The sequence below is a fragment of the Pinus tabuliformis genome, chromosome 7 (genome assembly GCF_031772625.1).
Source record: "Pinus tabuliformis cultivar Carrire ecotype Pingquan chromosome 7, CPIR1, whole genome shotgun sequence".
Lineage (NCBI taxonomy): Eukaryota > Viridiplantae > Streptophyta > Pinopsida > Pinales > Pinaceae > Pinus > Pinus tabuliformis.
Genome location: NC_142293.1, coordinates 67,467,798 through 67,611,976, shown reverse-complemented (window position 1 = coordinate 67,611,976; position 144,179 = coordinate 67,467,798). Strand labels below are relative to the sequence as shown.

At 38.8% G+C, this 144,179-nt stretch overlaps 1 pseudogene; it reads right to left on the bottom strand.

Annotated features, from left to right (window-relative positions):
- Positions 1 to 54,633: 54,633 nt before the first annotated feature.
- Positions 54,634 to 108,091, bottom strand: LOC149245241 (geraniol 8-hydroxylase-like; annotated as a pseudogene).
- Between the last annotated feature and the right edge of the window lie 36,088 nt (positions 108,092 to 144,179).

The following is a 144,179-nucleotide window of genomic DNA, read 5'->3' as shown; positions in this document are numbered from 1 at the left end:
ACAATGTAATCACCACAATGAAATAATAAGCATTTACTACCAACTAGATGTTCATAGTCCCATAAAAGGTTTTTATATCCCTCGTTACTTCCCCCATTGGGGTGCTTTTCATTTATTTTATTTCTCCCTTTTCTTTTATTTAGATATGAGGATGGGTAACATCTAATTGGAAATAGTGGGGGAAGCAACACACTGAATAACCATATTAATAGGGGTGTCTCCTTATATTGGGTGTAAATTCTTGACCTAATTGAATTTTTAGAATTGTTGCCAAGGGAGATGTTTTTATGCTATTGTTAAGATATTCGAAGTGAATTTGATAAATGTAATCCTTTCTCAGTGGTAATTGATGTTAATGGAGGTGTTACACTAAAATTTGTCACCATGACTATTTGCAGTTAGTATGGCTCCATCAACTGTCATACTGTCCTCCTTGGCAAGTCTTATACCTCTGCTCCTCATGTCAAACTCCAAGAAAGAGAGAAAGTCCTTAAAAAGTCAATTAACTCTGGTTACACAGTTTCTCTTAACCTTACTTGCGTGTACGCACCTCAAGTTCACAATACCTGCGTACTTGTACGCTCTGTCTGTAAAGGGATGGGTGCGTACTCCTGTAAAGGTCAAAAGGCGCGAGTTTTACTTGAAAAAAGTTACTTGTGGTCGAATCTAGAAAATTCTAGAAGATGGTTTGACGTGTATTGAGCGCCTCCAGATGGTTCATGCATCCCTATGAAAGAGGAACTTATCCCATCAAGAGGGGAGCTATCCCATTGAAAGAGGGGCTTATCCCATTGATGGTGGACCTGATTAACTTCCTCCAAAGCATTATAAATACAGGCATTGGGCCAGAGGGAGGGGAGGTTGAAAGCTGAACATTCCTAAGGGTAGATGCTACTGAAATTAGGACTCCCTTATAGAGCTTGAGAGGAGAGATTCCCATCCTTTCTTAGCTTCATTTGGAAGTGGGTGAGCTGATCAAAGTAAAGGAGAACTCTTGCTGGACCCTGGAAGGGACCTGCACAACACCAAGGCACTGGTTGTAATGGTTTCTTTTGTTTCCAATTAATACAATTAAGTTCATTTTTCTCAACAAGTTGTTATATATAATTTGTTTCATATACTCCTTGGTCTTTATGATGAATATGTTTTATTATATGAGTTATTCAGGTGTTATGTAATTGTTTGCTTGTTAGTGAATGCAGGCTTCAAGGAGAAGGATGAGCTCATCTGGATCAGAGAGGCTGGACTGCTACAAACAGCGTTGGACTAAAGGTATGCTTTAAACACCTGGTTGCCTGTATTTTAAATGCATATTTAGGGAAAGATAGTGCTTAATTGTCTTGTTTGTCACTAGAAAGCCTTAGCTTCTAGGGAGGTCGGTTTTGTCCGCAAAATTGACTCTTTCTGCATGACAAAATGGCGACTCCATTGGGGAATCCATGGATTTGATTGATTTCTCTTTTGATTGATACTTTGATTTGAGAAAAGTCGATTTATTTCTGGTTTTTGACTGATTGCCTGTGAATTTAGGTGGAATAGCTTAGGGTTAAGTTAGTTTTTATTTTTCTTGGTTTTGCTAGCAGTATGCACCCTCTGCGTTAAGAACAGTGCGTACCTGTACGCACTGTAGATTTGTACACAGAGCGTGGCCGCACCTGTGCAAATAGGCTGCCTACGTACCCTGTCAAAAGTTGAGAAAATTCCATTTTTTCCTTTTTCCCTCTTAGATTTTGTTTATAATTTGTTTTTCGCTGCCCAGATCCACTGGTTACCTGTCAAAAGTTTTCATCTAAGCTTGTTTCATTAGTATCAAGGGTTTTAGTGAAGTTCATAGAAGTTCTAGCCCTAGGTTTGATTTTTGCATTGGTCCTGTAGTGACTTTGGCTTTAGAAGTTGTAAAACCTTGGATATCCCTGATCTTTTCAGTCTTCTTAGGAGTCGGACCTTTCGTAAAATCCACCTTTGTGAGAAACCTACCTTTGTGTTGTCTCTTTGCGGAATTTCGAGCAAGCTTGTTTGTTAAAGCTGTGAATTTCATTCTTAAGAAAAAGAACAAAAGATTTTTATTTTTGTTTTTGACTGGTTTATGATTCTGCATGAACTAGTCCTTGGTTGAATTGTAACTGAGTAAAACATCCTGGAATTATATTTTGTAGGCTTTTACCTCATTAGGTTTGCTTTTAGGTGAATTTCTCTTAGATTTTCTTTTAGGTAAAATTGATTTGATTGTCATAGATTTTTTTAAAATTGATTTTTGTTAAGTAGTTTTACATGCTTTGTTAATATAGGAAAAAATACAAAAATCTCTTTTGAAGAAAAGTTTGTTTTAGTAGCATTTGAAGTCTTTGAAAAGAGAAAGGAATTTTCGTGAAATAATTAGTGGTCATGTGTTGTATGCTTTGGAAAAGATAAAGAGATTGTTTCTTTGATTTTCATTGCCAAGAAAGTTGTCTTTATAAATTTTGCATTCTCCAACTCTCTTAGCTAGGGAATTCATTGAAAAGGAAAAATAGTTTAAATCATCCTAGGTGCATCTTTTTAGTGGATTTGAGTCGAGTCTACACACCATCAGTTTCATCTCCACTACCTTTTGTCATAAAGAAAAGCCATAAAAATTAACGCTTAAAGTAAAATTTACTTAGCAACTTTTTATTTACTAGGGCTCTGAAACACCAATATAGATCAGGCTAGTGTCTTGGAGTAGGAGAGTAATTAACTCTCCAAGACAGCAAAACCAAACAAGTAGCTCATCTTGTGGTAGGATAAATCCAATAGTTACATTTATGCTCTAGGAAAGCTCCTCTTAAAGGAGAAGCACGAGATCGTGTCCGAACCAGTGAGGGGATCAATCCTCCTTCATTGGGAACGACGCTAGATACGCACGTACTATAAACGGTAAACCTCGGATTGACCATTGTCGAGGAGCCTGGGGTCACTTGTCGGTAAACCTTGGATTATTGTCAAGGAGCCGGCAAGGGGATTGAGCTTGATACTCTGCCCTTGCGTGCTATCGGATCATAGACTGTTCCCCCAGGTATATTTGTTGTTGTTGGTGACCTTAGTGACCATTATCTTTAGGGTTCTACCCAAGGTGACGGTGGAGGGAAGATCCCACTGTACCTGGAGCAGATGTCGGCTAGACTCACTTGGATTTTCTGGGGGGTTCATTTCACTCGAGATGGTTAAAGTGGAGGAACTTGTGCCGGTCTATTCATTAAGCAGGTTGCCGGGGTAACTGTTCTACCTGCCACTTCTATACTGAATTCGGCGATGTTGGATTACCAACTAGTGTTTTCAGTCCGGAAAGCTACTGTTTGTGTATGGTTTGACGCCCTAGATTCTTTAGGCGTGTGATTCGAATTTGTTTGGTTCTTTAGAGACTTTAGGTGGTTTTCTTTGAGATTTTACTTTGTTTGCGTGTGCAGTAGTTAAAAGTTTTTAACTGTGGCTGAATTACAGAGACAGTCCCGTAGACTTCGGGGTTAGTCTCCTGAGATTGTAACCGTGGCCGATTTGTTGAGGAAGTCCCGTAGACTTCGGGGCCAACCTCCTGAAGACATCCCGGGTCATTACGAAGGTTTGAAAGTCTTTGTAACTCCTAGTGGCAGTAAATTACGTTCACCTGAAGAAGGAGAGTCTTCGTTGGTAGTTCATCCTGATTACCAAAGTCTAGAAACAGGTTATAATCCCGAAGCTATTGCAGTTTCCGAGCTTGTTGGTAGTTTTTCATCTACTAGTGATATAGGCGAAGAACCTGAAATATCTGAACCTGTTACTCCAACTTCTAGTGCTCCTGATTCACCTAGGGTAGAAAGAGTCATCATCGAAAATCTTCCTTCTGGTTTGATAGCTATTGAAGAACTTGCTCCAGAAGAAGAAATAGGCATCCCTATCCCTGAAAATCAACCTACTATTGATCTAAGGGAGCGTGAATCCATTTTTTACAGTCCACCTAGAAGTACTACTTGGTATCTTTCTTTAACTAATTATTTGGACAACTTAGGGTTAAGTTTTTCTCCACCTCGTGCTCCTTATCCACCTGGAGGTATTTATACTCCTGTAAATATGTCAGGTCAGTTGTCCATGTTTACTCAATCGCCTGAATCTTTTTTGTACGGCGGTCCTTCTGTTCCCTCTGGGTATCAGTCACTTTCTGGTACTTTTGCGGGAGCATCTCCTCAACCCATTGAACATGGGTTATTAACTGGAAACAATGGTAATAAACCGTTGGGCGTAGGAGACATTTATATGATGTCAGGTTCAATTCCTAGTTCTCAACCTCAAGGTGGCCAGTTACCGCCTGGGGGGCAACCTCAAGGTACACAAATTGCATCTGGGGGGCAACCTCAAGGACAGTATGTACCCGTGGTGCAATACATTCCTCAAGGTCAACCCCAACCTCAATATGTACGCCAAGGTCAACCTCAGTATCAATTTATACCTCAAGGTCAACCCCAGTATCAGTACCTACCTCAAGGGTATCTACCCCAAGGTCAGTACTCGAGTCAAGGTTTCCAACCACCCCAAGGTCAATCTTATGTTCAAGGTACGGGAAATGTACCTTTCAGTTATCAATCCTACCCTCAATCCGGTTATGGATCTCAATATCCTCAACCTGTTATGGGTCAATACCCCGGAATGAACATAGTGTGGGATCCATCACAAGTTCAACAGGTATTGTAGCCAAGTGTACAGTTGTCATCTCAAACTGGACAACCCTTAGTTTTTGGTTCACCCCAGCAACCAGTCCAGTCTAATGTTCAAACTTCTGTACCTTCGGTAGTTTCTCAGTCTGGGCCTATTGCACCTAGTACTCCATCTCAAACGACTGCTGCAACTACCGCAACATCTGTTCAATCTACCCCACTTACTTCTGGAGTATCGACAGCTCCGGTTTCTACTGTCTCTGTAACTACTCCTCAGACATCTTTACCATCGTCTGGATCCACGATTCAAACTACGGTTCAGATGCCTGTAGGACAACCTGGTTTGAGTACGGTTGTCACAAGTCAACCACAATTCACTTATCAACCGTACCAGGGACAGTACCAATACGGGCCTGCTGTCCAGCAGCCAGTTTACCAGTATCAACCATATCCTGGGTACACTTATCAACAATCACAACAACCCCAATACGGTCCGGTTAATCCTAGTTTTCCGGGAGGATACAATATCCCGAACGCGATTCCTATTCCAAGTTATCCTGGATATCCTCCTCCTGGGACTGGTCTCGTGACCCAGAGTTTTAGGGATCCTAATCGGCAATTACCGTTTATCGCAACTTTAGATTTACCAGACTTGTCGCGCCTAACGAACGATCCAATAAATTATCTTCTGTTTTGGCCACCAATGCCAAATAAGTTTCCCAGTGACATACCCAAGTTCGAAGGTAAGTTTGGAGAGGACCCGTCGAATCATGTGATGACTTACCACCTCTGGTGTGCCTCTAATTCCATCTCGGATGATTCGATCCGCTTACGTCTTTTCCAGCGTACTCTCATTGGTCTCGCGGCCAAGTGGTACATTGAGTTACCACGGGCCTCTTTTTATAATTTTAGCCAGTTAGCTACCTCGTTCTTAACTCATTTTCAGTTGTCGGTCAGATGTGATAATGGCACGGAGTTACTAACTTCATTAAAACAGTCGACGTCCACTTATATTTCTGATCATATTCATGAATGGAGACGTCGAAGGCGGTTAGTGAAAGTTTTTATCCCGGACCAAATCTTAGCTGAATGGTTTGTTAAATCATTATTACTGAAGATTACTAAAGACGTAGCTAAGGCCGGAGTAGTCACTGAGGAGCAAGTGATTTCTCAAGCGCAGTACCTTGACTTAGTTTACACTCAGTCAGGTACGTTACACGAAAAGATCCCAGATCTTCCTAAGTCAAATCTAATCGATGCTGCTCCTTTGGGGTCTCATGCCGCTGATGGCATGATTGGTACAGTGAATACTAAAAGAAAGAAGAAGTCCTCAAAGAATTCTTCGCCTATTATAACCTTACCAGACTCCCCGACAGGAGATTCTTCTGCTGAAGTTTTCGCTGATATTCACGCTGTAGAGTCATCTACGACTAAATCAAAATCTGGTGGGAAAAAGAAAGGTAAGAAGAAGAATAAAGCAGACAAAACTCCAAAGGAGAAAACTGAAAAGTCGGAAACCAATGACGAAAAATTCAAACCTCGATATCCTTGTCTTATTTGTGAAGAGGATCATTTTACAAGAGATTGCCCTCATCGGGCCGAAGTTGTGAAAATCGTCAAGGGTTCCCCAACTCCTGCTGTTTTGAAAGATCCATTTCCAAAGCAGGAGAGTAAGATGATAGGTTCTTCCTCGAGTGCCAGTGAAGAACCCATATTGATGATGTCTCATGTAAGGATTGTGACTCGATCGCAAGATTATGGTAGTAAAAGTCCTGTTGATGGCAAAGAAGCAGAATCTTCTCATTCTAATCCATCAACCTCAGCTCCCGGTTCCGATCCACTACAGATCGAGAAACCTAACCCGGACTTAGTAATCAAACCACCCGCCAAGGGTGTACTTCGAAGGTCTACTTTCAATCCACATGCGAGAGTGGCCCAGAATTACAACATTGTTGAGGACTTAGCTGTTTCACCCTCAGCAATGTCGGCTTTGGAAGTGCTGCAATCATGCCCAGCACAACGCAAATTACTTTTGTCGGCTATAGGAGCTGTTGATGTTTAGGACCCGAACCTAATAATCTTTGATCTAGAAAATAGTACACCGCGTTCACCTCATCAAATGGCTTTCCAAATCCCAGTGATAGTAAAAAACAGGCCTATTCATCAGACTGTAATTGATGAGGGAGCTTCCACGTGTATTATGTCGATACAGTGTTGGAGATCGCTTGGTTCTCCTTCACTAAATCAATCCTCGACAATTCTTAAGGCCTTTGATGGCCGTGGGTTTCATCCGTTTGGCATTCTACAGGATTTGCCTATAGGGGTCGAAGGAAAAACCGTTAGTCTAAATGTGGAGGTGGTTGATGCCCCTTTAGACTACAACCTTCTTTTGGGTCGCAGTTGGTCTTACGCTATGACAGCGGTCGTTTCATCGGTCTTCCGAGTAATAAAGTTTCCACATAATGGCAAGATCGTAACAATAGACCAGCTGGCTTACTTTTCATCCGACCCAGCCTCTTCAGAGAGTATCCAGCATGTCGGTAAAATGACTATCCCTTATAAGGATGTTGGAGTAGGATTAGTTAAAGATGCTGGTTTACTGGGAACTTTTCCTTTTCCTCCAATCAACGCCTTGTCTTCGTTCACATCCATTCATATGATTACATCAGATACCATTGTTTATGACGATCCTTGGATCGTTCCTTCTAAATCTGAGATAGACTCATTTGGTGATGCTATGCCTTTGAGTCCATATGAAATTTCCTATGAAGTCGTGTAGTCTTTTACCGACCCGCGTTCAACCAAAATCAACCAAATGAATGTGGTCCGTGAGGAATCACTTTTCACGTCAACCTCGGAGTTAATAGCATTTCCCGAAGTTGTGTCATCTGAAGAGCAACTTCGTGAAGTCCTGTGTGTAGATGATTTACCATGGGAAGATCTCCATCACAGATCTTCGTTTTTACCTGAGGATGATCGTTTTGAAAACGATTTATCATCAATCTTTACGGCTGAATATGTCAAAGAAGCTCAGAATCCAATGAAACATCCTGATTTAGAGCTGAATTTGGGAAACATTTCTCGCACTATTCCCATTGACATTTCAGTCAAGTCCGAAATTGTTGAGCACATTCATATAGGTGCCTCGTGTTCAGATGACGAAATTCAGACATACAAGGCCCTATTTCAAGAATTCCGCGACGTGTTTGCCTGGTCCTATGAGGAAATGCCAGGAATTGATCCCGCGATTGTTTTCCATGAGATCAAGACTTACCCGGACGCTAAACCCGTCCGGCAACGTTTGCGTCAGATTCACCCACGAAAAGCGGCTGCAATTAAAGCAGAAGTCAAGAAGTTGTTGAAAGCAGGTTTCATTTATCCGATCCCGTTAACGGATTGGGTATCAAATATTGTTCCGGTTAACAAAAAACAGGGAACAATAAGAATATGCATCGACTATAGGGACATTAATAGAGCTTGTCCAAAGGACAACTACCCAACACCCTATATCGATCAAATAATTGACGATTGTGCCGGCAGTGAAATATTTTCCTTTATGGACGGTTTTTCCGGTTACAATCAAATCAATATACTACCTGCCGATCAACCAAAAAAGGCTTTCATTTGTCCATGGGGGACATTTTCTTATTGCAAATTACCTTTTGGGCTTAAGAATGACGGAGCCACTTTTCAAAGGGCGATGTCTTATGCGTTTCATGACATCAAACACATTGTGCAACCGTATCTCGATGATTTTCCTGCTCATTCATTACATCGAGCTGATCACCTTGTCCATTTACGAGCAATCTTCATGAGGTGTAGGAATTATCGTATTCGGTTGAACCCACACAAATGTGTCTTCTATATAGAAGTCGGACGATTGCTGGGATTTGTAGTTTCGAAAGCTGGCATTCGCGTCGATCCCTCGAATGTCTAAGCTATCATCAAATTGCCTCCTCCTTCGAGTCTTCGCCAACTCCAAAGTTTGCAGGGGAAAGCAAACTTTTTACGACGATTCATTCCTAACTACGCTGAGATTACAAAGGGTTTTACCCGGTTGTTGAAACAGAACGCTCAATTCTCTTGGGATGAGATAGCTCAGAAATATTTTGATGCACTCAAGCACGCGTTGACCCATGCACCGTTGCTGCATCCTCCCAACTACAACCAGGATTACATTTTGTACCTCGCCGTCGCCCATTCCACCATCGGGATGGTCTTAGTTCAGGAAGACGAATTCGGAACGGAACATGTGATATATTACCTTAGTCGGACATTAAATCCAACTGAACTCAAATATTCACATGTGGAGAAATTGGCATTGGCAGCCGTTCAAGCTGTCCAACGTTTTCGTCATTACATTTTACTCCGTAAAACTACAGTTATTTCGGATTGCAACCCTATGATCTACATTTTGACTAAACAATTGCTAGGGGGCAAGTACTCTAAATGGATCGTTATCCTGCAAGAGTTCGACTTGGAGTTTGAGAAATCTAAGTCTAAGAAATCTTTATTTTTTGCAGAGTTAATGGGTGGTTTCCCGTGTGCTGACACGGAAACTGTGGCAGAGGAACCCATTGCGGACGAATCTTTGTTTCTCATCAGCACTTTAGATCCGTGGTATGGAGATATCATCGTCTATCTCCAAACCCAATCCTTTCGGCCCGAAGTTTCAAATTCGGAACGTCGAAAAATTCGATTTCAGTCCCAACAGTATAAAATTATTGGAGATACTCTTTATCGCCATGGGGCGGACTTGGTTTTTCGATGGTTTTTAACTCACGAGGAAGCTGAAAGGGTTCTGAATGACTGTCACTCTGGACCGTGTGGCGGTCATATGTCTGGGTATGCCACAGCCCAAAAGATATTGCGCGCTGGCTACTTCTGGCCGCCCTTGTTTCAAGATTGTATTACTGCGGTTCGGAAATGCCACAACTGTCAAGTGTTTGATCGCAAGATGCGCGCTCCACCTGCTCCTCTCCACCCTATAATTGCCGTTGGTCCTTTTGCCAAATGGGGTATCGATTTTATTACATGTAACCCTCACTCGGTCGGGGGGCATGCGTATATCATCCTTGCGGTAGATTATTTTACTAAGTGGGCCGAGGCGATGCCTACATTCGAGGCAGACGGCAAGACAGCTGCAATTTTCGTATTCAATCACATTATTGCTAGGTTTGGTGTCCCACAAGCGATAATCACTGACCATGGGCACCATTTTTGAAACGTTATTATGACAGAACTTACAGGCCATCTTGGTTTACGTCACGATAGCTCAACTCCTTATTATCCACAAGCGAATGATCTAGTTGAGTCCATCAACAAAGTTTTAGTTATCATGATCCGACGAATCATTGGTATTCATCGGTCGAATTGGCACAACATGTTATTTTCCGCGCTTTGGGCGTACCGAACCTCAGTGAAAACATCAACAGGGTTCACTCCTTTCCAACTAGTTTATGGTTTGGAAGCTGTGCTGCCCATTGAATGCGAAATCCGTCACTTCAAATGGCCATCGAATTACTTCCAGCTACTTCCGAAGAGGAGAATCGTTTATTATACTTAGCTCAATTAGATGAGACTCGACGTGATGCTGCATTGGCAATCGAGACTCACGCAAAACATATGAAAGCTCAGTATGATCGAAATGTGACCCCTCGAAATTTTTCGGAAGGAGACCTAGTGTTATTATATGATCAAGATAACGATAAATTAGGTGCTGGAAAATTCCTTCCTATGTGGCATGGGCCCTATATTGTCAAGCGAAAGCTAGCAAAAGGGGCATAAGAGCTGGTAGAATTTGACGGGGACTCTTTGGGTAAACCCAAAAATGGACTTTACCTAAAGAGGTATTATGCTTAAATGATGGGTATGGAGAATTTTAGTTAGGTTAGGTTTTTCTTTCTAGCTGGTGTGTTTGTTAGTTTAGATAGTGTGCTTAGCTTAGAAAGTGTGTTTTTCGTCGTTATTCTGCTTATCTTGGTTTTACCCTTGATGTTTGCAGATGTCGATGCCTCTCCAAACATACATTGGATTTTCTGATGGTGCTTGTCGTAGTACACGGAATATCTCTTCCGCAGCTTGGGTTATCTATTCACCCTTTGACGAGTTAGTTTCTATGCATGGGGTGAGCCTCGGTCAAACAACAAACAACATTGCCGAATACAGTGCAGTGATTGAGTTATTGTCTGAATCTATTTCATTTGGGATTTGGAGTTTGATAGTGAGGTTAGAAATCCAGTGTTATTAAGGTTATTTTTTAGAGTGCGTCTCTTGGAACGTGAATTTGATTACATTGAATATCAGCATATTCCAAGGTCTTTAAATACATTAGCAGATGCAATTGCTTCTCGAATTTTAAATAGACATTTGCAATAATCATACATGTAAATTTAAAAACATTTCATCACACATGTTTAACAAGATAAGCCAGTAATAATGATATATATAGATAGGAGTGTTTCGAAAAATACATCGTCTTCGATCATAGGTTGAAAAACACCTTATGATCGGCAAAAATAATAAGTACAAAAAACCAAAATGTCACATGTGTCTACAAAAACGACCATCCAATCACTGGTGATGCTCTCTATACGACACCACTGCACGAGCCACCCTACACAAGAACCTCCTAAAAGGTCCTGGGACTGCGACTACATAGCGCTGAAGCCTGATAGGAATATCATCTATAGCAGTCTCTAGTATATCTGCCGTTAGACGCTCTAGGTCTTGTTCCAACTGAGCTAGGGTCTTTGTGGCCTCGTCCCGTGGGGCCGGTGCCGCTGCAACTGGTAGTCTCCTCTCAAAAGGCCGGAGATTGGCTGGACGACGTGGGCCTACATCTGCATTTTGAAAATTATTACTGTTAGTTTTGAGACGATAAAAAAAACAAAAAAATAGATAATTTAAAAACTTGTGAAAAATGAATTACCTGTGTCATCCCATTATTCTCCCGGTGGAAGAACCATGTCCGGATCTCCACGAAAATCAACTCCGGCATAAGGAAAATCCTGTATAGAAAAGACCTGGTCCTCCAACCAGTGAAAGTACTCTGGAGTAAATCGGACAACCTCCGTGCCCTCATCAGGATGACGGGCCATAACCGCAACCCATCGCATCAATTTAGGCTCTCGGGGAGGCCCAACCTCAACAGTGAGCTATTGTGGGATCAGCATCGGAACCCTCTCTAAGGCAAAACTCACAACTAAAGGCCCATAACCAAAAGTCTTTAGTTGTCCGTTTTTGGTTCTAGTCAGTTGGCCCTTTAAATTGGCCAACACAGCATCACACCAGTTGAAAATGGTGCCTCGATAGCAATCAATCGCCATCCGCATCTGGGATCCAGTGGCAATGTGTAAAGCGGCAGCCCCGCAAAGTCTAGTAACTGTAAAAGCAATCACCATAAGTTCAGGTCGGGATATAGTTTTGATCTCTATCCCCTTCTCCTGAGACTGAGCGTTACACCACTCTAGTTGGAGACTAGCGATGGACTGGCCACCCGGCCTAGTCCCGAACAGAGTCAAGTGTTCGCCTCTCTTGGGCAAACCAGTGAGGAAATAAATATCTGAGGGCGCTATCTCGAGCTGGTGCCCTCCAATGTAAAAGCACTGGTCCTGGACGTTCCATCTCTCTACCAGCCACTCTAGAAAGCGCACCTGGACCCTCATGCCAAGTATGGCCCAGTACTTGTAAAGGCCGCATGCCTTCAAAGCATCAATGGACGGTTGATGATTAATGGCGGCCAAATCAACATCTTCGTTCTCTCTCTCGCGCCAATCAAGCATGGTGGGCAATCTACACACCAAAAAACATCCATTAGAATCCATAAAATAAAAAATTATTGGTCCAATTTGGAGAATTTGGGGTTTGTAAACCCTTTGCACGGAGTACGCACCCCGCCTTTAGGCACAGAGCATGGGTACGCGGGTTCCTTTAAGGCAAGGTGCGTACGCCTGCCATTTTCCCAACTGAGAAAATGTCGGGGTACGCGGGTCACCAGTGGAGCACCTGCGTACCCCGAAAGGCAGATCTTGAAACCCCAAAGCCTCCAAAAAAATGAAACTAGGGCCTAAAAACAAATTCTAAACGGATGAAAATGAAGAGGAGGATGTTGTAGAATACCTGAAAGAGACGGCGTTCGATTTCGACGGTCGGATTCTCCGCAATGTCCACGGGAAGTTTCTTGCCAAAAGCCCTTTTTTTCTCCTCAACAGTAAAATGGTAAAAATGAATTGGTAAAATCCCTTTTTATAGGTTTTTTGGGTAAATAAATGGTAAATTTGTTTATTTTTCACCATGAAAAGGTATTTTTCAAAGTATTTTTATCTATCTTTAAACAGGTATGAGTAATGTGTTGGTTTTTGTGCAGAATAAAAGGATTTTCAGGGAAAATTGTCATTTTTTTACAAACAAAAACATCAGAGTCATCTTTAAGCCCTTTTCTGACTCCTAAAACATGAAAAGATTGTTGAGCGTTTCTTTTACACTCGTTAAAACGGTCCTCTTATAGCCCTTTTCTGACCGTAAAAACATGAAAAGATTGTCGAATTTTTGTCGTTTCAAATTCGATATTGGAAATAAAACGACGTGTCCTTGATCGCTTTTTACTTTTCAAGTCAAAGACACTAATCATGAAAGTACTCCTTGGTCGTAAAGATCAAGCGGTTCTCTCAAGTATTATTTTATACTTTTTCGGGCTTGGGAGACACAAATTTACGAAAAAGGTCAACCCTGGAGTCTTCTTAAGTTTTTCAGACTCTCTAGAATTGAAAAACGCCGAGTTTCTCCTATACTGGACTCGTTAAAATTTCACAGTAAAGGACCTGTTCGATTACAAACAGGAACGGACCACTCCTTCTTAGGGTTCGAATCTAAACTAAGTTGGACTCATCCGAAGGATGAGCTTATAATCAAGCATATGTTATCCTCCTCAAGCTTGTATAAAATAAAGAGGTACTTGCCAGAAATGGTGGGGGAAAAGAGAGGAAAATGAGCCTATTTGTCATCCTTTGTCTCAGAAGAAACCTTATCACCACTCTTGAACACGACACTTTTCATTCACCTGGGTTGGGAAATCCTTTGCCTAACAGTTGATCAAACCACATTGAAAAGCTTCAGCCGATTCCGGGTATTAACTTTGGGTCAATTGTCACCAAGCCATCTGTCGTGTCGTTATGTGTTCAAGAAGTCACTGCAAATAAACCATTCATCTGCAAAATACCTGTCATCCATCTCGACCATCCCTGAGTCAGTCCTTACAGGTACATTTCTTCAACTTGATTTATGATTTCGTGTTGTGGGCTTGCCTGCAACGGGTCACTTTCTATCGACATCAGCACATTATCTAGAAAGATGACCTAGAAATCGTCAGTACCTTGAAATCTGCATGCATCAATGGCAGGTTTCTCGCCTTTGACGATGGTTTACATCATTGACTTTCGATCGAAGGATTCTGTGACATGTTCGACATCAACGCATTCATTCACATCTCATGGATTGTACTGGGTACTTTGAGAACCATTGACATCACTGGTGGTCTCTCTCACACTTGTTAACAATTTACATCATCGACTGGTAATCAAGTGGTTTCTACCATGTTCGACATCAACTCATTTATTCGCATGGATAGAATCGTACTATTTCGGGAAGTAGAAATGAAGACCCTGGATCTAGTTTCCACCATCCAGGCTGCGAGGAGTTTTTTATTCATTATATAGTAGACTAATCATAAACAGATGGCTGCGTCCATACTGTGTCTACATGAGTCTATGATTATGATGTACTGCGAAATCATTCTTATATCAGAGTAGTAGTTAGTTTGTTAGTTAAAGTTTTCAATTTGAGTATGGGAATGCATACCTCATTGATGATATGATCTTACATATGTATTTTGTGTTGAATATTTGCAGGTTCCGACTGGGCTCTCCACAAGATAATCCTTGAAATGATAAAGTACTTCACCCTTCCTAGATGATATGAAACCCTAATCTACTACAGGCTTCGCACTTTAGGGGGCAATCTGTTACACTAAAATTTGTCACCATGACTATTTGCAGTTAGTATGGCTCCATCAACTGTCATAATGTCCTCCTTGGCAAGTCTTATACCTCTGCTCCTCATGTCAAACTCCAAGAAAGAGAGAAATTCCTTAAAAAGTCAATTAACTCTGGTTACGCAGTTTCTCTTAACCTTACTTGCGTGTACGCACCTCAAGTTCACAATACCTACGTACTTGTACACTCTGTCTGTAAATGGGTGGATGCGTACTCCTGTAAAGGTCAAAAGGCGCGAGTTTTACTTCAAAAAAGTTATTTGTGGTCGAATCTAGAACATTCTAGAAGATGGTTTGACGTGTATTGAGCGCCTCCAGATGGTTCATGCATCCCTATGAAAGAGGAACTTATCCCATCAAGAGGGTAGCTATCCCATTGAAAGAGGGGCTTATCCCATTGATGGTGGACCTGATTAACTTCCTCCAAAGCATTATAAATACAGGCATTGGGCCAGAGGGAGGGGAGGTTGAAAGCTGAACATTCCTAAGGGTAGATGCTGCTGAAATTAGGACTCCCTTATAGAGCTTGAGAGGAGAGATTCCCATCCTTTCTTAGCTTCATTTGGAAGTGGGTGAGCTGATCAAAGTAAAGGAGAACTCTTGCTGGACCCTGGGAGGGACCTGCACAACACCAAGGCACTGGTTGTAATGGTTTCTTTTGTTTCCAATTAATACAATTAAGTTCATTTTTCTCAAGTTACAAGTTGTTATATATAATTTGTTTCATATACTCCTTGGTCTTTATGATGAATATGTTTTATTATATGAGTTATTCAGGTGCTATGTAATCGTTTGCTTGTTAGTGAATGCAGGCTTCAAGGAGAAGGAGGAGCTCATCTGGACCAGAGAGGCTGGACTGCTACAAACAGCGTTGGACTAAAGGCATGCTTTAAACACCTGGTTGCTTGTATTTTAAATGCATATTTAGGGAAAGATAGTGCTTAATTGTCTTGTTTGTCACTAGAAAGCCTTAGCTTCTAGGGAGGTTGGTTTTGTCCGCAAAATTGACTCTTTCCGCATGATAGGAGGTCCAAACTTAGTTTGCTCATTTTGGTTGTGTTCCCCATTGTGGTATTAGCGTCCATGCGCTCCTCATGAGTCACCTGCAACAAAATAAGACAAACACAAAATACCATGTAACTATATTTAAAACGCCATCAAAGTTATTATTCTGGTTCATAAGATGACAATGACAGTGACCTTCCTTTAAAGGTTTGGAAAGAAATTAAAATAGATTATTATTATGGCCTTAGATACTCTAATCAAAGTAAATCGAGTGGTCGTAGGTAGCTCATTGTATTCTCCCTACATGTGGGGTATGATTTCACTAATGATGCATTATTAGGATTGTGATTGACACTAGAGTTATCTCCTGGAAACTTGCTTGTTTTTTCCAATTATTTCATTCTTGAGAGAAAATCCTCTAGCATCTAGGTTTGGGATTTATTGATAGCAAATGAAGTTATCCTACCTTCATTTCTCAGGAACACATTTATGAGGGAGTAATAAGGTTCTTGAGGTGTAACTGAGTTGCTTTAGAACAAATGAAACTTGCTTCTGGGATTCCTTGTGAACTTTTTATGAACATATTTTATGGAGAGGGTGATCAGTTTAGCGAGGGTCATTAGAGGAGATTCATTGTAATCTGACTCCAGTTCCTCTTTTTAGTGAAAACATATCCTCCTATGAATTTTTCATGCTCAAAATTAAAATAAGGATAATCAGAAAAATGTGCTTGATGTGATATGGTAAATTTGTCCATCTATGTTTAGGTGCAATAACCATGGCATGTAATGGTTGAAAACATGTTGAATTTATACTTAGGAAAGAAAAATGATATTCTACCAAAAACATTAATGTGTTTTTTTCCTCATAAACAACTTTGTTTGGCACATAAAAATTTGGTTTTACTAGCATTTTTTAAAAAGTTTGAAAATTGACAATAAAAAAAAAATCATCGTTCCAGTATCATCACTCTTTCGTTTTGAAACTATATTTTGCACGAAAATTTCATATAAATTTTGTAGTCACTGCCATTTTTAAAACATGTTTAAAATTGACCCCTAAAAAATAAAATCATCGTTCCAGTATACACACTTTTCGTTTTTAGCACTGTTTTTGATGTTTTTTTGGGATTTTTTGGCCAGAGTTCCCGTTTTGAGTTTATAGTTCCTGTTTCAAAGTTTACATTGTTGAAATTCGTGCATACGTATACGCGCCTTTTGATCGTTTATCCCGCGTGTATATGCTCCTTGGTTAAGAGGAACCTACGTATATCTCTTTTTCCTTCATTCTAGAGCCTGAACTATGATATTTCATTTGAGTGAGTTGCCATCAAGGACAACACCTGTGTCATAGCGCCAAACCTGTGTCATAATGCCAACAATCTCCCCCTTTGGACTTGATGGCAACCCCAAGTCACTGAAATTCATTCTCCCCCTTTGTCATCAAGGGCAAAGGGTTATGCTCCCCCTGAGTACATGCTGAAATCTCTGCTCTGTTGTGCTGTCCATGCTCCCCCTGACTGTAGGCAAGGTCTGCAAAAAGATGTTCTACAAGAAGAAACATGACTTTATACATCATAAATGACCTTCCTATCACCAAAGACTCTATGCATACATCCATCTCCCAACCAAGTGGGGATACACCAATAGTTTACACATGATAAAACAAGAATATTACATCATCCATCCCAGGCATAGTGGGGAAACCAACATAGGCTGTTACATGACCTTGATAAAATAAATAAATAAATTACATAGAGACAAAATATCTAAGACAAGATTATGATAGTCATCAGCAACTAGCAGCATTTGTCAATCATCATTCAGAGCTGCAACCATGATCTCCCTTTGCACCTGTTCCACCTGAAATAGAAACAGCTGTGAAATTGAACCAAGATCTTCTAAGATAATTCCAACAATGGATTATTAGAAGTATATGCTCCCCCTGAACCTGTGCCAGATGGTCTCTGTCAGACCCATATCAGACCCTTTTCATCCTGCGTCTATCCCCACTGTTTTTCTTCAAACCAACATATACGCAACTGTATCCACAGAAACCTGCGTATGTACGTGGATATGCTTCATGAAACTCGCGTACAACCACTGTTCTCTGAAACAGATAATTTCAACAGTGAGATGATGCATCAACTACTCCCAACTTCTGTTTGAGGTATTCAAATGTCTCCCTGGGCAGTGGTTTGGTGAGTATATCAGCAACTTGTTCTTTGGAGGGGACATACTCCAATTTGACCTTTTGTTCAAGCACTTGTTCCAGGAGAAATTGATATTTGATAGGTATGTGCTCGGTCTTCGAATGCATGACTGGATTCTTTGAAATACTGATTGCACTTGTATTATCACAAAAGATGGAGATAGGTGGAGTACAAGTGATTTGAATTTCTTGCAATGTTTATATCATCCAAAGAAGTTGTATGCAGCAAGATGCAACAACCACATATTCTGCTTCAGCTGTAGATAATGCAATTGAACTTTGTTTCTTGCTAAACCAAGATACTAATCTGGAACCCATAAAGAATGCACCACCACTAGTGCTTTTTCATTCATCCACGCTTCCTTCCCAATCTGCATCTGTATATGCATGAAGTGCGAGATAGGTATCTCTAGGATACCATAAGCCATAGTTTTGAGTTCCTTGAAGATACTTGAAAATTCTCTTAACTGCCTGAAGATGAGTTTCCTTTGGATTTCCCTGAAATCTTCCAACTATTCCCACTGCATGCATGATGTCTAGTCTGGTACCTGTTAGATAGAGCAGACTACCAATCATGGATCTATAGGTTGGTTGATGTACTGCTATTGATTCATCATTTGCACTAAGGTTGCATCCTGCTACCATAGGGGTACATACTGGTTTTGAATCCTCCATCCCATATTTCTTCAATATCTGCTTGAGGTACTTGGTTTGTGATAGAAAAATACCATCTTTGTTTTGTTGGATTTGTAAACCAAGAAAATATGTGAGCTCACCAAGTAGGGACATTTTAAATTCTTGTTGCATCATCAAGGAAAAGTTTTGACTCATGTCTTCTTCATTGCTACCAAAGATGATATCATCAACATACACAACAAGTATTAGCAACTTATCATTGTCAATTTTTATATGTAGATTGCTATCTATTGATCCTTTTGTAAAACCTTGTTGATGGAGATACTTATCCAAACGATAATACCAAGCCTTTGGAGCCTGTTTAAGGCCATAGAGAGCCTTTTTGAGTCTGCATATAAGTTTTGGATCATTTCCAAGGATAAACCCATCTGGTTGCTCAATATACACTTCTTCTTCCAAGTCTCCATTTAGAAAGGCATATTTCACGTCCATTTGGTATACTTTGAACTTCTGAAAGCTAGAAAGAGCAAGAAACATTCTTATTGCTTCAAGTCTAGCAACTGGTGCAAAATTTTCTTCAAAGTCTATACCTTCTTGTTGAGCATACCCTTTACAAACAAGTCTGGCCTTGTTTCTAATAACATCTCCATTTTCATTCAGCTTGTTTTTGAATATCCATTTTGTCCCTATGATATTCTTGTCATTTGGTCTAGGAACCAACTCCCAAGTGTTATTCTTTTCAATCTGCTCAAGTTCTTCATTCATGGCCTTAACCTAGCATTCATCTTTGCATGCTTCACTTACATTTTGTGGTTCAGTGGAGGAGAGTAATGCCAGATAGCTTGAAGCTTCTGAAATAGTTCTTCTTGTTTCTACACCTGCGTCTTTCTGTCCCAAAGTTTGAGTCTCTAGATGATTCTTCTGGACATACGTGGATGGAGTCTTTTCTTATACCCTTATCTGTTCTTCTGGTTCCTCATAGGTTTCTTCTTCATCATTAGTCTGATTTGATGTTGAATGATAGTCCTCATCATCTTCGAAATCTTCAGATTTTACCTGCCTTGGAATGTTTCCTTCTTCATCAACCACTAATACTTTCAACAATTTTTCTAAGTCTTTTGTTGTAACACTTATATCCTTTGCTTTGGGGAGAGTAACCAAAGAGAATGCCTTCATCTACTCTAAGTTCAAACTTGCCAAGGTTTTCATCAGTCCTTTTGATGTAACATTTGCTTCCAAAAATTTTGAAGTATTTTACCATAGGAGTCTTACCATACCAGAGTTCATGAGGAGTTTGAGTTTTGTTCACCCGAACATTTGTCTTGTTGAGAATAGTAACGGCAACAAATGCAGCTTCACCCCAGAAGGTTGCAGGAGTTCCAGACTCATCAAGCATAGCACGAGCCGTTTGTTGAACCGTTCTGTTCATCCTTTCTACTACTCCATTTTGCTGAGGAGTCCTTGGAGTAGAGAATTCCCTTCTTATTCCATGTTCTTCACAAAAATAGAAAAATTCATCTGAGGTAAATTCCCCTCCTCAGTCAGACCTAAGGCATTTGATTTTGTGATCTGATTCATTTTCAACCAAGGCTTTGAATGCTTTGAACTTTTTGAAAGCTTCATCTTTATGCTTCAGAAGTCCTATCCAACACATCCTAGAAAAGTCGTCAATGAACAATATGAAGTATTCTTCTCCTCGAGGTGACCTTTTCCTGGATGGACCACATACATCTGTATGGACAAGTTCAAGTGGCTTACTTGTTGATCCTTCTTTCTTAGGGAAATTAGTTCTAGTTTGCTTACCAAACTGACATGATTTGCATATTGTATTGTTTGAAATTCTGATGTCAGGGAGATCACGAACTGCCTGATATTTGCATGCATTCCTTATCTGAGAGAAGCTTAGATGCCCCAATCTTTTGTGCCATAGCCAGTGTTCATCACTCTTGCTTAGATAGCATTGTTGTTGTCCCCCCTTGAGTATGTATAAATTATTTGGAGTTCTTATGCCTTTGATCATTGTTTCTCCTGTATCAAGCTCGCGAACAATACATCCATTTGATCGAAATATTACCTCATTTCCTTGATCACACATTTGACTGACACTCAATAGATTATGTTTTAAGCCATCAACATACATAACTTTCCAACTTTGACTTTTTCTTTCAAAATAACCGAACCTTTACCTTTTATGAATGCAAGGGTGTCATTTCCAAATGAGACCTTCCTTTCCTTTCCGAAGACACTATATGACTGAAGTTTTTCTTTATCACCTGTCATATGTTTCGAGCATCCACTGTCGATGTACCACTGATTTTCCTGTCCTTCCGAATATAAGGCTAAACCACATCTTTCTGGTTGCGGTTCTTTCTTTTTCCATGTTTTGGGACTCAATGAAGATTGCTCTCTCTAAGTTGTTTGCCGAAACCTACTCCTGCATTCAGAATCTTCATGACCGAAGTTGTTACAGATAGAACATTCTATTTCATTTTCAAAAGCAGAAAGTTATTGTAGGTTCTTTTCATGATTCCAGTCACACTCCTTTGATTTCGTGCTTCTCTGGTCATGATGGTCGTGTAGGCAACACATTGAGCTGCTTTGTGTCCAAAATTATGACAAGAGAAACATTGGCCATTGAATAAATTCCTGCGATTATCAAACCTTCCGTCCAGGTGATTGTAGTTTCCATAGACATTCATTCTTGAGGCAAATTGAGAATGATTTACCTGCGGTTGGTTGTAGCTTCTGTTCATCCTTGAAGTATATTGTCCCTGATGTACTTGGTGATCTCTGTTCATCCTTGAGGTACATTGACCCTAATTATGCCTTTGCTGTCGAATGTCAACCTGTTCACTTCTCCTTGCTGCATCAAGATAACTTTTGGAGGTGGATGGCTTCTATGCTTGAGATGATTCTTCAGTATATCCAAGACCTGTCTTGATTAGTGGAGAATGCCGCAGTTTGATAATCTCATCTAAAGTTTCAGATCCTTTAGAAAATCTAAGATTAAGAGCTTTTGTTTTCTCAATATCTTTTCTAAGTCCCACAATTTCATATTCTAACTTTTCATTATGTTTTTCCCTTTCAGCAAGTTGGAATGTCAGAGTATCTATGATTATACTCTTTTCTTCTAAACATATTTTAAGTTTAGAATTTTTTTCATAGATATCATTTTCATCTATAGCATCCAAGAAATCATCATCTTCAAAAGCCATCAAAAGTCTATAATCATTACATTGTTCATCTTCATCACTAATTGAAAATCCATCACTGTCTTCATGTGTATAATAGCTCTTCTTACTTACATTTTGTTTTCCGTTCCATCTAACTGGTTAATTACCTTTATCAAGCTTATCTTTATGAGGACACTTCGTTGCATAGTGATCGATCTTCCACAAGCAAATCATTTGAAAGGTAGCTTACCTCTAAATTTTCCAGAACCTTGTTGAAGGTTCTTGACAAAGTTTGATTCTTCCTCTCCTTCTGACATATGTCCTGTCTCATTGTAATCTCCTTTTCCTGAAGCTTTGAATGCGGCTTCTCTCCTGTCTGATGGTCCCCCTTTTCTCATTTCAAAAGCAGTTATGATTCTGTGCAGCTGTGACATGGTAATACTCTTTAGATCCTGTTTTTCTTCTATGGGAGAGAATTTTGATTCAAACTTAGAAGAAAAGGATCTTAGAACCTTTTCAACCAAAGTAACTTCTTTTATCTCTACACCCAAGTTTTTCATACGATTAACAATCTCATCTATACGTAAGAAATAATTAGCCACACTTTCATCATTGTACATTCTGAGATTTTCATATTGAATTCTGAGAGTTTGTAGTTTTGCACGTTTTACCTGATCATCTCCTTCATAACTCAGAACAATCTTGTCCCATATTTCTTTTGTGGTTTTGAGCTGCATAACCTTGACAAATTCTGATTGAGATAAACTCCCTAATAGAGTATTAACAGCCTTTGCATTTGTTTCATACTGCTTCTTACCAGCCGTATCTGTAGGAGTTGTTGATGGAAATGTGTATCTTGCTTCCATGATATCCAAAACTTCTGTACCAAGAGATTGAAGATAGGTTGTGATTCTTACCTTCCAATAGATGAAGTTGCTCCCATCAAAGATTGGTGGCCTTATCGATGCCTCTTTTTTGTAGTTTCTCATGATGATAGATCTTCCTTCAAGTGATCAAGCTTCTTCTGAAGGACCTGCTCTAATTCCAATTGTTGGAAATAATACTGAGAGGGGGGGTGAATCAGTATTATCAGGCCAATTATTTTTCATTTCATAATCATATTTGTATACACTACTTCAGTTAGTAAAAACCACGTATGTATGCAACTGCAGTTAAGGAAACTAGCGTATAACCAACAGACTTGTAATTTAAATTATTCTTCAGATGTTGATCATTAATCTGTGCATCGAACCATATAAACAGTAACCAGGAATAGTAAAACAGAACAGGAAGTCACATATAAGAACACAAGATATAAGGTGGAAACCCAATGTGGGTGAAAACCACCTGCTACAATTCGTCCCTATCTTCTTTTAATTATAAACTTCTTTTTACAATGTTTTTATACTAGTGCAGTCTTATACCAGTACGCAGGCTGCTACCTGCAGAAGGCTACCACCTTCTCGCATTCTCCAGATTCTCCTGGAAGGGAGCTACAACCCCCTTAGCTCTTGTACTAGCTGAGGTACTAGTACGTATGTGTTGACCTACAGAAGGCTACAACCTTCTCTTTTCTGCCAAGGACCACGTTTCATAAATTTTCAAACTGGATCCATGAATAACATCAATCAAAAATCAAGTATATCTGCATCAACCAATCTCCTTTGCACCAAACAAAACTGAATCAAATAGTCACTTCTCTGAATGCTCTACCCAGAAAACAGTAACAGTAACCAGACACCAATTCTGACCCCAGAACACTGCAGCAATAAACAGAAGTAGCTAAAACATATTTCAAGAGACGTACGCTACTTCAATGTGTACAAACTACGTGCATACACTGTTGAAGTAAGGCCAACCTGCGTATAAGCTATTTTGAATTACCTAACTATCGTGTATACGTGCCTTTGCTTCACTAAACCTACATACAGATCTATAAAAGATAATTTATCCTTTTTCACTTATTTAGATATTAGTTATACCCAAATTATTAGGTTTATAGATCAAGTCATGCGCCAAATATAACAAATCAAAATCACACAAAGATACTATTATTCAAGCCTTAAGATCTTGACCCATCAATAGAACTTATCCTTCTCCTTGCGCTTAGGTTCTTCCTTGATTCAGATCCAGCTATGCACCATAACCTAATGACCAATATTCTAGATATTGCACTTCATAAGATATTCAATACTTGAGTGAATGCCTTTGCCTAATGATCTCCTTCCCCTTTTATAGTCTTAGGCCTTACTCAATACCATGGTCCAAAACCATAAAGAATCGATACCTTGGACCAAATACCGGGGTTCAACACTTCAGATGAGATACCATGGTCCAAAACCATAGGTCCAAATACCATGGACCAAAAATTAATTTTCCCACAGGTACGCGCTTTTCTTTGCATGAAAGTGCGTGCATACGTATACGCGCCTTTTGATCGTATATCCCGCATGTATACGCTCCTTGGTTAAGAAGAACCTGCGTATATCTCTTTTTCCTTCATTTTGAGAGCCTGAACTGTGATCTGTCATTTGAGTGAGTTGCCATCAAGGAAAACACCTGTGTCATAATGCCAACACTTCGACCTTGATTCATCTTCATGGATTTGACCTTGATGCAACTTCACAGCTTCGACCTTGATGCAGCTTCATAGCTTCAATGCAGCTTCACAACTTCGATGCAGCTCAACAACTTTGATGTAACTTAAAAAATTCGTTGCACATGAGAGAGAGTGTTGGGTCCCTATAATACTAGTGATTACCCCATTACTATTGTAGTTATACCCCTTATTTATATTGTTGTGCCCCTATTACCCCCATATTGTTATCTCTGTGCCCCATAGAATCCCTCTATTGTTATTTTTGTGGCTTTAAATTATTATTGTTAGGTCGGCTGGATTATATTGTGACTCCCTAGACTCCTATATATAGAAAGGAGGTTTTGTCATTTGTATCATCCAAGAATTGTTCATTTATGTAATGTAAAGGAGGTTGCCCCCTCGAAGAGGCTGAATTCTAAGGCGTTGATCTATCTTTTCTATCTTTTCTTTTGCTGGTTTCATAACATTTGGTATCAGAGCTTTGGATTCTAGGGTTTCGCTGCTCCAAACAGGTCATCGTGTCATTTTCGCTATAACTTTTTTTCTGTGACGTTTCAGAAGTCTCAAAAAAAACCTATTTGAGAAGAAATCACGCTGAACCTTGGGTCTTAATTTCAGAGCTTTTTGCGCGATATTTGCGGAGATATGATCTGAGGAAGTTGGCCTTTTTGCAGACTCCTGAATTACATTCAAAACCGGTGACCTGGGGAAAATCGTCATAACTTTCTCTTTGGGGATCGGATTGAAATTTTGTAAGAAGTTACAAAAAGAGGACGGACTGTAGTTTCTTGTATGTGTGTTTCAGATTCAATGGTTGAAACAGTGACGTGTGGCACGTTGTACAAGTTCGCTCTACTGAACCAGTCTAAAAACAGGTCACTGTGGGAGATTTCACATAACTCTTCCTTGGAGAATCCAATTTGGCTCAGACTTGTGGCATATGAAAGAGGACGCAGAAGGCTACTACAGGTAGAAATTTCAGAATTGGATGATCCGAAATTACAGAGATACATCAGATTCAATATCAGGCTTCTATAAAGTGAAAAAAGGTGTGTAGTTTTTTTTTAATTTTTGTGTAAGCTTGGTTTAACGGAATTCAAAGGGCATAGTAAATCATTATTATCGGTAACTGATGCCCCGAGGAAAGAAAATGCAAACACCTAGTAAGGAACCTGAAAGCTCTAGCATGACCCATGAGGAAGAGGAAGAAATGCTACATGATATATCAAAATTACAAGAACAAGTGCAACAAATGTCACGCTCACAAAAGCTAACAGAAGCTAAGATAAGTGGCGTGGAATCTAAGATAAATGGCGTGGAATCTAAGATAAATAGTGTGGAATCTAAGATAAAGGGCATGGAAGCTAAGATGGATGATTCGAAGACAGATTTGAAGAGAGACATGGTAGATTTGAAGATAGATATGAAGACATACATGGAATAATTGAAGAAGTTGCTACAAGAAAGGGTCACTAATGGTGAAAAGGTAGTAAAGGAAACTCATGATGAGAACAAAAGAAATGTTAATCATGATTCCATAGATGCTAATGTTGGATCGAAGAATCACCATATTCCAAAAATCGATATGAGGAAGTTTGATGGCAAGGATCCCGCCACATGGATATTACAGATGGAGCAATTCTTTGATCTCAATAATGTGCAAAATGCACAAAAGGTACGTATGGCAACTGTATATTTGGAACCAAATCAGTTTGTATGGTATCAATGGCTTTTCTCTCGTAAACAATTTATCACTTGGGCAATTTTTACGGAAGAATTGATAGCACATTATGAAGATACAAAAAGCAACACTTTTTTTAGCCAATTGATAAGTCTCAAACAAAAGGGTTCAGTAATGGAGCACATTGAGGAGTTCCAAAAATTGAACATAAGGGTAAAAGATATTCCAGAGGAGCATAGGATTGATGTGTTCATAGGGTCTTTAAAGGATAATATCCAACATGATGTTCGCCTTTGGGAACCTGATTCATTAGAGAAGGCATTCAGGTTAGCAAGAAAAATGGAAAGCAAAATTATGGCAACCAGGAAGCATACCACTCACAACTATAAAGACGGAAGTGTTGTTGCCCCTAGTCTTCCACAACCTATAAGGTTGACACCACAACAATTGGAAGAAAAAAGAGCAAAAGGGCTTTGTTACAGTTGTGATAGCAAATACACTAAAGGTCATAAGTGTGCTGAGAAGAAATTATTCTACATAGATTGTGAAGAGGAAGAAGAAAAGGAGCAAGAAAGGTCAAAAGAAGAAGATATACTCAAGAACAAAGCCTAGATGAAGAACAAATAAATCCGACCATATCTTGTAATGCATTGGCGGGAATTACCACTCCTCAAACCATCAAGATAGAAGGACAAATCAAGAAGAAAAAGGTAATAGTGTTGATTGATTCAGGAAGCACCCACAATTTTATTCATTGTAGGGTAGCAAAAGAATTGAATTGCTTCCTATATCCAGCACCAGAGTGTCAAGTGATGATTGCAAATGGAGGAACAATAAATTTCTCTGGAAAGTGCCATAATATCAAGCTATCCATGGGAGAATATGTATTGACTAGCCCAATGCTTTCCATTCCAATGGGAGGTGCGGATGTTGTACTAGGAGTCCAATGGCTACAATCCTTGGGTACAATAGCTTTTAATTTTCAAGAACTTTTCATCAAATTTTCTACGGAAGGAAAGGAAGTTGAATTAAGGGGTATTGCAGGGAAACCAGGAAAGATAATCAGCTCTCATGGTATGACAAAGCTTCTAAAAAAGGAGCAAAGAGGTGTAATTGCACAATTATGCTCGCTAGATGTTTCCACATTGGAATCATCTATTTCTCCAGATCTCCAAAAAGTCTTGGACAATCATTCCAAGGTATTTGAGACTCCCAAGGGTCTCCCACCTATGCGTGATCATGATCATGCTATTCATCTGATTCCAGGAAGTGTTCTCCAAACATCAGGCCGTACAGATATCCCTATGTCCAAAAAAGTGAAATTGAACGTATGGTTGCAGAAATGCTAGAGGCTGGTATAATTCAACCGAGTCAAAGTTCTTTCTCAGCTCCAGTAGTATTGGTGCACAAGAAGGATGGATCATGGCGCATGTGTCCGGATTATAGGGAGCTCAACAAGCTCACTATTAAAGATAAGTTCCCCATTCCTGTTATTGATGAATTACTGGATGAATTGCATGGATCAATTTACTTCACCAAGTTGGATCTTCGTTCGGGATATCATCAAATCAGAATGAAGATTGAAGACATTCCGAAAACGGCATTTAGAACTCATGAGGGTCATTATGAATTTTTGGTCATGCCTTTTGGCCTTACCAATGCACCTTCAACATTTCAAGGTTTGATGAATTCAATTTTCAAACCATTCCTTAGAAAATTTGTGTTAGTATTTTTTGATGATATACTAATCTACAGCAAGTCTTGGAAGGATCATGTTGAACATGTTGACAGGGTGCTACAACTATTGGAGGAGAAACAATTATATGCAAAAAGATCCAAATGTTTCTTTGGAGTCCAGGAGGTGGAATATTTGGGTCATATTGTATCTCATGAAGGAGTTAAGGTAGACCCTAGCAAAATTAAAGCCATTAAGGAATGGAAAATCCCCACATCCATAAAGCATCTGCGAGGATTTCTTGGGTTGACAGGGTATTATCGCAAGTTTGTTAAGAATTATGGGAGAATAGCAGCACCTCTAACAACATTATTGAAGAAAGATTCATTTTCATGGACTCCGGAAGCAACAAAGGCCTTTGAACATCTTAAAGAGGCAATGTGCCAAGCACCGGTCTTAGCTACACCGGACTTCACAAAAACCTTTATTGTGGAATGTGATGCTTCAGGAAATGGAATTGGTGCTGTTCTAATGCAAGATGAAAGACCCATTGCTTTTGAAAGTCGTCCAATCAAGGGAAAGTTTTTAAGCAAAGCTATTTATGAGAAGGAAATGTTGGCAATACTCCATGCACTTAAGAAATGGCGACCCTACCTAATGGGAAGACACTTCAAGGTAAAAACGGATCATGATAGCCTTAAATACTTTTTAGAACAAAGATTATCCTCTGAAGAGCAACAAAAGTGGGTCACAAAGATGTTGGGTTATGACTTTGAAATCATCTACAAAAAAGGGAAGCAAAATGTGGTGGCAGATGCACTCTCAAGAAAGGATGAGGATGTGGAAGCATTGTTGTGTGCCATTTCTATTATCCAACCAGATTGGATAAATGAAGCAAGGGAGGAATGGAAGAATGACGAAGAAGTGTGGGCACTTATTCGAAAGCTACAACAAGATTCCAGTACTTCTGATACATTTAGCTGGCAAAATGATTCGTTATGGTACAAAGATCGCTTATACCTCTGTAAGAATTCCCAGCTAAAACAAAAGATTCTTATGGAATTGCACACTTCTCCCTTAGGAGGGCACTCAGGATTTTTAAAAACTTACCACAGGGTTAAGAAGGAATTTTTTTGGGATGGCCTTAAATCAGATATTCAAAAGTTTGTGGCGGAATGTTTGGTTTGCCAGCAAAATAAAGTTGAAACAATTAAGACACCGGGTCTATTACAACCTTTATCCATTCCAAGCCAACGTTGGGAGGAGGTTTCAATGGATTTTATCACAGGTTTACCCAAGTCTGAGGGAAAGAGTGTCATCATGGTGGTAGTTGACAGACTTACCAAGTATGCACACTTTTGTGCATTATCACATCCATTTAAAGCCAGTACAGTTTCTACTGCATTTATGGAAACAGTTCAAAAGCTACATGGAAACCCAAAGATTATTGTAAGTGACAGAGATCCCATTTTCACTGGAAATTTTTGGACAAAATTATTTTCTTGTCTTGGTACTCAGTTAGCTCATAGCTCATCTTATCATCCTCAATCTGATGGGCAAACTGAGATAGTAAACAAATGTTTGGAAGGATATCTTCGTTGCTTTGTATCTGATAAACAGACACAATGGGTCAAATGGTTGCCTCTGGCTGAATGGTGGTATAACACTTCCTTCCATACAGCAACAAAAATGACCCCATTTATGGCACTTTATGGGTATCAACCACCATCCATCACATCATATTTAAGAGAAAATTCTAAGGTTCAGGCAGTGGAACATCACATCGAACATCAACAACAAGTCCTCCAACTCTTAAAGGATAACCTCGTGTTGGCACAAAATAGAATGAAACAACAGGCAGATCAACATCGCAGTGAAAGAAGTTTTGATGTAGGTGATTGGGTATTCCTACGGCTACAACCATATAAGAAAATGTCCCTAAAGCAAGCTAAGAAGGATAATAAATTATCACCAAAGTATTATGGTCCGTACAAGGTGTTGCAAAAGATTGGTACTATGGCATACAAATTGGAGCTTCCTGCAGCTTCTCGATTGCACCCAGTTTTCCATGTTTCATGTTTAAAGAAGGTTATAGGTGACAAGCTCCCAATTCAAACAATATTGCCAGAACTTGACGAGGAAGGAAAAATTATATTGGAACCGGAAGCAGTCACAGAAACAAGAACTCGACAGCTACGAAATCGATCAATTTCAGAGTATCTTATCAAGTGGAAGAACTTATCCGCTGAAGATTCCACATGGGAGGATGAGAATTTTATGCAGAAGTATCCAGAACTACTCAAGCGTTGAGGACAACACTTTTTTTGAAGGAGAGGGGCATGTTGGGTCCCTATAATACTAGTGATTACCCCATTACTATTGTAGTTATACCCCTTATTTATATTGTTGTGCCCCTATTACCCCCATATTGTTATTTTTGTGCCCCATAGAATCCCTCTATTGTTATTTTTGTGGCTTTATATTATTATTGTTAGGTCGGCTAGATTATATTGTGACTCCCTAGACTCCTATATATAGAAAGGAGGTTTTGTCATTTGTATCATCCAAGAATTGTTCATTTATGTAATGTAAAGGAGGTTTCCCCCTCGAAGAGGCTGAATTCTAAGGCGTTGATCTATCTTTTCTATCTTTTCTTTTGCTGGTTTCATAACAGAGAGAGAGAGAGAGAGACCCAAAAACATCAATTTGAGCTTCCTTCTTGAAATTTGCACTTTTTCTACGTCTATCTACTACAATTCAAACTTGTGAGAGTTGTACTTCCAAATGAGTTGAGTTGCTCCAATATATAGTGAGTTTCTGATTTTGAATTCCCTTGTTGAGGCCGACGTGGTGTGTTGGAAAAAGTAACTATGTTCAGTCTTCAATAATTTTCTTGAGTCATTATGTAATGTACTTGTAAAACTAATAAAGAAAAGAACATTTATTATTGAAACAATGACTTATTAAAGCATGGGTTTCATGCTTGGGTCAGCATTATATTAGTCAAATTCCCCATTATGGACTCCTGGGATTAATATTGAGTTTATAGAGTCATTGTATGTTTGAAGAGACCCTTCTTGGGCTTTCGAATCATGTAAAAAGGTTTTGTATTAAGTCAAATATGAATTATGTGTCCTCCACATCATGTCGGCCTAAGGAAGATAAAATTGGCCTATATGTTGAAGGAGGTCGAAGTCATTTGGAACACTCACTCTCAAGCAAGTTTGATATCTCAAGAAGAGCTAGAGAAGTGTGAAGTATGTTGCTGGGAGGAGAAAATAAGTGTGAGTTTTTGGGAGTCTCTAGAGAAGAAGAAAATCAAACTTTTGGTGCCTCTCTCTCTCTGTTTCGTGGTCTGGGTTGGGATATCAAATTATCCTAAGATTTCGATGTTTTTGTAAGTTGCATGTTGTCGTAAGCTGCTACCTAATCGAATTTTCTGGAAGGGGTTGAAGATCTTGGAGGCTGACATGGTGTGGAGGTAACGTCTAGTCTTGGTCTAGGGTAAAGAGTCTCAAAGAACACTATTGAATGGAAGAATTATCTTGCCTGAATTTTCCCCTCGAGGGGGGTTTTTCCCTGGCATGTGCCTATATATTGTGTCTCTTGTTTTGTGATCTTCATATACATATAATTACTTGATGAAAGACAAGGTAATAAAGAAGTAAAAGATGACAACACACTCACAAGTAATTATCAAGAAAGGAGAATCAAACCCTAATATAATATCCTTGATTTTCCAACATGGTATCAGAGCTAAGGTCAAGAGAAGTGAAAGATCACTTTGTTGGCATGGATTCTCCCTCTATGGTGAACTACATAAGATTAGGTTTCAACTTTGTTGGAAGATGGATCAAGAAGATCATCTACTACCTATTCAATAAACTCAAGATTCAAGGATTCTTGGCTTCCCTTACAAGTTATCTTACTAATGGAAATGCATGGATCATTGATAATGGAGCATCGAGACACATAATAGGTGAAAGTAAGCAACTACACACACTATCAAAGGATTCATCCTCTCGTGCAATGGAATTGGGTGACAACAAAAGCTATGTTGCTAGAGGCCTCAAATCTACATCATTGAAGCTGGAAAATGGATTGAAGCTGCATCTCAACAACATTCTCTATGTTCCAAGTTTGAAATAGAACTTATTTTATATTTCTTATTTAGACGATAAAGGGGAAATAATTTCTTTTATTGATGGAAAATTATTGGTTTGGGGAAATAACTTAGTATTGGAAAAGATAGGGTTATTGGAGTTCGTGAAGGAATTCTTTACTGGGTTATCATTCCATCTCCCTAAGCTCTAGTTCATATGGAAATAAGTCCCATTGAACTATGGCATAAATGGTATCTCCATATTCATTATAGGGTCATCCCTACTATTAGTCAATTGGTTCATGGTATTCTTGATATCAAGTTAGACCGTGAAGGTGTGGGAAAGGGATGTTCTTTGGGGAAGCATACTAGAAAACCAGTTCATCATAGTGAATCTAGATCTAAAGAAATTTTAGATCGCATCCATTCCAATGTATGCGTGACCATGTATGGAAAAACACTTGGAGGTCATCCCTAATTGTAACATTCATTGATGACCATTCTGGGAAGACATGGCTCTACCTACTTAAAACCAAGGATAAAGTGTTTGATAATTTCAAGGAGTTTAGGGCTGAGGTGGAAACCCTAACCGAAAAGAAGATGAACTTTAAGGTCTGAAAATGGTGGGGAATGCACCTCTAAAGAGTTACTTGCATCTTGTAAATATGCAGGTATTAAAAGGAGCTCATTGTTCCCTACTATCCCGAACAAAATGGATTGGCTGAAAGAAAGAATAGGTCAATTGAAGAACCCATTCGAACTATGATCCTTAATCAAGATCTACTAAAGTTCTTATTTGGTGAAGCAATGATGACTTTCGTGTACGTTCAAAATAGAAGTCCACATAAGAGTCTTGATAATACTACACCTGAAGTAGTATTCATAGGAAAGAAGTCGAGTGTGGATCATTTCCATATATTTGGAAGTCCAACATATGTCCATATTCCAAAAGACAAATGAAAGAAGTTGGACTTGACAAGCATCAAGGGAATATTTGTTGGTTATAGTCTTTCCTGAAAGGAATATAGAATTTACATAAAGCAGGAAAGATACATTGAAGTAAGTTGGGATGTCATATTTGATGAGAATCAAGCTTACAAGAAATCAAAGGATATTCCTATTTATTATGAAGACGAAGAAGTTCCTGTATTTAAAGAATATGAAGTTCATGAGAACTCTACTACAAATTAATGATGAAGAAGAAGGACCAAGTAAGCCTATTCAATCAGTGATTATCCCAATCACAAGGAATAGGAAAAATTGGTTGAAAGATACATTAGAAGATGTTGAAGGGCATGAATCTTCTAAAGGGTCCTCTAGGGAAAGTAAGAAACCCAAAATTTATTTTGGTTATGCTGCATATATGAAAAAGTTGATTGAAGCAGAACCATATACATTCTAGGAAGGTGAGCATAAAGAGGTTTGGAAGAAATTTTTGCAGGAATAATATCAATCCATCATGAAGAATGGGGTTTTGGAAATCGTTCCTATACCTAGTGACAAATCAATTGTCACATTGAAGTGGATCTATAAGATCAAACATGTTGTTGATGGAAGTATAGACAAGTACAAAGCAAGGTTCGTTGCAAGTGGTTTCTCTCAAAAGGAAGGCATTGACTATGAAGAAACATTTGCACCTACTGCAAGGTGCACTACCATTAGATTTTTGGTTTCACTGGATTATACAATGTGGTGGAATATCCATCCAATGGATGTTAAGGCTGCATTTACAAATGGGACCATTGATGAGGAAGTGTGCATTGAACAACCTGAGGGATTTGAAGTGAATAGAAGGGAATCTCATGTTTGCAGACTAAAGAAGGCCCTATATGGCTTGAAACAAGCTCAAGGGCATGGTATGCAAGAATGGATGCATATCTTCTCAGGATTGGGTTCATGAAGAGAATTGTTGATATGAATCTATATATCAAGGTCGTGAATAATGAGCCCATCATTTTTCTATTATATGTGGATGATCTATTCATCACTGGTGTAGAACAAAGAATTCAAGAATGCAAGAAGATGTTGGCAGCTGAATTTGACATGAAGGATCTAGGACTAATGCATTACTACCTAGGTCTAGAAGTATGGAAAAGACCTGGGGAGATATATTTAGGGCAAGGAAATTACATCGTCAAGTTATTGCAGAAATTTGGGATGATGGACTCCAATCTGATGGTTACTACTATGATCAACTACCTCAAGAAGTTGAGGAGCTCCAACTTTAGTCTCATGGATCCTACCTCATATTGTCAGATGGTGGGTTCCTTGATGTATCTGGTAAATACTAGGCCAAATATATTTTTTGCAGAGAACTTTCTTAGTTAGTTTTAGTTGGAGCCTCGTCATGATCACTGGATAGCTACCAAACATATATTGAGGTAACTTTGTGGTACTATACATCACTGCCTAAAGTATGATAGTAAGGAAGTCAAGCTAATCGGATTCACAGACTCTAGTTGGGGTGGCAGTGAGACTGATGGAAGGAGCACTACCAGAGATGCTTTAGTCAGGGAGCTTCTATGATCTCATGGATGAGCAAGAAGAAAGATCTCATTGCATTGAGTAGTGTCGATGCTAAATATGTGGTTGCATGTGAAGTACGAAAATAGGTTGTTTGGTTAATGAAGCTTCTAACATATTTATTCGAGAAGTCTCTAGGTCCTACTGTGACTAATTTTGATAATATAAGTTGTATCAAGATGTTTGGAGATCTCTTGTTTCATTCGAGGATGAAACATATCAATAACAAGTTCCACTTTATTAGGAACTTGGTGTAGGATGGGATCCTGAAGTTAGAGCATGTTCTGACAGATGAATAGGTAGCAGACATTCTTACAAACGCTCTTCCTAATAATAAGTTTGAATATCTAAGGAACCTGGTGGGTTTGGTAGATATTGGTGATTGTATTGAAGATAAGGAATTGGAAGAGATTTTTTGAGGATTTGCGAGTGAAGCATTGCCTAGGGAGACATAAGGCCGACACTTTGTGTTGATGTCTGGAATCCTAGAATTGAAAAAGTGGTTCTTTTTATTGAGCTCTTTTTTGGATATACACCTGTATGTTTGGGTTGGTGGTTAGAAAATAAGCTTGATGGTACCTAGAGGGACTGAAAGCATGAGCCCACCTTAGTCCCACTTGGATATATTTCCTTGGTCATGAATCTAGTCCATGGCATTGCGGTGCCTAAATTGTTGAGTGATTAGTTGGATAGATTTCCTTGGTCAAGAATTTAGTCCATGGAATTGCGGTGCCTAAATATTCTTCATTTCTTCATATAGTTTGATATATTCAATTGTATTTGTACATTATGAATACCTCCCTAGTTAAGAGGGAGTATTGGAAAAAGTAACTATGTTCGATCTTCAATAATGTACTTGAGTCATTATGTAATGTACTTGTAAAAAGAATAAAGAAAAGAATTTTTATCATTGTAACAATGACTTATTAAAGCATGTGTTTGATGCTTGGGTCATCATTATATTAGTCAAAATCCCCATTGTGGACTCCTAGGATTACTATTGAGTTTATAGAGTCATTATATATTCGAAGAGACCCTTCTTGGGATTTCAAATCATGTAAAAAGGTTTTGTATCAAGTCAATATGAATTATGTGTCCTCCACATCATCTCAGCCTAATGAATACCAAGTCAGCCTTAGGATCCCCATTCGACCCACTAGAATCTATATATTGAATGAGGTCGAAGTCATTTGGAACAGTCATTGTTGGTGTCCAAGTATGAAACATGCAATTCACCCAATCCACATTTAATTGTCAACTCGGGGTTCTACCAGCTGTTTCAAGGCTATTGTGCATTGTATGTACAGGCCACAATTTCCCTACCCAGCATTGAAAATTAATTATAATTTCATTAATGTGTAACAACAAGCAATATTGTAACAACAAATAAGACTAACAACAAGTAATAACTGTAACAACAATAAGAGTAACATCAATTAGGACTCACAACAACACACTGATAAACATTCGCAGCAATAATAAACTCACATAAATAAACCTAACACACATCTAATCCAGCAACACCTGGTCAAGAGAGTGGGCCCAACTCCCTGATCAGGGCTGTGGCGAGAACAATGAATCATGATAAGCTCATAAGATCAAACTGTCATTAATTAAAGAAATATTACATGTTGTTACAGACTCAAAGTTAGAGTATTTCTCTTGTAACCTTAATGACTCTTAACAACGATGGATTTCACAGCCCGCAACTCTAATTTATACAATTTTTCAATAATATAGCTCCTAGAATTACGACAGTGTTTGCTTTTAATTACATGGTGGTTTTCAGAACGAAACAAAATGTAAAATATAGAAGTGTGTCAATCGAAAGATTGATTCACTGTTGCAGCCAATATCCAAGGATAACGCTGCCAGCTTTGATGGTATAATCGAGTGAATCATGGTCCTGGTCATTCTCCCTTCAAATCTATAGAAATAGCTAAATTAGCAAGCCACTTAGGTAATAATCCTCTACGACTATGCTTCATTAACCAATAATCCATAAAAACATGACAAGAGTTATACCTATGTGTTTTATGATATCGATCAACCACTATTGGAATGAAATGGATAAAAATAAAAAGGTAAAAGGGTCAGTAAAAGTATGCAAATCTAGCTACCAACATCTCCCCCAAGCTGGCCTTACTGCATGTTCTCATGCAATTCGTCACCTGCACAAGTCTAGGTTTGCGCTGTGATGATCAACGTGAAGCTGTGCAAGATCGTATTTTGCAGACATCTATGTTCCCGGAGGATTATATCCATCTGTCTGGATGAATTCATTACACCAATCCTCGCCTACCTCATAAGCTAGAGTGTATTGATCAACTAGCGGCCAGATGATGCGAAATTGAAACCTCATACCCATCCATCAGGCCCCACGAAGCCGCATGCATGCAATGTACTGAGGTACCCTATTTAGAGCCTAAGAAAAATTGGCGACCTCAAAAGGCTCATGTGTCCTGACAGATGATGACGAGAGCATCCACCATTTTTGGTAGCTATCCCAGGCCTCCTCTTGACAAGTAAAGATTTGTTTTGTGTATATATCAACGCACTATTTTTGAGTTTCCAAAATCTGTTCTTTCCATCCCTTCATCCCTAAGAGGGTTTCATGTCTGTTATAAACATTCACATACTAACAATTCTCCATCTGAATGACAAGTGGCCTATTTACTTGATTTTCTTCGAACGTGTCGAAGGAATTTTTCCATTTAACCTGATTGACTATGTAGGAGGTAAAGGCTCTCAATTGAATGTCTCATACATATCACAATGGGTTAAATGATTGATCATTGCCCATAAAGTAGTCATGAATGTACAACTCGCACGTCAAATGTTGATCTAGAATACTGTGCCATCTCATGATGCGCAGAAACTGCATTGCATCTTCCATCCCATGACTGAGATCTTGGCAGACACTTTCTAAACAAAAGAATAGATATTGTTCATGAAGGAACAGGGTGTAGCTATGAGAAAGGGGGCAAGCCATTGCCTTTTGTGCCAAAGTAAACATGTCTTCCTTTTCGACCTTTAAAAGCTTCACTTGTTCTTCCAGTCCCTTAATTCACTTCTGTTGTCTCTCCTACTTCCACATTTCCTTCTCTATCTGTTCTATGTAGTCATATATTGTTTTCACAGCTTGCTCGTGAGTTTTCCTTATTCCTTCTCGATGTGCTTCCAAAAGAATGGTCCCTCATTGAAAGCAAGTTGTTGTATTTTTCCACTTTTGAATTTCTACAGACATGACAAATTCTCGCGCCTCGATCATATTAAAAAATAACTCTATCTATGCATCCACTGAAGTCGTTGGCCTATCTTCGGTCTGTGCTTCCACTGAAACAGTTTCAGGCCAGGGCTTCACAGTGTTTTTCCTGTTCTTCGTCACTTGTATCTATTTTCTCAACTTAATGATTTCCAATTTCAACTGCATGCTTTCTCTGAATTGTGCCTGATATCTTTCCTTAAGAGGGGGTCTCCTTTTCACACATTGCTCGATGAACTCTTGTTTCACAACAAATTCTTCCACAGGTCTCACATCTAGTCAAGGGATTGGCAGGTTGATGTTGACAAAATTCGCAAATGGTTTTTTTCTTACTCTGATTTCTTTCGTTTGTTCCTCGACTCAGGGAACAAATCCACCATCTCCTTCCTCAAGTCTCAGGACCTCTACATCTTCCCTTTGCGTCTCTGGATTCACTACAGGGTGTTGTGGGGTAGTGGCTTTGACACCTTCTTCTTGTAGTTTCTCTGCTACCTGACCATCCTCTTCCATCTGTATAAGAATGGTTCCTAGCCTTTGTGGGTTAGTTTTCTCAGCAACATCCTCCTCCATTTTCTCGGCAATGGTTTCTAACCCTTGCGGGTTAGTCTGATCAACAATGTCCTCTTCCATCTGCTCAGCAATGTTTTCTAACCCTTGTGGGTAAGTCTTATCAGCAACATCCTCCTCCATCTACTCAAGAATGGTTTCTAACACTTGCAGGTTAGTCCGATCAGCAACGCTCTCTTCCATCTGCTCAGGCATGGTCTTTGTAGAAGCAGTACCAGCCATAACTTCTTCATTTTGTCCTTCGATCGACATTGGTTCTTGTGTGGCAGTACTGACCACCAATCCTTCAATTTGCTCAATTATTTCACCAATCGACACTGGTTTTTGAATAACAATATTGATAATTGTGCCCTTAGCTGTTCCAACAAATTTTAGGATTAGGGGAGAAGCTTCTTCTTTCTCCGTGTGTCTAGAGGAACAAGATTTCCTTAGCCCTTTTGGAAAATATGCAAGAAAAGGAAAGCGAGTAATAATCTCGTTAATTTTCATTCTCTCAATGCCTGCTGATGCAGTCCCTCTTTTCTCTTGTTCTGTGTTCACTGGTTGTTCTATTCTCCCTTTTTCTCTTTTTGCCTGTACTTATTCCAACTTGTCCTTCTACCTAGCAACCGACACTGTCTCTTGTGGAGTGGTGCCAACTGCAACCCCTGTTTCCTCCAAAGGTCCCACATTCAATTTTTAATGTGGTGTTGGTTCTTGTGTGGTAGTAGCACCTACATTTCTATCCAAAGGTTCTTCAACTGCTTGAACTGGTGGTGCTAGTTATTATGTGTCAGCACCACCTACATTTTCGACTAGAGGTTCTTCAATTACTTGAACATGTGGTGATTCTCCTCTTAAATTGGCAAATGACACTGGTTCTTGTGGAGAAGCTTCGACTACACTCTCTTATATCTCCATTGTGTCTATTTCTATTGGGTCAACAGGTGACGCTGGAACAAAGTTGTTTGTGGCCTCTTCTTCCATTGCTATGTCTTCTTCCTCCTCCCTTGTAAGCATCATACCTGCAAGTTCTTCCTCCTCTAGCTAGGTGAATTGTGGCCAAGCCATGGATGTTTGGGACAAAGTATGTGCCACCAATAATCTAACCAACCCATGATTTGTGAGAACCACTAATGGTTGTCGAGAGTGGCGGGTAGATTGCGCCATTAAGTGAATGCTTCTCCATAGAAAGTATGGCATGTATAAAGAATGAACCTGCACATGCCAAAACCAAAGGCATGCAAGGAGTTTGAAATGATATTTAAAAAGTGTAGAGAAACAACCTTCACAAGTAACATACCTCATAACAAAATATGCCATCTCATCCCATGGGTATGGCATAGATTTAAAATCATGCCCTCTTCGTTTCTAGACCATTGTCTCCCCAGCCTGCAAAAATAATTATGGAAACTCTGGCAGAGGAGACTTCCAAGAGAACCATTTCTGACCTCCTCTGGCAATCGAAATAGCTTCCTCTGTGACAGAAATATCTAGCCCATGGAATCTAGAATGATTTCCTTCCAGGTCTAACACAAATTCAAATTTGATGGCTTCATCAAATCCTTGTAGCCTCTCAAAATACACATGGCACCTTGCATCCAAGAAGACTTGCCAAAAATCTGCATTGCATCGAACCTACTCTGTGCTCTCTAGTTCATGTCTCACAGACTGTCCACCCATTCTGCAATGGCTCTATAACGACACTTCAAAGTAACAACAGACCGTCAAGGAGGAATTTTTACAGGTAGATTTTCAGTGAGAGTTGTGATAGCAATGGAGTGCCGTGAAAGTGAAAACAAGGAGGATAACGGCAAAATGTGGAAAAATCATGGTGGATAATGGTAATGATAAATGGTAATTATGGTAATTACTTCATAGCATTGGAAAGGACCATTCATTAGTATAATAGTACTAACTTCAAGTCCCGATGCATATGCGTATCATGCGAAGTATGGTGGAGGCGCTTAGCACAAGGTTTAATAATAATAATAACAAGTCATTATGGCATCTTTTTCATTTATTATAGTACCTCCCCCCAACTGAGGGATGACCTTCCACGGTCATATCAAGTCATGTCACATGAATTATTAATCAAACCCACAAAGTCGATCGGGGATGTACCTGGTGACTTACCTTGACGAAGTAACAACAGCGGAGGAGTAAAAACATCAGAGGGAGTAACAACACCCGAGGAGTAATAGCATCAAGGGAGTAACAACACTCGACGAGTAACAACACCTCTTGAACACTTAGTTAAAATCTCGACGGAGTAACAACACTGGAGGAGTAACAACACTGGGGTACTTAGATGAAAATCACGATGGAGTAACAACACTGGGGTACTTAGACGAAATCGCGATGGAGTAACAATACTGGTGGAGTAACAGCACCAGAGGAGTAACATCGCTGGAGCAGTAACAACACTAGTGTACTTAGACAAAATCGCGATGGAGTAACAACATCGGAGGAGTAACAACACTATTGAAGTACTTATTCAAAATCAACACGATCAAAGTAACAACATCGGAGGAGTAACAACACCAATGAATTACTTTGACAAAATTGCCATCATCACAGTAACAACACTAGTGAAGTACGTAGAAAACATTACCATCATCAGAGTAACAACACCGGAGGAGTAATAGCGCCAGTAAGGTACCTGCAAGAAAAATATTGATAGAGTAGTAACAACATTTTATTATATATATATATATATATATATAGATATATATATATATATATATATATATATATATATATATATATATATATATATATATATATATATATATATATATATATATATATATATATATATATATATATATATATATATATATATATATATATATATATATATATATATATATATATATATATATATATATATATATATATATATATATATATATATATAGATAGATATATATATAGATTAGGGGTGCGGAGGAGGGATTCCTTGCACTAATAACTTCAAAATGACAGTTATGAGAGAGATACTTAATAAAGGAGTCTCTTTAAGCTGGACGGTGATATAATCTGAGGTGATGTCCATTCATGATCAAGGGACTATGTGCCTCATCAATTGTTGTAAGTCTAATGGGCCAAATATCGATCACTATCTCAACTTCATATGGTCCCATCCACATGGAGAAGAATTTAACCTTAAATTCCTTGAATCGAGAATCATTGAGTAATGTCCAATCCCCTCTTTGAAACACCTTTTTATTAATAAATTTATCGTGTCATTTAGTTCGTTGTTGCTAGATTGGAGCAGTATTCTAGATAGTTACCAAACGAATTTCATCCAGCTCATAATTCAACTGTTCCAGTTAGTGTTTCTGGGATTCTGAAAGATCTAAGCCTACTTCAAGGGTTGTCTTCAGAATCTTAATTTCAAATTCCACTAGAAAAAAGGGGATTTCCCATAGACAATATCATATGGTGAAAACCCTAGTGTGTTCTGCCATGTTGTTCTATACGCCCACAGTGCCTCAGGAAGATTTTCAGACCAATTCTAGCGATGGTTCACTACAATATTTGTATGAATATACTCTAGTACCTTTTTTTTGCTTTTGACTTGACCATTCACTTGAGGGTGATATGGAGATGTTACCCTATGCTTGATTCCATAGTTTTTCATAGGTCCTCCTATCAGATGTGATGTAAATTGTGCCCCTCCATATGAAACTATCTCTTTAGGAGCTTTGTACCATGCAATAATTTCTTCAAATGAAAAGTTTGAGACAACCTATTATGTTGCTTTCATAACATCCTTGGCCTCTACCCACATTGCCACCTAATTTGTGAAAATCATAATGTGAACTTGCTCCTGTGAAGGCGGATTAAAAGGCCCAATGAAATCAGCCCATTTTTCAAAGGGATGAAGAGCTAGTTGGGGCTGTAATGGAATTTCATCTTCCCGATTAGGTTGACCCATTTGTTGGCAACTATCACACCCTCTAACATATTTCCTTGCATCACGAAAAATAGAAGGCCAACAGTATCTCATTTGTAACAACTTATGACCAGTCCACTTACCTGCAAAATGTCCCCAACATGGACCATCATGAACAGCTTTCAGGACATCATAGATGTCATCTCCACCTATGCAGCGCCGGATTTGCTTATCAGATCCTATGTAAAAGGGATATCCCTATATCCATGAATAACGAGCACTATTATGGATAATCCTTCATTGTTCTCTGAAAGGCAAGTGTTGAGGCACCTTTCTTGTAGCAAGATAGTTAGAAATACATGCATACAAAGGAGTGTGAGTAGAAATTGAAAAAATATGTTCATCTGGAAAATTATCCTCTACAGTTGTACCTTCAACACTAGTATCCATCCTAGATAGGAAATCTGTAACTACATTTTCTTTCCTTGGTTTATCTACAATGGTAATATCAAATTCTTGAATTAATTGTAACCACCTTGTAACGTGACTAGGGGTTATGGGTTTGTTCATCAGATACCTGATAGTTGTATGATCAGTGTGCATGAAAGTAGCATATCCTATGATATAATGCTGAAATTTATTTATAGCATAAATGACAACCAAGTACTCATTTTCAATTACCGTATAGTTTAATTCAGAGGGGGTTAAATACTTGTTGACATAGTAAATTGCATACGGTTTCTTGTCCTCCTGTTGCACCAAAACCACCCCTACTATTGTTTGAGAATCATTAGTAGATATGTGAAACAGGAGTTTCCAGTCAGGGCCGCGTAATATCAAATCCTTGTAGACTAGTTCTTTGATTTCTATAAAATTTGCTTCACATTCACCTGTCCACACAAATTTTGCATCCTTAGGTCGCAATTGAAAAAGTGAGAACGCTATTTTACAAAAAAATTCTATGGAACTCTTATAATAGCTATCATAACCAATAAATTTTCATACCTATGTCGGTGTCTTAGGCATAGGAAATTTTAAGATTACCTCTACCTTCTCATGATCAACCCGAATTCCTGCAGCTGAAAGCGAGTGCCCCAACATTGTTCCTTCTTTAATCATCATATGAAATTTGACTGTACTAAGAGAAAAATGTGCTTTCTTGCATATTTCAAGTACTTTCTCTAAGTTTTCCAAAGCTTCTATAAAGGAATCCCCATATGGGGTCAAGTCGTCCATATAAATCTCAACACTATCATTAACCAGATAAAAAAAAATTCCTAATATTTCCCTTTGAAAGGTAGCAAATGCATTACAAAGGCCAAATGGAAGGAATAGGTAGGCAAAGGTTCCCCAAAGGGCATGTGAAGGTAGTTTTGTCTTGATCCTCAGGAGCTATTTGTATCTGATTGTATCTGCTAAATCCATCCAGAAAGGAGAAAAACTCCTTCCCGGCTAATGTATCAAGGACTTGGTCAATAAAGGGTAAGGGAAAATGGTCTTTTTGAGTTTCTTTGTTTAGTTCCATGTAATCAACGCAAATCTGCCACTTTCCATTTTTCTTAGGAACAATTACCAGTGGGGAAACCAATTGACTGTCTGATATCAGATAAATAAAACCCACATCTAATGGCTTCTACAATTCATGTTTGACAATGTTTTTTAAGGAAAGATTCATTCTTCTATGTGGCTTCCTAATAGGTCGACATTCCTATTTAATGTATATATGATGAGTACATAAATCAACAGGGATGCATTTGATATCGGTATACTCCCAAGAAAAAGCTTATTTATGCTCCCGAAGGACTTTCAACAACTATTCGGATTGGGAATGTGAAATGTCAGGATTAATATTCAATGTTTTCCCTAGTTCAATTTCTACAGGAGCATTATTACGAGGTACAATTCTAGGAATGTTTTATACTTTTGTTTCTAGTTCAATATCTTCCTGAACATTGTAGCTCATGACAGTTTCTAATAGCTAACGATTTGAATCAGAAACGGAGTCAGGATTGCTGAGAAAGGTGCTAATGGCATTGTATTCCATTTCATGTTTAAAATAGAGAGGCTGGCTAATGGTAAGGATGGGTCTAACTTCTTCACTCTCAGATTCAGGCCCTTTGGTAGGTAGAGACTTTTGTATCAAGCTAAATCTGGATTCATTTAATGAACTTGGTTCTGCATGGGGGTAAAGGATAAGGTTATATGTAACTTCCCCATTGGATATTACCATGTTTCTAGATTGAAACCCAATGTAAGCATTTGCGGTTGTGAGGCAAGATCTTCCTAAAATCAAAGGATGACCACCGACTGGGGATTTGGTATGTAAAACCAAAAGTTCAACGAGGTACTACCATGAGTCTACTAAAATAGTGATATCTTCCATCTTCCCTACCGGTCTAATAGTAGACAGATCTGCCAATTCTAGGACGGTGGGAGTTGGTTTAAGGTTCTGTAGACCCAAGGTGATCATAGTTGCAGAGGTTATAACATTAATCAATTCCCCCAAATCTACCAGTACATTTGGGATATCCACCCCCTTAATATGCACTGTCAGAATAGGATTCCTAGGATCCCCATATTTGACAGGTATGGATTTACCCATCATTTTATCTGATAATTTACCCATAACATGAATAGTAAGTGGGTCATTTGGTTTCCTGCCAGGTTTCTTAGAACAATATTCTTTAATTGTCTTAGCATAAATTGGTACATCCTTCATAACCTGAAGTAACAGAATTTTAACGAATAAATTCTGCAATTCCCCTAAAAAGTCAAATTCAAGATGAGGACTTTGTTTGCTCAAAGAAAATCTTTCCGGATAAGGTGGACCAGTCTGACATCCTCTAGTAACAATAGTTTGTGAAGGGGTTTTTTTCTTTATAGGCATCTGTGTTGGCTCATCCCCTATCTTTCTTTGTTCTAGTCCTGAGACTTCATCATCGATATGCTCAACAATTATAGGTGAAGTTTGAGTATTGACCACCCAACCAGATCGAAGATTTAATTCATTGCATTCCATAGTGCCAATACTATATGCCGGGAGGTTAAGTGTCTCAACCTGTTGAGCCCCTCTGTTATTTGGATTTGGATTGGGTCGGAGAAGAAGTTGAGGATGAAGAGGAATATTACTAGTGGGTGCATTAGCAGGCGATTATAGCTGTTGTTGTGGCATAGTTTGGGAGAATTGTCCTGAAGGAGGAGGAGGTCCACGCCAGTTCTAGGACCATGAAGAATTTGGACCAGATTGAGTATACCAGGGTTTCCAGGTGATCAGGTGCTCATGTCCTAAGTGTCGTAAAATGCTCAAAATTTAAAATGCTTAGAACTAGTTCAAAGTTAAATGACAGGAAAGTGCTCGTCTTCCCGATTCTGGCACTACAAACGGTTCGAAAAATGGTCGCAGTATGAGGAAGTTATGGCAAAAAGAAGGATTTGTCCATAACATTAGAAATTTTAATTTTTCAAAAAAGATTAAAAAAGGAATATTCCGCCTGGCACGAAATCCGAGGCAACCACCAAACATTAAATGTAACTGCAGTTAAGTTGGCGGAATTTTGGCAGGAGTGCCAAATTTGGCGGACCCGCATAATTGGTGGAGCTAACTGGAGTTAACTAAAGTTAGCTGGAGTTTTTCTAGGGGCAAACTGGAGAAACTTTAAATGGCCATAACTTTGGCTAGGAAAGTCGGTTTTGGGCGAATGTTTTTTTGATTTTGGGTATTTTAAACCTTTAGAAGCCATTGGTGCAGGTCTTACAGCCATCTGAGGTCATTTGCAGAGGTTTTGGAGCCGTGAAAGTTCTAGGAGCCACCTGGGCCCAGTTTTGTGAAGACTGTATAGGGTTGCAGGTATCCATTGGAGGTGATCGAATAGTCAATCCTGAAGGATTCAAGTGTTATGAATCCATTTTTACCATCTATTTCTCCTGTAGATGCTTCTATTCAGCTGTAGTTTCAATTTGAGCATTTAATAAAAACAAGGACAAGCCCGGTTGGGAGCTTTGGACCCAGAAGACGTAGCCCTGGAGGGGGTGAACTGCTTTATCAACTTCTTTTGCATTTGTGGTTGATTTATTTTGCAGAAAAAATTCATTTTAATGTGTTAAATAGTAAAAGGAAATAACTCTGCTATGCTTAAATGGGTCATGAACAGCTGAAAATTTCATGTGTTTTCTTTTTGCAAGACGTGGAAATCTTTTAAACATGTTTAATTCTGAATTGAATACCTTGCAAATAAATTTCAAGTAGTTTCAAATTCAGATCAAGTTGGTATCAGAGCTCAGGGTTTTGTGCAAAGATCTTCTAACTGTCTTCCAAAGTATTGATGCTTACCAGGTTGAAACTTAAAAGAGGGGAAGGACAGTTGACTAGAGAACGAGAGAATCCTCAGTCAAGGAAGGCCAGAGAGCCATCACCTCCACCTTCAATTTCACCCTCAAGAGTCTCAGCAGAAGCTTCAAGGATGTCTAAACATGAAGGAGAAATTCCTATAGAGACAGATCCAAGAGAAGAAGAAAGAGTCTTCAGAAAGGCTTTCTTGGACCTCACTGAAATGGTGAGGATATTGTACCAAGAAAGAAATGAGAAATTGGCTGGAGAAGGGTCCAAACATCCACATGAAGGAGAGGGCTCTTCAGGAGGTAAGAAGGATGATGATCATTCCAAGAAAGGACATGGAGGAAATGGTGATCCACCACCCCCATCTTCACCTTCTTCCTCTTCATCCTCGTCTTCTTCTGTTCATAAGCATAGATCCTCTGGAAAAAGTCCTTTTTTGAAGCTTGATGTAAAATTTGAATTACCTATGTTTAATGGTGAAGTGAATGCAGAAAAGCTTGACAACTGGATTAGGTAGTTGGAAGTTTACTTGAGGATCCAAAATATGCATGATGATGCCACAAAGATTCAGTTGTCTTCTTTGAGAATGGATGGAGCAGCATTGGTCTGGTGGGAGGCCAAGACTAAAGAGGAGATCAAGAAATTTGGTAAGGTTACCTTAACATGGCCTTCATTTCTATTAGCCATTAAAAAACAGTTTTATCCTCTTGCTCACATGCAGAAGGCCATTATGAATTGGCAAAATTTCAGACAACTTAAGGGTCAGAGTGTCCAAGACTACACCCAAGAATTCAAGAGAAGAACTCTCTTGTTAGGGGTAGATTTACAGACCCAAGAAACCTTGCTGAAATACATCGGTGGCTTGCATAGCTACCTTAGACACACCATCTTGATGTTTAACCCTACTATCCTGGACGAGGTTTGTGTCCAAGCTACCCATTTAGAGGCAAGGGGAAAAAACACATTTGAAGAGGGTAGAAACAAGCCCCCCAAGGGGAAAAACAAAGAGAAAACCTCCAAGGGAAAGAGCAAAAAGAATGCATCTGTCAAACAGGAGAGTGAGAAAGTGATCTGTAAACACTGTTCTAAACCAGGCCATGAGGAGAAAAACTGTTGGAAATTATATCCTGAGAAAAGACCTCAATTTAACAAATCCAAAGGGAAACAGAAAACTGCTGCTACTACATCTACACCACAAGATTTAGGGGAAGATTCAGGTGATGAAACCAAAATTACAGCCATGGGTTTAAAAAACTTGAAGGGAAAAGAAATTGAAACTCAAGCCAGCACTAGTACCTCAAACTACCATGTACAAGCTCCTAATGAGGAAGAAAGAATTGAACTGTTTCATGTGAGGGTGATTTCAAAACATACTAAAATTGACACACTTTTTGATAGTGGGTCACAAGCAAACCTTATATCAGAGGACTTGGTCAAGCAGCTTAAACTTGAGACGTTTCCACATCCGAAGCCATATCCACTTGGATGGATTTGCAAAGATGCAAATTTCCAAGTTTCAAGAAAGTGCACATTGCGCTTTGCAATTACTGCACATTTTATTGACACAGTTGAACTTGATGTGGTACCTTTTGATATAGCAGGAATTGTTTTGGGAAGTCCTTACTTGTTTGACAGGAAAGCTATCTTTCATCGCCATGAAAACAAATATCATATGTTCAAAGATGGCAAGGAGTTCATTGTTAGAGCTCATCGCAAGAAGACAAATATAGTGATGGTGAATGCAGGACAGGTAAAAAGGCTGGTCAATTCAAGTAAGAATTTTGTTCTTCTTATGATTAAGCCCAAGGTTGATGTGAATCATGAGTCATTTGACAATTGTGATCCAAAACTTAAATCAGATCTGTATGATGTAGTTGATGCATATCATGAGATGTTTCAGGAGCCAATAGGTTTGCCTCCTAAGAGGGAGATTCAGCATGAAATCCATTTGCGTCCAGATTGTCCTCTTCCAAACATAGGCATGTACCGCATGTCTATTATGGAGAATGATGAAATAAAGAAGCAAATCAAGGACTTGTTGGACAAGGGTTTCATAAGGCCAAGTACTTCGCCATGTGGGTCACCGATTATATTGATTCCAAAGAAAGATGGCACTTGGCGTATGTGTGTTGATTTCAGGGCCTTGAACAAGATAACGGTAAAGAATCGTTACCCACTCCCAAGGATAGATGATTTGCTAGACCAGCTGAAATATGCTCGATATTTCACTAAGCTAGACTTGCGCAGTGGATATCATCAAGTAAGAATTGAAGAAAGTGACATTTGGAAGACAGCATTTAAAACCAAACAAGGACTCTTTGAGTGGCTTGTGATGCCGTTTGGTTTGTGCAATGCACCTGCAACTTTCATGCGGGTAATGGATGATGTCTTGTGTCCTTTTCTTGATGATTTCGTTATTGTCTACTTAGATGACATCTTAATTTTCAGCAAGTCTAGAGAAGATCATGTCATGCATGTTAGAAAAGTACTTGATGTTTTGAAGAAGAATCAGTTATTTCTTAAAATGTCAAAGTGTGAATTTGGAAAGACTTCTTTGGTTTATTTGGGACACATAGTAGGAAGAGGTGCTTTGAGAATTGATCCTGCTAAGATTGAGGCTATTGTGAAGTGGCCTACTCCCAAATCCATAATAGAGGTAAGAAGTTTTTTGGGTGCAGCTCAATATTGAAGGAAGTTTATCTCTAACTTCTCCTCTATAGCAGCTCCTATGCATGCAGTGACAAGTGTGAAGCATGCTTTCCAATGGGGAGGCAAGCAGCAAAAAGCTTTCGAATCTTTAAAAGAGAATATTAGTTCAGCTCCAGTCCTTGCATTACCGGATTTGAGATAGCCATTTGAGATACAAACTAATGCTAGTGATTATGCTATGGGTGCAGTTCTTCTACAGCATGGTAAGCCTATTGCTTTTCATTCTGAAACTTTTAATGGTGCTGTTGTAAATTATCCTACATATGATAAGGAGTTGTATGCCTTGGTACAAAGCGTCAAAAAGTGGAAACACTACTTGATGGGAAAAGAAACGGTTATACATACCGACCATCAGCCCTTACAGTACTTGCAATCACAAAGCAAGTTACAACAGTCACGACACTTCAGATGGATGGGCTTCTTCCAACAGTTCCATTTGGTAATAAGGTATAAGAAAGGTACTTTGAATAAGGTTGCTGATATGCTTTCAAAGCCTATTATTGGTGCTATTACTTTACGTAAGAATGATTCCATTGTACATGATAGTTACATAGAACAATATGCATCTGATGATGACTTTAAAGATGTGTATGCTAACTTGAGTAAAGGAAATCATGTAGAGGAAAATGACTATCACATGCATAACAATTTGCTGTTTCATTTGGGCAAGTTGTGTATACCACAAGGGGAGAGGATAAATGTCATAAGATAAGCTCATTCTTCTCTTATTGCTGGCCATTTTGGTGTGAGCAAAACAATTGCACATCTACAGAGGTATTGCTATTGGCCTCGCATGGTAGATTCTGTTTCAAGGTTCATAAGAGGTTGTTCATTATGTGCTACAAGCAAGCCTAGCAACAGGAATTTTGGTTTGTATACTCCTTTGCCGATACCTTCTAGACCATGGGAGAGCATCTCTATGGATTTTGTAGGAGGTTTGCCAAAATCTCGAAAGCAGCGTGATTATTTATATGTAGTAGTTGATCGTTTCAGCAAAATGTGTATACTTATGCCTTGTAAGAAAACTATAACTGCTGAACAAACTGCTGAATTATTTTTTCATCATGTATGGATTCACTTTGGTTTGCCTACTTCCATTATTAGTGACAGGGATTCCAGATTTGTGGGGAATTTTTGGTCCAACCTATGGGAGATGATGGACACAAAGTTGAAGAAAAGTACTGCTTTCCATCCGCAAACAGATGGACAAACCAAAGTTGTGAACAGAACCATTGTGCACCTCTTGAGAGGTTATTGCAGCAAGCATCCCAAGCTTTGGGATGAACATTTGCACTACGTACAACATGCTTACAATCGTGCCAAGCACTCTTCCACAAACACCTCACCGTTTGAAGCTTGTTTTGGATATTTGCCAAAATCACCTCTTGATTTCATTCTTGAGAAAGATGTTGCCATTGAGGGACATAGTGACATTGACAAAGCTCGTTCATTCATTGAAAGGATTCAACAAATACATCAGCAAATTCAAGAACAGCTTGAGAAGAGTCAAGGCAAGTACAAGGAAAGACACGACAAGCATAGAGTCGATCACAAGTTTCAAGAAGGAGATGAGGTATGGCTGTACACTAGTAAGGAAAGGATGCAAGGAGAAGGTAAAAAGCTGAAGCCTATTCGTTATGGTCCATTCAAAATCCTCAAGAAGGTTGGAAATAATGCTTTTCAATTAGATTTGCCTTCCTACATGCAAATGTATTCTGTTGTCAATGTGGAGAACTTACGTTTGTATGAACCTCCTTTGATTTCTGATCATGAAAGTGTTGTTCAGCTGCCATCTATAGAAGATTTCTCGCCAGAATTCTTAGATGAGCTGAAAGAAGATACAATCCTTGACAGAAGGACACACACTTCAAGAAGGGGCAGTGTAGATTATGTTCGGGTTGGTTTCAAAGGCAGCAAACCGAACAAGGCAAAGTGGATGGAGGTGGACAGAGTGAGGGAGTTGTACCCTCACCTCTTTAACAGGTAGTTGAAGGCTTTTGGGGTCCAAAAGCTTCCCAATGGGGAGGCGTGATCAGGTGCTCATGTCCTAAGTGTCGTAAAATGCTCAAAATTTAAAGTGCTTAGAACTGGTTCAAAGTTGAATGACTGGAAATTTCTCGTCTTCCCGATTCCGGCGCTGTAAATGGTTTGAAAAACGGTCGCCGTATGAGGAAGTTATGGCAAAAAGAAGAATTTGTCCATAACATTAGAAATTTTAATTTTCAAAAAAAATTAAAAAAGGAATATTCCGCTGGGCACGAAATCCGAGGAAACCACCAAACATTAAATGTAACTGCAGTTAAGTTGGCGGAATTTTGGCTGGAGCGCCAAATTTGGCGGACCCGCCATAATTGGCGGAGCTAACTGGAGTTAACTAAAGTTAGCTGGAGTTTTTCTAGGGGCAAACTGGAGAAACTTTAAATGGCCATAACTTTGGCTAGGAAAGTCGGTTTTGGATGAATTTGTTTTTTATTTTGGGTATTTTCGACCTTCGGAAGCCATTGGTGCAGGTCTTATAGCCATCTGAGGTCATTTTCAGAGGTTTTGGAGCCATGAAAGTTCTAGGAGCCACCAGGGCCCAGTTTTATGAAGACTGTATAGGGTTGCAGGTATCCATTGGAGGTGATCCAATAGTCAATCCTGAAGGATTCAAGTGTTCTGAATCCATTTTTACCATCTACTTCTCCTGTAGATGCTTCTATTCAGCTGTATTTTCAATTTGAGCATTTAATAAAAACAAGGACAAGCCCGGTTGGGAGCTTTGGACCCAGCAGACGTAGCCCTGGAGGGGGTGAACTACTTTATCAACTTCTTTTGCATTTTTGGTTGATTTATTTTGCAGAACAAATTTGTTTTAATTTGTTAAATAGTAAAAGGAAATAACTCTGCTATGCTTAAATGGGTCATGAACAGCTGAAAGTTTCATGTGTTTTCTTTCTGCAAGACATGGAAATCTTTTAAACATGTTTAATTCTGAATTGAATACCTTGCAAACAAATTTCAAGTAGTTTCAAATTTAGATCACCAAGGAATCAGATATTGGTAAGACTACAACCAAGAAGGTGAAAAAGGTATACACTACTGACCAAAATTCATATTATTAAAATGTTGACTTCAGGCATACCTTGATTCATGTTCGGCGGTCGTGGTCGCCATGGTTTCCTTGATCCCATAAAATAAAGTTGATCTACTTCTTCATTTGTTCCCTGAAAGACTTCCTTCAATCTAGGAAGACATGGGAAATTTCTAGTGGAATGACTCTGTTCACATATCGCACAAGTCTCCACAAAATTTAATGGACATTCCTTCAACGGATGCTTCTTCCTGCATTGAGGGAAGATAATAGACATAGCCTTCTTTGCTTCCATATGCTTCTACATTTCCTGCAACATGTCTAGCTGCGATGATAATGTGCTCAAGATATCGGTTCTCAGGTTGTCCAGCAGACTCCCAATTTCAGCCTTTGTAACTCCATCCTAGATGTTTTAAGAGTTTGGATTACCTGCCTCTGTCTCGCAACCCCTCGTGAACACTTGATGCATAATTCACATATGGTATCAAATTATTCCTTTGATATATATCCTTTCCCTACTATGTTCAATAGCTCCAGAGATTCTTCCCTCAGTGCTTTGAGAGAATTTATCTTCAAGATATTCTTATCCAGGTCTCTATGGCCTGATCTCTGCAAACTATATTGAAAATGTTCCACAAAATCTTCCATATTCTCATCCTCTTTCTGCATAATCTTAAAAATTTCTTCCTTTACATCCTGGGATTTGCAGCAGTCATGATATTTCTCGAGGAAAATCGTCTTCATATCATCCCATGTAGCAATATATTTTCCTCCTAAACCCATAAACCATCTCAAAGTTGTGCCCTACAAATCATCGGGGAATATCTTCAATTTCTGAGCATCAGAAATGCAATCATACGCCCGACAAACAACGTCGAATTCAAAAAGGAATGTGTCTAGATCTTCGAAAGTAAGACCATGGAAATTAGGTAGATTTGTCAAAGGAATAAGCTTCATAGGGGCATCACCTCTGATATCTCCAATTGGGAAAATCGAAGAAGTTACAGGAGCCATGAATATATGCCAATACCTAATTGGAATTTCAATAGGTTCTAGCTCTGGTTGTCCTATAACAGGTGATGGAAGTTGTTTAACAACACTCCCCTGATCAAACAGTGCCAAGAATTCCCTCAAATCTTCTTCCTCTAGACTTGCAATATGCAGTTCCTCATATCCTCTTCTTGCTACTTCTTCTTCCCCGAATTGCACTTCTGCTATTGGAGGAGGTTCTGGTTGTGAAACTAATTGTCCTCTAGACCTCATATGATATCTTACCCTAGAAGAAACTAGTGACGATGTTCCAAACTCAGCCCTTGAGATGATCTCTTGGATGTAAGTTTTTCTGCCCAAATCAACCCCTTTTCTTTTCAAGGGTCTCCCTCTGCCCCTTTTATTGGTGTCTTTGTTCATACAATCAGAAAATAAAAGGGAAACATTCAAACAAATTAAAATCTCAAGACCTGAAGTAGGATAAGAACTTCCCTCCCCAGGACGAGAGAGTGGCCGCTAAAGAAAACAATATAAAGAATATAAACAAATCACAAAAATCAAGCTCAGGACCTTAAACAAGGCAAAAAATAAAACTTCCCTTCCCAGGATGAGATAGGAATACTTATGAAAGAAGAACAAAGAAATATAATGCTCCAGACCTAGTGTAAGGAGATAAAAACTTCCTTCCCCAAGACGAGAGAATAATCCTACAAAAAGACAAGAAAACCAAGAAACCAAACAACCAAATGATTTAATACTCAGGACCTGGAGCAAGGTGTAAGCTTCCTTCCCCAGGACGAGAAATCAGTCCTATGGTCAATATTAGTTGTACTTTCACGCATTTGATAGCCTCCCTAGAAACGATTCCAAAATGTTGGTGTCCAAGTATGAATTATGCAATTCACCCAATCCACATTTAATTATAAACCCAGGATTCTACCCGTTGTTTCAAGACTATCGTGCACTGTATGTGCAAGCCACAGTTTCCCTACCCAACAATGAACATCAATTATAAATTCATCAATGTGTAACATAAATAAATATTGTAACAACAAATAAGAGTAATAACAAGTAATAATTGTAACAACAATAAGAGTAACAACAATTAGGACTCACAACAACACACTAATAAACATTCACATCAATAATAAACTCACAAAAATAAACCTAACACACATCTAATCCAGTAGCACCTAGTTAGAAGAGTGGGCCCAACTTCGTGATCAGGGTTGTGGCAAGATCAATGAATCACGATATGCTCAGAAGATCAAACTATCATTAATTAAAGAAATATTACAAGTATGTTGTTACAAACTCAAATTTAGAGTATTTCTCCTGTAACCTTAACGAATCTTAATAGTTATGGCTTTCACAACCTACAAATCTAATTTATTACAATTTGTCAATAATACAACTCCTAGAATTAGGGCATTGCCTGCCTTTAATTACATGATGGTTTTCAGAATGAAACATAATATAAAAGATAGCAGTGTTTCATTTGAAAGATTGATTCATCGTTGCAGCCAATATCCAAGGATAACACCGCCAACTTTGACAGTATCATCCAGTAAATCACGGTCCTCATCATTCTCCCTTAAAATCTATAGAAATAACTGAATTAGCAAGCCACTTAGGTAATAATCCCCTACAACTATGCTTCATTGACCAATAGTCCATAAAGAGATGACAAGAGGTACACCTGTGCATTTTAAGATATCGATTAACCACTATTGGCGTGAAATGGATAAAAATAATAGGGTAAAAGGGTGAGTAAAAGTATGTGAATCTAGCCACCAACACTCACTCTCAAGCAAGTTCGATATCTCAAGAAGAGGTAGAGAAGTGTGAAGTCTGTTGACGGGAGGAAAAAATAAGTGCGAGTTTTGGGGAGTCTCTAGAGAAGAAGAAAATCAAACTTTTGGTGCCTCTCTCTCTCTGTTTCCTGGTCTAGGTTGGGAGATCGAAGTCTCCTAAAATTTCATTGTTGTCGTAAGTTGCATTTTGCCGGAAGTTGCTGCCTAGTTGAAGTTGCTGGAAGGGGTCGAAGATCTTGGAGGCTGACATGGTGTGGAGGTAAAGTTTGGTCTTTATTTAAGGTAAAGAGTCTCAAAGAATATTATTGAACAGAAGAATTATATTGACTGGGTTTTCCCCTTGAGGGGATTTTTTCCCTGGCATGTTCTATATCTTGTGTCTCTTGTTTTGTGATCTTCATATATGTATAATTTCTTGATGAAAGATAAAATAATAAAGAAGTAAAAGAAGCTATCACACTCACAAGTAATTATAAATAAAATAAATTTCTTTCTTCACAAATAAAGCCCAAGAAGGGTCTTCTACATTATGACATGGATAAGGACTCTTTACATATACCATAGAAGTCTTCAATGGAGACTTTGACCTAAAAACAATTGACCCAAGCATAAAACCCATGCTTTAATAAGTCAATTTATTTAATAATAAAATTTATTTTTCTTTCTTTTGGAAAATACATTACATCATGACACAAATACAATTATGAAGACTAACACTAGTTACATTCTTAAATAGGTATAAATTATTTCTCAACTTCCTTCAAAGAAAATTCTCATGTAGCCCAAGGGTTAGCTCAATTGGTTCAGTCCCCGTTGTTAAAGCACCTTTACTATTGAGCAGTCACAGGTTCAATTTTCTCAACAATCTCGGGGTTATGCTATGTGGTTGAGTTGACAGGAACCTGGTGTCACACGGAATCTGTCAAGGGTGCGGACACGACTGACCTTCCTAGAAGTCTAAGACATTCTAATGACAAACAAGACAAAATGGAATGATCTTTCTCTAAATACACCTTTTACAACATGAAAACTACAAGTGTTTAGGCTTACCTTATTCCAAAACGCTGTTGTTGAAGTCCGTTCTTGACGATCCGGATGAGCTCCTCCTTCAAGTCAATTCCTGCAACCACAAACAATCAAACAATTACCAAGCACTTGCATTTCATATAATAAAACATATATTCAACATGCAGACCAAGGAACACATGAAATAACTCATTAACACAAGCTATTGAGAAAAATAAACCAGTTTGTATTAATAACGAAACAAAGAAACTCTTACAACCTGGCCTTGGTGTTGTGCAAGTTCCTCCCAGGGTCCATCAAGGGTTTTCCTCTACTTTGACAAAGCTCACCCTCTCCCAAGTAGAATCAAGTGAAGACAATCTCTCCTCACAAAGGCTCTAATGGAAGACCTAAATCCTGCAGCATTTACCCAAAGAAAATGTATAGCTCCAACCTCCTCTCCTTCTGGCTCAATGCCTTCATTTATAGTGCTGTAAAGAGGTTATTCAGGTCCACTATCAATGGGATCATCCCCCTCTATGGGTGGGATAGCTCCCTTATTGATGGGATAAGTTCCCCCTTAATAGAGATACATGAACCAACTGGAGGCGCATCCATTTCATCAAACCGACCTCTAGAATGTTCTAGAAGTAACCACAAGTAACTTTTTCAAGATAAAACTCGCGCATTTTGCCTTTTACAGAGGGACGCACCTGTCCCTTAACATACAGAGCGTCCATGGACGCATATTTTGTGAACATGGTCAGCGTCCCCGCAGGTAAGGCTAGAGAGAACCTGCGACCCCAGAGATAAACATGATTTTTACAAGACTTTCTCTCTTCTTTGAGTTTGAGATGGATAACAGAGGCATGAGACTTGCCTAAGAGGGTAGCATGACTTGTTGATTGGAGCCATACTAACTGTAAGTAGTCAAGGTGACATTTTTTAGTGTAACAGATTGCCCCCTAAAGTGCGAAGCCTGGAATAGAATAGGGTTTTGTAATTCTAGGAAGGGTGAAGCGCTTTATCATTTCAAGGATTGCCTTGTGGATGGCCTGGTTGGAACCTGCAATTTTCAACACAAAATACATGGATAAGATTATATCATCACTGAGGTAGGCATTCCCATACTCAGATTCAAAACTTTAACTAATGGACTAACTATTCTGATACAGGAATGATCTTGCAGTACATCATTTTTATAGACTTTTGTAGACACAGTATGGACGCAGCCATCTGTTTATGATTAGTCTACATAGATAATGAATACAAAACTCCTCGCAGCCTGGATGGTAGAAACTAGATCCAGGGTCTTCACTTCTACTTCCCGAATTGGTACGATTCTAGCCATGTGATTAAATGATTCGATGTCGAACATGGTAGAAACCACTTGATTACCAGTCAATGATGTAAACTGTTAACAAGCGTGAGAGAAACCACCAGTAATGTCAATGGTTCTCAAAGTACCAAGCACAACCCGTGAAATGTGAATAGATGTTTTGATGTCGAACACTTCACGGAATCCTCTGATCGAAAGTCAATGATGTAAACTGACGTCAAAGGCGAGAAACCTGCCATTGATGCATGCAGACTTCAAGGTACTGTCGATTCCTAAGTCATCTTTCTAGATAATGTGTCGATGTCGATAGAAAGCGACCCGTTGCAGGCAAGCCTGCAACACGAAATCATTGTTCAAGTTGAAGAAATGTTGCTGTAAGGACTGACTCAGGGATGGTCAATGGATGACAAGTATTTTGCAGATGAAAGTTTTGCTTGCAGACCTCTTGAACACATAACGACACAACAGATGGTTTGGTGACGAATAACTCAAAGTTGATCCCTGAACCCGGTTAAAGATTTTCAAAGTGATTTAGTCAACTGTGAGGTAAAAGATTTCCCAACCCAGGTGAATGAAAAGTGTCGTGTTCAAGAGCGGTAATAAAGTTTCTTCTGAGGCAAAAGGTGACAAATAGGTTCATTCTTCTCTTTTTTCCCCCACCATTTCTGGCAAGTACCTCTTTATTTTTAACAAGCTTGAGGAGGATAACATATGCTTGATTATAAGCTCATCCTTCGGACGAGTCCAACCTAGTTTAAATGCGAACCCTAGGAAGGAGTGGTTCGTTCCTGTTTGTAATTGAACAGGTCCTTTACTGTAAAAGTTTAACGAGCCCAGTATAGGAGAAACTCGGCGTTTTTCAATTTTAGAGAGTCTGAAAAACTTAAGGAAACTCCACGTTGAACTTTTTCGTATATTTGTGTCCCTCAAGCCCGAAAAAGTATAAAATAATACCTGGGGGAACCGCTTGATCTTGCGACCAAGGAGTACTTTCATAATAGTATCGTTGACCTGAAAAGTAAAAAGCGATCAAAGACACGTCGTTTTATTTCCTTATCGAGTTTGAAACGACAAAAACCCGGCAATCTTTTCCTGATTTTACGGTCAGAAAAGAGCTAAAAGGGGACCGTCTTTTAATTCCGTTTTAACGAGTGAAAAAGAAACACTCGGCGATCTTTTCATGTTTTAGGAGTCAGAAAAGGGCTTAAAAGATGACTCTGAAATTTTGTTTGTGAAAAATTACAATTTCCCTTGAAATCCCTTCGTCCTGCACAAAAGCGACACATTACTCATACCTGTTTAAAATAGGCAAAAATACATTTGAAAACATCTTTTCATGGTAAAAAATGAACTAATTCATCCAAAAAACCTATAAAAAGACCTTTTACCATGTCATTTTTACCGTTTCACTGTTGAGGTTGAAAAAGGAGCTTTTGACAAGAAACTTCCCGTGGTTGCTGCGGAAAATCTGACCGTCGGAATCGAACGCCGCTTCACCGAGGTATTTTACACATCCCACTCTTCATTTTTATCCGTTTAGTTTTTTGTTTTTGGTCTCTGTTTCATTTTTTGGGGGGTTTTGGGTTCAAAATGCGCCCCTCGGCGGACGCAGGTGCCCTTCGGGTGAGCCGCGTCCCCCGACTTTTTCTCACACGGGAAAAAGGTCTGGGGACGCAGTCCGCCTTCAGGCGAGCTGCGTCCGGACGCCCTGTGCTAAAAAGCCGGGGTGCGTCTTCCGCAAAGGGCGCATTTCAAAACCCTAACTCTCTCAAAAAACCACCAAATTTTCTCAAATTAATTTCTAATTGACTCTTTTGATGTGCAGGGGCCAAAACATGTTAGACTGGAGAGAGAGAGAGCACGTAGAAGACGATGAAGCTGCGATTAACCACCAACCCTCTCTGGATGCCTTAAGAACATGTGGATTGTACAAATATTGGACCATACCGGGCATGAGGGGCCAGGTAAGATTTTTGGAATGGCTAGTTGAGCGATGGAACGTTCAAGATCAATGCTTTTACATTGGAGGGCACCAGCTCGAGATAGAGCCCTCGGATGTATACTTTCTCACTGGCTTGCCAAACAGAGGTGAGCAACTCAACCTTGCGGGGACCAGGCCGGGTGGCCAATCCCTTGATGATCTCCGCGAGGAGTGGTGCAGACCAGGGACTCGCCATAAAAAGGGCGTGGAGATAAAGCACATCGCTCTGGCGGAACTTAGAGTTATTGCATTTACGGTCACTAGGATTTGTGGCGCGGCCGCCTTGCACATTGCTTCCGGATCCCAAATGCGGATGGCAGTTGACTGTTACCAAGGCACCATCTTCAACTGGTGCGAAGCTGTGTCGGCTCATATGAAGAGCCAACTAACCAAGGCAAAGAACGGACGACTAAAGACTTTTGGATATGGGCCTCTAGTCGTGAGCTTTGCCTTGGAGAGAGTTCCTATGCTGATCCCTCAGCAACTCACTGTTGATGACTTGGGTCCTCGGGAGCCAAAGCTTGTTCGATGGGTTGCGGTGATGGCCCGGCATCCTGACGAGGGTGCTGCAGTGGTTCGATTCTCTGACAGTTACTTCGACTGGCTAGAGGGCCAGCTTTTTGTGATACAAGACTTTCCATATGCCGGAATGGATTTCAGAGGTGATCCGGACATGGTTCTTCCACAGGGAGAACAATGGGATGACAGAGGTACTTTCATTTTCACAAGTTTTCTAATTATGTATTTTTTATTTTTCATATATATCGTCTCAAAGTAACAGTAAAATTTTAAAAATGCAGATGTTGGACCACAGCGTCCAGCCAATCTCCGGCCTTACGACAGACGACATCCAGCTGCACCGGCACCGGCCTTACAGGATGCGACAGCAGAAGTACTAGCCGATTTGGAGCATGATCTAGAGCGTCTCACGGCAGATATACCTGAGACTACTATGGATGACATTCCAATGAGGCTTCAGCGCTTCGTGGTTGCAGTCCCTGGACCGTTTAGGAGATTTCTGCGCAAGATAGCCCGCGCAGTGGTGTCGTACAGAGAGCACCACCAGTGATTGACTAGTCACTTTTGTAGTCACATGTGACATTTTTGACTTTTTGCACTATCATTTTGCCGATCATAAGGTGTGTTAAACCTATGATCGAAGACGATGTATATATTTTTGGACACACTTCTATCTATATCTATATATCACTATTATCGGCTTATCTTGTTTAACATGTATGATGAAATGTCTTTAAATTTACTTGCATGATTATTATAAATGTCTGTCCAACACTTGAGAAGCAATTGCATCTGCTAATGTATTCAAAGACCTTGGAATATGTTGATATTCAATGTAATCAAATTCACGTTCCAAGAGACGCACTCTCAAAAACAACCTTAATAACACAGGATTTCTAATGGCATAAACTCTATTAAGCTGTAATACAACAAGTTCAGAATCTAACCTCACTATCAAACGTCGAATTCCAAATGAAATAGATTCGGATAATAATTCAACCACTGCACTGTATTCTGCAATGTTATTCGTTGTTTGACCGAGGCTTACCCCATGCATAGAAACTAACTCGTCAGAGGGCGAATAGATAACCCAAGCTGCGGAAGAGATATTCCGTGTACTACGACAAGCACCATCAGCAAATCCAATGTATGTTTGGAGAGGCGTCGACATCTACAATATCAAGAGTAAAACCAAGATGAGCCAAAATAATGACGAAAAACCACACTTGCTAAGCTAAGCACACTGACTAAACTAACACACTTGCTAGCTAGAAAGGAAATCTAACCTATCTAAAAATTTCTCCATCCACCATTTTAAGCATAATACCTCTTTAGGTAAAGTCCATTTCTGGGTTTGCCCAAAGAGTCCCCATCAAAATCAACTAACTCATAAGCCCCTTTTGCTAGCTTTCGCTTTACAATGTAGGGCCCATGCCACATGGGAACGAATTTTCCAGCACCTAGCTTATCGTTAGCTTGATCATATAATAGTACTAGGTCTCCTTCCGAAAAACTTCGAGGGGTTACATTTTTATCGTACTGAGCTTTCATTCGTTTCGCGTGAGTCTCGATAGCTAAAGTAGCGTCACGTCGAGTCTCATCTAATTTAGCTAAGTATAACAACCGTTTCTCCTCTTCGGAAGTAGCTGGAAGTAATTCGACAGCCATTTGAAGTGATGGGATTTCGCACTCAATAGGTAACACAGCTTCTAAGCCATAAACTAGCTGAAAAGGGGTGAAACCTGTTGAATTTTTCACTGAAGTTCGATATGCCCATAGTGCCGAAAATAACATGTTATGCCAATTCGTTCGATGGATACCAATGATCCGTCGAATCATGACGACTAGAACTTTGTTGATTGACTCAACCAAACCGTTGGCTTGCGGATAATAAGGTGTAGAGCTATCGTGGCGCAAACCAAGCTGGCTTGTAAGTTCAGTCATCATGACATTTCGAAAATGGCTTCCATGGTCCGTAATGATTGCTTGTGGGACACCAAACCTAGTTATGATATGATTGAATACGAAAAGTGCAGCTGTCTTGCCGCTTGCGTCGAATGTAGGCATCGCCTCGGCCCACTTAGTAAAATAATCAACCGCAAGGATGATATACGCATGCCCCCCGGCCGAGTGAGGGTTACAAGTAATAAAGTCAATGCCCCATTTGGCGAATGGACCAGCGGCAATTATAGGGTGGAGAGGAGCAGGTGGAGCGCGCATCTTGCGATCAAACACTTGACAGTTGTGGCATTTTCTGACGGCAAGGATACAATCTTTAAACATAGACGGCCAGAAATAGCCAGCGCGCAACACCTTCTGAGCTGTGGCATACCCAGACATATGACCGCCACATGCTCCAGAGTGACAATCATTCAAAACTCTCTCAGCCTCATCGTGAGTTAAACAACGTCGAAAAACTAAGTCTGCCCCCAGGCGATAAAGTGTATCTCCAATAATTCTGTATTGCTGGGATTGAAACCGAATTTTTCGACGGTTTTCCTTGGAAGTTTCAGGCCGAAAGGTTTGGGTTTGGAGATAGATGATTATATCCCCATACCACGGATCTACAGTGCTAATAAGAAACAAAGATTCGTCCGCAATGGACTCCTCTGCCACAGTCTCTGTGTCAGCACTCGGGAAATCACACATCAATTCCGCGAAGACTAAAGATTTCTTAGACTTGGACTTCTCAAACTCCAAGTCGAACTCTTGCAGGATGACGATCCATTTAGAGTACTTGCCCCCTAGCAGTTGTTTTGTCAAGATATAAATCATAGGGTTGCAATCCGAAATAACAGTAGTTTTGCGGAGAAGAATGTAGTGACGAAAACGCTGGACAGCTTGAACGGCTGCCAGGGCCAATTTCTCCACATGCGAATATTTTAACTCAGTTGGATTTAAGGTTCTGCTAAGGTAATATATCACATGCTCTGCCTTGAATTCATCTTCTTGAACTAACACCATTCCAATGGTGGAATGCGAAGCTGCGAGGTATAAGAAGTAGTCCTGGTTGTAGTTGGGAGGATGCAATAACGGTGCATGGGTCAACGCGTGTTTCAGTGCATCAAAAGATTGTTGAGCAATCTCGTCCCAAAAGAATTGTACGTTCTGTTTCAACAACCGTGTAAAACCTTTAGTGACCTCGGCGTAGTTAGGGATGAATCGGCGTAAAAAGTTTGCTTTCCCTTGCAAACTTTGGAGTTGGCGCAAACTCGAAGGAGGAGGCAATTGGATGATAGCCTCGACTTTCGAGGGATCGACGCGAATGCCGGTTTTGGAAACAACAAATCCCAGCAATCGACCTGTTTCTATACAGAAAACACACTTGTGGGGATTCAACCGAATTCGATAATGCCTACACCTCATAAAGATTGCTCGTAGGTGGACAAGGTGATCAGCTCGGTGTAAAGAATGAGCAGGCAAATCATCGAGATAGGGTTGCACAATGTGCTTGATGTCATGAAATGCATAAGACATGGCCCGTTGAAAAGTAGCACCGGCATTCTTAAGGCCAAAAGGTAATTTGCAATAAGCAAATGTCCCCCATGGACAAATGAATGCCGTTTTTGGTTGATCGGCAGGTAGAATATTGATTTGATTATAACCTGAGAAACCATCCATGAAGGAAAACATCTCACTTCCGGCACAATCATCAATAATTTGATCGATATAAGGCGTAGGATAGTTGTCTTTTGGACAAGCTCGATTGATATCCCTATAATCGATACAGATTCTTATTGTTCCTTGTTTTTTATTGACGGGAACAATATTCGATACCCAATCCGTTAACGGGATCGGATAAATGAAACCTGCTTTCAACAGCTTTTCGACTTCGGCTTTGATTGCAGCTGCTTTTCGAGGGTGAATCTGACGCAACCGTTGCCGAATGGGTTTAGCATCCGGGTAGGTTTTGATTTCATGAACAACAATGGCAGGATCGATTCCTGGCATTTCTTCGTAGGACCAGGCAAACACGTCGCGGAATTCTTGGAATAGGGCCTTGTAAGTTTCAATTTCTTCGTCAGTACATGCGGCACCTATATGAATGTTCTCCTTGATTCCGGGCTTCACTGAAATATCAATGGGAATAGTACGAGAAATATTCCCTAAATTCAGCTCTGAATCAGAATGTTTCGTTGGATCCTGAGCGTCTTTGACATATTCAGCGGTAAAGATAGATGAAAAATCATTTTCAAAGCATCATCCTTAGGTAAAAACGAAGATCTGTGATGGAGATCGTCCCATGGTAGATCATCTACACTTAGGATTTCGCGAAGTTGTTCGTCAGATGACACTTCTTCGGGAAACGTTATCCGTTCTAAGGGTGAGGTGAAAAGTGACTCTTCACTGACCACATTCATTTGGTCGGTTGAATGAAAGTCGGTAAAAGACATAAGAGCTTCATAAGCAATCTCATACGGACTCAACGGCATAACATCACCGAGTGAGTCTAGCTCAGAGTCAGAGGGAACATACCAAGGATCATCATAAATAATGTTTTCTGACGTGATCATATGAATTGTTGCGAACGAAGGGTCTGCATTGAGTGGAGGGAGAGGAAAAGTTCCCAGTAAACCGGAATCCTTAACTAAACCTACACCAATGTCCCTATAAGGGATTGTCGTTTTACCAACATGCTGGATAGTTTCTAAAGAGGTTGGGTCGGATGAAAAGTATGTCAGCTGATCAATAGTCACGATCTTACCGTTATGTGGAAACTTAATGACTCTGAAGACCGATGAAACGACCGCTGTCATAGCATATGACCAACTTCGACCCAAAAGAAGGTTGTAGTCTAGAGGGGCATCAACCACTTCCACATCCAGACTAACGGTTTTACCTTCGACCCCTATAGGCAATTCTTGTAGAATACCAAACGGACGGAACCCACGGCCATCAAAGGCCTTAAGGATGGTGGGGGATTGGTTCAACGAAGGAGAACCAAGCGATCTCCAACATTGAATCGACATAATACACGTAGAAGCTCCCTCATCAATCACAGTCCGATGAATAGGCCTGTTTTTGACTATCACTGGAATTTGGAAAGCCATTTGATGGGGGAGACGCGGTGTACTACTTTCTAGATCAAAGATCATTAGGTTCGGGTCCTGAACATCGACAGCTCCAATAGCCGACAAAAGCAATTTTCGTTGCGCTGGACATGATTGCAGCACTTCGAGTGCCGACATTGCTGAAGGTGAAACAGCTAAGTCTTCAACAATGTTGTAATTCTGGGCTGCTCTCGCATGTGGATTGAAAGCAGACCTTCGAAGTACACCCTTGGCGGGCGGCTTAATCACTAAGTCTGGGTTAGGTTTTTCGATCTGTAGTGGATCGGAACCAGGAGCTGAGGTTGATGGGTTAGAGTTAGAAGATTCTGCTTCTTTACCATCAACAGGAGCCTTACTACCATAATCTTGCGATCGAGTCGCAATCCTGACATGAGACATCATCAAAATGGGTTCTTCACTGGCATTCGAAGAAGAACCTATCATCTTATTTTCCTGCTCGGGGAATGGATTCTTTAACACAGCAGGAGTCGGAGAACCTTTAACTATTTTCACTACCTCGGCCCGATGAGGGCAGTCTCTCGTAAAATGATCTTCTTCACAAATGAGACAAGGATAACGAGGTTTGCGCTTTTCGTCATTGGTTTCCGACTTTTCCGTTTTCTCCTTTGGAGCCTTGTCTGCTTTAGCCTTCTTCTTTCCTTTCTTCTTTCCACCGTTTTTGGATTTGGCCGTAGATGACTCTACAGCGTGAATGTCGGCGGTAAGTTCAGGAGGAGAAGACTCTCCTGTCGGAGAATCAGGCAAAGTGATAATTGGAGTATTGGAGGTCTTGGAAGACTTCTTCTTACTCTTCGTAGTCACGATACCGATCATACCATCAGCGGCATGAGATCCCGAAGGAGCAGCAGCGATTTGGTTTGACTTTGGAAGATCCGGAATTTTCTCGTGTAACGTACCCGACTGAGTGTAAACTAAGTCAAGGTATTGTGCCTGAGCAATGACTTGCTCCTCAGTAACTACGCCGGCCTTAGCTACATCTTCAGTAATTCTTGGTAATAATGATTTTACAAACCATTCAGCTAAAATTTGGTCCGGGATAAAAACTTTCACTAATCTCCTTCGACGTCTCCACTCATGGATGTGATCAGAAATGTACGTGGATGTCGATTGTTTTAGCGAAGTTAATAATTCTGTACCATTATCGTATCTGACTGGTAACTGAAAATGAGTTAAGAATGAAGTAGCTAACTGGCTAAAGTTGTAAAAAGAAGCCCGTGGCAACTCAATGTACCACTTGGCTGCGAGACCAATGAGTGTACGCTGGAAAAGACGTAAGCGGATAGAATCATCTGAGATGGAATTTGATGCACACCAGAGGTGGTAAGTCATCACGTGATTAGACGGATCCTCTCCAGACTTACCTTCGAACTTGGGTATATCGCTGGGCAACTTATTTGGCATTGGCGGCCAGAACGGAAGATATTGAATTGGATCGTTCGTTAGGCGCGTCAAGTCGGGTAAATCTAAAGTCGCAATAAATGGTAACTGCCGGTTAGGATCTCTAAACTCTGAGTCACAATACCAGCCCCAGGAGGAGGATATCCAGGATAACTAGGAACAGGATTCGCATTGGGGATATTATATCCTCCTGGAAAACCAGGATTAACCGGACCGTACTGGGGTTGTTGAGGTGGTTGATAATTGTACCCAGGATACGGTTGATACTGGTAAACCGGTTGTTGGGCAGCTTGCCCAGGTTGATACTGTCCCTGGTACGGAGGTTGAACAAATTGAGGTTGAGTAGTAACAACCGTACTTGTACCAGGTTGACCTGCAGGCATCTGGACTGTGGTTTGAACCGTGGGTCCAGACAACGGTACAGATGTCTGAGGAACGGTTACAGGGACAGTAGAAACCGGAGCTGCCGATACTCCAGATGTAAGCATGGTAGATGAAGCGGTAGTTGCTGCAGCCGTGTGAGGTGGAGTACTCGGTGCAATTGGCGGCTGAGTAACTACAGAAGTTACAGGGGTCTGAACACTTGACTGGACAGGTTGCGGTTGCTGGGGTGGACCAGGAACTGCAGGTTGTCCTGCTTGAGGTACCGACTGTATACTTGGTTGCGACATCTGTTGACCCTGTGACGGATCCCATGTTAACATTCCAGGGTATTGACTCGTAACAGGTTGAGGATACTGAGATCCATAGCCGTATTGAGGATAGGGTTGATAACTGTAAGGTGTAGTCCCATATGATTGCCCTTGAGGTGGTTGATAACCTTGACCAGGGTATTGACCCGTAGGTTGATAACCTTGAGGTAAATACGAATACTGGGGTTGACCTTGACCTTGAGGTTGGTATCCTTGAGGTTGATACCCTTGGGGTTGATACCCTTGGGGTTGCCATCCTTGAGGTTGCCATCCTTGAGGTTGATACTGATACTGAGGTTGACTTTGGGGTACGTATTGAGGCTGGGGTTGATACCCTTGAGGTTGCCCCCCAGTCACAAATGAAGTACCTTGAGGTTGCCCCCCAGGCATTAACGAAGGTTGCCCCCCAGGCGGTAATTGGCCACCTTGAGGTTGGTTAATGGGAGTTGAACCTGACATCATATAAACTTCACCTATACTCAATGGTACATTACCACTGTTTCCAACTAATAACCCATGATCAACAGGTTGAGGAGATGCTCCCGCAAAGGTACCAGAAAGTGACTGATACCCAGTAGGAACAGAAGGACCGCCATGTAAAAATGATTCAGGACTTTGTGAAAACACAGACGACTGACCAGACATATTTACAGGAGAATGAATTCCTCTAGGTGGAACCGGAGTACGAGGTGTAGAAAAACCTACTGAGTTGTCTAAAAAATTGGTTAATGCAAGGTACCAAGACTCACTTCTAGGAGGACTGTAAAAGATGGATTCACGCTCCCTTAGATCAAGGGTAATTAGATCTTCAGAATCAGAAACGCCTATTTCTTCCTCTGGAACAAGTTCTTCTATAGCAATTAATCCAACAGGAAGATTTTCGGTGATAATTCTTTCTATTCTTGGTGAATCAGGAACACTAGGAGTTGGAGTAACAGGTTCTGAAATTTCAGGTTCTTCGCCTGTTTCACTGGCAGATGAAAAACTACCAGCAAGCTCGGAAACTGTAACAGCTTCGGGATTGTAACCTGTTTCTAATCTTTGGTAATCTGGATGGACTACCAAAGAAGATTCTCCTTCTTCAGGTGAACCTACTTACTGCCACTAGGAGTTACAAGGACCTTTAAACCCTCTAAATAACTGGGGTCGTCTCGAGGAGGTGAACCCCTAAGTTCACGGGATCTTCTCAACAATTCGGCCACAGATACAACTTCAGGAGACTGGCCCGCAATCGACGGGACCTTCTCGGTAATTCCGCCACAATTAAAGATTTTAACTACAACACACGAAAACAAAGTAAAAAATTTCAAATCAAACCACCTAAAGTCTTCTAAAGAACCAATCAAATTTGAAGCACACGCCTAAATAATCTAGAGCGTCAAACCACACACAAACAGTAGTCTTCCGGACCAAAAGCGCTAGTTGGTGATTAGGCCCAACCTCGCAGGATTCAGTACAGAAATAGTGGGTGGAACAGTTACCCCGGCAACCTGCTTAATGAATAGACTGGACCAAGTTCCTCCACTTTAACCGTCTCGAAGTGAAGCGAACCCCCCAGAAAATCCAAGTGAGTATAACCGACGTCTGCTCCAGGTACAGTGGGACCTTCCCTCCACCGTCACCTTGGGTAGAATCCTAGATATTATGGCCACTAAGGTTACCAATCACAACAATTACACCTGGGGGAACAGTCTAAACTCCGACAGCACGCAAGGGCAGAGTAGCAAGCTCCAATCCCCTTACCGGCTCCTTGACAACAATCCAAGGTTTACCGATAAGTGACCCCTGGCTCCTCGACAATGGTTAATCCGAGGTTTACCGTTTGTAATACGTACTGCCTGGCGTCGTTCCCAACGAGGGAGGAATGATCCCCTCACTGGTTCGGACACGAGCTCGTGTTTCTCCTTTAAGAGGAGCTTTCCCAGAATGTAACTGAAACAATTGGATTTGTTCTACTCAAGATAGACTATCTGTTTGGTTTTGTAGTCTTGGAGAGTTAAGTACTCACCTACTCCAAGACCCTAGCCTAAGCTATGTTGGTGCTTCAGAGCCCTAGAAAAATAAAGATTACTAGATTGATTTTAATTTAAGCGTTACTTTTAAGGTTGTTTCTTAAGTCAAAAGGTGATGGAAGTGAAACTAGTGGTGTGTTGACTCGACTCGAAACCACTACAAAATGCACCTAAAATGATTTATCCACTACTTTACTTTTTCGATGAATTGCTTAACTAAAAAGTTGAGAGAATGCAATCTTATAAAAGCAACTTCTTAATTGAAGACAATCAAAGAAACAATTCGTTTTTCTTTTCCAAGCATAAAAACATAACTTCTCTTTACATGCACGAAAAAACTCTTTTCTTCTTTTGAAAACAAAAAGCTACTTGAAACAAGACTTTTAAGAAGATGTTTTTGTATTTTTCTTTTAATAAAGCAAATAAATCTAATATAACCAAAAATCAATCTTAACAACTCTTAAAATCTATGAAAATGCACTCATAAGCAAACTAAAGGCAAATTTACTCTAAGCAATCTTAACGAGGCCAAAACTAACAATGATTATTTCTAAGGTGTTTTACTTGATCACAATCAAATCAAGGACTAGCTTATTGCAGAACCAAAAACTAGTCAAAACAAAATTCTAATCTTTTTGTCCTTTTTGAAAATGGAAATCAATACTTTAAAAACAAGCAATTCGAAATTTGACCCAAAACAACTCAAATGACAAGTTGCTCAAACAAGGAGACTTTACGGCAGGCTCAACTTCTAAGAAGGTTGACTAACCAGAGATATCTAAGGCTGGACAACTTTCTAAGCTCAAAGTCACTACAAAGCCTTTCCAAAAATCAAACCCTAGGTCTAAACTTCGTTGAAAACCACTAAAACACTCAAAGCTCACAAAACCAGTTCAGGTAAGAATTCTTGACAGGGTACTAAAGGATCTGGGCAGAAAACACTAAGAAAAAACAAAATCTAAAAGTAATTTAAGGCAAAAATGGAATTTTCTTAACTTTTACAGGAAGACGCAGGCCAGCAGTTGTCACAGGTGCGGCCCCGCACTGTGCAGTCGACAACAGCGCGTCCAAGGACGCACTGTGCAGCACACAGAGACTGCGTCTTTCTGGAAAAAGAAGAAAAACTAAAGCCAACTAAAGCTACAGCTAAGCCACCCAAATACTAATTCTCACAGTCAAAAACCAGAAAATAAAAATGATTTTCTCAAAGCAAAGTTCATATAAAGGAAAAGACTCTCTCATTAATGGATTCCCCAGCGGAGTCGCCAATTTGTCACACGGAATCTGTCAAGGGTGCGGACACGACTGACCTTCCTAGAAGTCTAAGACATTCTAATGACAAACAAGACAAAATGGAGTGATCTTTCTCTAAATACACCTTTTACAACATGAAAACTACAAGTGTTTAGGCTTACCTTATTCCAAAACGCTGTTGTTGAAGTCCGTTCTTGACGATCCGGATGAGCTCCTCCTTCAAGTCAATTCCTGCAACCACAAACAATCAAACAATTACCAAGCACTTGCATTTCATATAATAAAACATATATTCAACATGCAGACCAAGGAACACATGAAATAACTCATTAACACAAGCTATTGAGAAAAATAAACCAGTTTGTATTAATAACGAAACAAAGAAACTCTTACAACCTGGCCTTGGTGTTGTGCAAGTTCCTCCCAGGGTCCATCAAGGGTTTTCCTCTACTTTGACAAAGCTCACCCTCTCCCAAGTAGAATCAAGTGAAGACAATCTCTCCTCACAAAGGCTCTAATGGAAGACCTAAATCCTGCAGCATTTACCCAAAGAAAATGTATAGCTCCAACCTCCTCTCCTTCTGGCTCAATGCCTTCATTTATAGTGCTGTAAAGAGGTTATTCAGGTCCACTATCAATGGGATCATCCCCCTCTATGGGTGGGATAGCTCCCTTATTGATGGGATAAGTTCCCCCTTAATAGAGATACATGAACCAACTGGAGGCGCATCCATTTCATCAAACCGACCTCTAGAATGTTCTAGAAGTAACCACAAGTAACTTTTTCAAGATAAAACTCGCGCATTTTGCCTTTTACAGAGGGACGCACCTGTCCCTTAACATACAGAGCGTCCATGGACGCATATTTTGTGAACATGGTCAGCGTCCCCGCAGGTAAGGCTAGAGAGAACCTGCGACCCCAGAGATAAACATGATTTTTACAAGACTTTCTCTCTTCTTTGAGTTTGAGATGGATAACAGAGGCATGAGACTTGCCTAAGAGGGTAGCATGACTTGTTGATTGGAGCCATACTAACTGTAAGTAGTCAAGGTGACATTTTTTAGTGTAACACCTGGTACAAATATTCTATGGACATAGAAGTCACCGATCTCCGAGGTTTGTGAACCACAAAGAAAAAAAAGAAGACTCTCATGCCATTATAGCTGAGGTAATAAAATTATCAAAATATTTTCCAAGATTTTTAAGTCCTAAAGACAATAAATATTTGATGGAGGAAGTGGGAAAATAAGAGTTTCGTAGTTGTCTCCAAAGTTTCTATAGGATAAAAGTTGAGGGCCATATAGCCTCCCAATGGAATTCGTTTTAGGTTTCTTTGATTTTCTAAGATATTATTTAATAATGGTGGTAGAAGTAACTAGAACAAATGAGAAGGTTTTAGGAGCCTATATAACCAAATTTATTGCTCTTATCCCAAAGGATGGAAATAGAACATCCTTTTGGTAATTCAAGCCAATATCCCTATGCAATTCTATAAATAAAACCTTCTCCAAGGTGATTGCAAGAAGACTGAAAATAATCTTGTCATGAAAAATATCAAGAGAACAATCTAGACATTTAGAGGGAAGAAAAATTCATGAGTTTATATGGATCACTCAAGAAGGTCCACAAACAATTAAAATTAGGACTCAAAGGTTAATGGCCATCAAAGTGGACCTCTCCAATGCTTATGATCGAGTAAGCTAGTTATATCTCAAGATTGTCCTTATTCATGGGGCTTTTTGTAATCAATTTGTAAGATGGATGATGAACGACATCACTTTTCCATGTTTTTTTGTTTTAATAAATGGGGAAACATCATAAATTTCCTTAGTCCTAGAAGAGCCTTAGACAAGGATGCCCCCTTCCCCCCCTCCTTTTTCTTCTATTTTTCTGAAGGATTGATTAAGATCTAAGGAGGTTGTAGACAATGGTCGTTTCAAAGGAGTTTGAATAAGAACTTCATATAATATCACTCATTTACTTTCTGTGGATGAAATCTTGATTTTCTAATAAGGATATAAAAATATAATTGAAAATTTTAGAGACATATGGCACTATTTTGCAAAGCAATGAACATGACATAAATATTTTAAAATTATCAATTTCAATGTGGGGATTTTCATAAAAGGAGAAAAACTTTGTTTCATAAATGATTCCTTACCAATGTGTAGACATAGAACAAGGATGGAATGCCTAGGTTTTTACCTAAAACCAAATATGTACAAAAATGAAGACTCACAATGTATGAGGGATAATTGGTTAATTTATGGTGCAATAGATGAATATCCCATGGAAGGAGGCAATAGATGACTATCCCATGGAGGGAGGCAATAGATGACTATCCCATGGAGGGAGGCTATTTTTTATCAAATTGGTACTAGAAGCAACTAAATTATACATGATGTCCATTGCATGAATATAAAAAAGAATGCATTAAATTATTAGAAGGTTATGTTATAGGTTCCTTTGATGGGGAAATACAAAAAAATGGGGTATTTCCCTTACATAAAGAAAGAAGCTAACATTTCCAAAGGCAAAGGTTGATTAGGGCTTGAAGAATCATTTTTTTCTTCTCAAAATCCATAGAATAAAAAAACTCTAGATATTGACTTAAGGATCTACGACATGTGTAAAGGTCATATATATATATATATATATATATATATATATATATATATATATATATTAGGGCTTGAAGAATCATTTTTTTCTTCTCAAAATCCATAGAATAAAAAAACTCTAGATATTGACTTAAGGATCTACGACATGTGTAAAGGTCATATATATATATATATATATATATAATATATATATATATTATATATATATATATATATATATATATATATATATATTTCTCCTGAGAGTGTAGAGGAACGGATTGGAAATTCGAATAATTAATTACATAATACCTTAAATTTGTGAAAACAATACTTTCTCTTTGTATTTGGTGGGAAATTAGTTGACACGATAAGTGGGCAAAGATGGTAGAGTGAAAATTAGTTTACACCCTTGGCTTGGTAGAAATGGTAGGCATAGGTTATCACACCAGCTGGCATATAAGTTATGAAATAAAAAAAATATTATATGTTATGATAGGTTCTGAACCACGACAAGACAAGAACATAGAACCAACCTTGGTTGTCTTGGAGGGACTTAGTAATTAGGAAAGAAAATGAAAGGGAATGGTAGATATACACACATTTTCTTTAAAAAATAGCAATGTTAGAACTAGAGAGGAGGAAGGCCAATTAGATTAGTATATAATCCAATTAAGATATTATGTACCAAAATTACGATATAATGCTCCAGCTAAGGAGGATATAAAAGGTATATATGCTTAGTTGTAAGAATGCGTATGGAAACTTAAGATCCCTCAAAATGAAAATCCTTCATGTAATTTATCTTGAACAAAATGGCTTCTACCTGAGATATTTTGCAAAAAAATACTTTTATTGGGCATGGATGGTGTAGTTTATGCCACTAGGAAGAAGAGACAAATGCTCATCTCTTGATTATCTGTGCTTTTATGTTATAAGTTTACTAAACAAGTGAAAAGTTTAACATGGAACCAAAAATTTTGGGTAGGCGTAAGAATTGAAGTGGATTTTTAGATTTGGTATGAAAACAAGGCCTTAAAGCATGTTATAGATTTACCCTTAAAACTACATGGGGAGTTTGGATTTCTCGGAATTTAAAATCTCAAGATAAACTTCATTTTCATAGATCCAAAGAAATGGAAATTAAAAAGTCCATTTATTGGGTTTTCTTAGATGCAGCGTCACAAGAAACTCCATCTAAGGGTGGAGCAAGTGTAATATTATTTATAACCCCTACACACAACATTCCATTTAAAGCAAGAATTTTCCAAGAAACCAATATTTTTTCTTAACTAATGGAACTAAATTTGTTCCTAATACTAGATCATGAGGTTGGAGTCTCAAAGATTTAAATCTTTGGAAATTATTTGCTAGTTATTCAATGTATGCAAAAGGAAAATGCTCTTATAAGCTTCACATTACAACCTCTTTATAATGATATTTAGTTTATTATATTAGCGTTCTCACACAATTCCATTTCTCATATCTATGGGGATAGAAACATGATTATAGATGGGCTTTTGTGATATGGGACAAAATTTTAATGTGGAACTTGGTTGGCCTCCTAATAGCTGAAGGGAACTGTCTCCAAATATACTCATGATATGTGGCTCTAAAGATGTTTTCTATTTTTATTTTATACATTTTCCATGTATAAATATCGGATAATTCCATTTCGAACAAACATTAGGAATACGACTTTGTAAAAAAAAAAAAATTGAGTTGTTGAATGAAAGCTATTTTCAATCAGTTAAAAGAAGTTATGAAAATTTTAAAAGATATAGTTATTCAATAAGTTGATAAACTTCAATAATATTTTCCATATCAAACTAAGGCTATAACAATATTTTTTTAGAAATGTTGCAAGCATTGCAACATTGTAATTCTACATTAATAAAGTTATATACCTTTTCCATCCAAAAAACTTAGATTATCTCTAAGGATACTTTATAATGAACTACATTACTATGAAAATGATAATTACCCTCCCACTTACCAACTTTGGTAGTAAATAATTAGTAATGCACTAGGTTAGTAAGTAATATTTTAATGTTATAATTATGCTACATTACTATAATACAAATGTAATGTATGACTTTGAAACGGCATGCACAACCTTAAAAATGGAAATCGTGACTTCCTTGGGTTGACCTTTCTATATGTTTGGCCTTTAGACATTATTTTTCTAATTGTATTTTTCCTTGTTGTATCCGTTTGTATTTTTTTGCATAGATATATACAAAGGATGCAAATTCTATAAACCAACTTAGATCCATCTAACACTAGATCTATCATGCATCGAGAGGGATAAAACCCCTCAAGGTGCAAACCTTCTTTTTGGAGTGTAGAACTTGAAGAAAGGTTTGCACCTTGAGGGGTTTGATCCCTCTCGGCACAAGATAGATTCAGTGTTAGATGGATCTAAGCTGATTTCAGTTGAGGGCAGCAACCTCACATTTTTAGATTATCATTATTACGTATATGTTTGAGATTAACTTCAAAATTGACATTACGTTCTCTTTGCTTGGCATGACCATATCATCCTCTTCTTTAACTTAGCTTGTGTTTCTTGCATTGAATGGTTTGTAAAACTTTGTTTGGATGCTTTGAGTGGTTTATGTGTTTATGTGTTTGGATTTGGATGATAATATTTTTGAATGTTACATATTTTTATATGTGTATGTAATTGTCTATTAGTAATTAGTTGGTGATGAAGAAGGGGGACAATCTTGTCAATAGATTGCAGTGGGATTGATACTGCACATCTATTTCATTTAATTTTAGGTATCACAACTTCTGACAACTAATTAATTCTCAATAGTGTCACTCCAGGTATTACTAAATATATCTTAAAGAGTAGTTTTAATCATTTATTGCATCAAGGTTACTGTTGAAATAAAATTAAAAAAATTGATAATGTTTGAAATAATTTATTTCCTTCAAGAATATTTTGATAATTTTTTATCTATAGTCTATTCAACAAAGTCAAGAAATAATGTATTTTTTATTTTTTTTAACGAGTGGCTAGAATTATAAAATCTTTATATTATTTGTTTCTCCAAAACAATTATCACATCTCCTTCAAGAATATTTTGTTTTTTTAATGTTTATAAATATATTTTTTCCTCTTATAAACGTTATGAATACATTATTATATGCAATTATCTATTAGTAATTAGTTGGTGATGTAGAATGGAGACGATCTTATCAACGATTAATTTGTAGTTTGCAGGAGGATTGATTCTGCACATATATTTCATTTTAATTCAAGGTATCACACCTTTTGAAAAATAATTAATTCTTAATAGTTTCCTTTTAGGTATTACTATATATATTGAAAATAATTTTTCTTAATAATCTACAATGTCAATATTAACAACATCTAATGCATCTAACGTAAGCAATCAAATAAGATTACAAAAAACATCTACACTGAAATCAATGCATCAAATGCAAGCAATCAAATCATATTAGAAATCAACATCTACACTAAAATCAATGCATACAGTGAAAGCAATCAAATAGGATTAGAAATCCAAATCTACACTGAAATAAATGCATCTAGTGCGAGCAATAAAAAATGATTAGAAATGAACATCTACATTGAAATCAATGAATCTAGAGCAAGCAATCAAATAGGATTAGAATTCAACATCTACACTGAAATCAATGCATCTAGTGCAAGCAATTGAATAGAATTCTAAGAAAACATCATCTACATTGAAATCAATGCATGTAGTGCAAGAATTATTCTTCCTTGTCTCTCACTTCCATCTAATCTTGAAAAATATTTTTAATAATTTACAGTCTCAAGATTAAAAACACCCAATCCATTTAATGTGAGCAATCAAATAGGGTTAGAAAAAAACATCTACACTGAAATTAAATCTTATAATGCAAGCAATCAAATAAGATTAGAAACAAAAATATACATTGAAATCAATGCATCTAGTGCAAGAAATCAAATATAAGTAGAAATCAACATCTACATTGAAATCAATGCATTTAGTCAAAGCAATCAAATAGGATTAGAAATCATCATCTACACTAAAATCAATGCATCTAGAGCAAGAAATCAAATAGGATTAGAAATAATCATCCACGCTAAAATCAATGCATCTAGTGAAAATAATAAAATATAATTAAAAATGAACATCTACACTGAAATCAATGCACCTAGTGCAAGCAATGAAATAGGATTATAAGTCATCATCTACACTGAAATTAATGCATCTTGTGCAAGAAATATTCTTCCCTCTCTCCCCCCTCCGTCTATATCTATATCTTCCTTTATCTCTCCTCCTTTGTATCTTTATCTCACCTCCCCCCAAAACACACACACACTCTTTGTCCATATTTATCTATCTTTCTCTCCCTCCCTTTCTCTATCTCTCTCTTCTTCCCTCTCTTCACCTCCCATCTATATCTCTATCTCCCTTTGCCTCTCCTTTGTCTCTTTATATCACTCCCAAATCATATATACTCTTTCTCCATATCTATCTATCTCTCCCTCCCTCTTACTCTCCCTATCCCTCTCTCCCCCTTCTATTTATCTTCCCTCCTCTCCTCTCTCCCTCTCTCTCTACCTTATCACTCCCTCTCTCTCTCTCTCTCCACTTTTCTCTCTTTATGTATTTCTTCTTACCTACCTCTCTCTCTACCTCCCTCTCTCCTCTCTGTCATGTCCTCTCTCTCTTCCTTTCTCTTTGTCCCTTTCTCTCCCACCTCACTCTATATCCCCTGATTCAGGAGATTAACCTGCGATCTGGGAAGGTTCTCCCAGATAGCCAACCTCCACCTAGGGAGGTTGAGGAAGATAAAGAGGAAAGTGAACCTAAAGCAATTCCACCCTTTCCTGAGAGACTATCCGGGACAACACAGCTTGCCCCAGAAGAAACTGAACTTCTGGGAGAATTGAAACAGTTATGTGTAAAGATACGACTTCTCCAAGCCATAAAATATGTGCCTATATACAATAGGTTGATCAAAGAGAAGTGCTTTAAGCATCCAGGAAGGCGCAAGAGAGATGCCCCAACCATCAATGTCATAGGACAATTGTCCGACCTGATGTTGGGGCAGGTAATCTGTTCGAAATATCTGGACCCTGGAAGCCCAGTAGTTTATGTCCACATCAATGGCACCACGATACCACATACCTTGATTGATTTGGGAGCTTCCATTAATGTGATGACAAAGGACACAATGCTCAAACTTAACCTCCAAGGCTCCTTGAGGAAGACCACAACAGTAATACAGCTAGCAAACTGCTCCACCATGACCCCTGAAGGGATCGTGGAAGATGTGATGGTCCCCATTGATTCTTGGGAGTACCCTGCTGATTTTTTAGTTCTCCAGCCAAAGGCAAAGCTCACTGGGTATCCTCTCATCCTGGGAAGGCCCTGGTTGGCTATTGTCGATACTTACATCAGCTATCGCGCTGGGAACATGACCATAAAGAATGGGCATATGTCTAAGCAATTAATCCTATACCCACCTGCCCAACCCTTGCTTGAACATGATATACCTCTCTGGTTGGAGGAGGAGGATGAGGATGAGGTCTATTATGCACCACTTTGTGCATTAGAAACTGCCATGGGGGAAAACTACAAGATGAGGATGATATGATTGAAAATTTGATTCAGAATCCACCCCTCAGTGTCTTACCATTAGAGGACATAGTGAGAGAAAACCAAAACAACCCCTCAACTGATCTTTGTGTGGCCAACCCGACCTCTCTTCATGTTAAGAATATAGAGTTCGGCCCTGAAAGAACCTTGAAAATCAATCCATCCCTATCCACTTCCCATGAGAAAGAGTTGTGCAGCTTATTGAGAAAGCATTTAGATGCCTTCGCCTGGAGTTATAAGGAGATGAAGGAAGTGCACCCTTCAGTATGTACTCATCACATATACATTAAGGAAGATTGCAAACCAGTCAGGCAGCCTCAAAGGAGGATGAATCCAACACTTAAAGACATTGTTAAGGAAGCATTGCAAAAATTTCTTGATGCAGGATTCATCTACCCCATCTCTGACAGTGAATGGGTCTCTCCTTTGGTGCTAGTGCAAAAGAAAAAAGGAAAGTGGAGAATCTGTGTCAACTATCGAGAATTGAACAAAGCCACTAAAAAGGACCATTTTCCTTTGCCTTTCATAGATCAAGTGTTAGATGGTCTGGCGGGGAAGAAGCTTTTCTCCTTCCTAGATGGGTTTAGCGGGTACAATCAGATTCAAATCAGCCTGGAAGACCAAGATAAGACCATTTTCACTTGTCCTTGGGGTACCTTTACATACCGAGTCCTTCCTTTTGGTTTGTGCAATGCTCCAGCCACTTTCCAGTGAGCGGTATTGAGTATATTTTCTGAACTAGTTCATGATGCAGTGGAAATATATATGGATGATTTTACTCCTTATGGTTCTGACTTTCAGGAAGCTTTATCTAACCTAGGAAAAGTTCTAGACAAGTGTATTGAGATTAACCTATCCCTCAGCTTGGAAAAATGCGAATTTTTGATGACTGAAGGGGTCGTGTTAGGTCATGCAATATCTCAACAAGGACTGCAAGTGGACCCCAACAAGATTGCCATCATCCAAAGGGTCCCACCTCCTCAAAAGGTGAGAGATGTCAAATGTTTCCTAGGCTTAGCTGGATATTACCGAAGATTGATTAGAGATTTTAGTAAGCTAGCCTCTCCTTTGTTTGGCCTTTTAGGCAAAGATGTTGAGTTCATATGGTCCAAAAACTTTCAAGAAGCCCAAGATACCCTAAAGAGCAAGTTAGTAACTGCCCCAATTCTCATAGGCCCAAATTGGGCCCTACCCTTTCACATTCACACAGATGCCTCGAACAAAGCAATAGGAGTAGCCTTAGGAAAAATTGATGAAAAGTTACCTTATGCCATATACTTTATAAGAAAAAATTTGTCAAAAGTAGAGTTAAATTACACAGTGACCGAGAAGGAACTCCTAGCTGTCGTGCATTCTTTAAACAAATTCAGACATTATATCACAGGCTATCAAACCTTCATGCACATTGATCATGCTGCAATTAGATATTTAATGAACAATCCAGATGTAAATGCTCCCATTATTAGATGGCTGCTTCTATTATAGTAGTTTGATCTGACCATTATTAATAAGCCTGGTAAAGAAAATGTTGTTGCTGACTTTTTGTCTAGAGTAAATTTGCCTACAGGTGAAGAAGGAGTGGTGGATGACCAAATGCCAGATAAACATCTATTTGCTATTTCAATACTCTCTCCATGGTTTTCTGATATAGCAAACTACTTGGTTTCAGTACAGTTTCCACCACATTTATCCTCAAAAGAGAAGAACAATATAGTAAGGAAAAGCACCCCTTTCACCTGGATTGGGGGTAATCTCTTCAAACTTGGCCCAGATCAGATCTTGAGAAGATGTGTCAGGGAGGAGGAAGTCTTTGACATTCTCCTGACCTGTCATGATGGGCCTTGTGGAGGTCATTTTGCAGCAAAGAGAACTGCCTTCAAAATATTGCAAGCAGGCTACTATTGGCCCACTCTTCATCAAGATGTGAGGAGATACACTAGCCAATGTGATCGGTGTCAAAGGATGGGGAAACCTACTCCAAAGGATGAGATGCCCATGCAACCTCAAGTGACCTTTGAGCCATTTGAGAAGTGGGGCATGGACTTTTTCGGTCTTATCAACCCTCCTTCAAAATAAAAGCAATACATCATTGTGTGCACCGATTACCTGACAAAGTGGGCAGAAACAAAAGCAATCAAAGCAGCAACAGAGGAAAAAGTAGCTGAGTTTTTGAGAGAAAACATATTCTACAAGTTCGGGTATCCAAGAGAATTGGTCACAGATCAAGGCAGTCAGTTCACTTCCAATTTGATTGAAGATCTGCTCACACATCATAAAATCAAGCACAAGACTTCCACCCCTTACCATCCACAAGCCAATGGGCAGGTGGAAGTCACTAACAGAGCTTTGGAAGGAATTCTGACCAAGGTAGTGAGCAGCAGCAGAAAAGATTGGGCGGACAGATTAGTTGAGGCCACCTAGGCCTACAACACAATATGTAAGACCACCACAAGGTTCACACTCTATGAACTAGTCTATGGGAAGAAGGCTTTGCTGTCAATAGAATTTGAATTCAATACACTAAGGATGGCAGCTCAGTTGGACCTAGACCTCAGCCATGCACAGAATGAAAGATTACTCCAGCTCAATGGTTTGGATGAACAAATATTACAGGCCCTTCTCCACACAGAGGTAGTTCAGCTTGAAAGGAAGATATGGCATGACAAAAATATCGAGAAGAAATTCCAATAAGGAGATTAGGCATTGCTCTATGATTCAAGGTATAAAGACTTCAAAAGCAAGCTGAGGACAAGATGGTTGGGACCCTACACTATGGAAAAATGCAATGACAATGGTTCAGTTCTGATTAGAACCATTGATGAGGAAGCCATCCCCATGCTTGTCAATGGACATCGATTGAAACTTTACAAGAAGCCCCTCTCCAAGCGAGAGTTCATTGAAGATTTGAATAAGACAGTGATGGTAGTGGAGCATTTCTTAGCCTCCACTTCACCCACTTAGTGAAGGAAAAGAAAAAAGAAAAATAAGGACTCAAGTGAAAACCTCCATGAGGCGCTTCAAGTCCCATCATTGGGTTGAAAACCTCTTCTGAGGTGGCCCAGTGATGTCAAAAAAAATATAAAAAAAAAATAAAAAAAAAAGAGAAGAAGAATAAGATCCTTGAGTGAAAACCTCCCTTGGAGGTGCCCAGGGCAAGCAATTAGGGTGAAAACCTCCTTGAGGCGCCCTAGTTGTTTTCAAAAAAAAAAAAAAGAGAGAGAGAAAAAAAAGAAAAAGAAAACTGAATTTTAATGTGCATTGCAGGTTTGCAGGAGGACCACATAGAGCAAGAGGAGATGCCACAGAGCCCTGGCATTCACACCAGCACCTATTTCATCTCCTCCACACTCTTCTTCATCATTTATGACCTTTCTTCCACCCCACTATGTTTTTTCCGCAAAATGTGTGTTCTACAGGAGGCTCTGTGTTTTCTACAAGAGACTCCTATAGGAATTACAAAGAGCCAAAAATGGTTTCAAAAAGAATTTTAAGGGGCTGGGAAGCTTCATAAAGGACATGTAAACCATCCTATAGCTATCAACCCTCCTTGCCATCCATTCCACACCTGCATCACATCATCATCATCATTTTCTTCCCTTCCTATCAGAGAAAAACACAGAAAACCAATTTTTAGTAAAAGAAAAAAAACAAAAAAAAGAGAGGAAGCAGCACCTCAAATCTCACCTGCAGCTTACCTAGTATCTCTCCATCTCCATCTAAATCTTTGGCATCATCCTCACAGCTCCCAGCACAGAAATAAGCTGAAATTTTAAAGGGAGCAACAGCTATAGGAGCTCCTGTAGGAATTCCTGTAACAGCTGATCCCATTAAAATCAAGCTACAACAGTAAAAGAAGTGCAGCCACGAGGATTGAAGGAGACATCTAAAGCTTAGATCCAGCAAGAGGAAAGCTACACAAGGCAAACAGCCACACATCAGGCAGCAGATAGCATGTAGCAAATGAAATACAAGCATTGTTTCAGGGAAAGCTAGTGTCGATTCGAACTGTAAGTCCCACTCAGATGGGTAGCTATCTTAGAAACAAACAATGAAAGCTTTTCAAGAGTTCCTTTAAGTGTCATAGATGGAAGAGAAGAAGAGAGGACCAACCTAGATCTTTCGCTTTGATCCTAGCTTGATTTCTCCTTTCCTTGATAGAATTTGCCACTCCTCTCCTACTTGTCCCACTTCAAAGAGTACATGTAGAGTCAAAGTAACAGCAAACTATCAAAGCATCTCTATCTAAAACATCATAAACAATGCGGAATCAGAAACACATTGACCATACAATTGCATTCATAAACAATAATATTCACAAATACAAAATCATATGGAGGAAAACTCAAAGAAATTTATTAATAGTAATGTAAGAGAGGATTACAACCCAGCTGTCTGATCCATCATCATCCTCCCAGTTGTAGAAGCCCTCTTCACCTCATGAACAAGCAAATCACCCAACAATGCAATGTCTCTTCTCAGCAAACCAACAACACTTCCGTACAAAATACAAAATTCCAGCCTCCAAATCTCTCAAATGAGGGATCCATTTACAAATGTCTTGCAAGGGTGTGAGTCAGCTCTGGGTTTCTGATTAGTGTCATTCCACCAGGGAAAATTTTAAGAACCCCCCCTATATTTATAAATATAATAAATGGGCGAATCTCCATGGTATATAGGAAAAATGGAAGGCGATTTTATCAATAATATAATATGTATATATAATTTTTTGGCGAATCTCTCACCATGCATGGCGAATATTTTACTCAATTATAAAATCTTGTAAGATCTTGGTGAGTCTTTCACTAAATAATAAAACTTTGTAAAGTCCTAGTGAATCTTAGCATAGGCTACATGCTGGTTTAATTCCCCCATTTAAATAGGCTACATTCCAGGTGAATACCATGTGCCACTTTGGTGAATACCATGGGTCAATACCATGTGCCATTTTTGTTTTTATTAATTCTAATATTAGGGTTAATAATGGTTTTTTGCATGGTATTAATAACAATCTAGTCCATGGTATTTGTCCCATAGTATTTTGGCCATAGGTTTCACCTAAATATAACCCATTTTTTGAGTGTTCGTAAATATAAGGTGACTTATAGAGTAAATATAAAAAAATGTTTTATTTGTTTACCATACCTCTCGTTTATTTATATTTTTATTAATTTACCATACCTCTTTTACAAATATGTTATTTGGCCCATAGGATTCACTTAAGTAAAACCTCTTTCTTGAGCCTTCATAAATAGAACGAGGGTTATGGACTAAATATAAAAAGAGGTTTTATTTATTTACGATACGTCTAGTTTATTTATATTTTTATTTATTTACCATACCGTTTGAGTAAGTATAAAAAGACGTTTTATTTATTTACCATACCTCCACTTTAATTATATTTTTATTTGTTTACACCCTTACATGTATATAAGGTTACTTATGGAGTAAATATAAAAAATGTTTTATTTATTTACCATACCTCTCATTTATTTATATTTTTATTAATTTACCATACCTCTTTTATAAATATGGTATTTGGCCCATAGGATTCACTTAAATAAAACCTATTCTTGAAAATGGGCGAATGGAAGGTTGTAAGTCCTAATTTCAAGGGCTAAATTTACCTTTTTTACCCTCTCCCTTAAAATAAGGTGGGCTATTTGAGGTGATTTGTAAAAATGTACTATGATACAAAATATTCGCCCACTAAAAATTTAAAACCCCTTAATTTCGCCAAAGGGCGAACATTCGCCCCTAAAATTATCCTTGCATTCCACTAATAGTTCTTGGTTCCACTTGGAGATTTCATGATCTCATTCCACTAATAGTTCTTGGTTCCACTTGGAGATTTCATGATCTCTTACTCATCCCTGGGCGAATTCAGATAGGCAAGTGTCACAAGAAAAGTTTCTGGAAGATGCCATGATCATCCACCTTGCAAACTGTCTCTGCCATTTGTCTATTCTCACTCATCGCACCCCATAGAATGCCATTTGAGTATGCATCACACCTGGCCAGTTAGGCAATCAGTATGCATCGCACCTTGTCCATGGAGCAGTCCGTATGGTCCAGTTTTGGCCAATTCTGAGTAGTTTTTCAGGTGGAACTTCTGGGAAATGATGTAATCAGTTGACCATGATCATTTAGGGTATGAAACAACACTTTTAGGGACTTAAGGAGCCCATATTTTATGAACATATGAGTTTGGGGTTGCAGTGCCCAAATATGTCTATAACAGCTGCCCCCTAAAGCATGAGGTCGTAAATCTTCTGATGTCGGGTGAAATGCTCTATTCATGAGGATCCGAGGTATTCGAACTTGAAGGTGACCTGTATAAGATACAATACAATACATCATCATCATATTATTTTCATGATCTAGCTGAGGTGGGCATTCCCATGCTCATCTTTATAAATTCATTTTCATGCACATAGGATGGACAATTGTCTACTATTGTAGATTTGTGATTCTTCGCATGAAGCGTCATCTTCCCTGGCTTAGATGACTATTTGTGCAACTTTTGTGTACAATTGATGTCTTTATTTTCCTAAATATATCGCAGCCCTGATGGATGAAACTAGATCCGGGATCTTCAAAACTCGTCCAATCTTCGCCCAATGTACAAGTCGATCCATGTGAAAAGATGTTCTAAAGTCGAACATGGAAAGACATCGCCTAATTACTAGCCAATGATGTATTCTATTAACAGACGCGAGAGAAGTCACCGATAATGATGATTACCCTCAAGGTACTACAGTACAATTCATGTGGTGTGAATATATGAGCCAACGTCAAACACCACGCAAAGTCTTTTGATCGAAGGTCATTGATGTAAACCTGTCGTCAGAAGTGCGAAACTTGCCATTGAGGCATGCAAGCTTCAAAGTACTGAAAGGGTTGTTTCTAAGTCAACTTCTTGGATAATGAGCTGATGTCGACAAGAAGTGACCTGTCGTAGGAGGGCCTTGATGTATACCACATCTATAACACGAAATGGAGAAAATGATTTTTGTGGAGGTGAAAACGATCTGATGATATGAGGTTCAGGAATGGCGGTCATGAAAAATGAAGCGTGGATGTAATGTAGTGGATGAGGCGTTTGCTGGATGGTGAATTCTCTGAATGACTTCTCTTGAACACATTGGCAACACTGATATGGACTAATAGTGTTAACCCCATGGATGGCGCCGCAGACCAATGGTGACAGAGAACGAAAACCGAACCCAACTCAATCACGGTGATGGAGTGAAAGTGTCATGTTCAAGAGTGACTTGCTACCAATATAGTTCTTCAAGTTTTCTTCCCATTTTTCCCCAGTCATTGCTGACCAGTACCTCTTTATTTTTGACAAGATTGAGGAGGATAACATATGCTTGGTCTATAATTTTCCCTTCAGGAAAACCTGTTGCTTTGTGTTTAGCGAGCCTAGCATCAGTGAGACTCGTTCTTGTCTGGGTGGACAAGTTTGTCGCTATTGTTTTAACGAGTTTAACGACAAAGATAACTTGGTCCTTTTCTTGTTTAGAGAGTCTGAAAATGGACGAAAAGGAGACTCCAACAGTCCTTTTTCGTGGCATAATCCCTTAAGTCCAAAAAAGTGTAAAATAATACGAAAGGGATGACTTTTCGATAGTTTTAACGAGCCAACAAAGACAAGCGCTCGATCTTTTTGTTTAATAATCCCTCAAGTCCAAAAATATTAAAATATATGAGAGGGATAGCATTCCCCTTACTTTAACAAGCTGGGAAGGCCAATAGCTCGACAATCTTTTTATATTTAACGAGTCTAAAAAGAGTTTAAAAGAGGCTCGTTTTTTAGGAATGAGTGATATTTCTGGGTAGCAGCTGGTTCCAGGTAAGTTTGGAACTTCTCAAAACATGGCAGTGTGAAGAGGGTGGCAATCAGAATCACTCGTCGCAGATGTTCCTCAAAAGGATAAACAATCAAGTGGAAGCATATGGTCGGCTGAATGAAATGGAGGTGATGGAAGGAACACAACCAAAGTTCAAAAGGGCAGATAGCAAAGCGATCATAAAAGGTTATTTACGAAAGGCGGGTTTATTTTTTAATGAGCTTGAACCTTGTGCCAACATGTGCTTAGTGTAGGTTGATTTTTTAACAAGCTTGAACCTTGCGAGAACATTGCTCTTACCAGTCTTTTGATAATGTCTCTTGGTAGAATTATTTTTTAATGAGCTTGATCACTACTGTAACACATGCTCATGACCTTTTTATGTAAGCTAGAAATGACCGAGCTATGAGGTTAAAGGGTTAAGAACCTACAAACTACGAAAATAAAAGGTCGCTTTGTACTTGCATGCAAAGGTTTACATGCCCCCAAGTCTTTCAGTAAAAGGAGAGTTTCTAGGTTACCAAATGGAATTTCTTGCGGTTAGGCAGGATTGTTTCTGTCGACCGACAAAACTCTTCCTTTGCTTTGCCCATCGAAATGGACGAAGGTGATTGTTGTAAGCCCCAATCACATAATGTACAAAGATTAATGTTGTAAGCTTCACAATCGTACAAAGGAAATAATCACATCAGACTAATCACATAACCTATATGGGAATGTTATTCGGTCCAAGTGTTATGACCTTTCAAGAAAATATCTCTTTTCCTCTGGGTTCGCCTACCAAAGCAGACTAGGGTGTATGCCCCCTAATCTTCATCACACTCACTGAACTACTCGTGGTAATCGGTGGATGGGATGAAGATGGAAGAGACATTGTTGATGCGAAGAGACCATTTAGGGATGATGGTTGATTTAAAGTTGTGTTTGAACCAGGAAATGAAAGCTGGTCGACAAGTTGCACCAATCTGCGTTCATGTGGAAAACACATCACTCGAAAGAATGTGGAAACAATGGCTTCCATGCTATATATATATAATCACGTCCAAGGAGTAGATTGTAATCTAGTGGACCTTGGACTACCATCACGTTCAAATAAATGGTTTTCTTTCTCAAAGTTATCGGTAACCTTGGAAGGATCCCTAATGGTCGACTGGTTCCTTTGTTGAAGCCCAACATTTTTTTTTTCTTTTTTTTTTTCAGGCAAAAGCAATGGTGAACCAAGTGCTTTCCAAGCAGTTGAGGAAAGGATACTCACTGAAGCCCCTCCATCTATAATTGTGCAAGACACGATCATTTTGTAAACTTGTACTATGATTCGAAATGGTACATTAGATGGAAGGCGAGGTTTCACTAGTTGATTCCAATCAAAGAAAACGACTAGACTGCTCGGACGAGGTACCGGATAAATGTCCAGCTAAGTTTCATGAACTGGGGGGCTCTCTTCCTGTTGTGAAGGAATGGGCAGATTTCCTCCAAGTTCATTAGACTCTATATCGACAAAAAGAATTTGAACAGTGTCGTTCTCGTCCTCTTTGGAAACTATATCATCTGAAGGTGGATCTTATAAAAGCAAGACTGGGTCGACTGCCATCTTGACCAGTTGAATTTGATCTGTTATGGACTCAGAAGGTTCACTTTCAATGATAGGCGATTCGATCGACACTTGAGTTATGTCAATCGGGTTTTCAACTAGCAAAGGATTTGGCAAGAGTTTCTTGTATCTGGGTGTAAGTTGATGCGGTGAAGCAGGACAGTTATCCAAAATGCTTTTGGCTTCATCTAGAAAAGGGAAATGGTGAAGAGTATGATCACCCTCACATAACCTACATGGAACTCTAGCTTTTCCTTTCTGTCGATTGACTTCGTTTTCACTAGTTGATGGTGCACTGTCAACCTGACTGTCAGGGGTTGATGACACCGAATGGTGCAACTGGGGATACCATTCTCTTAAGATCTATGGAATGCAAGGGCAATCTCAATGGTAATGGTTCTCCTTGCAAATTGTGCATGGAGATTTTGGTTTGGAAACTTTAGCGCACGGATTTTCGCGAGATGATGCATTGGTGTTCCCTTGTTTAGTTGGCTTCTTCTTCTTCTCCTTCCCTTTCTTTTTCTTCTCGGTTACTTGGTTTTTAGTGTCACTAGTTTCACCAAGCGAAGAGGAAGAAGGGGAAGGAGAAACAAATGGAGTAGAAGGCAAAGGGATAACTTCAGTATCATCTGGTTGCTGATTAGATTGTTGAGGAATTGTGGTGTTTTGAACGATAGAGGTTGAGAAAAGCCCTACTGGCAGGCCGACTGTGATTCCTGGAAGGGAAAATGTAGCCATATATGGAGAACCAATATCTCCCCAAGAGGATAAAGGACTAGTATTCCCTCCAATGAGGATTCCTTGATTGGTAGACTCCATTATCTCAACCTCAGATCAACGTAGGAACAATGATGTTATTCCGTTTAAAATAAATTTTAAGATGTTTTGATGCAACTTGCTTTTTCAATTTTTAAGATTCGAGGAAAAGCTAAAGGTGACTCTAGTCACCTTCGATTTTTAATGAGCCTGAAGTGACAAGTGCTCAGATGGACCTTTTCTTTTAAGGAGTCGAAAAGGAATGAAAGTGATTGCTCTGGAAGTCTAGACAAAGGGTTTACCAAATCGATCGTAAAACTACAAAATACACCTTGGTGATAAATGATAGAGAAATTACCAAGGACTTATGTATGGCAGTCAATACTTTCTGTTTTTGGGTCTTTTACTAGTGAGACCTGGTAAAGTTTTCAGACGACGTATTATTTTTAAACGAGGTCCCCGGTTTAGTGCATTACGATTGATAGGGCGGCAGACATAGATTCCTAAGGATAAAGGATATCAACCTATTGTGATCTCCCAATATATACTCAACGATATGGGGAGCACAAGTCCGTACTGGCACTTGTCGTATCAAAGAGGACGAATCACCCAACCTTTGATGAAAACAATATTTACCAGGTTTTACAACACCGGAACATGTCTCTAGCCTAGACTTCTAGATGTGTTGCGTTAGATTCCAAAGCGTTTTTATGTTCATTGAGGTTTATTTTAGAGTTGATATTGCTTAGAAGTTTGTCTTTCAAGGTTCACCACGTGATGTAGATGTGAAATTCCTAAATATGCAATCTAAAATGATAAACAATTGTTTATGTTCTTTTAACAATGAAAAATCCTAGCTACAAAGGAAAGAAGATAACGATTTTTCTTTCAGCAGAGAGCATAGAGCACACACTAAATGCACTTTCCTAAATCAAATTTAGCAAGCAGTAAAAATGCAGATGCACATGCATGTATTTGTTTTCAGCTTTCTTAATGTGTGAATGACAAAAAAGAAAGCTAAGTACAAATCAAAACTATTTTCTTTCAAAGCAACAGTACTAACAATTTTTCTTTTCAAAACGAAAGGAAGACTAAGACGACACTTTTCAATTTCAAATTTAAAACTATTTTTGACACTTGAAATACTAATAATTTCAAAATCAATTACAATGACAAAAGTACAATAAACTATCTAGAAGAGGAAGACTTTACGACACTCTTCTTTTGATTCAGAATGAAAATTACGACACTTGCATCAAAAACGGCAGTTCGATTAGGCTACTTTCGACAAAGGAAGATTGTAAATGATTGACACATACACACAAACATTTACAATTCCTAACTGATGGAGGCTGAAATAATGTGAAGGAAGATGGTTACAGCAAGAAGGTACTGATCATGCACAGCAAAACTACTGAATAAAGCTGAAAACAAAGAGAAAAAACCAAATTTCAGAGAAGAAAACACAGTTCACTCAATCATCGCACCTGCAACACAGGGAAATAGGGATGCATCTCACCTGCAACACACGGGAGGTGCGATGCATCCAGGTTGCACAGTTACAGATAGTGCGATGGGCCAGGGAGCGAAACTGAGCTTGGTTTTTGCTCAAAACTTGCAGCTACGTTCAGTGATTTAGGATGAGTAATGATGGATAGTAAACACAAAGCATAAGGGTAGGATCTGATGAGATTTTGAGCAAGGTTAATTTTAGGGGCGAATAATCGCCCAAAGGCGAAATTTAAGGCTTTTTATATTTTAATAGGGCAAATTTTTAATTAAAATAATAAAAACTTTTTTATATAATTAGCCCATATTTTATTTAAAAATTAATTTATTTTTTTATTTTAGCCCAGGGCGGATAAACTAACCGAATCGTATTTGATCAAAATCGCCCCATTTTGATATTTGCTCCCGGTTTGGGAGAGCAAAATCGCCATTTTTGATTTACAGTTTGGGTTTTCTGGTTTGGGAGTGGTTTGTGAGGGTCGATTTGGTCCCGGGAGTGGTTTGTGAGGGTCGATTTGGTCATGGGATGTTAGATTTGTTTTGAAATGGAGGGCGGAGCTTAATTTGTTTTCAAATGGAGGGCGGCTCCCTGTTTTCACGGATTCAGCCCGCTGTTTTGGTGTATATGGCTCCCTGGGTCCCTGTATAAAAATGGTTTTGAAATAGGTTTTTTCATCCTAGTTCACAAATCTAAATGTTCTAGTTAGCAGCAGCAGTTTCGGTGCGATATTCTTGCATTTTCAGATTTCAATCCGCTTATTCTTCTCTTGTTTTGGTATCCATTGTTTCTTGGATTTGAACGGCTCATGCCACTGCAGCAGCAACAACAACAGTCGGTACTTGACAGAATTGTTGGCTGAGCGCGAGAAATTAGGCCCCTTTATGCAGGTCCTGCCCATCTGTAGCCGGCTTTTGAATCAGGGTAAGTTGGCTTCATATGTCTTGTTTTTCTTCAAGTTTGAAGTACAGGAGAAAATAGTTGCTGAGTATGATACAGATTATCAGTTGTTCTGGAAGGCCAAATTAGGTGGATTCATGCCTCCTGCAGTTGGAACAGGGGTGATAATCACTTTGCCAGTGAACGTTGAATGCTTCCGTTGGTTTGGAAGCAAATATAACCATGGCTCCAAATTGTTCTCACAAACCCAGAAATGCAGACTGCTAGAAAATATTAGATTTGTGTTGTCTAAAATGTGGCGCAGTAGTTATTTTTATTGGCAAAAGATAGGGTTGTAGGGCCCTTAAAGTATATGGGAAACATACAACATCTGGACTTATGGAAACATGGAGCCTGGATCTTCCAATAGGTGGATCTGGGAAAAAATAGAAGAATTCTTGATTTCCCTTCCCAAGCAAAAAGTGCGAATGGCTGTTAATAGCCCCTTGTTGTTCCAAACATCATTTTATTTGCTTTACTGAATGGTCTGATTTATATTCCAACCTTTTTTTTTCACTACATGCTCCTTTTTCCAACCAAGATCATGTTACTCCACAGCGTTTAGTCGATGCAAATCATATATATATGGCATTTATTTCATGTATATTGGCAGTTGAACTTTTGCCAATATTTCTACGACAGCTATTATTGCTGATCAGATCTTGATTGTTTGTTGGTCACATTTTTGATTTTGGGATTGTCTAGTATAACTAACATTAGAAGGTTCTTTTCAAGAGTAAATGTTCAACTCATTATCTGATGTAGAGGTCTTTTATAAAGGAGATGACTCTTGAATGAGTTGAATTTTCCTTTTCCTTGTAACTTTGTTTGTGGCTTTCCTTGAAGAATGTCTGGACTTGTTTATGTTGATTAAGTAGCATCTTTCATCAAAAGGTCGTGTTGTGCACAGGCTTCAAAATTTTGCTTGCATGTAATGTTGTTTTGATTCATTCAGTTTGGATGTGTGATTGTATGTTTGAATCTTTGTCAACTTTATGGTCTTTAAGACTTATGCATTGCTACATTTTTAATGCTGTAAAGTAAGAAACTGAGGCAGGAGCTGCTGAGGAATGTGGCAGTATCTTGTAGTTTCTCAAGCTGATATTCTCATGTTCGTGTAAAAGGTATATTAACTCTGCTGATATTCAAGCATGGGGTAAGTAGCCGTGATCTGCTTACTCTTTTTATGATTGTCTGTGTCCTCCCTTTTGTTGTGTTGTTGAGCTGGAAAGTTATCAGTACTTACCCTAAATATTACAGCATTTGGATGTTTGCAGTCTGCCAGTATCCCAAGATGAATATTGTGATGGAGAAGGCAACTTCCTACTTCTGATTCCCATGTATTGTTCGTGTTGGAAAGATCTAGGCAATGATTGTTGTATTGTTCATATTTTTCATTCAGCTTGATCTCGGTACAATTGTCTCAAATGTCTTTTATGGTGAGAGGGAGCGTTATAGTCATGTTGCCAAGTATGGGCTGGTTCATAGGGTTGAGTGGGGGAATTGGGTGTTTTCTTGCCTGAGTCATGGGTCAGTTAGCACTATTTATATCAAATGTGGCCTGAATGCTGTTTGAAACTGGAGATACTGATGACCTCAATGATGTGAAAAATTGGAGATACAGTATGGCCTCAATGGTGTTTGTAATCAAAATCTGGATTGAACAAAGTGTCTGTATAGACTGTAGTTCAAGTTTTGTATAGACTTTTTGAAAAGTTTTCGAGGCAAGAAATCTGTTGTATTAATATTCTCTGATTTGTAACAGAGAAACTGCTATGAGGTGCTTTGGACTACCTGTGAATGAATTTTTGTCTCAGATGTCGATAGTCTGTACTGTGGTAGACAATAAGATGATTTCTTTTCTCAGGGATTGCAATTGCTTTCCGGAAGATGGGGTATACCTGTTCATGGTACTTCTTTCGACATCAAGTTGATAAACCTTCCCTTAGACTTGAGTTTTGTTTGGTTCTTGTTCATTGGGTGATGATAAAAAATGTAATATTCATTTGTATTTGTTGATTTTATACTCATGGAACTTGTTTCTTATTGTACTCAGTTCTTTTGATGCAAGAAAGAACAACAGACTAGTTTGAGCTTGAGGTACTTGAAGCGGCAGCAGCTCTCTTCTCACTGTTATTAACTGTTATATGACATATTAACTGTTATACGCTTTTGATTTTTCTGCCTTTGAGAACCTTGTGAGTTGTATGTCATTGAAGGGTGACTTGGTTTGAATAGTTAGCTTTGGAGAGCAGTTAGAGGAAGAAATAACTCAAACCCAAACTCAACAATGGAATTTTTATCAATGTGTCCATTCCAATAGATTATTATTCTAAATCTGGATGATGTGGCAACAATAATTATATATTTTTTGGAATGTACCTCAGTGAATGATCACCTTTTGTAATATTTTAAGTGCCGCTACATAGAGATGTTATTTCTATGCTTAATTAATTGCATTGATGTGCCATAGAGCAATGCAATGCATCTGGATACTTGAAGTCTTGGAATTGCAGAGCAGCATTTGCTTGATTCCTTGGTAGCTGTTTGAAGATCCTAACCAAACTGATGTTTCTTTCAGAATTGTGGTTCTTTGTCATAGTAGTATAGTACGTTGTTCCTGAGATTACCTTTGGTTCTGTTCTGAGATCTGTAGAGAATTGTTGAGTAAGGGGGGAGGATAGCTTCATCTTAAAGCATCCCTCTACCCAACGTTAAGCTTGATGGGAAGAATTATCCTATCTTCAAGTGAAGGGTGCTAAACATATAATTGAAGAATTGATTGTTAAGACTTGTGGAGGGTAAGAAGACAAATTGCATTGTTGCTAAAGAATTAGTAAAGCTTTTGGCGCACAATGAAGATGTGCAGTACATTATAAGTTTTACTATTGCAGATCATATTGGTCCTCAAATTAGAAGTTTGATTAGTTCTTGTAAGATTTGGACTAGGATTCTCTAACAGAACAAGGATTCTCTATTCTAGGAAATGAATGTATGCATTTTAAATGATTGGTTGTGTATATCACTGTTTATACGATACGTATTCAGGATGTGCAAGATCAATTTGGAGCAGTTGATGATAGAATTGATCCTAAAGTTCGTAGTGCCACTGTTCCAATGGTTGAAAAAAATGTTTCAGCCATTTGTGACCAGTGTGAATGCCACTGATAAAGTGGCTAACTTTCTTGGTGGAATGTTACTGCAGAAAGAACATTGCTGGAACAGATTCACTTAAAAGAGTGTATACCGAGCACTTACACTGAAATCACTAAGAAGAAAGGGAAGAAGTCTGCATAGAAAAGTTTAAAGGAAAGTTCACAAAAAACCCTTGAAAAATGATGTTGTATCAAGCAGGGCCATTATTGCAGAGATTGTGTCAAGGCCCATTACCACAGTAAATATATATTATTTAGAACTATGTTGTAATTTTTGTCAGGGTTCATGTTTAGGTTGAACTATCACTGGCTACCCTATTCTGGAAGAGCTTTTGCTCTCCTGAAGACATCTTGATCTAACTCTTCATTCTTTGTTTTCACCTCCATAAAAAATCTCTAGTGGATTCATAAATTTTCCTTTTATTGTGACAGACTATTTTATGTGGTATTGTTGGCATACCTCCTTCAAATGGTGTTATTCCTGAATCTCCAATGCACATCAAAGGCTTAGCTACCCTCAAACATCAGGTACCAATATATTGGAATTATCAATTGCAGCTTCTCAGGGAAAAGACACAATTCAAACATTTTATAGACGAGTAACTTACAAGTACTTTTGTTACAGTTGGTGCTTAGCAAGTTAGTGACAACAATCTGGAAAAGTATGCAGAAAAATTCAACCTTAGGGCAATTATACAGAAACATGCAAGAAGCCTATGAGAAAATACAGACCCCAATGGTTTATCAGCCTCCACCTGCCTTGGTAATGGTCTTATTTTTGAGTTTGGGTGTTTCATTTTATCTAATTTTCCTCTCCCTTTATTTATTTGTCTTGTCATGTCCCAACCATTTATGCAGGCACTTAAGGAATTGAAAGAGACCACAATTCAGTTGGCCGCAAGTACTGGGAATATGGATGCCCAGTTGATGAATCAATTTTTAATGTTGACAAGGACGTGGATGACCTGCTTCCTGTTGAGGTGAAAGAACAACAATTGAGTAATTTGTTGCAATCTTGATGGTGGTTGGCTGCCTTGCAGTAATGCCCATCATTAGAAAGATCCCAACTTCTGTGCTTTGGGGTTACTTTGCCTTCATAAACTTGTGTTATTGGTCTGTTTTCCCATCGGGAAAATCAATAATGCAAGGTCAAATCAGTTGTGAATGATTGATGGCATAATGAAAAGGCGAACCTTTACTCAAAAAAATAATAATAGATCATTTTTTATAAATGTAGCTTTAGAATGATCTTGCTTTGAAGTAGAGACTAAAATCAAGGAAATGATAGGAAGCCTACAATGCTGGATTAGTGCTTAGTTCAAATAAGCATGACAATGAGAGGCCTTTTGAACATGATTGTGAGGTTATTGTTGATTCAAATATTTTTTCAGCAGAAAAATAAAGCATGGAGTGAACATTTAGTGCACAAATATCCCCTGTTTTAATGGATGACTAAAACCAGGAGGCCTTACAACCATATATGTAAAGTCAAGTCAATGGTTCTACATGGTTCAGTCATTTAATATACTCAAAACTTTAGCCCAAAAATTAATACAATATAAGTCTGCTCTAGAATACAACAGAAGCAAAATAGATCACATATATGCCCTTCCCACACTCATTTCTTCTGCTAATTTTGGACACTGACTACCATTTCAGTTCTGGGCATTTTTGTGGTATTGATGTTTGGCCCAACGGATACCAGCCGAAGTCCCTTCCTTCACCATTTTCGCCCCAGCAGACGCTGCACATTTCATCTTCTTGTTAGTTTTTATAATCTGCTAATCTGGTCAAGACCACAGACTTGTTTTTCTGTGCTGTGTCCTGGTCGTTGTATGAATAATCCCACTGCTTAGGCCCATGTAAGCCCAAATGGATTTCTACGCTCATTGGAAGCCATTAATGCAATCAAATACTGTTCACACAGCGCTTCAATATTTCTAAAATAGTTAAATTGATGTTCACTGGAAGTGTAACAGAGGAACTGAAACTATGAACAGGTTGGACAATCATTGTTGATTCAAATATAACAAAATATATAATTAATGTTTCTAGAGTAGAAGATACATTTGAGTGGAATTGTCCTTAGCTCAATTGTAATCGCAGCGCTATGTCTTTATTTAAATTCAGTGACTGCAAAAAAATATAATGGGTGTGGATGGTTTCTAAGGTTGAAAAGGAGATGTCAATATGGTGTAATAGATGTTATCATCAAGGGGGATAAGTTAGTGCTGGTGAAATCCCTACTTGAAGCCATCCCTGTGAGCAAATGCAGACCCCAATGGTTTATCATCCTCCACCTGCCTTGGTAATGGTCTTATTTTTGAGTTTGGGTGTTTCATTTTATCTAATTTTCCTCTCCCTTTATTTATTTGTCTTTTCATGTCCCAACCATTTATGCAGGCACTTAAGGAATTGAAAGAGAGTACTTTGAGACATTTGAGAAGGAAAGGGCCAGTGAACTAGGTTTCTTTGGTTTTTAGTGCATTTGTTTGCATTCTATATTTGTAGAGATTACATCTCAGATTAAACTTTGAGTTGGGCTCATGCTCTGGCCATCAAAGCATTTGAATGCTGGGGGTTTTACACCCATTTAAAGTTTTGCAGCGATCTTTTGATTAGATCTTCAATGTAAGACTTCACGGAAGTCAAAAACTGGCAGGCAGAAAAATTCATGCATGTTGTACTGACAATGAGATGTCTAGGGTAGTTTAAAATAACTTCTTGTTTCTTTTGAATAAATCTTCTTGTAATACTAGAGAGGCCACTCAGTTTTGGTGATATTTTCAGTGCTTTGTTTAGTTATGTGAATTCGTTAGATGCAAAACAAGTATTGGTTAATTTCATGAAAACCAATCTGTAGAATTGGAAATGTAAGCATATGTGCATGCATGTAGTAGAGAAAGGGGTATTGTTCTAATTGAAGTGAGAGTGAAAGAGACCTTTTGAAAATGTTATTGTTTCAAGCAGTTGGAACGGTATCAGTAGGAATCAGTATGCAGAAATTAAACAGAATAAATGGGAAATTGACAGCACTTTCAGTGTGCCTTGCTTGGCATATCTTGTTGGATGGTGCCCTTATACATAAAATTGAACAAGAACTAAATCGTATTATATCGTGGTACTGATTTGTTATAGCGCTTCAATATTTCTAAAATAGTTAAATTGATGTTCACTAGAAGTGTAACAGAGGAACTGAAACTATGAACAGGTTGGACAATCATTGTTGATTCAAATATAACAAAAGATATAATTAATGTTTCTAGAGTAGAAGATACATTTGAGTGGAATTGTCCTTAGCTCAATTGTAATCGCAGCGCTATGTCTTTATTTAAATTCAGTGACTGTAAAAAAATATAATGGGTGTGGATGGTTTCTAAGGTTGAAAAGGAGATGTCAATATGGTGTAATAGATGGTTATCATCAAGGGGAATAAGTTAGTGCTGGTGAAATCCCTACTTGAAGCCATCCCTGTGAGCAAATGCAAACCCCAATGGTTTATCATCCTCCACCTGCCTTGGTAATGGTCTTATTTTTGAGTTTGGGTGTTTCATTTTATCTAATTTTCCTCTCCCTTTATTTATTTGTCTTGTCATGTCCCAACCATTTATGCAGGCACTTAAGGAATTGAAAGAGACCACAATTCAGTTGGCCGCAAGTACTGGGAATATGGATGCCCCAGTTGATGAATCAATTTTTAATGTTGACAAGGACGTGGATGACTTGCTTCCTGTTGAGGTGAAAGAACAGCAATTGAGTAATTTGTTTCAATCTCTGATGGTGGTTGGCTGCTTTGCAGTAATGCCCATCATTAGAAAGATCCCAACTTCTGTGCTTTGGTCCTGATTGCTGGCCATCTAACTGGCAGCGTGCACTAGTCTTTGTCCTTAGAACACCAGGCGAATCAAGCATTGTATTGCATATCAAATCTAATAAAGTACCAATGATTATACAGCTCTGGTTAAGTACTCAATAGTGCTTCCAAGGTTGCAGAACTTCAATCTACAGTCATAGATATTGAATGGGTGTTTGCAGTTATATTGTTCCTCTGCCAAGAACTCTGCTCTTTTGGACCTCAATTCCCCTCAAATAAAAATGTTCTGTTTAATTGGAACTTATTTAATCCTAACATGCAGGTCGATTTCTCCAAGAGAATGTACCTGGGCAACAAATGATATCCAAGTTGAAATCTTAACAATGGAATTAACTAATTATTTTCAATCGATTTCCTTCATTGTTTCTGGTTGATTTTTCCTGGGATTATCGACATCTCATTTATTGGGTTCACCTCACCCTGATTTGAACTTCTTTCATTTGAATCAACTTCATCTCTAGTTAGAACATTTTTTGATTGATTTCATTTTCCAACAAATGTGGTATTTAAGTTACTTTCTTCTTGCAAGTCGATTTTACAGTTATTAGTACATTGCTAGTAGATTTGTTTGACATGATCATTTTCTTCAATTTCAAGGTCGACTAGCTTAATGATAGTGTCCTTTTGCTTCAGCTCATGTTCATTCATCAGTTCTCAATTGATTCTCTCTATGTTCAAAATGGATTCAAGTAGCTTAGGAATTACATCGATTTCCATGTTCATTCATCAGTTCTCAACTGATTCTCTCTGTGTTCAATGGATTCAAGTAGCTTGGAAATCACATCAATTTCCTTTTACATTGTATTAAAATGTACAGGAATGTCATAGTGGAATTTCTTTCCACAACAATACTTCTTTGTAACTATGGACTTTATCTCAACTCAACTGGATTTCATTTCTAACAAGAGATTTCCTTAATAAATTCCTCTTGACAAATTTTTCTGTTATAAAACTTTGCAAAAGCATACCCTTGTGTATAGCTCACTACACAAGAAAATTCATTTTTGAAGCATAATTCTTATACTTGCAACTTTCATTTCTCTGTATAGACTTTCTAGAAAATAAATTGCGTGTGAAGAGTCTATATTCCACTCTTGGATTCATTTTGTTCGAGAGTAACGAACCTAGTAGTCACAGGACGAAACAAACCCTGAGGCAGTAAAAATTTGTACATGGGTCCACATTTGCTCCTGTTATGGTCCTTACAGAGAGTGCATTGAAGGTAGGTATGTTGCAGTTGGTAGAATATGATGAATGTGCTCCCTTCATGTTCTCTAAGACAACAACTTACAATTATTTGACAATTTCCTCATCCAAATGATTTTGAATGAGTAATTTCATCTAAATTTAACTGATTTTCAAACTGGGATTTAGTCTTCTTAATTTAACTGATTTTCAAACTGAGATTTAGTCAGTGTTATTGAGGAGTGAAATAGAAACTGATTTTCTCTTGCAGAGAATAACAAGGATTGGTGTGAGCTTATACTCTGCCTTATAGACCTTGAAATACAAATAAGCTCTTGTATCCCTATTTCAATCACATAATTTAAATGAATATAATGTCATTTTATAAGAAAAATGCAATGAGTATGAAATAGATCATCAGAATGGCCACTGTAGCCCAGGCTGGTGAGAACTTAAGTATTTTATATCTGACTAAACACATGCACATGAAAAGAAACATCACCTGACACAGACATGAACAGGATAGAATCTAGATATTAGAATTTTGGGGAAAAACAATTGCGCCTTAACAGAGAGCTTCTTATCCTACACCACACATTTCACTCTTTCAAGGTGGAGTTACAAACTGAACATGCAATGACTGAGCTGCATGGTCACCAAAGTTGTAACACACCCAAAAAAACAATGCTTCATATCGGCTTCTCAATTATGTGTGCTTAGCATTAGTGATATAGTCTCTTCTGAACTTTTATTTCAAGTAGAAATTTGATTAAATTTCAGAAGTGCAAGAAATCACAGAAAACCCTCCTGCAGTAAATTGATAGGAGAAATCTTCAAAAAAACCTGGAAGCTGTCCTGTTCATATTGTCCTGGACTTTTCAGCCAAGTTAATATATCTGTAAAGAATACTATTTTATCTTGAGAAAAGATTGACACTTTGTTTATCACCAGATGAAAATAAATTAGAAGCAAAACATCAGGTTGGTGACAAATCCAAAACAAGTTGCAAGACTGTAACCCAATCTGCAAAACATCAAAAAACTGATTGTCCCAGAGTGGGATGCACTATGGGAAGCTGTGCTGTCCCATCTTTTACTAGTGTCAGCTTCATAGCACCTGCTTCCATTTCCAGCAGCTCTGTCTTTAAGAGAGCATCGGCCTCTATCTTAATAGTGTTGTCATCAAGAGATTTGTAGCTGATTTCCATTTTTAATCTTTATGGTAGCTGTTTATAGTCCTGTAGGACTAAAAGTATGGATGTTGCAAAGCTTCATTAGCTGTTATTCTTTTGTTTCCATCCACTTGTAACATTTGTTTCAGCAAATCCACACCTTCTAGACACCCAACATTTTTAACAAATCTTGTGAGGGATGGGAAAGGCTTTCCCGGATTTGGAAATATGATATCCAACTGCTCCTTTACAGATTTCCCACGAAATAGCGGCTCACCGATGAACAATTCTGCCGACATGTTATTTGTTGCTTTTTTCTAGACTAGCTCTCACAAAGCATTTGAGTTGTTCGTGTTCCTGGTTGGTTTTTTTATAATTTTATAGACAACTTCCATGTCGTGGAAATGTGAAAAAAGATAGTGATATTGCCACCATGTGGCTCTTATCATATATGGTTTTATACTTCTTCAAAAAATTCTCTAAGAGTTCACAATGCTACAATTCACTAGGACTTTACAAAGTTTTATTATTTAGTGAAAGACTTGCCAAGTTCTTACAAGATTTTATAATTGAGTAAAATATTCGCCATGCCTGGTAAGAGATTCGCCAGAAAATTATATATACATATTATATTATTGATAAAATCGCCTTCCATTTTTCCTATATACCATGGAGATTCGCCCAATTATTATATTTATAAATTTGGGGGGGGGTTCTTAAAATTTTCCCTGGTTTTGAGCTACCACAAGGTCACTTAGGATGCTTTGTAAGTCAGATGTTCAGTTCATAAATCAACTCGGAGATTGAATGAAGCGGTGTTTATCTACTTCGCAATTGCATAGAAAAAGCGTTTCGAAGGCTAGCTGGCTAACTTCAGGCTCCTTCTGTAGTTTATAAAGCAAACAATAAACAAACAAAACAAACTATTCGTTCCCCAGCAGAGTCGCCATTTTGTTTCAGGGAAAACTAGTGTCGATTCGAACTGCTAGTCCCACTAAGACGGGTAGCTATCTTAGAAACAAACAATGAAAGCTTTTCAAGAGTTCCTTTAAGTGTCATAGATGGAAGAGAAGAAGAGAGGACCAACCTGGATCTTTCACTTTGATCCTAGCTTGATTTCTCCTTTCCTTGATAGAATTTGCCACTCCTCTCCTACTTGTCCCGCTTCAAAGAGTACCTATAGAGTCAAAGTAACAGTAAACTATCAAAGCATCTCTATCTAAAACATCATAAACAATGTGGAATCAGAAACACATTGACCATATAATTGCATTCATAAACAATAAGATTCACAAATACAAAATCATATGGAGGAAAACTCAAAGAACTTTATTAATAGTAATGTAAGAGAGGATTACAACCCAGCTATCTGATCCAGCATCATCCTCCCAGTTGTATAAGCCCTCTTCACCTCATGAACAAACAAATCACCCAACAATGCAATGTCTCTTCTCAGCAAACCAACAACACTTCCTTACAAAATACAAAATTCCAGCCTCCAGATCTCTCAGATGAGGGATCCATTTATAGATGTCTTGCAAGGGTGTGAGTCAACTTTGGGTTTTTGATTAGTGTCATTCCATTGATAGTTCTTGGTTCCACTTGGAGATTTCATGATCTTTTACTCATCCCTTAGCGAATTCAGAGAGGCAAGTGTCACAGGAGAAGTTTCTGGAAGATTCCATGATCATCCACCTTGCAAACTGTCTCTGCCATTTGTCTATTCTTGCTCATCACACCCCACAGAAAGCATTTGAGTATGCATCGCACCTGGCCAGTTAGGCAGTGAGTATGCATCGCACCTTGCCCATGGAGCAGTCTGTATGGTCCAGTTTTGGCCAGTTCTGAGTAGTTTTTCAGGTGGAACTTCTAGGAAATGATGTAATCAGTTGACCATGATCCTTTAGGGTATGAAACAAAACTTTTAGGGACTTAAGGAGCCCTTAGTTTATGGACATATGAGTTTGGGGTTTCAGTGCCCAAATATGTCTATAACAAGCATGCAGCAGTAAAAGGAGCCAAAATACCTCACAGCACATACATTCAACTCACAGGTAAGTGACTAACCTGCTCCTGTGTTTGCATTTGCGTAATTGAAAGATATGCATGAGAAAATGAGATGGTTGAGGTTGAACGAGAAAAAGGTGGCCAGATAACTTGGCCACCTTCATTTAGTTGACTGCACTCATCCGAAGATGTCACCCACACGTTTTTTGATCTATTTCTGGCTTGAGGAGGTAGGTTCCATACATACCCACCTTGATTATCAATATGTGCAAGGAATGATATCATTTTAAGGAGGAATTGAGTCCATAGAAGAAGAGGAATTACATAAAAAAAATCTGCCTGTTTTAAAAAAAAAACACAGTGTTCTTCTATTTTCCTGTTTCTTCAAAATTATTGTCTCCATCTCTATATTTGGTGCTCAAAAGGGATATAAGCACAATGACAGGAGGATTCATGAGGAAGGAGCCCACTAATTCAACCAGGCTCCATGAATATCCCCAAGTAGTAGCCATTTTCACAAGGGCAAATTGGATGACCTTTTTTGAGAAATTCCGAGGGTTTGATGAGGAAATTTCTCTTTCTTTAGTTCCTCACTCAAAAACCCATGCCACTGTCACTTTTAGATGTCTTTCCATGGAAATAACCCCATAATTTATCAGTAGGGTTACTACCCTTCCCCTTGGATTACCTTGGAGAAAAGATGAAAAACCAATTGGACAGGCTTCCAAGAAAAACTTCTTCGAAAAAAATGAACATCTTGTAGAAGATAAAAATGGCATTAGAAGGACAAGCATACCCTACCCTTGGGATGAAGTTAGTTACCAAATCATCAAATATATCTCATGTGAGGGGAGGTATAACATAGTCTATGGCTACCATTTTAGAATCCTTCATGAGCTAAGATATGGCATGGACACTCCAACACCCCAGAGACTCAGCATCCCCTATTTCCTCCTGTAGTCCCTCATAGACTCCAGCATTAAGTTTAAGGCAGGGAGTCCAGATCAGTTGGCTTACCATGGGCTAATCAAAACTTTAGTAGAAGAAGCCCTCCATACATTCACACTCCCTATAGCATGGGAAGTCTTCATAAACATGACAGTAGAAGATGACATAAAGGCCCTCACCTATGACATCAGTTCTTCTAGCAGTGAGGAAGAAGAGAAAAAAGGGGGAGAAGGTGAAGCAACTGATGACTCAGCAGGACAAGAAAAGGAGGAGGAAGAAACTAAGATAGAAGAGGAGAAGGATGAAGAGACAAAAAAGGAAGAAACAGAGCAAATAGAGATAGAAAAGGAGGCAAAAGGAGGAGAAAAAGAGGCAGCAGAGGCAAAAAAAATAGAAGGGTCCCCTGAGACCCTGGAAAGGGAGGCAGCAGCTGCCCTCATAGCCCTGAGCACACCAATTAATCCAAAAGAAAAGAGAAAAAGGCAGGCCTCCATGTATTTCAAGGCCAGGAAAAGCACAAGGATCAAATCAGGGAAACCCCAGCCATCTTCAACAGTGCCAATTACAATTAAAGATTCACCCACTATCAAAGGGGAAGAATCTCCCTCTAAAACCCCTATCAGATATGAAAGAGGGACTCCTAGATCTTCCACCTGGAAGGAAAAAGTGCAACTATAGGACCCAAAAATAGTCCTACAGGAGGCACAGGCAGTTCTACAGGAGACACTGTCAAGGCTACAAGAGACCCAACAACTTGAGAAAACAATGGAAGAGTAGCCAAAGGGGAAGGAGGAAGCTACAGAGCCACAAGAACGTGATCCCCAGCCTAGCCTTGCCTCCTATTACCATCTTCTTGAAGGAGGAAGGATAATTCCACAAACATTTGCAATTCCACTATTTTTTGAACTAGAGAAGGAAAGAACAAGAACACATAGGTGGATGCAAATAGCCAAATCCAAGGGAGTTGAGGATGTTGGCCACATGGAGAACAAGCTTAGAGAAATGGGAAGGGAGTTAAATGCTATCAGACATAGGGAGGCAATTGCAAGAAGCCAACTCCAAACTGAAAATGAATTGCTAAGAAGGCAGCTGAAGGAGAAAGAGACCCAACTGGCATGCATGGCTAGCTTATCCATGGAGGCACTGCAATGTAGAACACCAGCAAATTCTTTGGATTATACCTCAAGGACCAAGGGCTAAAATTTCAGATCAAGACTTTGGCACAAAGAGGCACAATGCCTTTTCAATATTATAGACAATTTATGGACTTGCGTGACCAGAGCACAACAGAAGATAAGGAAAAAATGGCAGAATTTTACCTGCATAACATGGCCCTCATAGACATAGTTAAATCAACCATTCTCTTAGATTATTGCATGTTTTTCTATTATATTTATGCTTATGGAGTGAGTTGAGTTAGTTATGATGCCATGAGGTCTAATATGTGTTTAATGCATATTTTTGTTGAATTTTGAAGACAAAGTCAAAGATTCAATGGACAATTGGCAGCAATAATTCAAAGTGGACAAAGGAGAGGATTTATAGGAGGGAATCCCCCTCATTTATTACTCCCCACTTCGAATTCCCCTTCATGCAACTCGGAGTACAAACAACCAAATCAATGCACTAGGAGGCAGCCGAGCAAGTGGAGGATAACTTATGTTTATCTCGAGTTTTGGGAGCCAAGCCTCCCTGATTTTAAGGAAGCTATTGGGAGCTTCAGTTGTATAAGTAGAGAGGCCTAGGGCCTCACTAGGGTCGAATTTTTTTTGGATTTTTGTTGTACTTTTTCTATTGTAAAACTCTGCTCAACTTCGAGTTTACTTTTGGTGACAGTTTCATGTAATCCTATTACTATTTTGATAATAAAGATGAGATCCTTTTTGAGCTAGCATTGAGTTACCTCAGAGGGCTTAAACTCTTGTGTTAGGGCCCAATCCAAGCAGCCAAGATCCTCTTGTTTGTATTTATATGCTTTGTTTCAGTTTATGGATTAGTTGTTGTTAGATGAATTTCTTTATTGGTTAAGAATAGGTTGCTTTTGGTGATTTAGAAGGTTGTTTCCATTTGTGTTTTTTGTAACAGGTTAAGCAGTGATAGAAAGAAGATTCAAAAGGCTAGCAACAGTGCCTTGGCCTCTTTTCCTCCCTTTGCGACCATGAACTGAGGCAAAGACCCTCTTGTTGCCCCAAAAACACAGATTTTCCTTCTCCATAGGATTTCTAGTGTTTGCAGTTTGTTAGAAGGTTAATGTTTTGCTTTAGATCTTTTTCACCATGCTCATTTCTATCTTTGCAATAAGTCTTCTTCCATGCTCTCTCTCCTTGTAGCATTTTTTCAACATTTACTTCCATAGCTCATAATTTAGACTAGCTTGATGCAAAATTTTGTTTTTTTTTATGTACTCATTTCCTTGCTTGCTTGATCTAATTGGTTGACTGCCAGTTCTTTTGCAACAGATCTATTGTCATAGTAGGTCAGCCTATCAGCCATCACATTCTCTCCCTGATCCATGCCCTACAGGTCGCCCAAAGTTCACCTCAAATCTGCCTTAGTTTTCTGCATTTTTCCATAGGATTTCTTCCTCTCTCCCAATAATCTTTCCCTTTCCTAGTGATCCTTGGTGGACCCTAGGCACCCTATCACATCATCCCAACCTTCATCTACCTTTTCCACCCGCTCTCACACCCTAAAAACCTTCAAAACGGCTCTCGGCATCCTCTTGTAGATCCCCTGTGTCCTCCTGTAGATTTTCCTGTAGGCTTTCTTTTGAAGGTCGAGTGTGGGAAAAGCCTCCAGAAGGCCACCCGAGACCTCCTAGGACCCATATATACCATCTTACATCTCTTCAAACCCCAAAGTCGCCCTTCAACACCACCTATTCGCTTCCACCTTCACACACAATAAAATACATGCATGTCAATTTCACATAAAAATACATAAAAATCCAAAAAGATGTTTTTTGCTCATTTACTTCTAGAAATAGCTTGAGTAGATGTTGTTTACTTCCTTGAGTAGGTAATGGAATTTATTTCATGGTTTTCATAGTGCTTTCTGCAAAAGTAGGATTAGTTGGTTAAGTAGGGTTTGCTAGGTTTACTTCACATTTTATTCTTTTTCCTTTCTGCAATTAGAGTAGCCTATATAGAGTAAGCTTTCCTTTCATCACATATAGAGCTTCTTCTAGAATCTATAGAAGATGTCTTGAGCTCCTAGTGATCTTGCGCCAACTGACCAAGTGACAACCTGCATAATCGCTATATTTAGTTTACATTGTGTAAGGTTTTATAGATAGAAAGTGCGGTACAAGTTTACATTGTGTAAGGTTTTCGAGATAGAAAGTGGGTGGGATCATAGAATTGGCTTAATCATAATAATAAAATTGGTTTTGGTTTGGAGTTACACCATCAAGAGATTTCACATACCAATTTAATATTATTTAATTAGTTGTGATCTTAAAATTAAATTCGTATTGTAAAATTTAAAAAAATATGAATTTATAATTTGAAATTCTTTTTTCCATTAACAAATCTAATATATAAAAATAAATAAAAATTTAAAAATGATTGAGAACTCTACTTATGTGGCTATACAGTGCACGATTGAGAATTCTACTAAAGTAATTATGCAGTGAGGTTGACCATATACATCAAACTGAACTCAATTGTAAATTTTAAAAATACTAAAAATCCATAATGGCTTCCATATGCATGTAAGTATTTTATAATGGAAGCTATCACTACTCAAACAACTTACCATTAGCACTCCCTTGATGTTTTCCAAAGTGAATTGTGTGCCACCCTTCCTTAAATCCAGCATGATTTCTAGAAAATCCTTCCCTTCATGGTGAACAGTTGCCCCATCATTATCATCATCTTCTCCTAGACGCTCCTCAATAATCCTGTCAAAGAGACTGTCAAACCTCCTGGCCAAGCTCTTCATTCCTTGCTTCAGTCCTTGCAGATCAAACCTCTCCAGGAAAGGGAAGAGATCTGATAAATTTGGAGTTCCTGTCAACTTGAGGACTTCCCATACCATATCCTTAAACTCTGCAACCTCTCTAGAACCCGGGTGAAATACATTTCTGCTGCAAACCATCCTACCCACAAGGCTAAGTGAATTCAGAAAGGCTCTCTCTCCAATATTCACACTCTGTCCCTCAATGGAGTCCTCAAAGATAGACCTAATGGTCCTATTTACTTCATCACTTCTCAAATGCTGAAGGGCATCAAGCCTTTTGGGTGAGAATAGTTCAGCGTTACAGATCCTTCTGAGCAACCGCCAGTGAGGACCATAAGGCTCCATACCAGACTAGTCCCCTGGTATGCAAATGTCCTGGCAGCCATGTTGATAGACCTGCTGGAAAAGGTCTGGTCATTGTTTTTCAGCACCTCTTTTGCCATGGATGGTGATGAAACAACAACTGTTAATTTGCATCCCAGTCTCAGAGACATAAGAGGCCCATATTTCTGTGCAAGGCCAAAGAGAGATTCATGAGGTTTGTCACCCAACTGAAGGATGTTTCCAATGATGGGCCATCCAGGAGGACCAGGTGGCAATCTGTTATTCTTCTTTTTGTTGTAGAGGAGGAAAATAGATAACAGCACAACTCCCACTCCCACTACTATAAAATCATACACTGATGCAATCTCCATTGAATACACCAGGAATCAAACAGCTTCAGAAAATCATTCACTGCATTGGCCCATGAAAACCAAAATAAGATACAAAATTTAAACCACCCAAGGGTGTCCAACGATCTTGTTTTCAATCTTCGTTTGGACATAAAACAATTATGTAAGCCAACTAAGCAGGTAATAGTTTTGAATGGTTGTTTGGAATGGCAAGTGGAAAACACGCATTGCCTACCAGACACCAAATTTGTTTATACAAAGGTAGCTTTCTCCCACTCGAGTTCCAAGCGACCTATTACTGTTCTACTAAACATGTTGTCCTTTTGGTTTTTTGTCAGGTTGCAATATTCTGTTATTCAAAGTATTTTTATATTAAAGAACATAAATCAAATGCATCATCTTTATCCAAAAATAATTAGATAATATTTATAATCTTTAGCCATCTTTATCCAAAAATAATTAGATAATATTTATGATCTTTAGCTTCTACATTCTGTGAATGTAATGTATATCTATCAAAATTAACAAATATTTATGATCTTTAGCTTCTACATTTTGTGAATGCAATGTATATCTACCAAAATTAAACGGTTACGGATTCAATGTATTTAACTAATATTTTTTCATTTTATATTAATTATATAGCCAATTATATATCCAATAAATCCGCAAGAAAATTAATGGTTACAAATTCTGTGAATTTAATGGACATTTAAGATCTGTCCAAGAGGAACAATTTTGGGGAACTTTTCTGTGGTAAGAAATTCGATTAGGAATTATTTAACTCAGTGGTGGTGGCGGGGCGGTGGTGGGGCGATTCGCCCCATCACCCGGCAATTCTCAGAATCGCCTTCGCCGAGTCTTCCCATAGAAAACATGTTTCTTTATCCCTCTTAGGCAAAGTTTTTGACATTCATTTCCAACATTTCTTTGGCATTGTCCATGATTTTCTGCAAATATCCTTGTTGTTAATAGTTCGTCGATCTGGACTACCATGTCCACTATTAGTAATTATCATCTGCAACATTCGTAGTACTATGCGACATTTTCTGTTTTTCTCATCAAATCTAAAAAAGAAGTGCAGAACGAAGTCACTAAAGCTCTAGAATGGAATTTGCCGATATGGTAATGAAATGAGTCTCGAAATGGTTAGTGAGTAGATCTATAGGTCTACCTACTCGACCCTCTCCAGGTTGTCTCATTAAATCTGAAAGTGGTGGGAGTTCTGGTGCCATTTGAGGAACCGGTGCATGAAGGTACATTCCTTTCATCCCGTGACCTACTAGAAGAGACCTCCACAGTGTTACAACTACGTTGAATCTACTACCTTCCATTGCAAGGGAAAGTTCTTCGTGTGGCTACCTACTTGTTTCCAAAAAGAGAAATGATAATGAGAGATACTGAGAAATAAGTAGGTGTTAAGAAAATGACGAATTGTTAAAGGACGAGAAATAAATTAAAATTGGCCATTAGAGGAGATGTAGGAATGAAGGTAATTAAAATTATTATAGAGAAAGTTGTCATGAGGCGCCTTATCAAAAAATAGGTTAATGAAAATCTTTATGAAGGTGGTCAGAAGATAATTCATTTGATGTCCTCGAATATGTCCCAAAATTCCACATTATAATGTAAGAATGACTCTCATTCAAATTCAAAAGTAAGAAGGATAATGAAATTATTCTAATAACTTGTTGGTTTGGGGGTCTATTATGATATTTCTAAAATGTTGGAGGTCAATGTTCAATCCTCAAACTAGACCCTTCTTCATATGACTGGTTTAGATGTTGTTTCTTGGTCTCTCGACGGAGGTTTAGATGAGAGATATATGGGAAATTATTGGAAATGGACTTCATTGGAATATATCAACCTTGAATAAGAGTATTGAACCATGGTGGATAGGATATTTATTCAACTATTAGTTGATTTGGAACTCCATCCAAAGGACATATCCATGTAATGGGGCAAATAAATATTCAATCAGCATTTGGACTATTGGAAAGTTCCTTTTAGATGATTGATATTCCATGGTGCAATATTTTAAGAGGTGTATTGCAAAAATAAGGAAATATGGGTATGATAAAATAAGGGGGTGGAAGCCTAAGAAAACCTAGAAGTGCTAATATCTAAGGAGAAAAAAGAGGATGGGACAAAACCAATTTTCAAGATTCAAAAAGAAGGTAATGAAATAAGAATAGAGGAGGGCGGAAATTTGATTGTCATAAATGGTGAAAATGTCAAATATTTATTTATTCAAGAGAAAAGAATTTGAAGAGCCCATAAGCATCTTAAAAGGAAGCTAGATACAATAAATCAATGAAACACAATATGATTTATTAGTCTCGTAAATCTATTCTTTGTTGATTTTGGTATATGGTGAGAATTTCATGGATAAACCCATAGATTATACAACATGGGAAATCGATTTGGATATTTTAAAGATTACACATACACCTACTGATTTCTCAGTAAGCGTAGTCTCAATCTAATTGCAAGGTAGTTTTGTTTTATTTTGATGAGTTAAATTGCATTGTAGTTTTATTTTATTTTGATCAATTAAATTGCATTGTAGTTTTGTTTTATTCATGTAGGTTTCCCATTTATTTACTGTAGTTTCTAGTTAGTATAGTTTGGAGTATCGTTTCCTCACTCTGATAAATATTTGATTTAGGATCAAACATAATATGATATAATTATATAACTGAATAATAAGAAAATAATCAAATTAATGACTAAATGATAGATATAAGATCAAATTAATGACTAAATGTCAGATATAAGATAGTTGGTAATAGGATGTGTTGTGAAGTCAATGTTAGATATAAGATAGTTGGTAATAGGGTGTGTTGTGAAGTCATTAGGGTTATTATTGACTCCTTGAATATGACTCAAGGATTTCTAAAAGTATTCTTCCAATATTAATGAGTTTCTATGTCTACAATGTAATCACCACAATGAAATAATAAGCATTTACTACCAACAAGATGTTCATAGTCCCATAAAAGGTTTTTATATCCCTCGTTACTTCCCCCATTGGGGTACTTTTCATTTATTTTATTTCTCCCTTTTCTTTTATTTAGATATGAGGATGGGTAACATCTAATTGAAAATAGTGGGGGAAGCAACACACTGAATAACCATATTAATAGGGGTGTCTCCTTATATTGGGTGTAAATTCTTGACCTAATTGAATTTTTAGAATTGTTGCCAAGGGAGATGTTTTTATGCTATTGTTAAGATATTCGAAGTGAATTTGATAAATGTAATCCTTTCTCAGTGGTAATTGATGTTAATGGAGGTGTTACACTAAAATTTGTCACCATGACTATTTGCAGTTAGTATGGCTCCATCAACTGTCATAATGTCCTCCTTGGCAAGTCTTATACCTCTTCTCCTCATGTCAAACTCCAAGAAAGAGAGAAAGTCCTTAAAAAGTCAATTAACTCTGGTTACGCAGTTTCTCTTAACCTTAATTGCGTGTACGCACCTCAAGTTCACAATACCTGCGTACTTGTACGCTCTGTCTGTAAAGGGATGGGTGCGTACTCCTGTAAAGGTCAAAAGGCGCGAGTTTTACTTCAAAAAAGTTACTTGTGGTCGAATCTAGAACATTCTAGAAGATGGTTTGACGTGTATTGAGCGCCTCCAGATGGTTCATGCATCCCTATGAAAGAGGAACTTATCCCATCAAGAGGGGAGCTATCCCATTGAAAGAGGGGCTTATCCCATTGATGGTGGACCTGATTAACTTCCTCCAAAGCATTATAAATACAGGCATTGGGCCAGAGGGAGGGGAGGTTGAAAGCTGAACATTCCTAAGGGTCTGCTGAAATTAAGACTCCCTTATAGAGCTTGAGAGGAGAGATTCCCATCCTTTCTTAGCTTCATTTGGAAGTGGGTGAGCTGATCAAAGTAAAGGAGAACTCTTGCTGGACCCTGGGAGGGACCTGCACAACACCAAGGCACTGGTTGTAATGGTTTCTTTTGTTTCCAATTAATACAATTAAGTTCATTTTTCTCAACAAGTTGTTATATATAATTTGTTTCATATACTCCTTGGTCTTTATGATGAATATGTTTTATTATATGAGTTATTCAGGTGCTATGTAATCGTTTGCTTGTTAGTGAATGCAGGCTTCAAGGAGAAGGAGGAGCTCATCTGGATCAGAGAGGCTGGACTGCTACAAACAGCGTTGGACTAAAGGTATGCTTTAAACACCTGGTTGCTTGTATTTTAAATGCATATTTAGGGAAAGATAGTGCTTAATTGTCTTGTTTGTCACTAGAAATCCTTAGCTTCTAGGGAGGTCGGTTTTGTCCACAAAATTGACTCTTTCCGCATGACAAAATGGCGACTCCACTGGGGAATCCATGGATTTGATTGATTTCTCTTTTGATTGATACTTTGATTTGAGAAAAGTCGATTTCTTTCTGGTTTTTGACTGATTGCCTGTGAATTTAGGTGGAATAGCTTAGGGTTAAGTTAGTTTTTATTTTTCTTGGTTTTGCTAGCAGTATGCACCCTCTGCGTTAAGCACAGTGCGTACCTGTACGCACTGCAGCTTTGTAGACATAGCGTGGCCACACCTGTGCAAACAGGCTGCCTGCGTGCCCTGTCAAAATTTGAGAAAATTCCATTTTTTCCTTTTTGCCTCTTAGATTTTGTTTATAATTTGTTTTTTGCTGCCCAGATCCACTGGTTACCTGTCAAAAGTTTTCATCTAAGCTTGTTTCATTAGTATCAAGGGTTTTAGTGAAGTTCATAGAAGTTCTAGCCCTAGGTTTGATTTTTGCATTGGTCCTGTAGTGACTTTGGCTTTAGAAGTTGTAAAACCTTGGATATCCCTGGTCTTTTCAGTCTTCTTAGGAGTCGGACCTTTCGTAAAATCCACCTTTGTGAGAAACCTACCTTTGTGTTGTCTCTTTGCGGAATTTCGAGAAAGCTTGTTTGTTAAAGCTGTGAATTTCATTCTTAAGAAAAAGAACAAAAGATTTTTATTTTTGTTTTTGACTGGTTTATGATTCTGCATGAACTAGTCCTTGGTTGAATTGTAACTGAGTAAAACATCCTGGAATTATATTTTGTAGGCTTTTACCTCATTAGGTTTGCTTTTAGGTGAATTTCTCTTAGATTTGCTTTTAGGTAAAATTGATTTGATTGTCATAGATTTTTTTTAAATTGACTTTTGTTAAGTAGTTTTACATGCTTTGTTAATATAGGAAAAAATACAAAAATCTTTTTTGAAGAAAAGTTTGTTTTAGTAGCATTTGAAGTCTTTGAAAAGAGAAAGGAATTTTCGTGAAATAATTAGTGGTCATGTGTTGTATGCTTTGGAAAAGATAAAGAGATTGTTTCTTTGATTTTCATTGCCAAGAAAGTTGTCTTTATAAATTTTGCATTCTCCAACTCTCTTAGCTAGGGAATTCATTGAAAAGGAAAAATAGTTTAAATCATCCTAGGTGCATCTTTTTAGTGGATTTGAGTCGAGTCTACACACCATCAGTTTCATCTCCACTACCTTTTGTCCTAAAGAAAAGCCATAAAAATTAACGCTTAAAGTAAAATTTACTTAGCAACTTTTTATTTACTGGGGCTCTGAAACACCAATATAGATCAGGCTAGTGTCTTGGAGTAGGAGAGTAATTAACTCTCCAAGACAGCAAAACCAAACAAGTAGCTCATCTTGTGGTAGGATAAATCCAATAGTTACATTTATGCTCTGGGAAAGCTCCTCTTAAAGGAGAAGCACGAGATCGTGTCCGAACCAGTGAGGGGATCAATCCTCCTTCATTGGGAATGACGCCAGATACGCACGTACTATAAACGGTAAACCTCGGATTGACCATTGTCGAGGAGCCTGGGGTCACTTGTCGGTAAACCTTGGATTATTGTTAAGGAGCCGGCAAGGGGATTGAGCTTGATACTCTGCCCTTGCGTGCTATCGGATCGTAGACTGTTACCCCAGGTATATTTGTTGATGTTGGTGACCTTAGTGACCATTATCTTTAGGGTTCTACCCAAGGTGACGGTGGAGGGAAGATCCCACTGTACCTGGAGCAGACGTCGGCTAGACTCACTTGGATTTTCCGGGGGGTTCACTTCACTCGAGACGGTTAAAGTGGAAGAACTTGTGCCGGTCTATTCATTAAGCAGGTTGTCGGGGTAACTGTTCCACCCGCCACTTCTGTACTGAATTCGGCGATGTTGGATTTCATTACCAACTAGTTTTTTCGGTCCGGAAGGCTACTGTTTGTGTATGGTTTGACGCCCTAGATTCTTTAGGCGTGTGATTCGAATTTGTTTGGTTCTTTAGAGACTTTAGGCAGTTTTCTTTGAGATTTTACTTTGTTTGTGTGTGCAGTAGTTAAAAGTTTTTAACTGTGGCTGAATTACCGAGACAGTCCTGTAGACTTCGGGGCCAGTCTCCTGAGATTGTAACCATGGCTGATTTGTTGAGGAAGTCCCATAGACTTCGAGGCCAACCTCCTGAAGACGTCCCGGGTCATTACGAAGGTTTGAAAGTCCTTGTAACTTCTAGTGGCAGTAAAGTAGGTTCACCTGAAGAAGGAGAGTCTTCGTTGGTAGTTCATCCTGATTACCAAAGTCTAGAAACAGGTTATAATCCCGAAGCTATTGTAGTTTCCGAGCTTGCTGGTAGTTTTTCATCTACTAGTGATATAGGCAAAGAACCTGAAATATCTGAACCTATTACTCCAACTTCTAGTGCTCCTGATTCACCTAGGGTAGAAAGAGTCATCACCAAAAATCTTCCTTCTAGTTTGATAGCTATTGAAGAACTTGCTCCAGAAGAAGAAATAGGCATCCCTATCCCTGAAAATCAACCTACTATTGATCTAAGGAAGCGTGAATCCATTTTTTACAGTCCACCTAGAAGTACTACTTGGTATCTTTCTTTAACTAATTATTTGGACAACTCAGGGTTAAGTTTTTCTCCACCTTGTGCTCCTTATCCACCTGGAGGTATTTATACTCCTGTAAATATGTCAGGTCAGTCATCCATGTTTACTCAATCGCCTGAATCTTTTTTGTACGGCGGTCCTTCTGTTCCCTCTGGGTATCAGTCACTTTCTGGTACTTTTGCGGGAGAATCTCCTCAACCCATTGAACATGGGTTATTAACTGGAAACAATGGTAATAAACCGTTGGGCGTAGTAGACATTTATATGATGTCAGGTTCAATTCCCAGTTCTCAACCTCAAGGTTGCCAGTTACCGCCTGGGGGGCAGCCTCAATTAACGCCTGGGGGGCAACCTCAAGGTACACAAATTGCATCTGGGGGGCAACCTCAAGGAAAGTATGTACCCGTGGTGCAATACATTCCTCAAGGTCAACCCCAGCCTCAATATGTACCCCAAGGTCAACCTCAGTATCAATTTATACCTCAAGGTCAACCCCAGTATCAGTACCTACCTCAAGGGTATCTACCCCGAGGTCAGTACTCGAGTCAAGGTTTCCAACCACCCGTCAATCTTATGTTCAAGGTATGAGAAATGTACCTTTCAGTTATCAATCCTACCCTAAATCCGGTTATGGATCTCAATATCCTCAACCTGTTATGGGTCAATACCCCGGAATGAACATAGTGTGGGATCCATCACAAGTTCAATAGGTATTGTAGCCAAGTGTACAGTTGTCATCTCAAACTGGACAACCCTTAGTTTCTGGTTCACCCCAGCAACCAGTCCAGTCTAATGTTCAAACTTCTATACCTTCGGTAGTTTCTCAGTCTGGGCCTATTGCACCTAGTACTCCATCTCAAACGACTGCTGCAACTACCGCAACATCTATTCAATCTACCCCACTTACTTCTGGAGTATCGACAGCTCCGGTTTCTACTGTCTCTGTAACTACTCCTCAGACATCTTTACCATCGTCTGGATCCACGATTCAAACTACGGTTCAGATGCCTGTAGGACAACCTGGTTTGAGTACGGTTGTCACAAGTCAACCACAATTCACTTATCAACCGTACCAGGGACAGTACCAATACGGGCCTGCTGTCCAGCAGCCAGTTTACCAGTATCAACCGTATCCTAGGTACACTTATCAACAATCACAACAACCCCAGTATGGTCCGGTTAATCCTGGTTTTCCGGGAGGATACAATATCCCGAACGTGATTCCTATTCCAAGTTATCCTGGATATCCTCCTCCTGGGACTGGTCTCGTGACCCAGAGTTTTAGGGATCCTAATCGGCAATTACCGTTTATCGCAACTTTAGATTTACCAGACTTGTCGCGCCTAACGAACGATCCAATAAATTATCTTCCGTTTTGGCCACCAATGCCAAATAAGTTGCCCAGTGACATACCCAAGTTCGAAGGTAAGTCTGGAGAGGACCCGTCAAATCATGTGATGACTTACCACCTCTGGTGTGCCTCTAATTCCATCTCGGATGATTCGATCCGCTTACGTCTTTTCCAGCGTACTCTCATTGGTCTCGCGGCCAAGTGCTACATTGAGTTACCACGAGCCTCTTTTTATAATTTTAGCCAGTTAGCTACCTCGTTATTAACTCATTTTCAGTTGCCGGTCAGATATGATAATGGCACGGAGTTACTAACTTCATTAAAACAGTCGACGTCCACTTATATTTCCGATCATATTCATGAATGGAGACGTCGAAGGCGGTTATTGAAAGTTTTTATCCCGGACCAAATCTTAGCTGAATGGTTTGTTAAATCATTATTACTAAAGATTACTGAAGACGTAGCTAAGGCCGGAGTAGTTACTGAGGAGCAAGTGATTGCTCAAGCGCAGTACCTTGACTTAGTTTACACTCAGTCAGGTACGTTACATGAAAAGATCCCAGATCTTCCTAAGTCAAATCAAATCGCTGCTGCTCCTTCGGGGTCTCATGCCGCTGATGGCATGATTGGTACAGTGAATACTAAAAGCAAGAAGAAGTCCTGAAAGAATTCTTCACCTATTATAACCTTACCAGACTCCCTGACAGGAGATTCTTCTGCTGAAGTTTCCGCTGATATTCACGTTGTAGAGTCATCTACGGCTAAATCAAAATCTGGTGGGAAAAAGAAAGGTAAGAAGAAGAATAAAGCAGACAAAACTCCAAAGGCGAAAACTGAAAAGTCGGAAACCAATGACGAAAAATGCATACCTCGATATCCTTGTCTTATTTGTGAAGAGGATCATTTTACAAGAGATTGCCCTCATCAGGCCGAAGTTGTGAAAATTGTCAAGGGTTCCCCAACTCCTGTTGTTTTGAAAGATCCATTTCCAAAGCAGGAGAGTAAGATGATAGGTTCTTCCTCGAGTGCCACTGAAGACCCCATTTTGATGATGTCTCATGTAAGGATTGCGACTCGATCGCAAGATTATGGTAGTAAAAGTCCTGTTGATGGCAAAGAAGCAGAATCTTCTCATTCTAATCCATCAACCTCAGCTCCCGGTTCTGATCCACTACAGATCGAGAAACCTAACCCGGACTTAGTAATCAAACCGCCTGCCAAGGGTGTACTTCGAAGGTCTGCTTTCAATCCACATGCGAGAGCGGCCCAGAATTACAACATTGTTGAGGACTTAGCTGTTTCACCCTCAGCAATGTCGGCTTTGGAAGTGCTGCAATCATGCCCAGCACAACGCAAATTACTTTTGTCGACTATAGGAGTTGTTGATGTTCAGGACCCGAACCTAATAATCTTTGATCTAGAAAATAGTACACCGCGTTTACCTCATCAAATGGCTTTCCAGATCCCAGTGATAGTAAAAAACAGGCCTATTCATCGGACTGTAATTGATGAGGGAGCTTCCACGTGTATTATGTCGATACAGTGTTGGAGATCGCTTGGTTCTCCTTCACTAAATCAATCCCCGACAATTCTTAAGGCCTTTGATGGCCGTGGGTTTCATCCATTTGGCATTCTACAGGATTTGCCTATAGGGGTTGAAGGAAAAACCGTTAGTCTAAATGTGGAGGTGGTTGATGCCCCTCTAGACTACAACCTTATTTTGGGTTGCAGTTGGTCTTACGCTATGACAGCGGTCATTTCATCGGTCTTCCGAGTAAGAAAGTTTCCACATAATGGCAAGATCGTAACAATAGACCAGCTGGCTTACTTTTCATCTGACCCAGCCTCTTCAGAGAGTATCCAGCATGTCGGTAAAACGACTATCCCTTATAAGGATGTTGGAGTAGGATTAGTTAAAGATGCTGGTTTACTGGGAACTTTTCCTTTTCCTCCAATCAACGCCTTGTCTTCGTTCGCATCCACTCATATGATTACATCAGATACCATTGTTTATGACGATCCTTGGATCGTTCCTTCTGAATCTGAGATAGACTCATTTGGTGATGCTATGCCTTTGAGTCCATATGAAATTGTCTATGAAGCCGTGCAGTCTTTTACCGACCCGCGTTCAACCAAAATCGACCAAATGAATGTGGTCCGTGAGGAATCACTTTTCACGTCAACCTCAGAGTTAATAGCGTTTCCCGAAGTTGTGTCATCTGACGAGCAACTTCGTGAAGTCCTGTGTGTAGACGATTTACCATGGGAAGATCTCCATCACATATCTTCGTTTTTACCTGAGGATGATCGTTTTGAAAACGATTTCTCATCAATCTTTACAACTGAATATGTCAAAGAAGCTCAGAATCCAATGAAACATCCTGATTCAGAGCTGAATTTGGGAAACATTTCTCGCACTATTCCCATTGACATTTCAGTCAAGCCCGGAATTGTTGAGCACATTCATATAGGTGCCTCGTGTTCAGATGACGAAATTTAGACATACAAGGCCCTATTTCAAGAATTCCGCGACGTGTTTGCCTGGTCCTATGAGGAAATGCCAGGAATTGATCCCGCGATTGTTGTCCATGAGATCAAGACTTACCCAGACGCTAAACCCGTCCGGCAACGTTTGCATCAGATTCACCCACGAAAAGCGGCTGCAATTAAAGCAGAAGTCGAGAAGCTGTTGAAAGCAGGTTTCATTTATCCGATCCCGTTAACGGATTGGGTATCGAATATTGTTCCGGTTAACAAAAAATAGGGAACAATAAGAATATGCATCGACTATAGGGACATTAATAGATCTTGTCCAAAGGACAACTACCCAACACCCTATATCGATCAAATAATTGACGATTGTGCCAGCAGTGAAATATTTTCCTTTATGGACGGTTTTTCCGGTTACAATAAAATCAATATTCTACCTGCCGATCAACCAAAAACGGCTTTCATTTGTCCATGGGGGACATTTGCTTATTGCAAATTACCTTTTGGGCTTAAGAATGCCGGAGCCACTTTTCAAAGGGCGATGTCTTATGCGTTTCATGACATCAAACACATTGTGCAACCGTATCTCGATGATTTGCCTGCTCATTCATTACATCGAGCTGATCACCTTGTCCATTTACGAGAAATCTTCATGAGGTGTAGGAATTATCGTATTCGGTTGAACCCACACAAATGTGTCTTCTGTCTAGAAGTGGGACGATTACTGGGATTTGTAGTTTCGAAAGCCAGCATTCGCGTCGATCCCTCGAAGGTCTAAGCTATCATCAAATTGCCTCCTCCTTCGAGTCTTCGCCAACTCCAAAGTTTGCAGGGGAGAGCAAACTTTTTACGACGATTCATTCCTAACTACGCTGAGATTACAAAGGTTTTTACCCGGTTGTTGAAACAGAACGCTCAATTCTCTTGGGATGAGATAGCTCAGAAATCTTTTGATGCACTCAAGCACGCGTTGACCCATGCACCGTTGCTGCATCCTCCCAACTACAACCAGGATTACTTTTTGTACCTCGCCGCCGCCCATTCCACCATCGGGATGGTATTAGTTCAGGAAGACGAATTCAGAACGGAACATGTGATATATTACCTTAGTCGGACGTTAAATCCAACTAAACTCAAATATTCACATGTGGAGAAATTGGCATTGGCAGCTGTTCAAGCTGTCCAACGTTTTCATCATTACATTTTACTCCGTAAAACTACAGTTATTTCGGATTGCAACCCTATGATCTACATTTTGACTAAACAATTGCTAGGGGGAAAGTAACACTCTAGATGGTGTGTTTGTTAGTTTAGACAGTGCGCTTAGCTTAGAAAGTGTGTTTTTCGTCGTTATTCTGCTTATCTTGGTTTTACCCTTGATGTTTGCAGATGTCGATGCCTCTCCAAACATACATTGGATTTGTTGATGGTGCTTTTCGTAGTACACGGAATATCTCTTCCGCAGCTTGGGTTATCTATTCACCCTCTGACGAGTTAGTTTCTATGCATGGGGTGAGCCTCGGTCAAACAACAAACAACATTACCGAATACAGTGCAGTGATTAAGTTATTGTCTGAATCTATTTCATTTGGGATTCAGAGTTTGATAGTGAGGTTAGATTCTGAACTCGTTGTATTACAGCTTAATAGAGTGTATGCCATTAGAAATCCAGTGTTATTAAGGTTATTTTTGAGAGTGCGTCTCTTGGAACGTGAATTTGATTACATTGAATATCAGCATATTCCAAGGTCTTTAAATACATTAGCAGATGCAATTGCTTCTCGAATGTTAAATAGACATTTGCAATAATCATACATGTAAATTTAAAAACATTTCATCACACATGTTTAACAAGATAAGCTGGTAATAATGATATATATAGATAGGAGTGTGTCGAAAAATACATCGTCTTCGATCATAGGTTGAAAAACACCTTATGATCGGCAAAAATGATAAGTACAAAAAACCAAAATGTCACATGTGTCTACAAAAACGACCATCCAATCACTGGTGATGCTCTCTATACGACACCACTGTATGAGCCACCCTACACAAGAACCTCCTAAAAGGTCCTGGGACTGCGACTACATAGCGCTGAAGCCTGATAGGAATATCATCTATAGTAGTCTCTGGTATATCTGCCGTTAGACACTCTAGGTCTTGTTCCAACTCAGCTAGGGTCTCTGTGGCCTCGTCCCGTGGGGCCGGTGCCACTGCAACTGGTAGTCTCCTCTCAAAAGGCCGGAGATTGGCTGGATGACGTGGCCCTACATCTGCATTTTGAAAATTATTACTGTCAGTTTTGAGACGATAAAAAAAAAAAAACAAAAAATAGATAATTTAAAAACTTGTGAAAAATGAATTACCTGTGTTATCCCATTGTTCTCCCAGTGGAAGAACCATGTCCGGATCTCCACAAAAATCAACTCCGGCATAAGGAAAATCCTGTATAGAAAAGACCTGGTCCTCCAACCAGTGAAAGTACTCTGGAGTAAATCGGACAACCTCCGTGCCCTCATCAGGATGACAGGCCATAACCGCAACCCATCGCATCAATTTAGGCTCTCGGGGAGGCCCAACCTCAATAGTGAGCTGCTGTGGGATCAGCATCGGAACCCTCTCTAAGGCAAAACTCACAACTAAAGGCCCATAACCAAAATTCTTTAGTTGTCCGTTTTTGGTTCTAGTCAGTTGGCCCTTTAAATTGGCCAACACAGCATCACACCAGTTGAAAATGGTGCCTCGATAGCAATCAATCGCCATCCGCATCTGGGATCCAGTGGCAATGTGTAAAGCGACAGCCCCACAAAGTCTGGTAACTGTAAAAGAAATCACCATAAGTTCAGGTCGGGATATAGTTTTGATCTCTATCCCCTTCTCCTGAGACTGAGTGTTACACCACTCTAGTTGGAGACTAGCGATGGACTGGCCACCCGGCCTAGTCCCGAACAGAGTCAAGTGTTCGCCTCTCTTGGGCAAAACAGTGAGGAAATAAATATCTGAGGGCACTATCTCGAGCTGGTGCCCTCCAATGTAAAAGCACTGGTCCTGGACGTTCCATCTCTCTACCAGCCACTCTAGAAAGCGCACCTGGGCCCTCATGCTAGGTATGGCCCAGTATTTGTAAAGGCCGCATGCCTTCAAAGCATCAATGGACGGTTGATGATTAATGGCGGCCAAATCAACATCTTCGTTCTCTCTCTCGCGCCAATCAAGCTTGGTGGGCAATCTACACACCAAAAAACATCCATTAGAATCCATAAAATCAAAAATTATTGGTCCAATTTGGAGAATTTGGGGTTTGTAAACCCTTTGCGCGGAGTACGCACCCCACCTTTAGGAACAGAGTGTGGGTACGTGGGTTCCTTTAAGGCAAGGTGCGTACGCCGGCCATTTTCCCAACTGAGAAAATGTCGGGGTACGCGGGTCACCAGTGGAGCACCTGCGTACCCCGAAAGGCGGATCTTGAAACCCCAAAGCCTCCAAAAAAATGAAACTAGGGCCTAAAAACAAATTCTAAACGGATGAAAATGAAGAGGAGGATGTTGTAGAATACCTGAAAGAGACTGCGTTCGATTTCGACGGTCGGATTCTCCGCAATGTCCACAGGAAGTTTCTTGCCAAAAGCCTTTTTTTTCTCCTCAACAGTAAAATGGTAAAAATGAATTGGTAAAAGCCCTTTTTATAGGTTTTTTGGGTAAATAAATGGTAAATTTGTTTATTTTTCACCATGAAAAGGTATTTTTCAAAGTATTTTTATCTATCTTTAAACAGGTATGAGTAATGTGTTGGTTTTTGTGCAGGATAAAAGGATTTTCAGGGAAAATTGTCATTTTTTTACAAACAAAAACATCAGAGTCATCTTTAAGCCCTTTTCTGACTCCTAAAACATGAAAAGATTTCCGAGCGTTTCTTTTACACTCGTTAAAACGGAATTAAAAGACGGTCCTCTTATAGCCCTTTTCTAACCGTAAAAACATGAAAAGATTGCCGAATTTTTGTCATTTCAAATTCGATATTGGAAATAAAAGTACTCCTTGGTCGTAAAGATCAAGCGGTTCTCTCAAGTATTATTTTATATAACCAATCTTTTGTCGACGCGTTTCGAAAAAGGTCAACCCTGGAGTGTTCTTAAGTTTTTCAGACTCTCTAAAATTGAAAAACGCCGAGTTTCTCCTATACTGGACTCGTTAAAATTTCACAGTAAAGGACCTGTTCGATTACAAACAGGAACGGACCACTCCTTCTTAGGGTTTGAATCTAAACTAAGTTGGACTCATCCGAAGGATGAGCTTATAATCAAGCATATGTTATCCTCCTCAAGCTTGTAAAAAATAAAGAGGTACTTGCCAGAAATGGTGGGGGAAAAGAGAGGAAAATGAGCCTATTTGTCATCCTTTGTCTCAGAAGAAACCTTATCACCACTCTTGAACACGACACTTTTCATTCACCTGGGTTGGGAAATCCTTTGCCTAACAGTTGATCAAACCACATTGAAAATCTTCAGTCGGTTCCGGGTATTAACTTTGGGTCAATTGTCACCAAGCCATCTGTCGTGTCATTATGTGTTCAAGAGGTCACTGCAAATAAACCATTCATCTACAAAATACCTGTCATCCATCTCGACCATCCCTGAGTCAGTCCTTACAGCTACATTTCTTCAACTTTATTTATGATTTCGTGTTGTGGGCTTGCCTGCAACGGGTCGCTTTCTATCGACATCAGCACATTATCTAGAAAGATGACCTAGAAATCGTCAGTACCTTGAAATCTGCATGCATCAATCGCAGGGGTCTCGCCTTTGACGACGGTTTACATCATTGACTTTCGATCGAAGGATTCCGTGACATGTTCGACATCAACGCATTCATTCACATCTCATGGATTGTACTGGGTACTTTGAGAACCATTGACATCACTGGTGGTCTCTCTCACACTTGTTAACATTTTACATCATCGACTGGTAATCAAGTGGTTTCTACCATGTTCAACATCAACTCATTTATTCGCATGGATAGAATCGTACTATTTTGGGAAGTAGAAATGAAGACCCTGGATCTAGTTTCCACCATCCAGGCTGCGAGGAGATTTGTATTCATTATATAGTAGACTAATCATAAACAGATGGCTACGTCCATACTGTGTCTACATGAGTCTATGATTATGATGTACTGCGAAATCATTCCTATATCAGAGTAGTAGTTAGTTTCTTAGTTAAAGTTTTCAATCTGAGTATGGGAATGAATACCTCAGTGATGATATGATCTTACATATGTACTTTGTGTTGAATATTTTCAGGTTCCGACTGGGCTCTCCACAAGATAATCCTTGAAATGATAAAGTACTTCACCCTTCTTAGATGATATGAAACCCTAATCTACTACAGGCTTTGCACTTTAGGGGGCAATCTGTTACACTAAAATTTGTCACCATGACTATTTGCAGTTAGTATGGCTCCATCAACTGTCATAATGTCCTCCTTGGTAAGTCTTATACCTCTGCTCCTCATGTCAAACTCCAAGAAAGAGAGAAAGTCCTTAAAAAGTCAATTAACTCTGGTTACGCAGTTTCTCTTAACCTTACTTGTGTGTACGCACCTCAAGTTCACAATACCTGCATACTTGTACGCTCTGTCTGTAAAGGGGTGGGTGCGTACTCCTGTAAAGGTGAAAAGGCGCGAGTTTTACTTCAAAAAAGTTACTTGTGGTCGAATCTAGAACATTCTAGAAGATGGTTTGAAGTGTATTGAGCGCCTCCAGATGGTTCATGCATCCCTATGAAAGAGGAACTTATCCCATCAAGAGGGGCGCTATCCCATTGAAGGAGGGGCTTATCCCATTGATGGTGGACCTCATTAACTTCCTCCAAAGCATTATAAATACAGGCATTGGGCCAGAGGGAGGGGAGGTTGAAAGCTGAACATTCCTAAGGGTAGATGCTGCTGAAATTAGGACTCCCTTATAGAGCTTGAGAGGAGAGATTCCCATCCTTTCTTAGCTTCATTTGGAAGTGGGTGAGCTGATCAAAGTAAAGGAGAACTCTTGCTGGACCCTGGGAGGGACCTGCACAACACCAAGGCACTGGTTGTAATGGTTTCTTTTGTTTCCAATTAATACAATTAAGTTCATTTTTCTCAACAAGTTGTTATATATAATTTGTTTCATATACTCCTTGGTCTTTATGATGAATATGTTTTATTATATGAGTTATTCAGGTGCTATGTAATCGTTTGCTTGTTAGTGAATGCAGGCTTCAAGGAGAAGGAGGAGCTCATCTGGATCAGAGAGGCTGGACTGCTACAAACAGCGTTGGACTAAAGGTATGCTTTAAACACCTAGTTGCTTGTATTTTAAATGCATATTTAGGGAAAGATAGTGCTTAATTGTCTTGTTTGTCACTAGAAAGCCTTAGCTTCTAGGGAGGTTGGTTCTGTCCGCAAAATTGACTCTTTCCGCATGACAGGAGGTCCAAACTTAGTTTTCTCATTTTGGTTGTGTTCCCCATTGTGGTATTAGCGTCCATGTGCTCCTCATGAGTCACCTGCAACAAAATAAGACAAACACAAAATACCATGTAACTATATTTAAAACGCCATCAAAGTTATTATTGTGGTTCATAAGATGACAATGACAGTGACCTTCCTTTAAAGGTTTGGAAAGAAATTAAAATAGATTATTATTATGGCCTTAGATACTCTAATCAAAGTAAATCGAGTGGTCGTAGGCAGCTCATTGTATTCTCCCTACATGTGGGGTATGATTTCACTGATGATGCATTATTAGGATTGTGATTGACACTAGAGTTATCTTCTGGGAACTTGCTTGTTTTTTCCAATTATTTCATTCTTGAGAGAAAATCCTCTAGCATCTAGGTTTGGGATTTATTGATAGCAAATGAAGTTATCCTACCTTCATTTCTCAGGAACACATTTATGAGGGAGTAATAAGGTTCTTGAGGTGTAACTGAGTTGCTTTAGAACAAATGAAACTTGCTTCTGGGATTCCTTGTGAACGTTTTGTGAACATATTTTATGGAGAGGGTGATCAGTTTAGCGAGGGTCATTAGAGGAGATTCATTGTAATCTGATTCCAGTTCGTCTTTTTAGTGAAATCCTATCCTCCTATGAATTTTTCATGCTCAAAATTAAAATAAGGATAATCAGGAAAATGTGCTTGATGTGATATGGTAAATTTGTCCATCTATGTTTAGGTGTAATAACCATGGCATGTAATGGTTGAAAACATGTTGAATTTATACTTAGGAAAGAAAAATGATATTCTACCAAAAACATTAATGTGTTTTTTTCCTCATAAACAACTTTGTTTGGCACATAAAAATTTGGTTTTACTAGAATTTTTTAAAAAGTTTTAAAATTGACCATAAAAAAAAAATCATCGTTCCAGTATCATCACTCTTTCGTTTTGAAACTATATTTTGCACGAAAATTTCATATAAATTTCGTAGTCACTGCCATTTTTAGAACATGTTTAAAATTGACCCCTGAAAAATAAAATCATCGTTCCAGTATACACACTTTTCGTTTTTAGCACTGTTTTTGATGTTTTTTTGGGATTTTTTGGCCAGAGTTCCCGTTTTGAGTTTATAGTTCCTGTTTCAAAGTTTACATTGTTGAAATTTGTGCATACGTATACGCGCCTTTTGATCGTTTATCCCGCGTGTATATGCTCCTTGGTTAAGAGGAACCTACATATATCTCTTTTTCCTTCATTCTAGAGCCTGAACTATGATATTTCATTTGAGTGAGTTGCCATCAAGGACAACACCTGTGTCATAGCGCCAAACCTGTGTCATAATGCCAACAATCTCCCCCTTTGGACTTGATGGCAACCCCAAGTCACTGAAATTCATTCTCCCCCTTTGTCATCAAGGGCAAAGGGTTATGCTCCCCCTGAGTACATGCTGAAATCTCTGCTCTGCTGTGCTCTCCATGCTCCCCCTCACTGTAGGCAAGGTCTGCAAAAAGATGTTCTACAAGAAGAAACATGACTTTATACATCATAAATGACCTTCCTATCACCAAAGACTCTATGCATACATCCATCTCCCAACCAAGTGGGGATACACCAATAGTTTACACATGATAAAACAAGAATATTACATCATCCATCCCAGGCATAGTGGGGAAACCAACATAGGCTGTTACATGACCTTGATAAAATAAATAAATAAATTACATAGAGACAAAATATCTAAGACAAGATTATGATAGTCATCAGCAACTAGCAGCATTTGTCAATCATCATTCAGAGCTGCAACCATGATCTCCCTTTGCACCTGTTCCACCTGAAACAGAAACAGCTGTGAAATTGAACCAAGATCTTCTAAGATAATTCCAACAATGCATTATTAGAAGTATATGCTCCCCCTGAACCTGTGCGAGATGGTCTCTGTCAGACCCATATCAGACCCTTTTCATCCTGCGTCTATCCCCACTGTTTTTCTTCAAACCAACATATACGCGACTATATCCACAGAAACCTGCGTATGTACGTGGATATGCTTCATGAAACTCGCGTACAACCACTGTTCTCTGAAACAGATAATTTCAACAGTAAGATGATGCATCAACTACTCCCAACTTCTGTTTGAGGTATTCAAATGTCTCCCTGGGCAGTGGTTTGGTGAGTATCTCAGCAACTTGTTCTTTGGAGGGGACATACTCCAATTTGACCTTTTGTTCAAGCACTTGTTCCAGGAGAAATTGATATTTGATAGGTATGTGCTCGGTCTTCGAATGCATGACTGGATTCTTTGAAATACTGATTGCACTTGTATTATCACAAAAGATGGAGATAGGTGGAGTACAAGTGATTTGAATGTCTTGCAATGTTTATATCATCCAAAGAAGTTGTATGCAGCAAGATGCAACAACCACATATTCTGCTTCAGCTGTAGATAATGCAATTGAACTTTGTTTCTTGCTAAACCAAGATACTAATCTGGAACCCATAAAAAATTCACCACCACTAGTGCTTTTTTAGTCATCCACGCTTCCTTCCCAATCTGCATCTGTATATGCATGAAGTGCGAGATAGGTATCTCTAGGATACCATAAGCCATAGTTTTGAGTTCCTTGAAGATACTTGAAAATTCTCTTAACTGCCTGAAGATGAGTTTCCTTTGGATTTCCCTGAAATCTTCCAACTATTCCCACTGCATGCATGATGTCTAGTCTGGTACCTATTAGATAGAGCAGACTACCAATCATGGATCTATAGGTTGGTTGATGTACTGCTGTTGATTCATCATTTGCACTAAGGTTGCATCCTGCTACCATAGGGGTACATATTGGTTTTGAATCCTCCATCCCATATTTCTTCAATATCTGCTTGAGGTACTTGGTTTGTGATAGAAAAATACCATCTTTGTTTTGTTGGATTTGTAAACCAAGAAAATATGTGAGCTCACCAAGCAGGGACATTTCAAATTCTTTTTGCATCATCAAGGCAAAGTTTTGACTCATGTCTTCTTCATTGCTACCAAAGATGATATCATCAACATACACAACAAGTATTAGCAACTTATCATTGTCAATTTTTATATGTAGATTGCTATCTATTGATCCTTTTGTAAAACCTTGTTGATGGAGATACTTATCCAAACAATAATACCAAGCCTTTGGAGCCTGTTTAAGGCCATAGAGAGCCTTTTTGAGTCTGCATGTAAGTTTTGGATCATTTCCAAGGATAAACCCATCTGGTTGCTCAATATACACTTCTTCTTCCAAGTCTCCATTCAGAAAGGCATATTTCACGTCCATTTGGTATACTTTGAACTTCTGAAAGCTAGAAAGAGCAAGAAACATTCTTATTGCTTCAAGTCTGGCAACTGGTGCAAAATTTTCTTCAAAGTCTATACCTTCTTGTTGAGCATACCCTTTACAAACAAGTCTGGCCTTGTTTCTAATAACATCTCCATTTTCATTCAGCTTGTTTTTGAATATCCATTTTGTCCCTATGATATTCTTGTCATTTGGTCTAGGAACCAACTCCCAAGTGTTATTCTTTTCAATCTGCTCAAGTTCTTCATTCATGGCCTTAACCCAGCATTCATCTTTGCATGCTTCACTTACATTTTGTGGTTCAGTGGAGGAGAGTAATGCCAGATAGCTTGAAGCTTCTGAAATAGTTCTTCTTGTTTGTACACCTGCGTCTTTCTGTCCCAAAGTTTGAGTCTCTAGATGATTCTTCTCGACATACGTGGATGGAGTCTTTTCTTCTACACTTATCTGTTCTTCTGGTTCCTCATAGGTTTCTTCTTCATCATTAGTCTGATTTGATGTTGAATGATAGTCCTCATCATCTTCGAAATCTTCAGATTTTACCTGCCTTCGAATGTTTCCTTCTTCATCAACCACTAATACTTTCAACAATTTTTCTAAGTCTTTTGTTGTAACACTTATATCCTTTGCTTTGGGGAGAGTAACCAAGGAGAATGCCTTCATCTACTCTAAGTTCAAACTTGCCAAGGTTTTCATCAGTCCTTTTGATGTAACATTTGCTTCCAAAAATTTTGAAGTATTTTACCATAGGAGCCTTACCATACCAGAGTTCATGAGGAGTTTGAGTGTTGTTCACCCGAACGTTTGTCTTGTTGAGAATAGTAATGGCAACAAATGCAGCTTCACCCCAGAAGGTTGCAGGAGTTCCAGACTCATCAAGCATAGCACGAGTTGTTTGTTGAACCGTTCTGTTCATCCTTTCTACTACTCCATTTTGCTGAGGAGTCCTTGGAGTAGAGAATTCCCTTCTTATTCCATGTTCTTCACAAAAATAGAAAAATTCATCTGAGGTAAATTCCCCTCCTTAGTCAGACCTGAGGCATTTGATTTTGTGATCTGATTCATTTTCAACCAAGGCTTTGAATGCTTTGAACTTTTTGAAAGCTTCATCTTTATGCTTCAGAAGTCCTATCCAACACATCCTAGAAAAGTCGTTAATGAACAATATGAAGTATTCTTCTCCTCGAGGTGACCTTTTCCTGGATGGACCACATACATCTGTATGGACAAGTTCAAGTGGCTTACTTGTTGATCCTTCTTTCTCAGGGAAATTAGTTCTAGTTTGCTTACCAAACTGACATGATTTGCATATTGCATTGTTTGGAATTCTGATGTCAGGGAGATCACGAACTGCCTGATATTTGCATGCTTTCCTTATCTGAGAGAAGCTTAGATGCCCCAATCTTTTGTGCCATAGCCAGTGTTCATCACTCTTGCTTAGATAGCATTGTTGTTGTCCTCCCTTGAGTATGTATAAATTATTTAGAGTTCTTATGCCTTTGATCATTGTTTCTCCTGTATCAAGCTCACGAACAATACATCCATTTGATCGAAATATTACCTCATTTCCTTGATCACACATTTGACTGACACTCAATAGATTATGTTTTAAGCCATCAACATACATAACTTTCCAACTTTGACTTTTTCTTTCAAAATAACCGAACCTTTACCTTTTATGAATGCAAGGGTGTCATTTCCAAATGAGACCTTCCTTTCCTTTCCGAAGACACTATATGACTGAAGTTTTTCTTTATCACCTGTCATATGTTTCGAGCATCCACTATCGATGTACCACTGATTTTCTTGTCCTTCCGAATATAAGGCTAAACCACATCTTTCTGGTTGCGGTTCTTTCTTTTTCCATGTTTTGGGACTCAATGAAGATTGCTCTCTCTAAGTTGTTTGCCGAAACCTACTCCTGCATTCAGAATCTTCATGACCGAAGTTGTTACAGATAGAACATTCTATTTCATTTTCAAGAGCAGAAAAGTTATTGTAGGTTCTTTTCATGATTCCAGTCACACTCCTTTGATTTCGTGCTTCTCTGGTCATGATGGTCATGTAGGCAACACATTGAGCTGCTTTGTGTCCAAAATTATGACAAGAGAAACATTGGCCATTTAATAAATTCCTGCGATTATCAAACCTTCCGTCCAGGTGATTGTAGTTTCCATAGACATTCATTCTTGAGGCAAATTGAGAATGATTTACCTGCGGTTGGTTGTAGCTTTTGTTCATCCTTGAATTATATTGTCCCTGATGTACTTGGTGATCTCTGTTCATCCTTGAGGTACATTGACCCTAATTATGCCTTTGCTGTTGAATGTCAACCTGTTCACTTCTCCTTGCTGCATCAAGATAACTTTTGGAGGTGGATGGCTTCTGTGCTTGAGATGCTTCTTCAGTATATCCAAGACCTGTCTTGATTAGTGGAGAATGCCGCAGTTTGATAATCTCATCTAAAGTTTCAGATCCTTTAGAAAATCTAAGATTAAGAGCTTTTGTTTTCTCAATATCTTTTCTAAGTCCCACAATTTCATATTCTAACTTTTCATTATGTTTTTCCCTTTCAGCAAGTTGGAATGTCAGAGTATCTATGATTATACTCTTTTATTCTAAACATATTTTAAGTTTAGAAATTTCTTCATAGAGATCATTTTCATCTATAGCATCCAAGATATCATCATCTTCAAAAGCCATCAAAAGTCTATAATCATTACATTGTTCATCTTCATCACTAATTGAAAATCCATCACTGTCTTCATGTGTATAATAGCTCTTCTTACTTACATTTTGTTTTCCGTTCCATCTAACTGGTTAATTACCTTTATCAAGCTTATCTTTATGAGGACACTTCGTTGCATAGTGATCGACTCTTCCACAAGCAAATCATTTGAAAGGTAGCTTACCTCTGAATTTTCCAGAACCTTGTTGAAGGTTCTTGACAAAGTTTGATTCTTCCTCTCCTTCTGACATATGTCCTGTCTCATTGTAATCTCCTTTCCCTGAAGCTTTGAATGCGGCTTCTCTCCTGTCTGATGGTCCCCCTTTTCTCATTTCAAAAGCAGTTAGGATTTTGTGCAGCTGTGACATGGTAATACTCTTTAGATCCTGTTTTTCTTCTATGGGAGAGAATTTTGATTCAAACTTAGAAGAAAAGGATCTTAGAACCTTTTCAACCAAAGTAACTTATTTTATCTCTACACCCAAGTTTTTCATACGATTAACAATCTCATCTATACGTAAGAAATAATTAGCCACACTTTCATCATTGTACATTCTGAGATTTTCATATTGAATTCTGAACAATCTTTTGTAGTTTTGCACGTTTTACCTGATCATCTCCTTCATAGCTCAGAACAATCTTGTCCCATATTTCTTTTGTGGTTTTGAGCTGCATAACCTTGACAAATTCTGATTGAGATAAACTCCCTAATAGAGTATTAACAGCCTTTGCATTTGTTTCATACTGCTTCTTACCAGCCGTATCTGTAGGAGTTGCTGATGGAAATGTGTATCTTGCTTCCATGATATCCAAAACTTCTGTACCAAGAGATTGAAGATAGGTTGTGATTCTTACCTTCCAATAGATGAAGTTGCTCCCATCAAAGATTGGTGGCCTTATCGATGCCTCTTTTTTGTAGTTTCTCATGATGATAGATCTTCCTTCAAGCGATCAAGCTTCTTCTGAAGAACCTGCTCTAATTCCAATTGTTGGAAATAATACTGAGAGGGGGGGTGAATCAGTATTATCAGGCCAATTATTTTTCATTTCACAATCATATTTGTATACGCTACTTCAGTTAGTAAAAACCACGTATGTATGCAACTGCAGTTAAGGAAACTAGCGTATAACCAACAGACTTGTAATTTAAATTATTCTTCAGATGTTGATCATTAATCTGTGCATCAAACCATATAAACAGTAACCAGGAACAGTAAAACAGAACAGGAAGTCACACATAAGAACACAAGATATAAGGTGGAAACCCAATGTGGGTGAAAACCACCTGCTACAATTCGTCCCTATCTTCTTTTAATTATAAACTTCTTTTTACAATGTTTTTATACTAGTGCAGTCTTATACCAGTACGCAGGCTGCTACCTGCAGAAGGCTACCACCTTCTCTCGTTCTCTAGCTTCTCCTGGAAGGGAGCTACAACCCCCTTAGCTCTTGTACTAGCTGAGGTACTAGTACGTATGTGTTGACCTACAGAAGGCTACAACCTTCTCTTTTCTGCCATGGACCACGTTTCATAAATTTTCAGACTGGATCCATGAATAACATCAATCAAAAATCAAGTATATCTGCATCAACCAATCTCCTTTGCACCAAACAAAACTGAATCAAATAGTCACTTCTCTGAATGCTCTACCCAGAAAACAGTAACAGTAACCAGACACCAATTCTGACCCCAGAACACTGCAGCAATAAACAGAAGTAGCTAAAACATATTTCAAGAGACGTACGCTACTTCAATGTGTACAAACTGCGTGCATACACTGCTGAAGTAACCCAACCTGCATATAAGCTATTTTGAATTACCTAACTATCGTGTATATGTGCCTTTGCTTCACTAAACCTACATACAGATCTATAAAAGATAATTTATCCTTTTTCACTTATTTAGATATTAGTTATACCCAGATTATTAGATTTATAGATCAAGTCATGCGCGAACTATAACAAATCAAAATCACACAAAGATACTATTATTCAAGCCTTAAGATCTTGACCCATCAATAGAACTTATCCTTCTCCTTGCGCTTAGGTTCTTCCTTGATTCAGATCTAGCTATGCACCATAACCCAATGACCAATATTCTAGATATTGCACTTCATAAGATATTCAATACTTGAGTGAATGCCTTTGCCTAATGATCTCCTTCCCCTTTTATAGTCTTAGGCCTTACTCAATACCATGGTCCAAAACCATAAAGAATCGATACCCTGGACCAAATACCGGGGTTCAACACTTCAGATGAGATACCATGGTCCAAAACCATAGGTCCAAAACCATAGGTCCAAATACCATGGACCAAAAATTAGTTTTCCCACAGGTACGCGCTTTTCTTTGCATGAAAGTGCGTGCATACGTATACGCGCCTTTTGATCGTATATCCCGCATGTATACGCTCCTTGGTTAAGAAGAACCTGCGTATATCTCTTTTTCCTTCATTTTGAGAGCCTGAACTGTGATCTGTCATTTGAGTGAGTTGCCATCAAGGAAAACACCTGTGTCATAATTCCAACACTTCGACCTTGATTCATCTTCACAGCTTTGACCTTGATGCAACTTCACAGCTTCGACCTTGATGCAGCTTCATAGCTTCAATGCAGCTTCACAACTTCGATGCATCTCAACAACTTTGATGTAACTTAAAAAATTCGTTGCACATGAGAGAGAGTGTTGGGTCCCTATAATACTAGTGATTACCCCATTACTATTGTAGTTATACCCCTTATTTATATTGTTGTGCCCCTATTACCCCCATATTGTTATCTCTGTGCCCCATAGAATCCCTCTATTGTTATTTTTGTGGCTTTATATTATTATTGTTAGGTCGGCTGGATTATATTGTGACTCCCTAGACTCCTATATATAGAAAGGAGGTTTTGTCATTTGTATCATCCAAGAATTGTTCATTTATGTAATGTAAAGGAGGTTTCCCCCTCGAAGAGGCTGAATTCTAAGGCGTTGATCTATCTTTTCTATCTTTTCTTGAGCTGGTTTCATAACATTTGGTATCAGAGCTTTGGATTCTAGGGTTTCGCTGCTCCAAACAGGTCATCGTGTCATTTTCGCTATAACTTTTTTTCTGTGATGTTTCAGAAGTTGAAAAAAAAACCTATTTGAGAAGAAATCACGCTGAACCTTGGGTCTGAATTTCAGAGCTTTTTGCGCGATATTTGCGGAGATATGATCTGAGGAAGTTGGCCTTTTTGCAGACTCCTGAATTACATTCAAAACAGGTGACCTGGGGAAAATCGTCATAACTTTCTCTTTGGGGATCAGATTGAATTTTTTTAAGAAGTTACAGAAAGAGGACGGACTGTAGTTTCTTGTGTGTGTGTTTCAAATTCAATGGTTGAAACAGTGATGCGTGGCACGTCGTACAAGTTCGCTCTACTGAACTAGTCTAAAAACAGGTCACTGTGGGAGATTTCACATAACTCTTCCTTGGAGAATCCAATTTGGCTCAGACTTGTGGCATTGGAAAGAGGACGCAGAAGGCTACTACAGGTAGCAATTTCAGAATTGGATGATCCGAAATTACAGAGATACATCAGATTCAATATCAGGCTTCTATAAAGTGAAAAAAGGTGTGTAGTTTTTTTTTAATTTTTGTGTAAGCTTGGTTTAACGGAATTCAAAGGGCATAGTAAAGCATTATTATCGGTAACTGATGCCCCGAGGAAAGAAAATGCAAACACCTAGTAAGGAACCTGAAAGCTCTAGCATGACTCATGAAGAAGAGGAAGAAATGCTACATGATATATCAAAATTACAAGAACAAGTGCAACAAATGTCACGCTCACAAAAGCTAACAGAAGCTAAGATAAGTGGCGTGGAATCTAAGATAAATGGCGTGGAATCTAAGATAAATGGTATGGAATCTAAGATAAAGGGCATGGAAGCTAAGATGGATGATTCGAAGACAGATTTGAAGAGAGACATGGAAAATTTGAAGATAGATATGAAGACATACATGGAAGAATTGAAGAAGTTGCTACAAGAAAGGGTCACTAATGGTGAAAAGGTAGTAAAGGAAACTCATGATGAGAACAAAAGAAATGTTAATCATGATTCCATAGACTCTAATGTTGGATCGAAGAATCACCATATTCCAAAAATCGATATGAGGAAGTTTGATGGCAAGGATCCCGCCACATGGATATTACAGATGGAGCAATTCTTTGATCTCAATAATGTGCAAAATGCACAAAAGGTACGTATGGCAACTGTATATTTGGAACCAAATCAGTTTGTATGGTATCAATGGCTTTGCTCTCGTAAACAATTTATCACTTGGGCAATTTTTACGGAAGAATTGATAGCACATTATGAAGATACAAAAAGCAACACTTTTTTTAGCCAATTGATAAGTCTCAAACAAAAGGGTTCAGTAATGGAGCACATTGAGGAGTTCCAAAAATTGAACATAAGGGTAAAAGATATTCCAGAGGAGCATAGGATTGATGTGTTCATAGGGTCTTTAAAGGATAATATCCAACATGATGTTCGCCTTTGGGAACCTGATTCATTAGAGAAGGCATTCAGGTTAGCAAGAAAAATGGAAAGCAAAATTATGGCAACCAGGAAGCATACCACTCACAACTATAAAGACGGAAGTGTTGTTGCCCCTAGTCTTCCACAACCTATAAGGTTGACACCACAACAATTGGAAGAAAAAAGAGCAAAAGGGCTTTGTTACAGTTGTGATAGCAAATACACTAAAGGTCATAAGTGTGCTGAGAAGAAATTATTCTACATAGATTGTGAAGAGGAAGAAGAAAAGGAGCAAGAAAGGTCAAAAGAAGAGATATACTTCAGGAACAAAGCCTAGATGAAGAACAAATAAATCCGACCATATCTTGTAATGCATTGGCGGGAATTACCACTCCTCAAACCATCAAGATAGAAGGACAAATCAAGAAGAAAAAGGTAATAGTGTTGATTGATTCAGGAAGCACCCACAATTTTATTCATTGTAGGGTAGCAAAAGAATTGAATTGCTTCCTATATCCAGCACCAGAGTGTCAAGTGATGATTGCAAATGGAGGAACAATAAATTTCTCTGGAAAGTGCCATAATATCAAGCTATCCATGGGAGAATATGTATTGACTAGCCCAATGCTTTCCATTCCAATGGGAGGTGCTGATGTTGTACTAGGAGTCCAATGGCTACAATCCTTGGGTACAATAGCTTTTAATTTTCAAGAACTTTTCATCAAATTTTCTACGGAAGGAAAGGAAGTTGAATTAAGGGGTATTGCAGGGAAACCAGGAAAGATAATCAGCTCTAATGGTATGACAAAGCTTCTAAAAAAGGAGCAAAGAGGTGTAATTGCACAATTATGTTCGCTAGATGTTTCCACATTGGAATCATCTATTTCTCCAGATCTCCAAAAAGTCTTGGACAATCATTCCAAGGTATTTGAGACTCCCAAGGGTCTCCCACCTATGCGTGATCATGATCATGCTATTCATCTGATTCCAGGAAGTGTTCCTCCAAACATCAGGCCGTACAGATATCCCTATGTCCAAAAAAGTGAAATTGAACGTATGGTTGCAGAAATGCTAGAGGCTGGTATAATTCAACCGAGTCAAAGTTCTTTCTCAGCTCCAGTAGTATTGGTGCACAAGAAGGATGGATCATGGCGCATGTGTCCGGATTATAGGGAGCTCAACAAGCTCACTATTAAAGATAAGTTCCCCATTCCTGTTATTGATGAATTACTGGATGAATTGCATGGATCAATTTACTTCACCAAGTTGGATCTTCGTTCGGGATATCATCAAATCAGAATGAAGATTGAAGACATTCCGAAAACGGCATTTAGAACTCATGAGGGTCATTATGAATTTTTGGTCATGCCTTTTGGCCTTACCAATGCACCTTCAACATTTCAAGGTTTGATGAATTCAATTTTCAAACCATTCCTTAGAAAATTTGTGTTAGTATTTTTTGATGATATACTAATCTACAGCAAGTCTTGGAAGGATCATGTTGAACATGTTGACAGGGTGCTACAACTATTGGAGGAGAAACAATTATATGCAAAAAGATCCAAATGTTTCTTTGGAGTCCAGGAGGTGGAATATTTGGGTCATATTGTATCTCATGAAGGAGTTAAGGTAGACCCTAGCAAAATTAAAGCCATTAAGGAATGGAAAATCCCCACATCCATAAAGCATCTGCGAGGATTTCTTGGGTTGACAGGGTATTATCGCAAGTTTGTTAAGAATTATGGGAGAATAGCAGCACCTCTAACAACATTATTGAAGAAAGATTCATTTTCATGGACTCCGGAAGCAACAAAGGCCTTTGAACATCTTAAAGAGGCAATGTGCCAAGCACCGGTCTTAGCTACACCGGACTTCACAAAAACCTTTATTGTGGAATGTGATGCTTCAGGAAATGGAATTGGTGTTGTTCTAATGCAAGATGAAAGACCCATTGCTTTTGAAAGTCGTCCAATCAAGGGAAAGTTTTTAAGCAAAGCTATTTATGAGAAGGAAATGTTGGCAATACTCCATGCACTTAAGAAATGGCGACCCTACCTAATGGGAAGACACTTCAAGGTAAAAACGGATCATGATAGCCTTAAATACTTTTTAGAACAAAGATTATCCTCTGAAGAGCAACAAAAGTGGGTCACAAAGATGTTGGGTTATGACTTTGAAATCATCTACAAAAAAGGGAAGCAAAATGTGGTGGCAGATGCACTCTCAAGAAAGGATGAGGATGTGGAAGCATTGTTGTGTGCCATTTCTATTATCCAACCAGATTGGATAAACGAAGCAAGGGAGGAATGGAAGAATGACGAAGAAGTGTGGGCACTTATTCGAAAGCTACAACAAGATTCCAGTACTTCTGATACATTTAGCTGGCAAAATGATTCGTTATGGTACAAAGATCGCTTATACCTCTGTAAGAATTCCCAGCTAAAACAAAAGATTCTTATGGAATTGCACACTTCTCCCTTAGGAGGGCACTCAGGATTTTTAAAAACTTACCACAGGGTTAAGAAGGAATTTTTTTGGGATGGCCTTAAATCAGATATTCAAAAGTTTGTGGCGGAATGTTTGGTTTGCCAGCAAAATAAAGTTGAAACAATTAAGACACCGGGTCTATTACAACCTTTATCCATTCCAAGCCAACGTTGGGAGGAGGTTTCAATGGATTTTATCACAGGTTTACCCAAGTCTGAGGGAAAGAGTGTCATCATGGTAGTTGACAGACTTACCAAGTATGCACACTTTTGTGCATTATCACATCCATTTAAAGCCAGTACAGTTTCTACTGCATTTATGGAAACAGTTCAAAAGCTACATGGAAACCCAAAGATTATTGTAAGTGACAGAGATCCCATTTTCACTGGAAATTTTTGGACAAAATTATTTTCTTGTCTTGGTACTCAGTTAGCTCATAGCTCATCTTATCATCCTCAATCTGATGGGCAAACTGAGATAGTAAACAAATGTTTGGAAGGATATCTTCGTTGCTTTGTATCTGATAAACAGACACAATGGGTCAAATGGTTGCCTCTGGCTGAATGGTGGTATAACACTTCCTTCCATACAGCAACAAAAATGACCCCATTTATGGCACTTTATGGGTATCAACCACCATCCATCACATCATATTTAAGAGAAAATTCTAAGGTTCAGGCAGTGGAACATCACATCGAACATCAACAACAAGTCCTCCAACTCTTAAAGGATAACCTCGTGTTGGCACAAAATAGAATGAAACAACAGGCAGATCAACATCGCAGTGAAAGAAGTTTTGATGTAGGTGATTGGGTATTCCTACGGCTACAACCATATAAGCAAATGTCCCTAAAGCAAGCTAAGAAGGATAATAAATTATCACCAAAGTATTATGGTCCGTACAAGGTGTTGCAAAAGATTGGTACTATGGCATACAAATTGGAGCTTCCTGCAGCTTCTCGATTGCACCCAGTTTTCCATGTTTCATGTTTAAAGAAGGTTATAGGTGACAAGCTCCCAATTCAAACAATATTGCCAGAACTTGACGAGGAAGGAAAAATTATATTGGAACCGGAAGCAGTCACAGAAACAAGAACTCGACAGCTACGAAATCGATCAATTTCAGAGTATCTTATCAAGTGGAAGAACTTATCCGCTGAAGATTCCACATGGGAGGATGAGAATTTTATGCAGAAGTATCCAGAACTACTCAAGCGTTGAGGACAACACTTTTTTGAAGGAGAGGGGCATGTTGGGTCCCTATAATACTAGTGATTACCCCATTACTATTGTAGTTATACCCCTTATTTATATTGTTGTGCCCTATTACCCCCATATTGTTATTTTTGTGCCCCATAGAATCCCTCTATTGTTATTTTTGTGGCTTTATATTATTATTGTTAGGTCGGCTGGATTATATTGTGACTCCTTAGACTCCTATATATAGAAAGGAGGTTTTGTCATTTGTATCATCCAAGAATTGTTCATTTATGTAATGTAAAGGAGGTTGCCCCCTCGAAGAGGCTGAATTCTAAGGCGTTGATCTATCTTTTCTATATTTTCTTTCGCTGGTTTCATAACAGAGAGAGAGAGACCCAAAAACATCGATTTGAGCTTCCTTCTTGAAATTTGCACTTTTTCTACGTCTATCTACTACAATTCAAACTTGTGAGAGTTGTACTTCCAAATGAGTTGAGTTGCTCCAATATATAGTGAGTTTCTGATTTTGAATTCCCTTGTTGAGGCCGACGTGGTGTGTTGGAAAAAGTAACTATGTTCAGTCTTCAATAATTTTCTTGATTCATTATGTAATGTACTTGTAAAACTAATAAAGAAAAGAACATTTATTATTGAAACAGTGACTTATTAAAGCATGGGTTTCATGCTTGGGTCAGCATTATATTAGTCAAATTCCCCATTATGGACTCCTGGGATTAATATTGAGTTTATAGAGTCATTGTATATTTGAAGAGACCCTTCTTGGGCTTTTGAATCATGTAAAAAGGTTTTGTATGAAGTCAAATATGAATTATGTATCCTCCACATCATGTCGGCCTAAGGAAGATAAAATTGGCCTAAGGACCCCTAGAAGCCTATATGTTGAAGGAGGTCGAAGTCATTTGGAACACTCACTCTCAACCAAGTTTGATATCTCAAGAAGAGCTAGAGAAGTGTGAAGTATGTTGATGGGAGGAGAAAATAAGTGTGAGTTTTTGGGAGTCTCTAGAGAAGAAGAAAATCAAACTTTTGGTGCCTCTCTCTCTCTGTTTCGTGGTCTGGGTTGCGATATCAAATTATCCTAAGATTTCGATGTTTTTGTAAGTTGCATTTTGTCGTAAGCTGCTACCTAATCGAATTTGATGGAAGGGGTTGAAGATCTTGGAGGCTGACATGGTGTGGAGGTAAAGTCTAGTCTTGGTCTAGGGTAAAGAGTCTCAAAGAACACTATTGAATGGAAGAATTATCTTGCCTGAATTTTCCCCTCGAGGGGGGTTTTTCCCTGGCATGTGCCTATATATTGTGTCTCTTGTTTTGTGATCTTCATATACTTATAATTACTTGATGAAATATAAGGTAATAAAGAAGTAAAAGATGACAACACACTCACAAGTAATTATCAAGAAAGGAGAATCAAACCCTAATATAATATCCTTGATTTTCCAACATGGTATCAGAGCTAAGGTCAAGAGAAGTGAAAGATCACTTTGTTGGCATGGATTCTCCCTCTATGGTGAACTACATAAGATTAGGTTTCAACTTTGTTGGAAGATGGATCAAGAATATCATCTACTACCTATTCAATAAACTCAAGATTCAAGGATTCTTGGCTTCCCTTACAAGTTATCTTACTAATGGAAATGCATGGATCATTGATAATGGAGCATCGAGACACATAATAGGTGAAAGTAAGCAACTACACACACTATCAAAGGATTCATCCTCTCGTGCAACGGAATTGGGTGACAACAAAAGCTATGTTGCTAGAGGCCTCAAATCTACATCATTGAAGCTGGAAAATGGATTGAAGTTGCATCTCAACAACATTCTCTATGTTCCAAGTTTGAAATAGAACTTATTTTATATTTCTTATTTAGAAGATAAAGGGGAAATAATTTCTTTTATTGATGGAAAATTATTGGTTTGGGGAAATAACTCTAGTATTGGAAAAGATAGGGTTATTGGAGTTCGTGAAGGAATTCTTTACTGGGTTATCATTCCATCTCCCTAAGCTCTAGTTCATATGGAAATAAGTCCCATTGAACTATGGCATAAATGGTATCTCCATATTCATTATAGGGTCATCCCTACTCTTAGTCAATTGGTTCATGGTATTCTTGATATCAAGTTAGACCGTGAAGGTGTGGGCAAGGGATGTTCTTTGGGGAAGCATACTAGAAAACCAGTTCATCATAGTGAATCTAGATCTAAAGAAATTTTAGATCGCATCCATTCCAATGTATGCGTGACCATGTATGGAAAAACACTTGGAGGTCATCCCTAATTGTAACATTCATTGATGACCATTCTGGGAAGACATGGCTCTACCTACTTAAAACCAAGGATAAAGTATTTGATAATTTCAAGGAGTTTAGGGCTGAGGTGGAAACCCTAACCGAAAAGAAGATGAACTTTAAGGTCTGAAAATGGTGGGGAATGCTCCTCTAAAGAGTTACTTGCATCTTGTAAATATGCAAGTATTAAAAGGAGCTCATTGTTCCCTACTATCCCGAACAAAATGGATTGGCTGAAAGAAAGAATAGGTCAATTGAAGAACCCATTTGAACTATGATCCTTAATCAAGATCTACTAAAGTTCTTATTTGGTGAAGCAATGATGACTTTCGTGTACGTTCAAAATAGAAGTCCACATAAGAGTCTTGATAATACTACACCTGAAGTAGTATTCATAGGAAAGAAGTCGAGTGTGGATCATTTCCATATATTTGGAAGTCCAACATATGTCCATATTCCAAAAGACAAATGAAAGAAGTTGGACTTGACAAGCATCAAGGGAATATTTGTTGGTTATAGTCTTTCCTGAAAGGAATATAGAATTTACATAAAGCAAGAAAGATACATTGAAGTAAGTTGGGATGTCATATTTGATGAGAATCAAGCTTACAAGAAATCAAAGGATATTCCTATTTATTATGAAGACGAAGAAGTTCCTGTATTTAAAGAATATGAAGTTCATGAGAACTCTACTACAAATTAATGATGAAGAAGAAGGACCAAGTAAGCCTATTCAATCAGTGATTATCCCAACCACAAGGAATAGGAAAAATTGGTTGAAAGATACATTAGAAGATGTTGAAGGGCATGAATCTTCTAAAGGGTCCTCTAGGGAAAGTAAGAAACCAAAAATTTATTTTGCTTATGCTGCATATATGAAAAAGTTGATTGAAGCAGAACCATATACATTCTAGGAAGCTGAGCATAAAGAGGTTTGGAAGAAATTTGTGCAGGAATAATATCAATCCATCATGAAGAATGGGGTTTTGGAAATCGTTCCTATACCTAGTGACAAATCAATTGTCACATTGAAGTGGATCTATAAGATCAAACATGTTGTTGATGGAAGTATAGACAAGTACAAAGCAAGGTTCGTTGCAAGTGGTTTCTCTCAAAAGGAAGGCATTGACTATGAAGAAACATTTGCACCTACTGCAAGGTGCACTACCATTAGATTTTTGGTTTCACTGGATTCTACAATGTGGTGGAATATCCATCCAATGGATGTTAAGACTGCATTTACAAATGGGACCATTGATGAGGAAGTGTGCATTGAACAACCTGAGGGATTTGAAGTGAATAGAAGGGAATCTCATGTTTGCAGACTAAAGAAGGCCCTATATGGCTTGAAACAAGCTCAAGGGCATGGTATGCAAGAATGGATGCATATCTTCTCAGGATTGGGTTCATGAAGAGAATTTTTGATATGAATCTATATATCAAGGTCGTGAATAATGAGCCCATCATTTTTCTACTATATGTGGATGATCTATTCATCACTGGTGTAGAACAAAGAATTCAAGAATGCAAGAAGATGTTGGCAGCTGAATTTGACATGAAGGATCTAGGACTAATGCATTACTACCTAGGTCTAGAAGTATGGAAAAGACCTAGGGAGATATATTTAGGGCAAGGAAATTACATCGTCAAGTTATTGCAGAAATTTGGGATGATGGACTCCAAGCTGATGGTTACTCCTATGATCAACTACCTCAAGAAGTTTAGGAGCTCCAACTTTAGTCTCATGGATCCTACCTCATATTGTCAGATGGTGGGTTCCTTGATGTATCTGGTAAATAGTAGGCCAAATATATTTTTTGCAGAGAACTTTCTTAGTTGGTTTCAGTTGGAGCCTCGTCATGATCATTGGATAGCTACCAAACATATATTGAGGTAACTTTGTGTTACTATACATCACTGCCTAAAGTATGATAGTAAGGAAGTCAAGCTAATCGGATTCACAGACTCTATTTGGGATGGCAGTGAGACTGATGGAAGGAGCACTACCAGAGATGCTTTAGTCAGGGAGCTTCTATGATCTCATGGATGAGCAAGAAGAAAGATCTCATTGCATTGAGTAGTGTCGATGCTAAATATGTGGTTGCATGTGAAGTACGAAAATAGGTTGTTTGGTTAATGAAGCTTCTAACATATTTATTCGAGAAGTCTCTAGGTCCTACTGTGACTAATTTTGATAATATAAGTTGTATCAAGATGTTTGGAGATCTCTTGTTTCATTCGAGGATGAAACATATCAATAACAACTTCCACTTTATTAGGAACATGGTGTAGGATGGGATCCTGAAGTTAGAGCATGTTCTGACAGATG